Source organism: Canis aureus, chromosome 35 (assembly GCF_053574225.1).
Source record: "Canis aureus isolate CA01 chromosome 35, VMU_Caureus_v.1.0, whole genome shotgun sequence".
Classification (NCBI taxonomy): domain Eukaryota; kingdom Metazoa; phylum Chordata; class Mammalia; order Carnivora; family Canidae; genus Canis; species Canis aureus.
This window is the reverse complement of record NC_135645.1, coordinates 28004477-28148655: the sequence shown is the minus strand read 5'-3', so window position 1 is coordinate 28148655 and position 144179 is coordinate 28004477. Positions and strand designations below refer to the sequence as shown.

The 144179-nt window shown below is 34.7% G+C and overlaps 1 long non-coding RNA gene across 1 annotated transcript; it reads right to left on the bottom strand.

Annotated features, from left to right (window-relative positions):
* Positions 1 to 37674: 37674 nt before the first annotated feature.
* LOC144305463 (uncharacterized) lies at positions 37675 to 111211 on the bottom strand. The gene is made up of 3 exons (XR_013372472.1): positions 111108 to 111211; positions 97556 to 97646; positions 37675 to 38521 (listed from the first exon to the last, which is right to left on the bottom strand). It is a non-coding gene; the product is annotated as an uncharacterized LOC144305463 (long non-coding RNA).
* Positions 111212 to 144179: the final 32968 nt, after the last annotated feature.

Genomic DNA, 144179 nt, shown 5'->3' with positions numbered 1-144179 from the left:
TCGAGGTCCCTGCAGAGAGCCTGCTTCTCCCTCTACCCTCTACCTCTCTGCCTCTCTGTGTGTCTTTCATGAATAAATAAATAAAATCTTTGAAAAAAAACATCTCAGAGGAGAAATCAGGCAATAACTTCTTTGACATTGGCCATAGCACCTTCTTTCTAAATATGTCTCCTGAGACAAGGGAAACAAAAGCAAAAATAAACTAGGACCCCATTAAAATAAAAAGCTTCTGCACAGTGAGAAAACAATCAATAGAACTAAAAGACAACCTACAGAATGGGAGAAGATATTTGCAAATGGCCTATCTGATAAAGGGCTAGTATCCAAGATCTATAAAGAACTTACAAAACTTAACACCCCCAAAAAACGAAAAATCCAAATAAAATATGGGCAGAAGACATGAATAAACGTTTTTCTGAAGAAGACATACAGATGGCCAACAGACACGTGAAACGATACTCCACATGATTCATTCTCAGGGAAATACCAATCAAAATCACAATGAGATATCACCTCACACTTGTCAGAATTACTTAAATCAACAACACAAGGTACAGCAAGTGTTGGCAAGGATGAGGAGGAGGGGAAACCCCTTGCACTGTTGGTGGGAATGCAAACTGGTGCAGCCATTCTGGAGAACAGTATGGAGGTTCCTCAAAAAGTTAAAAATAGAGCTACCCTATGACCTACAATTGCACTACCAGGTATTTACCCAAATAATACAAAAATACATGAAGGGATACATGCACCCCGATATTTATAGCACTATTATGTACAACAGCCAAATTATGGAAAGAGGTTAAATATCCATTGACTAATGTATAGATAAGGAAGAGGCAGTGAAATGTTACTCAGCCGTAAAAAAGAATGAAATCTTGCCTTCTGCAATGACGTAGGTAGAGTAGACATTATTATGCTATGTGAAATAAGTTAGTCCGGGAAGGACAAAAACCATATGTTTTCACTCATATGTGGAATTCAAGAAACAAAACAAATGAGCAAAGGGAAAAAAAAAACAGAGACAAACCAAGAAACAGACTCTTATGAAAACAAACTGATGGCTAAGAGAGAAGTGGGGGGGGGATGGGTAAACAGATGATGTGGATTAAGGTGCGCACTTGTGATGAGCACTGGGTATTATATTGAACCACTGAATTGTATACCTGAAATTAATATTACACTGTAGGTTAATTAACTGAAATTTAAATAAAAACGTAAACAAATCAGATCAAGGTATTTGGGGTTGGGCATTCTAGATTTGAATTCTTGCTTCTGCAAATTAATACTAATATGACCTCAGTTAACATTGCAACATTAATTGTGTTTGTTCTTCTGTGAGAGGCACATAATTCTATGTGATAGGCAGGATTCTAAGATGACTCGGCTTTCCCACCCCTTGATATGCATGCCTTGTGTAACCTTAGACCCTTGAGTAGAGACAATCTGTGAACACAGTGGGAAATCACTCCTTTGATTTTATGTTTTGTTATTTTTTTTAAAGATAAGTTGTTTTTTATTTATTTATTTATTTTTATTTTTTTATTTATCTATGATAGTCACAGAGAGAGAGAGATGCAGAGACACAGGCAGAGGGAGAAGCAGGCTCCATGCACCGGGAGCCCGACGTGGGATTCGATCCCGGGTCTCCAGGATCACGCCCTGGGCCAAAGGCAGGCACCAAACCACTGCGCCACCCAGGCATCCCTTATGTTTTGTTATATGCAGAGGTTTGGCAGATGTAATTAAGGTCTCAAGTCAATTGATCCTAAGTAGATCAAAAGGAAGATTATCCTGGGTGAAACTAACCTAATCAGACAAGTCTTTTAAAAGTAGGTCTAGAGGTCAAAGTTGGAAAGAGTTGAGAGATTTGAAGCAACAGTGCATAGTTGGAGAAACCTTGACATTATGAAGAATGTCATAGCCTTGATGGAGAAACCTTTGACATTATGAAGAGGGCCATGTGCCAAAAAGCAAGAATGCTCGAATAGCTGAGAGTTGTCTCTGACCAATAGCTACCCCCCCCCAAAAAAAAAACACTGGGCTAGAAAACCACAAGGAGGTGAAACCTGCTAAGTCCAGCCAGCTGAGAAGACGATCTTTCCACAATCCAGCTTCTAGATAAAGATGCAACTGGCTGAGTGAGACCCCCCCAGAGAGGAGCCAGCTAACCCACATGTGGACCCCCGAACTAAGGGAGTCGTGAGATAATAAGTGTGTGTAGTCTTCACCTACAATGTTTGTGGTAATTTATTATGGAGAAGTAGGAAACGCTTACACCTTTTGGTCCTGACAGTGGGGTACCACCTTCACAAACACCTAAACACTCAGGAGTGGCTGTGGAATTGGAGAGTTTGGGGAGGCGGGGAAAGTGGTGAGGACCTTGGCGGTGAGAGCCTACCTCATGTTAGAGAGAGCCTTGGGCGGAGCGTTCGTAGGGATGTGGCTTTAAGGACACTGTTGGTGCGGGCCCAGAAGGAATTGAGGACCATGTTTGTGCAACCTGGAAGAGGGGAGATCTTGGCTGTCAGGTGGCAGAAACCGAGCAAAACTGTGCTCTGCAGTTGTGTGGAAAATAGGTGTTGAAAGCCAGCAGCTTGGATACAAAGCGAAGGAGACTTCTAAGCAGTGCTGAAGGTTTCTACCTGGATGCCCCTTGTTGTTTAGGGTAAAATGTAAGGAGAGAGAGAGAAAGCGAGGGGGAAAATCTGTTAAAAACAATAACCAGGACTGGAAGATTTGGGGGAAATTCTTAGTTTCCCCCATGACAAAAGATACTAAAAATCAGAAACAAATGTCAAATGCATGGCAAAAGGACAAGCCGAGTGTGTGACTCTACACTCTTTCGTTATAACCTCAAAAAAGATTTTTGAAAATAAGGCACAGAACATCCAGTCTTTTCAAGAAAATTTGGAATATTCAGGCCTTTTCAAGAAATTATCGGTGTGCCTCATTGTTTGAATCACAGTAAAGGGCTTCTGGGAATTCAGCCATCTTAGCAGGAAGCAAAGATCATGTGGTACCTCAAAGCCATGTCTGAAAATAGCCTGTTTGGGACGCCAGGGTGAGCCCGGGTGGCTCAGTGGTTTAGCACCACCTTCAGCCCAGGGCCTGACCCTGGAGACCCGGGATCGAGTCCCACATCAGGCTCCCTGCATGGGGCCTGCTTCTCCCTCTGCCTGTGTCTCTGCATCTCTCTCTCTCTCTGTCTCTCATGAATAAATAAATAAAATCTTTAAAAAATATATCCTGTTTGATATATTCCTCAGACTTATTTACTTATTCAGCTAGTTAAATGGTTAGATATTAAGTCAGTCTCTGAAAGAGAGCAAGAAAAATTGAAGTTGCAAATGTATAGACTGGGGGAAACCACAGGACCCTGGAATGCCATGATGTGGGTTTGGTTATATGTTCTGTGAGCAACGGGGAAACAAATGCAAGTTTTAAAAAGGAAGAAACATGGTCAGAATTCTACTTCAGGAGAGCTGACATGAAAAAAAAAAAAAGTTGAACAGAACAGAGAGAATTGAGAGGCTAATAGAAAGCACCACAATAGTTCAAGAAGGAAGTAATTTACAATCTTTGCACAAAGACAGATGAAGTCTGTTCTGTTTTATCGCTTGTTTCGGTGACTTTTGTAGTAAATGCATGGTAACAACATGCCCTCAAAACTTGATAAGTGGCCAGCCCAGGTGGCTCAGCGGTTTAGTGCTGCCTTCAGCCCAGGTCATGATCCTGGAGACCTGGAATGAGTCCCACATCAGGCTCCCTGCATGGAGCCTGCTTCTCCCTCTGCCTGTGTCTCTGCCTCTTTCTCTCTCTCAGTCTCTCTCTCTCTCTCTCTCTCTGTGAGTGTCTCTCATGAATAAATAAATACAATCTTTAAAGATTGTAAAAACTTGATAAGTTTATCTTCTCTGAATTAAATTATAACCAATTATCATGCCATATTACACTGGAGGCCTGTGAAATTCAAAGATTTGACCCATCATAAGTAATATAAATCTATGCCTGCAGAATTTTAGGAAAATCCAAAATGCAATTGATATGACCAAGTTTTAGTCAGAGAATTGATTGTATTGAAATATTTAAGCTATGCTTAATCAATAGATACAGTAATATACCAATGGTGATGGTAAACTGGATCTCCCAGAGCATCAGGAAAAAGCTCTGCTATACAGCATTTGACAATTCCCATGGTTTAAATACTGCTACCCTGGATACTTTCAAGGTGCTTTAACAAGGAGTTAGCAAAATTTCTGAATATTTAGCAATCTTCTTTCCAGGATCTATCACAGCCAGCTCCAACATACCATTGCATTGTTATCTTAAAAAAAAAAAAAAAGAGAGAGAGACTAGGAACTTATGGTGTTCAGCAGAGGAGAAAATACCTGTTTCCTTATTAGGGTTATTGATAGAAGAAGTGATTATCATATTGAAAAAAATAATTCCAAAAAAAATTGATTCCATGTAATCAACTCTTTTTGCTGTGATTCTGTGTTCATAAGAAAACATCTAATGATAATATGGAGTGTTTGTGTGTGTGCTTTTTGAGATGAAGAGAATGTGGTGATTGGTCGACAGCAAGAAGGTTGGCGGTATGCTGACCTATTTGTTAGTTATATTTGCTGCTACAAATACACTTACTGGTATTCTATTTTTTACCAGTGTCTCTTGTAAGTTTGATGTGTGCAAGGTTCTTCTCCAGCCTCCTTGAATCACAACTCACTAGGGGGCACACACACACACACACACACAAAGGAATAGACCTTTGAAATGGGGAAACCTAGGCCTACATATTCTTTCCTGGGTTCAGCCAGAGATCTGGGTCGTGTCTATCACAAATGGGAAATAAAAAGTGAAAGACTATTATTGGATCACTTTAATAGTCACCACAGCTTAAGATTCATTGCATGAGATGGAACAGCTTTATTAATCCATTTTGAAAGAAGGTGGAAGACTTGAGGAAATGCTAATAAATATATGACTACTCTGAATTAACAAAACATATTTTTGAAGTATTTGTGATGAGAAATATTTGCAAATAAGTATGGGTAGTAAGTAAATCTCATAATGAAAAATTACTAATGATAAAATATGAATGTAGATATAGAAAACACATTGAAAAATGCAAAAACACCATGTAAAAGTAAGGTAACATTATTTAGGCTGCTTAAACTTATCTGAATCATTAAAGAATTATCCCCATCTTGAAAAGCAACTACAGAGTAGATAAGAGCATTTTGGATAAATGAGAACATTAATTTTTATACAAAAATGGCTATTTTTAGGCATGATATCATAGCCATATCTGCATGCAGAAGTCCTTTAAAAGTGAATTATGGTAACAATAGGCAGGATGAAGTTTCACAATGGACTTTTTAATCTTATAAAATATAAAGCAGATATGGAATGTTTCTTTTACATAATTCTTGGCACTATAGTTATAGGAGAGAAGATAGCAAATGTTTTCCTTGGCATTTTTCTGAAATGTTTGAAAGTTAAACATGTTTTCTGAGCTCAGCAGACGAAATAAAATAAAAGCCTCATAGTTACTATTATGAAAGCAAATGGAAAGATGGGCTGCTGCGGAGGGGCAGCCAAGGCTTCTGAATAGGTCTGTGATGTAGTTGCCAGAACTCCGAAACATCAAATGCTCATCATGTACTTCACGCTTGTTATTGTGATTGTTTCATTAGGTCTTTATAAAAATATGTTTTCTGGGGTGCCTGGCTGGCTCAGTCGGTAGAGCATGTGACTCTTGATCTCAAGGTTGTGAGTTTACGCCTCATGTTGGGTGTAGAGATTACTTAAAAATAAAATCTTTAAAAACGCTTTTCCTTTATTTTAGCAATATAAAATCAAACAAGTGATATATTCAATATACAAACTACTGTATTTTCAGGCTAATTAAAATGAATTGATGCAGATTTTTCTGTAATAAAACAAAACCATGTTTGTCATTAGTCAAATATTTATGATTTCTTCAAACACACAGAGTATCCTTTTGCCACTGATATAATTCTATCTTATTTTTCAGTGACAAAATATCTTCTTTGATAAATGATGGTATGTCCAGATGCAACACAAGATAGTCCCTCTCTTGCTTACTGTACAAATCTACTAACAGATCTTCACCTCAATTGTATAAAATATGTGAATAGGAAAATAAGTTGAGGTATACAGAGATTGGCTGACAGCACCAAGAGGGGAAAGTATTCAAGCCTCACCTTCCCCTGTTTTTGGCCTGCCTCTACTGCGTCTACAAAAAGTAAAAACTTGACTTACCGGACTCTTCCGTAGAAAGTTGACCTTATAGAAAAAGTCTCTAAATTATCTTCATTTATGATGCTCTTAATGCCTCTGTAATATTTTGAGGATACTTATACTGAAAAAACAAAAAACAAAAAATCCAACCACCCATAATTGTTTTGTTTATTAAGTACTTAGTCCCAATTATATATGTGTTTATGGTCTTAATTTAGTAGCTATTTGAAAAAACACATGTATATTGAAGAATAAAATACTATTTCATTATGTCCTTAAATAACCATATGTACTAATGTGATGTGTGTTTCTGTTGTGCACTGAACAATTTGATTTGTTGCTTGATCTACAACAACTTGACTGTGAAGACAGGTTAATTATGCAAATGAAGACACATCCTTCACATAGTGAAACAGAAAGAATAAAAGAGCTACAGTCACTGCTGGCATAGTTGAGCCAGTCCTAAAGAGCTCATATGTTACGTGTTTAATATGTTAGAAAAATAAATTTTAAATTTTTTTAAAGATTTTATTTATTTATTCATAGAGACATAGAGAGAGAGAGAGGCAGAGACACAGGCAGAGGGAGAAGCAGGCTCCATGCAGGGAGCCTGACGTGGGACTCGATCCTAGGGTCTCCAGGATCAGGCCCTGGGCTGCAGGCGGCGCTAAACCGCTATGCCACCGGGGCTGCCCCAATATGTTAGAAAAATAAAGTCATTTTTATGTAGGCTTCTCTTAGCTGGTTTTTCAGTTATTTTGGTAACTGTATTGTTGTGGTTTTAAATAATGCTATCCTAACATTGGAAAAATTATATTATTATTTTTCCAGGTAATACTAACTTTTGGGTTCTTTCTTCCATTGTAAATTCTAACCGAATGCTGTTTCCATGAATGAATGTAACTTATGTATTAATTTTTGTCCTACTCCCTTCCTGAATTGCATTTTAGTAGTTCCATAAAATAAGTCTATAAATAAACCTATGTAAAAAAGCTTTTGTCCACATCACACCATATACTAGGATAATATGATCTGGATGGAAATAATATGGGAAGAAGAAATTAAAGACAAATAAAAACAGAAAATATGCAATTCAGTATAGACAAATGGCAAATTTTAAAATAACTAGGTATACCTATTTCAAAAGTAATCAAATTGTTTTATTTCTTAGTACTTCTTTCCAATTCTTTGTATCAGTGTTGAAAAAGGCCTAGAAAATTTCATCAACTACGTACAATATTATTTTGACTTTGTACCTCAGTTGACATACATAAGCAAAATTACACAATTAAATAACAATTAGGAAATTACAAAAAGAGATTAGAAACTATTATGAGAGATCAGATAGATCTACAGTAATATTTAAAAAATCAAGAATTGCTAGATTTTCCCCTCTTACACCTTTGGTGGGAATGTAAGCTGGTGCAGCCACTCTTGAAAACAGTGTAGAGGTTCCTCCAAAGGTTAAAATTAGAGCTACCCTATGATCCAGCAATTGCACTACTAGGGATTTACCCCAAAGATACAAATGTAGTGATCCAGAAGGGAATCTGCACCCTGGTGTTCATAGAAGCAATGTCCACAATAGCCAAACTGTGGAAGGAGCCACAATGTCCTTCACCAGATGAATGGATAAAGAAGATGTGATCTATATATACAATGGAATATTACTCAGCAGCCAAAAGAAAGAAAGAAAGAAAGAAAGAAAGAAAGAAAGAAAGAAAGAAAGAAAAGAAAAGAAAAAAGAAAGAAAGAAAGAAAGAAAGAAAGAAAGAAAGAAAGAAGAAAGAAAGAGAGAGAGAGAGAGAGAGAAAGAAAGAAGAAAGAAAGAAAGAAAGAAAGAAAGAAAGAAAGAAAGAAAGAAAGAAAGAAAGAAAGAAAGAAAGAAAAAGAAATCTTGCCATTTGTGAAAATGTAGATGGAGCTACAGGATATTATGCTGAGTGAAATAGCTCAATCAGAGAAAGACATTATTAATTATCATATGATCTCACTCATATGTGGAATTTAAGAAACAAAACAGAAGATCATAGGGGAATAGAGGAAGAAAAAAACAGGACGAAATCAGAGAGGGAGACAAACCATAAAAGACTCAATCATAGGAAACAAACTCAGGGTTACTGGAGGCAGGGGGTGGGACTGGGATGGGGTAACTGGGTGATGGACATTAAGGAGGGCACCTGATGTAATGAGCACTGGGTGTTATATAAGACTAATGAGTCACTGACCTCTGTCTCAAAAACCAATAACACATTATATGTTAATTAATTGAATTTAAATAAAATTAAAAAAAAAGAATTGTTGGATTTTCATACTCCTTTAATTAAGTGAAAAAAAATTATACTGCATAAAATTTTTCAGATAGTTCTTACTCTTCTTTAATTCATTTATTTACTTAGTTCAAAGATTATTTGTTAAAAATAGCAATCATAGCTATTTTTAGCTGGGTGGCCAAGTCAGCTAAGTGTCCAACTCTTGGTTTCACTCCAGGTCAGGATCTCAGGGTGGTGGGATTGAGCTCTGTGTGGGGCTCCAGGCTGGACATAGAGTCTGTTTGGGGTTCTCTCCTTCCCTCCTCTCCCTTTGCCCCTCCCCTCATGCTCTTTCTCTCTCTGTCTCTCTAAAATAAATAAATCTTTTAAAATTGTAGCAATCATAGCATCTTTTTTTTTAATTCCTATAAGCTAACATTCCATCACCTCACATAGTTACTGTTTTTTCTTGTGATGAGAACTTTTAAGACCTACACCCTTAGCATCTTTCAAAGATATGACGCAGTATTGTTCACTTTAGTTTCCATACTGTATTTCATATTCCCAGGACTTAGTTATCTTATAACTGGAAGCTGTGCCTTTTAACCACCTTGACATTTCACTGCCCCCCTCCCCACCTCTCATCCCTGGGAACCACCGATATGTACTCTGCAGCTACAAGTTTGGTTTTGTTTAGATTCCACACATAAGGGAAAGCATATCGTATTTTCTCTGTCTGACTTATTTCACTTAGTATAATGCCCTCAAGGAGTTTATCTTTTATGTTTTCTTTGAGGAGTTGTATAGCTTCAGGTCTTATATTCAAGCCTTTAATCCATTTTGAGTTGATTTTTGTGTGTAGCATAATACAGTGGCCCAATTTTATTCTTTGGCATATGGCTATCCAATTTTCTTAAATCCATTTACTGAAAAGACTTATTCTTTACCCATTGTATGTTCTTGGCTCTTTTGTTATAAATTCATTAACCATTATTGCATGAGTTTTTATTCCTGGACTTTCTTTTAGTTTTACTGATCTACGTCTCTTGTTTTTATGCCAGTGTTAGACTGTTTTGATTACTATAGTTTTGTAATAGTTTGAAATCAGGAAGTGTGTTGCCTCTGGCTTCACTCTTTTTTTTTCTCAAAATTGATATAGCTCTTTGGGATCTTTTGTGGCTTCACTGAAACTTTAGGACTGTATTTTTATATTTTTGTGAAAAAAATGCCATTGTAATTTTGGTAGAGTTTGTATAGTATGGAAATTTTAACAACATTAATTCTCTCAACCCACAAGCATGGAAAAATGTCCTCCTTACAATAAATTGGTCTAATAAAAACATTAAAAATAAAATGGATCTTCTTTGCATTCTGGATCAGATTTCAATAGGATGATACACTTAACTGACATTAAAACAAAAACAAACAAACAAACAAAAAACATGACACAAACAAACAAAATCACCAGGTCTATTTCACTGCCAATATTTAAAATTTACCTTACACATAGATAAAATGTTGTCTCTCCCTGCAGCCATTTGAGTTTGGACAATTTCATAATAGTTACTCTACAACAAGATAACTCACAGTCATTTAGGCAATTGGTGGGAAAGCCCTTGAGTATTTGAATAACTTTTATTTCTGGATCACAGAATGGACAGACATAAGTGATTTTCAACAAAATAAACAAAAAGCACTTACAGTTGGGAATTTTTCCCTTGATAGGATGAATGAGAAAGTACCAGTTATAATCCTACTCTTTTTTACTAGTCTTTAAAATTTTACACTGCATGAATATCTTTTTAATTTATTCTTATTTCTTTCAAAGATAACCTTTTGAATTTCAGTCTCTTCTGGCTGATTTCTGTATAGAAGAAAGGTACTGTTATTGCGTTCCCTTAGGAGATTTTCATTATTTTAATACAAATGGTGCCTGAATATTTTTTGAACAAGAATGTTTTCAATGATTAGCTTTTATTGACAGCAATAATAGCATAATTATATTAACGTGGTGACAGACTTCTGAAGCTAAAAGTACTGCTTATGGATCACTGATAATGAACATTGAAGTTACTCGATACAAACTGAAATAGTATTTGAAATTTTATTTAACCTCTTAAGCTTGACACTCAGAATATATTGGTTATGTCTCAACACATGGTTTAATATGATCATTTGAGGGGTGTGTGTGTGTATGAGAGAGAGAGATTTATTTTTTTGTTTCTCCACATGCATATTTCAATATAGTTGTTAGCTAATTCATAGATTCCAGAAGCATAAGCTTGTGCTTCAAAGAAAACACTAATAGTAACAACAAAAGAATAATGACAGGTAAAAGACTGTCATTCTACTTAAAATCTTTGGAAATTACTATAATTCAATAATACACAATCTAGTTTTAGGGATGCTTTAACATGCTTCCATAATATAAATGAATACTTAAGATTCTCAAAATAAGTTTTATATGAAGTTATATTTCATATCATCTTACTCAGGGCTAGGATATATGTGCTTTGTTTTAAAAAGCAAATATGGTATTGTTAATTCAGTCTCCACAAAGGAAACATTTGGTAACCCAGTCATGGAATGGTCAAATATAAGAGTCAGCCATACGCATCTGTATATGAAAGCTCTCCAATGCCACCAAACATATCTGCAATCAATAAATCTAGGATCAATTCATATTTTTCTTCTTGTCTCTGTCTGACCTTGAGAAAGTCACTTCAGTCTTAAAGTCTCAGGTTTATCATTTACAAAATAATACAGTGTGATTACATGATTCTAAGCCTCCCCAGCTTTAAAAACTGAATATAAATATTAAAATAGAAGTTCTAGAGAGAAATATATATAAATAAATACATATCCTAGTAATATTGTGGGAAAATTTAAATTCATTCTCAAAGTAGAAAATATTCAACTAGAATGCTCTCTAGAAGTTTGAACTCAAGGTAGAGTATTCTAAATTAACTATATATTTTCTTACAGCTTTAAGTTAAATTCCAGTTAGTTAACATACAGTGTTATGTCAGTCTCAGGTGTACAATACAATGATTCAACATTTCCATAGAGCATCGTTAGACTCTAAATAGATTATATATATATTTAAAAACAGTATTCAAGTTTATTTTCTTTTTTGATTATAACAAGTACCAGACAAGATAAAAACAGGTGTGGTCATTAGTCTGTTGAGACTTTTCCCATGGAAGAATTATTTCTTCTGTTTGACTACCTGGATTCATGATATACCTCTGTTTGGTTTCAATTATGTCTTGAAGATCTAATGTCAATCACTTCTCCTTATAAAATGCTTTGCAAGATAGTTATTAAAGGCAAACCTGCCTCTGTTGGCCATCCAATCCCTGCTCCCCATGCAATTTCCTACATTGTGATAAATAAGACAGCAGCATATGATGCAACAACTAAACAGATTCCAAAGAAACTGTTGTAGTGTTTAAAAATCCCTTTAGATGTTTTATTAGTACAATAAAGAAGCAGCTTATTACATGGTATTTTAGAGGGAATTGCCAAAGTTTTCTAATTGCTATTCACTTGCAAGAGCCAAATGATAGTTTCTAGTAACTGAGCATAGAGTATAATAGACATGTAAAAAGCAATAGTTATTAAAATTCACTCTTTATAATAATAGGGAGCAAGCAGGTGTCTAAAGCATAAAGTGACAATAGAAAATAAAGAACATATTTGCAATTAGAAATTAGTAGTACATTTTATATGTAGATTTGTAAGGCATTCCATATGTAGCAAGCCAGTCTTTCTCTCTACACAAAACTACACAAAGACATAGTCACATACAAAAGATTTTTTTAATTTAACAAATGAATTAATAAAAACATGAGATTTAATTTAAGAAAATAGATGAAAAAACCTAATAACATATCATTTATTTGACTCAAAGGAATGTTTTATTAAGTGTTCATTTTTTACTCTCAGAATGTGTCTATAAAATATAAATATCAAGCATTTACCTGACTGATTACTAATTAAACCAGGAAAGCCCAATTTAAAACTTCTATATGTATTTAATCTTTAATAACATTATGTAAATTGGGAAGTAGCAAATTATTTGAATACAATGACTAGAATTGAGTGGATTATAGATAATAATATGAATTGTAACAGGCTTTCACAAATTTGCATTGTAGAAAATATACCACTTCATTTTATCATTATGACATTAAAAATAACTGAATAAATCACACGTTAGAATCCTGTTATCACTTTTGACTTGAAAGAATATTGTTTATTAATTTAAGAAAAAATATGTCTTATTTGTGAAAGCAAGTGTGAGTTAGTCAGCAAGTCAAAGCTTTCCTCATCACATAAAAATTCTGTAAGCCCAGAATTTGCTTGCGTGGTCTAGCCAATTCGAGTTCACAGAGAGATTTAACGATGCCGCGAGTCCCCCCACTATGTGGATATACCCATTGGCCTTCCTCCTCCGGTGCTGTTCACTTCCCTTATTTTTTGTTATTTTTTGTTATGTAGACAAACACCTCTAGCCCAGCCAGCTGTCCTAACACCTATCTCTCTTTGTAGGTGAGGGATTCCAAAGAGAGCCAGAGCTGTCAAAGAAATAGTTTTCCTTAGTTGGTAAAGAAAGATAATAAAAGTTTATAATTCAATGTGTTTTCTTTCATCCTTATTGCAGTTTCTTTTACGTAAATGTGTATCAACTTACTGTGGGCTGGGGCAGGGGGGTGAGGGCAAGGAAGGGACAGTAGAGTCTGATTTTTCAAATTTTGTCCTTGAGAGGTCTCTGCTCTTCTGCTTAGATGATCATACTGTTTGACATTCTTTGTGCCATTACCAGGTTAGCTTGTCTCTCTGTGCCCACCAAAGTCTCTTTCACTAACTTAAAACTTGAGAAAAGAAAATTGCTGAGGAGACATGAGGTCTTGGGTCTTTATTCTTTTTTCCTCTAAGTGTTTGGCTCTAGTAAGGGGAATGAGAACAACTGGATATTAACCCAAGCTGACTTCACATTGAAATATGGTGTAGAATTTCTGACTTAACTAAGCTGGGATGGGGCCCACAGATCGTTAGTGTTTAAGACAAATACGTCAAAGGCTGCCATTGTTGAGCTAAATAGAACATGGTTTTATCTTGAACCATGATATTTCTCAGCAATCTAGGGTGAGTACCATATTATTCCATCTTGTTGCAATCTTTAAAATACCAGAGAATGTGTGATTTAGCAATCACAGCCGTCTAACTGCTGACATATTCTGCTTCACTGGAAACCAATTAAGTGTTGCAGATACTGACTTGATGCCAAGGCTGGCTCTGACCACGTTCATGTTATTTGGTTTTCTCTGTACACCAGCAGCATCAGCATCACCTAGGAATTGGTTAGAAATGTGGAATCGTAGACCTACTCAATCAAAATCTTCATTTTTAACAAGATCCCTTAGTGATTCACATGCACATTAAATCTTGAGAGGCCCTACTCTAGTGACTATCACAACTGTGGTTGGGGAAATAATTCTTTGAACTCACCAGGAGTTCATTGTCAGAGTCTGCTTAACGGCATCATCGCGTCATTTTTGGCTCCCCAAGTTTGCAATTTTATTTAGGATCTGGATCATATAAGTATGTCTTTATTCACAGAGAGAGTCATTTAGAGCTGCCATTTCCTCATTTTCGGGTCTTATCAGTTTTACCAAGAGAGAGAATCCAGTGGTGATATTTATAGCTATTTGAGCCATCAGGTTTGCAAATTGGTCCCTCATGAACTTGATCCTAGCTCTTCCTTACACCCTAAGCCTTACTTTATCTGGGGATGGACTTTGGGGATACTTCTTCCACTATGAAAATATACATAAGATATTTTTTACCTTCATACTGAAGTGAGGTTACGAATTCTAGCATATGAATGACTTGGAAGTCCATTTTGCCATCAGCTCTTTCTAGAGCAGTATGGTGGTTTATTTCACTAACGGAACTTCTGTATTGCTTGATGTTCAAGTATTTCCTACAGCTTGACCATGGTAAGCCAGCATTTCTCTCCCTTTGAGAATGTCAATTTCTGTACTGTTTCAGTGACATGCTCCAATTACCTATTAAAATTTTTCAAGTTTCTGGACTTTATAAACAAATCCAGAGTTTATCTGACTGTAAGTTCCACAATGGCATTCAGGTCCCCAAATTTAACCCATCTGTGCTGGAGTAAGAGGACATTGTATTTTGCATTCCAAGCATATCTGATTTTAATCTTCATCATTTCTTCAGAGAAATTTAATGTTTTTAGGAAATTGGGTTTCTGTAAGTTTGTTTTAAAATAAAATCCTTCTAAAAGCTTCACAAGAAAGCAGTTAACCCTATATAACTTGCCTTTCTTCCTACTTGTTCTGGTTGAAATATAGGATTGTCCCAATATCTGTGATTTCAAAAGTTAAGAAAACTTCACTGGTACAGAACTTTTTAGTCATCCAAGTTTGTCTAATATCAAAAGAAAGCGGGATCCCTGGGTGGCGCAGCGGTTTGGCGCCTGCCTTTGGCCCAGGGCGCGATCCTGGAGACCCGGGATCGAATCCCACGTCGGGCTCCCGGTGCATGGAGCCTGCTTCTCCTTCTGCCTATGTCTCTGCCTCTCTCTCTCTCTCTGTGTGACTATCATAAATAAATAAAAATTAAAAAAAAAAAAAAAGAAAGCCCTTTTTGTGTCATGCAACACATTTGAGTGGCCGCTACATGCCACTACAGGATTAGCTAAGTAGGTGATTCATTTTCCAGAGAATTTCATCAAAAAAAAAAAAAAAAAAAAAAGAGAGAGAGAGAATATTTTGTCTTCCAGTGTTTTCATTTGTTATACTATGTTTCTTTTGGGTTTGACCCTTTTAAGGATCAGAAAGAGGAAGCCAAGATTTGCTCAAATTAAGGGAGACATTTTAGACCCTGATTGAAAGAATTTTCCCTCAGTATTGGGATGCTCATATTATTTATGAATGTGGCTAAAGGCTCTTTACTTCTGAGATAAAAAGATTTCTTTTAGAACTTCATATTCTATGATGATGACTTCAAGGCAAAATGCTGACATAAAGACACCTTTCTGTTACTCAAATTCTATTTCTTCTACTATTCTTTGCAGTATAAGTATTATTTAAAACTGACCATGTAATCAAATGCACAGTGTACTCAGAATATGAACTCACATTATAATATTTTATTTGAACAATTTCAGGTCTAGAACAATAATCATGATAATTTAGAAATATTTCAGTCAATCTTGGTCCATTTTATGAAAAACAGGATAAATATGTTTTCAGTATATCTTTCTTTTCTAATGAGTATTAATAAAGAATCTGGAAGAATGTTTGTTCCAAGTCAATTCTAATCACTTTACTACTTAGTAGTAATTCCTTCTATTCATTGAGAGTAGAAAGATTCAACTTTTAGCCATAGTTATGCGCAGTACAGAAATACAGTTACTCAAAATCATTCTCTATCATGTCAATATAAAATATCAGCAATATTGTATCTCATTGCAGGATGACTTGGCAAATCAAAATATATATCTCTACATATAATATGCATATATATGTATTATGATAGGAGAAATGTGGTTCTATCAATAAAGCAACACTGCCTAAAAAGTAAAGTGAATTGCCAAATACTTTAGATATGACTGCAATAACATAAATTACTACTATAACTTCAAATGTTGTCTTTGATATATAACTTCTCATGTTGTCTTTGATAAGTATATAGTATATTCCTCATAGGATTTTAAATTTCTTGAAGGAATCCATATTTTCTCATGTTTTCATAACGTATAATATACTACAAATACCAAAAAACCCCCACTTTTATGAGTTAATGATTCCCTTAGATTATAAGTAAATATCTACTTTATGACTTATCCAAAACTCTACCTTTAAAATTCCTGAGCTTCTTTGAATCCAGTAACCACTCCTCCTCCTTTCTGCAACCCATGACAATTGGTCACATTTAGATTAGTTATTACTCAGCACTAAACCACATTTTTTTGAAAAGTAGACAAAAATAAAATATACAAATTAATTTTTTTTAGTTGTGAGACTTAAAGAGTATTCAGCAATCCCCAATTATTTCCTTCTCCCACTACTTTTATCAGTAATTCTACACAATTACCAATCACCTTTAACACCTTTTCTCATCCCTCTTTGACTGCAATGGATTAGTTTTGCCATCGACTTAACTAAGAAAATGAAAGATACTAATGAAATTTCCTTTACTTTTCCTCTCCGCTTCTTAGGATTTACTCCATATACATTTCACTTGCCTTAGATATCAATCAATTGATTTGATAATTCCTAGTTTTTATTTGGAGTCCATGCCCTCCTATGTTCTTGGTGACTCTGCTCTATTAGCCATCTTTTCTCTTGCTTCTTTAATCTCTGTTGAAAGAAGAGTCCTGTTGATTCTACTTTTCAAATTAGTTCTTGGCCTTATTACTATGAATGCCAGTATCTTAGTCCAGAACCTCACTGTTCCTTATCTGAGATACTGTATTTAACATCCCCCTGAATCTTTACATCTAATTGCCTTTGAACCTTCCCCTACTTCATCCTCATCACTGCAATTAGAACGATTGTTCTAAAATTCAACCAAGAACTCTAAGCTTAATACAACTATCTCCTTAGCTTCATAGTTCCTACATATGTGATACAGACCCACAGTTCCAAGTTTCATAGCAGTGTTGGCACACACCATTGCATCTGACTAATTAAAACTCTTTGGCCTCTCATCCTCCATTGTTTCAACTCTCTTCCACACATCTTCACCTGACACTAACTTCAATTCATTCTTTGAATCCAACTTCTATTCTTCATATTTCTATCTATTCTTCAAATCCTGCCTTGACTCTGTAATTTTAATGTAATGCCACCTTTCTTGATTCCCATCACATTGTGTGAATATCTTTATCAGACCATATTATTTTGACATGTATTATTTAAAGTTGCCAAATGAGGACACATTTGTCTTTCTTGATGCTTTTTCTCTCTCTTCTCTATGTAGAACCCCCAGTGAATTTACCCAAGATGCTGAAACTAGAAGAGATATGCAGCAAATTAATAAAGTTTTTTGGCATAAATGTTTTTCGAAATCAGAATTGCTTTAATTTTAAATTCTCTGTGCTGAGAATTTTTGTTTTTTAATGATAAGGTATAATAGAAATAAGAAAAATATGTAATATAATTAACTACATACCATTTTTTCTTGTAATGAAGGTATTTTATTACCTCCAAAATGTATTTATTCAAATCAAAATAGTAAAACCCCATTATCCACATTATTAAAACACTTTTATACTAGTCTAAAATGGCCCTTTTAATACTGAGCTTATGTTCTCAAGTAAAATAGCAACAACAGACAATCAAGCATTAAATAAACATTAGTGTAAAGGGCATAAATGAATGCCTGACAGACGCAAATTCAGATGTCATGTAATTATTTGGTCTTACTTAAGTAGCCATTAGAATAACTTATATTTATTCTGGTCAAAATGAAGTATTCATTTTGTATTCATATTCATGAAGTAAGTAATGTTTACAGTTTATATCCCTCTTGAGCTCTGAGATATGTGACTGCTTGATTATTAAAGCATTTTGTAAATGTTGAAGATAGCTCTAGATATTTTCAAATAATTAGAAGGCAGCTATTTACAAAGATTTTTGTTTTATTTTTCACTAGCTGCTCTAGTGGAATTTAAATGGAAAGACTCATAGTTTTTAATATTTTCCTAATCAAATATAAAGCTCTTTTCATTACCATTGTATCTAATTGAGGGCATAAAAAATAAGAGGGAACTATTACTTATTGTTCAAAGTATAGGAATAAAACACACTCATAAGTATCAACCACTCCTCTGGAATATAATATATTTTATAATTCCCTCACTCTCCTAGGTTATCTATGTAGATATATTGCACATCTTGAGAATTAAAGGCTGGCATGGGTCTATGTCCCTGAATAGGTACTCCATTTGACAAAAATCTATGTTAGCATTAAGGAGACCAAGTGTCATTACGTAAACCCCCAGATTCTAAGAGAATTAAAGTTTGAATCTGATGTGTGTAAGCACATTAAATATGTCATTTTCTTCTTCTTTTCTCCAAGTATGAATTTCCTAACTGGTGCCTTATTTCTAATATTCCATCTACTGTGGGGCTGGCACATGGATGCTGCTTTGAGTGGCATCTTGTAGAGTTATGAACTGCACAAGTTGTATAGCTATATGTGGTAGCCCTGGTCTTAAAACATGTTCGTATTCTATATTAGCATTTGTTAAAGACTCTATAACAAGAAAAGGGCTAAAAACTGATAATTTTTCTTTTTCATTGTATATGCTAAAATTAGGGAAAATATGTATGGCCTTAAAATAACGTAACTAGCTTTCAGAAGCATTTAAAAGCAAGATGACAACTCAGGACATTTTAAGTGCTATTTTAGAGGGTGCTTCATTAAGAAGTACTAGAAAATTGCTCATAATCCCCAAAAGACAAACATCAGAATTTTCCTATTTTGAACATATATACATTTTGAATTTCAATAACTATGAAATATTAGGGCTAATGAGTTGTTATAGCAAGATAGTAATGAGTAGTTGTGGAAGACAAATGTTACTGTAATAAATAAAAGATTCATATATAATATTTTCATGAATGTGAATACTTTGCAACATGCTGCTGATAATATTCCCTAAGATTCCTCGAGTCAGACTGTCTCTTTTTTTCTCATTTAACTGATTTATGAGACATGGCTACAAGGAAGAGATTCTCAAAGCTGACAGCCATGATTAAACATCATTTTAATTATTTCCAGTTATTAACATTTCTTAGACAGAAAGCAAAATTAAACTTAGCAAGTCATACTTATTTGTTACAAGAATGAGTATATTCGGGATCCCTGGGTGGCGCAGAGGTTTAGCGCCTGCCTTTGGCCCAGGGCGCGATCCTGGAGACCCGGGATCGAATCCCACGTCAGGCTCCCGGTGCATGGAGCCTGCTTCTCCCTCTGCCTGTGTCTCTGCCTCTCTCTCTCTCACTGTGTGCCTATCATAAAAAAAAAAAAAAAGAATGAGTATCTTCATGAGACTCATATTTCCAACCAACTTCCAGATAACTTCATTGTTTTGATACTTCCTTTTCATCTCTTGCCTAGATTATTTTAGTATTTTTCTAATTCCATTTCTGCTGATAATGGGCACATTTTTTTATTCCAGTAATTATTTGAACTTTTAAATGTATATGCTTTTTTCCTCTTAAACAATATATATTAAATTATATTTTACTTTTTTCAGTTTAGAATATAAGATTCTTAGAAATCCATGAAGTGTCCTGACTGTAACAGACAAGAGGTCATGTAATATAGTGCTTAAAGCTTGGGCTCTGGAGTTAGACTGCAAAGTTTGAAATCCTTGCTCCAGTCCTTACCTATGGTATGACTGAGTAACTAACTTGACTTCCCTAATGCTTTTGTTTTTTCAAATGCTAAATGATATTGGCTATTTTACTACTTGCTATAAAAGGTTCTTTTGAAGAATAAAAGAAATTTCAAATCCCTTACCTCAATACATGGTATAAAGCAGCTATGCAATGACTGTTAGTCATATTATTCATATCTACTAATTAATTTATGAGAGTCTGTAATATTAATAATTCTGAGAAATATTTATAAATTCAAAAGTTTAAAACATGTAAGCCATATAAAACAGATGGCGACCAGGAAATAACAGAAAATTGTGTCGGCTACATATTAGAACTCTTCTTGCTCTTCACAGGTTAAAGGAACAGAAGGGAAAGTCATTGCTCACTCCTCTTGGGTGAATGTCTCTGCTTTCATTAAAGCTGGGTAACACCTTTAGAACTTAGATTTATGGAGTTCATGCCATTTATATGTGAAGGGGATAAGTCCATCTGGCATAAATCAATTCAGTCAGTCACCTTTGCTGATTGACTCATTATAAATATCACCACAAGCCAAAGGTACATGACAGAGAATAAATGAAAACCATTTATGAGAGCAGGCATGGAACAAAGAAACTGATTCAAAAAGCTGAAGAGCATTATACTCATAAATGTTTGTAAATGCATCTAAAAATGTGATTGGAAAATATTACATGTAATGCTTTATATTACAGATTTTCGTTAAGGGAGAAGAGGCTCCAATCAATGATAAAAATTCTCTTTTGGAGTGTAACTTCCATCTTTCTCATGACAATTTCATAAATAATTAATTCGAAGGTGTAGCAAAGAATATATTAAATTCCACTAGGGCAAAATCTCTGGCACTCATCTACTGGTAGAAGTTTGTAAACCTCCATTTAAAGGCCAAATAAGAAGACGGTTAACACTAATGTCACATATTTTTTATCAGTAGCCTAGCAAATGTAGAAAGTACAATATAACTTTTTTTTAAAAAAACCAACTGAGGTAATGAGGCTTAGATTTTGGTGCTGGCTCTTCTATTAAAAGCTTTCAGAAACTGCCAGAAGTCACTAGTTCATTACAAACATTTATGTGATGCCTAATCTATGTCAGATTTTGTGCCACACATGGGGATTAAAAAACAAAAGTTCAGGGGATCCCTGGGTGGCTCAGCGGTTTAGTGCCTGACTTTGGCCCAGGGCGCGATCCTGGAGACTCGGGATCGAGTCCGGCGTCGGGCTCCCTGCATGGAGCCTGCTTCTCCCTCCTCCTGTGTCTCTGCCTCTCTCTCATTCTCTCTCTCTCTCTCTCTATGTCTATCGTAAATGAATAAATAAATCTTTAAAAAAAATAAAAAACAAAAGTTCAGTCTCTGTCAAAGGAGGGAAGAGTGAGTAAATACATCTTAATAAGTACAAGGATGGAATCTTACTCATGATATGACAATGGCAGTTTAAACACTTCTGTGATTCCACATTCCCCCCACCTCCATCCATCTGGCTACAACCTGTTAATCTTTTATGATACGGCTCAAGATCCATTCTTCTCCATAAAACTCTTTTGATCTGTTCAGATGTAATTAAATGTTCTATGTGTCATGAACTTAGAGTTCTCTCCATACCCATCTTTGATCTTTCATAGTTCTGTAACACTATGTTGAAATTAGTTCTTTACATAGAAATCATTATCAACACTGCAATAAACCTATGAGTGCAATGGGTCTTATTTCCTTATCTCTTAGCATAAGACATAGCTGAAAGTAAGTACTTAGTGTATCTGTGCTGAATGAGCAAATGAATACATAAATGACATCTAACCCAGTCTAATCATGGTGATGTACAGCAAGTTTCCGAGGGTAATGATTATCTGAGCATTGGATATTGTGGTTGGGTATACGGTCCTAGAAATCAAGAACCATGTTTGGGCTCAGCATTAGCTCATGGGCTATTTTTAAAACCCTGGGTGTAAATGAGTCTGACTTGAGAAAGATAAGAAGAGGCCATGAAGCAGTCAAAGAAGAATGGTAATGTAAGCATTATGTAAGAAGGCAGAAATTCTAGTTAGCAAAGAGGTTGAGGACACAGGGGCTTTTTATGTTAGATTTGGTTTTTACTGTAGAGCACACCCATCAGGGCAAGGTGCTTCACACACAACTACAAATCATTTTTGGAAAAAAAGCTATAAAAAAAATAAAACTGCAACTGCTTTCGTTATGCAGTCCCAACTTGAATCGACACTGGCAAAGGAGTTCTGGCCCCTGAGAGGGGCTTCTTGATGATGGCTGCCTCAGATTTCTGCAGCCTCTGGCCTGGGCCTCTGTAAGTCAAGGCCCTCCTGGGGTGGTGGCAGCCCAGAGACTGGGAGGGCCCCTGCTCTCAGCAGGCCTGTCTCTGCCATGGCTGGCAAGGAGTCATTCCTAATGACTCTAGATGTTCAAAACCTTATTAACCTTCGAGGATCTGAGAGGTGGAAACTGCCAAAGACTTTATTATCTTTTTCCTTTATTTCTTAAAAACCCCTTTCCCAGCTCCCACGCTCCTGAGGCAGAGGAGGCGCCAACCCAGTCTGCAGACCTGAGCTCTGTCCTTGAAAGCATGCTACAGGCAGACAGAGGGCCTGGGCACACACCCCTTTCTATGGCGATGACTTGGAGAGAAGGCCCAAGCTGGCCAATGTAGGAGAAAGGAAAGGGTTAGGAAAAAGCCAGGAGACCAAAGGAAAAAATAAAAACTCAAAAACTCAAACAAACAAAAACCCTAACCATACACCACACCACAGACTAATATGGTGGCAGCAGAGAGCATAATGACAAAAGAGTTGGAAAATGGCCTCACTGAAAGGAAGATCTCTGTATAAAAGGCAATGACAGTTTTTTTGTGTGTCAAGTAAAAATAATATGGGGATAATCAAGGGTAGAGGCATAAAATGAGTCTTCCTGTGGACATTAACCAAGAATGTTAAAGATGGAAAGTCTGGTGAGAGTAGATTTTAGTAAACCAGAAAACTAGTCACTTTGGGATATTCTTTTTTTTTTTTTTTTTTTTTAAGATTTTATTTATTTATTCAGGAGAAACAGGCAGAGACATAGGCAGAGGGTAGAAGAAGGCTCCCCACGGGAGAAGACTCAATCCCAGGACCCAGGGATCACTCCCCAAGCCAAAGGCAGATGCTCAACCACTGAGCCACCCAGGCATCCCTCACTTTGGGATCTTTTTAGTAGAAATAGTTTAAGGTATTCCAGAATATTTAGGGAAAACTGAATAGTATCTAGGGACATCTCTCTTGTATAGTACCCAGAAACCTTGCATTCTGATAACAATTGGAGATCAGGAAGGGGAGAAAGAGAAAGAGAGAGAGAGAGAGAGAGAGAGAGAAAGCAGGGAAGCAACAACTTTGTCAGTGATATCTGACACAACAGGACATGCTCAGCACCAAGAACTACACTTAGTTTCTTGAGCAGTGAAAAGATATGTCTGAACACTTTAAACCTGCTACCCTTAAGCTTCTTAAAGTCTAAATTCTAAGGATACTGGGATGAAGAAGGAGACAGTTGTAATAAGAGCTCCTACCTTTCCTGCCCTCTTGTTTCCTCCTTCATGATACTCCTCACTGCCTTCCAAAATAGCAGGACGCCAGAATAAAGATCATCTTCCTACAAGCCAGCCAGAGTTATAAGCATAAGACACTAATTATAGGCACATCCAGTAAGGAATATGAATTTTTAGCAAGCTCAGAGTTTCTGGTTATGTAAGTAGAGCATGGAACCTAAGAAATCTTTTAATGCAAAATGGTGAGTCTAGTCCAGGTGTCTCATCACACTACCTTCAAAGAAACATATGTGCCCTTTTTATTTTGTTGCCATTTGCCTTGATGAGGCATAAATAATAGTAGATTAAAAGCTGGTGCCATGAACAAATCAAGTGGGGGATAGTTAAGTGTCCTAGCAGTCATTGTATTCTTTAATGCCACATGTTCAGTTAAAAAAAATTATTTAAAATTACTTTAAAACTTTTACTTAAAATAAAATATGTTTTGGGAAGCAGTAAAATTATTATTTTATTAAATCTCAACCTAAGCACACCTATTTTTAATATCCCTTGAGTTATTGTATTAAAACTATGATTGCCGAGAATAAAAAATATTTGTTTTATGATCCGTGTTCTCGGATGAACTTTTTTGTTTTGTTTCCATGAAGTATCATTTTTTACTTGAAAGAATGAGTGATAATAATGTCTTTTCAGGCTTTCTATTTGGCAGATTTCTTTTTTTTTTTTTTTTTTGAAAATGAACAAAATAAATCTGTTGCTTAAAAAATGGCAGCACTTGTTGTCAGTGATAATAAACTTTGAGCTTTCAAGTGAAATTTTGACCTTGGAAACTTGCATCCACCACTATTAGCCTGTATTAGCATCCAATACTTATAGACTTTTTATGAGGTTGCTTGACTTTTTAAAGGATTATTTTTTGATATTATATCATGAAATATATAGTACGAGAAGATCTATGCAATTTGCTAAATAGGCAATGGCCATTGCATAATATTTAGCAAATTGCATTAAAGAATACAATGACTGCTAGGACACTTAACTATCCCCCACTTGATTTGTCCATGGCACCAGCTTTTAATCTACTATTATGCAATGGCCATTGCATAATATTTAGCAAATTGCATAGATCTTCTCGTACTATATGTTTCATGATATAATATCAAAAAATCCAAAATAATGCTTAGGGTAAATTATCTACTCAGAGTTCAAATGGACCATTTACCCAAAATTATAGAGAAAGACATTAAATATCTTTTAATGTAACAAACTATGAAAATTTTATTCATGTAGTTTCAGATTGATCAACACAACTAACCTGCGGGAAACTACCATTTATTGGGGCCCCTGAGTGGCTCAGTGGTTGTGATCCTGCAGTCCTGGGATCGAGCCCCACTTCAGGCTCCCTGCAAGGAGCCTGCTTTTTCCTCTGCCTGTGTGTCTGCCTCTCTCTCTCTGTGTCTCTCCTGAATAAATACATAGAATTAAAAAAAAAAAAAAGAGAGAGAGAGAGAGAGAGAGAAACTACCATTATGTTTTTGTTTTTGTGTAGTGGCAGAAATGTCTACAACTATCTGAAAAGACTATTCGAATGTATTTCCTTTCCCAACTACATATCTGTGTGATGCTAGATTCTTTCCTTATCTTTCAACGAATTAATATATCATAATAGAGTGAATGCAAGAGATATGAGCATCTATTTTCTGTTAAGCCATGTCTTTAAGAAATAAAGTGCAAAATGATATCGCTCTTCTCATTTATTTGTTTTTTGTTTGGAAAGTACAAGAGTGTTTCCATATAAAACGTTTATGATCATTTTTAATAAGTAAATACTTTTATATCCTAGTTTTTAAATCTTCAATATGGTAAATACCAATAGACAGAACTCCCATCAACTAAATCTCTTTGAGGGTTTTCAGTAATTTTTAAGAGTGTAAAGGGATCTTGAGACCAAAACATCTGACAACAATTATGCTAGAAAAATAAGAGAAGGGAAAGAACATGAACCTTTGAAAGTTGGCAGGATGCTGTGTTTTAAGTTGAAGGTCAGTTCAGTTGGAGAGGGTATAGAGTGTTACTCCAGTAAGCAAAGGAATAATAGATAAAAATAGCTTTATCTGAAAAACCACAGCTTAAGACTCAGGAAGGTTCAGGTTAGTGGTTGGGTGAACATACATTCTGGCTTGCCCAAAATGTCCAGTTTGTATGTGTCATTATACAGTTTCAGGTGTTCTTATGGTTACAAACAGGATCCTGTATAAATATATTGTTGCTTTAGCATAGGCTAAGTTGCCTGGTGATGCTAGGGACTTGTTACCAGGATTTAGAACACTATTTGAGGCAGGGGTAGCCTTAAACTATTGAGATGTTATATTCCTCAACTGTAACATGATTTTTTTTTTTTGAGCTATTGATATCACAGGAATTTTTTGGCTATAAAATTATACAAAATGCTTATCTTTCATATTCTGATGTGTTATCCTTTACTTTTAAAGAAATCAAATACTATTTTAATAAATGGTATGACTTAGAAAATATGGGATCAATCCAAGTTTTGACTATTAATCATTCAATGACCATTGACAGGCCACTTACTTTCTTTAATAAACTATATTTCTTAGGATATTGTGAAAGCTAAACAATTAATGATAAAGTTTGTGACATTGTTTTATGAATGCCATGCATAGTATTTGTTTAGGATGATGAAGGTTGATAAAGTTTTACATTAGTTTGTGCTACTTTTTAAATGGGGTAATTAAATGAAAGTGTAAAGGCATATCATTCAGATGAAAATTATTTTCTATTATTGCGAAACCTGAATGTGAGGTGGCAGTGTGCTAACATACTTAATGGAGGAAAAAGATGAACAGCTGTGAATAAGTCTGTGATAAAAAATATGCAAAGAAGGCAGAGTGAATTTAATTCAGACCTAAATCTGCCAATTTTAATTCACAGAGAGCACAACACCAAAGGCAGCCAGTTAATGAGAGTGTGAAGTGAAGAAGTAACACTTCTAGTGTTCACTTACCTAGAAAAAGGCATTCTCTCTATTGTTGAAGTATATAGTGGGTTGACACTTGACTAGGTAAACATACAGCAATTTTAAACAGAGTAGACAGGTGTAGACTCAAGGTCAACTTTTACAAATAAGGAATATCTATAATCTGTCTAAAGTGGCCTTATTTAACCAAGTTAAAAAGAAATTAGTGTTAGAGGCACTACGATATTGTAGAAGTTGTCCTACCAGCCTGTGAGCAAGAATTCATGGTGCATGCTTTCTGAGCCTGGAAACTGGTGTAGGCTCATCTTTCTTGCCCTTTAATTAGAACAGGATGCCTGCTTTCTCCATTGGTCACTGTGACCCTGAGATTTACCCGCAAAAGTACAATTAGAGACCAAAGTCTTAAATGTCTGGTTGAATTACCTCAAAGTTTACTGTACTTAAAAGATAAAAGAATATGAGATACTTATGATAGAGATTAAGCTTGTGAACCTGGAAATGCTGTTAGGAGTTAGTTGAACAGTTGGGTAGTCAGGCCTGGGTCCTCAATAAGAAAACGTGGAGTCGGGATGCCTAAAACAAAGCAGCACTGACACCCTGTTTTGCAGCTTAGACTGGACCATCAGCATGTGAACATTAACCTAACAGGTAGATGGATGCATGATCAAAGCCCTGATTGGCACAAATTAACACACCCTGGTTGCTTAAAATGGTCCCATGTCACTATTATGAGCTGAGGCAGGAAAGACATAAGTCCCCAGATGTCAGTCAAGAGGACCATCAGCATGTGAACATTAACCTAATAGGTAGAGCCAATTTTTAAATGATATTACATTTATTTGCCTAAATTACTGGATGTTAAAAAATATTAGGATTTATGTGAATCAACAAAATAAAGCCCTGTTCTGCATCTGTTCAAATCCAATTAGTATCTAATAGCAGATAGAAAACCAAAATATTACCCCTCCAAATCAAAATATTACACTACTTTCTGGTGATGATATTTTGGTTCTGATACCAAAAGCAGTAACAAAAGCAAAAATAAACAGTGACCATATAGTAAACTAAAAAACTTCTGAACAGCAAAGGAAACCATCAACAAAACAAAAAAAACAACCTTCGAATGAGAGAAGATATCTGCAAGTGATATATCTGAGAGGGGGTTAATGTCCAGAGTATTTAAAGAACTTATACATCTCAGGCTCCTGGGTGTCTTAGTGGTTGAACATCTGCCTTTGGCTCTTCCTCTGCCCATGTCTCTGCCTCTCTCTCTCTGTCTCTCATGAATAAATAAAATATTATAAAAACTACTTATACACCTCAATAGTAAAACAAAACCAATTCAATTAAAAAGTGGACAGAAGATCTGGATAGACATTTTCCCAAAGAAGACAACTAAAATATTAAAAAAAAAAAAAAAAAAAAAAAAGGCAGCCCGGCTAGCTCAGCAGTTTAGCGCCCCCTTCAGCCCAGGGCCTGATCCTGGAGACTCAAGATCGAGTCCCAGGTCTGGCTCCTTGGATGGGGCCTGCTTCTCCCTCTGCCTGTGTCTCTGCCTCTCTCTCTTTGTGTGTGTCTCTCATGAAAAAAATAAATAAATAAATAAATAAATAAATAAATAAATAAATAAGACATCCAGATGCCAACAGACACCTGAAAAGATGCTCACCAAAACTGAGCATAATGGAAATGCAAATCAAACCCACAGTGAGTTATCACCTTACACCTCTTAGAATGGCTATTGTCAAAAAGACCAGAAATAACAAGTGTTGATAAGGATGTGGAGAAAAGAGAATTCTTATGCACTGTTGGTGAGAAGGTAAATTGGTGCTGCCATAACTATTCTGAATCCAGAGTCAGATCTCCCACAAGAGATACTGGACTGAGCCTTTTGTGGACAAATGTTCTCATTTTGTGAACCTTTGGTTGTCTCCAGATTCTGTGCTTTCTTATGGAAATTTTAGTTAACAATGTTTCAAAACTATAACTGTCCATTCTTATAACAAATATTTTCATGCTGTCTTAGCCCTTTAAAAAATGATTTCCTAAATTTTACCTTTGAAAAAGCATAAATCTTTATTAAAAAAAAAAAAAAAAAAAACTATGGCCACTATGGAAAATAGTATGGAGTGTCTGCAAAATAATAAAGATGGAACCACCATATCATCCAGCAATTTCACATCTGGGCGTTTACCTGAGTTAAATGAAAACACTAACTTGAAAAGATACATGCACCCTCGCATTCATGGCAGTATTATTTACAATAGCCAAGATGTGGAGACAACCTAAGCGCCCCTTGACAGAGGAGTGATTAAAGAAAATGTGGTATATGCATATAATGGGCTATTAATTAGCCATAAAAAAGAATGAAATCTTGCCATTTGCAATAAGATAGACAAGCCTCGAAGGCACTAGGCTAAGTGAAATAAGTCAGAGGAAGACAAAAACTGCATACTTTCACTAATTTTACCTTATCAAAACATGTCTTAAATAGGAAGAAACATAGGATTCCTACTAGTGAATCACAGAATATGCTGAACCTGTTCTGTTCTAATGGCAAATAGGGATCATTGCAGCTGTTCCTTCCCTTCCTGTTGACTGTGCGTGAGTCAGCTTCTTAAAATTTAATAGCGTCAAAAAAAGCAATAGAATGATTCACAGATCAACTTGTTCTTCCTTGAATTTCCTGGCTAGGATTCCATTCCAAGGCCTTTGTGACTGTTCTTTCCACACCTAGAATATTCTTCCCATAGCTATACATATCATTTCCTCCCTCCCCTTACACTTTTGGCTCACATACCACTTTCTCAATAAGAACTTCCCAAACCACCACATTTAAAATAGCTACCAACCCTTCCCATGTATGTGAATCTTCCCCCCTTCCTGCTTTATGTTTCTCCATTGCACTCATTGCCATTTCAAGTAGTTCATACTTATTTATTTATTTCATTCCTGTCTTGCTAACTCTACTAGGGAGTAAGTTCTACGCAGAGTAGGATTTTTGTAGGATTTACTCACTGTGGTATACCCAATATGAAGTATAGAATTTGGCATATTGTAAGTATTAAGTCAATACCAGTTGAATGTATAAAAGCTTCTGAGGGCAGCCATGTCTGAAAAAAAAAAAAAAAAAGAAAAGAAAGAAAAAAAGAAAGAAAGAAGAAATAAACTGGCGTGGGTCTTTCCTCACATTGACCATTAGGGTAATTCATTCCATCTCTACAGAAAAGAGAAAAAATAGTTCAGGCAAAATTCCTGAGTGTTTAGAGAAAATCCCTCTTCCCAGAAGCCAGCAGAGTTTGAAGCCTTCCTTTCACATTCTCCGGCTCCTTTTTCTCTGAAACCATGAGGGTTATCCATTAATATCCTCAACAATTTAGCTCAATGGCCTGGATTTTCTTCTCCCCCACAATCTGGTGAAAGATGCAGCGGTGCAAAACCATGGCTGTGAAACTCCACTTCCCAGCCAATCTTCTAACCGAAATCGAGATGAAAACCAGAAAGTTATTTTTTAAATTTTCTCAAATATTCAAAATGGGTTTGTCCCTACTTTGTCCTATAAAGATAAATTTTTTTTTCAAAAGGAAGCCTTCACAGAATATCATTCATGGATGTTTACTTTATACAGGATTACAGTGAAACAGCTGATGCATGTGACCCACCCAGAGCAAATGAGAAGTAGCACAGTTGAAGGAGTAAGAGTAGCTGGGACAGACCAATAAACACACGAAAGGTGACAATACATTGCTCCCTCCTTTGTGGCTCCACTGGATCCTGCAACTCTTTCTTTTACAACAATTACCTTATTTGCTCTCCTACTTTTCCTCTGCATGAGACTGTGAGTCGCTTCAGTTGAAGGGTGTATTCCATCACGTTGCCTGTGGTATATCCAGGGCCTAGCCCGGTGCCTGTCACATGGTGCTCAGTCTCTCTCATTTGAGTGGGTTTTAAGTAAATGAGTACATTTAAACTGGTAATTGATAATTGTCTCTGCACAGAGACGAGTCGATTCACCTGACCCAGTGGGAAATGCTTCGAAAGAGCTGCTGACAAATGGGTCTGCGGGGATACACTTCAGGGGAACCAAACGACCTTAGAAATCTGCCCCAAAGGATAGACAGGAGAGAAGCTACCAGCTTTCATGGCTGACATAGCCGTGTTCATACCTTCACACATGAGAACTGTCTGGATATCTTTCATTTTTAACATTTTCTTTTATTACAAAAAGTATGTGGCATCGTGGGCGGACTAACTAACCCCTTTTCTTTCAGTGTACGAGACAGAAAAACACCACTGACCATGTTTCGTCTGGTTCTCTGTGTGCTGAAGATGCTCCTTGTTCTGGGCTGGGTTTTTTGGAGCTGGCATTTGGTGTACAGGGTACTTTTAGGGGACAACAAATTTGGAAGGGATAGAGAAGTAGAATTTGGGAGCAGAATCAAATTGTGATACGTGCCCATGAAGCACTCACGGGTCAAAACCATTGAGAGCCTGGGAGTAAATATTGGTATTTAAAACAGCTAATTTGGGACTCAGTGACCAGAGATTATAGCTGCTGCTTTGGTCTGTTATTGGACATGGGCTGTTCTGAGGAGGACCTGGGAGGACGGCTTTCTACACTCAAGTCAAATGCTGAAGGGGCTTGATTGTTGGAGCAACAAGTCTTTCCTTAAAGGGAAATCCCATGACATAGACTTCATTTGCAAGAGCCCAGTAGAGGGAAAAATAAATCCGGTATAACAAACTTTTCCTTGTCAGGGAAACATTCTCTGTCTTTCAAAACACACAGAACAAACACACAAATTAACTGGAATTGTTCATTCATTCCTAAGTGCAATCCTGATAGATGTGAGATTTAGACCAACTGGCTTCCAATTATGAAATAACAGGGTCAAATAATGCCTTAAGTTTCAACAGTTATTTTCTTCCAAACAAACAAAAAAATTGATGAAGGCAACTTAGAGTGTTCTTTTAAAATGTTCACTAAAAGTAAAAATACAAAATACATATCTAAAAGAAAATTTACAGGGCGCTTGGCTGGCTTCAGCTCAGGTCATGGTCCCAGTGTCCTGGAATCATGACCCTCATTGGGCTCCCTGCTCAGAGGAGAATCTGCTTCTCCTTCTACCCCTCCCCGCTGCTCGTGCTCTCTCTTTCACAAAAGCAGGTAAATAAAATCTTTAAAACTAAAAAAAAAAAAAAAATTAAATAAAATCTTTAAAACTAATAAAAAAATGAAAAGAAAATTTACAAAAGCCAAGTAAAGTACAGTAGTTATCTTACAACCTCTGTTTCTTTCCAACTCTTTAAAGATCAATGATAATCCTTTGCTTTATTATTATAAATATTATTATAAATATTTTAATTAGAGAAATTTAAAAAATTAGAGAAATTTTATGAAAATGTAGAGATGCAGATGTTAGAAAATTGCTGCCGCGGTGGGAATCAAATTCATTAGACAAACTAATTTGCTTTTTTATTGTCAACTGAAATGCTGTTATTTTATGAGGACGTAACGATATAAATTCAATGAATGACTACTTTTTAAAAAGAAAATTAAACTTGCACGTTTTGATTAAAAAGAAAAAAGAAGTTTTAATGAGTAAATGTTTCAGGCAGGAGATAAAATCTAATACATATCTATTATGTTTTTCACCTGGATCATGAAAAATATTCAAACAGTATACTTATAAACAAAATAGGTATCTACTGAAAAATTAAACTCATACCTTCAACTTTGTAGTTATTTATACGATGTGGACGAAGTATAATCATAGTCAAATTGCAACTTAGTGTAAATGCTGAGAATCAGCCACTAGAAACTGGGATGGCCTACTGGAAGCATCTACCCTGACTGGCCAATGCACACACTGCTAGTTTCTATCTATATGGAATGTCATCTGGCTTACAGAATTCCGTAAAAACATACTGGTGGCCCGCCATACCGACTGCTTGAAAAAGAATTCTGAGTTGTCATAACATGCATTGATTGTATAGAGAAATTATAAAACTTAAATCAAGACGATGTTTAGTATCAACCAGTCTGGTCATTAACACATCATATTTATTGAACCATAAGGTTTTCAGCTTATTGTAGTAAGCACAACTGATTTTTTAATTTTTTAATGAGAGAGTGAGAGAAAAAAATAAAGTGCTTTTTCATGGAGTAATTTATAATCCACTATACCGAAGATGACAATGACAAATAAAAACATATTTTATTCAATTTTTAAAATCAATCTACTCTGTATGCTGTACATTGTTTTTATATTAATACTCATTAAATATGAATTAAAACATTACTTTCACTTAAATGCATTCGATATGGTATAGAGAATAAAATCCAAGTTTCTCAATTTTCTGTGAATTTTATCAATCAGAGCCTCATGTACCATCAAACTAAATAAATAGTTCATTTTCCCCAGAATATACTCCAGGCTGTCTTACCTTTCTGTCCTTTTCATTCTAGTTATTTTTTGTGTACTGAACTGTTCTAATGTGTGCTTTTTCTCTACATTTCTAATCTTAATTATTCTTCAAAAACCAATGGAAATGCTGCTTATAAAGGTTTTCTGGTCCCTTGGCTGATATTGCTCTCTTATAACTTTGATCATCCAACCCACTTGTGCTCTTATATTATCTACTTTATACTAATTAAATTTTGTAAAACGTCATCTTCCTTACCAGAATAAAATCTCCATATTGTCATGAAGAGTTTATTTCCTGACTTTGTGTCCTACATAGCAATACCACAATGCCATTATCAATACTTAATGAATATTTATTGGAGGAATACGTTTATTACCCACAAGCATTGAATGAGTGTTGTGATATATAACTTGAAATTTAAACTCAGATTCATTTATAAATAGCCTTGTTTAATACCATATGGAAACTAACTTCTGATTAGATTACATGGAAAAGAGAGAACTAGTATGTGCATCTGCGTATACATTGTGCATGCAACAGACATACATTTAGTCTCAGTATCTTTAAGTGTTTTTATATTTAGGGTTTTATAATTTAGTAATTCAATTAACAGGTCACAAATATCCATAACCCATAATACCATGTACATAAATAATAAAAAGCACTATTATCTTGAAATCCTTACATTTTTAATTTTTGACATTGTGAATGAAATACAAGAGCACTAATCAAGGAATATATGCTCTGACAAAGGTGACACTTATATGAAAGGAAAAGGAGAAAAATAATTAGAATGAATAAATACCTATATTCATTTGAAAATCAATTACTTTCCATCACTGTTTTAATCCAAAAGTCCATAAGAAAAATTAAAAGCAGTGCCATACACTCTTTCTGGGAATTTAAATATTTTAAAATCTGCAAGTCTTTGAGAAGGAATTCTATTTGCACCTATATATTCATTTCTACACATACATAAACACACACTCACACACACACACACATATATATTTACCTCATTTAGAATAAAATATGGTTTAGATTACATTTATACTATAAGAAACACTTGGTTATAGTTATTGTTATTATTCTAACAAAATTGAAAGATCAGTGCAATTGTGAGCAATGTCCAGGAAATTGACAATCAATGGAAAAATGCATCCTAATGAAAACACAAACCAGATTAAGATAGTTCTTACTATATCTGGGGATACAGAGACATTTCATAAACTAAAATTCATGTGCATTATTAATATTTTGATTTACAGAACTCATCTATTTCCCAGGCCCCCAGGCACATGTAGTACAAGAACACCAATTTAATTAAGATAACATTTGAAATTCAAGAGCCAAGTTGGTCCCTTTTACATTAATAAGTTCTCCTTAAATAGATGCTATATATCAATTTCTGAAGGTTTACAAAGACAGAATTGTAAATGAGTTACAAATAACTGAGCCTGGGGTGAAAAAAATGATTGTCTTTGGGTGCTTCCTAATATCCTCATGGAGGAAGTTTCTTCTTTCTCTCAGGTGAGATATATCAGAAGTTTAACACCCTGGGGATCCCTGGGTGGCTCAGCAGTTTAGCACCTGCCTTTGGCTCAGGGCATGATCCTGGAGACCCGGGATTGAGTCCCATGTCGGGCTTCCTGCTTGGAGCCTGCTTCTCCGTCTGCCTGTGTCTCTGCCTCTCTATGTCTCTCATGAATAAATAAACAAAATCTTAAAAAAAAAAAAAGAAGTTTAACATCCTGTAATAAAACTACCCAGCCACAGTCATTCATAACAAAGGAAAATACTTGGTTATGTAACAATGATTAAATTCTTTATTTACCCTTTGGGTTTTAGCTGTAAAATTCACACATAATCACTGCATATGGTTGTTTGGAAGGTGAATTAGTATTCACTAAATTCTTGAGATTCAAAAATTATGTTTTCAAATAATCTATATATAATATATAGTATGTGTTTATTATATATTTTATATATGTATATAGCATTTAGAGAATATGAACTAGGGCTAAGAAAACTGTTATTCATGAGTCTTTAAAAGTTCAAGTGAGGTCTTCAAATGATCAATACACACAGAGTCTATAACTCATCTTGTCCAAAAAGAGGTATTAAATAATACTTGAAATCTCTGGGAAATATAACCACAACAGTGTTAGTGACACTTTGGTACATATAGGAGAAGCTAAAAGTGGAATTAAGGCTTAACAGAAAACAGAAGGTTAATTTAAAATATTCCATTTGTTATGTGGCAGGTACAATTCTAAAGGAGGCTAATCAAGAACTCTCAGAGTAGCAATCGATATCGTGATCATTCAAAAAACCATTTAAAAGAAAAAACTTTATACAAGGAATATATGTATATTACTGATGACAATGAGCAGGTGCTTTAAAACATGAAGCATTTACTAAATTATGGTTTCACTCACCCGTTAAATCTAAAATCAAACACTCCTAACCTGACTCAAAATTTTATTATCAGTATTCTTAATGGAATATAACAAAGCAAAGACAGACATAGAAGACTTTACAATGGATAAAGGTAAGAGACTATATCTCACTGAAAGTTAATAGAAGTTCTTGTATTCTGGTATATCTATCCACTAAAAAAGAAATGAGCCATCAAGCCAGGAAAAAACGTGGAGGAAACTTAAAGGTCTGTTACTAAACAAAAGAAGCCGATCTTCAAAGGCTACATACTGATGATCACGACCATATAATCACTAATCTTTCCACTCTTTTCAAAGTAAAGCTATTGTATTGAAACAGTGAAAAGATCAGTGGTTGTCCAGGCTTTGGTGAGAAGGAGCGAAGAATAAGTAGAACACAGAGAATTTTCAGGGCAGTGAAACTATTCTTTATGATGCTGTACTGGGGGATAGATGTCATTATACATTTGTCAAAACCCATAGAAAGTCAACACCCTAACATAAACTATGGACTTTGGGTGGTAATGGTGTGACAGTGTCGGTTCGTTGATTGTAACAAATGTCCCACTCCTACGTGGGATTTTGGTGAGAGAAGGTATACGAGAACTCTCTACTTTCTGTTCAGTTTTGCTGTGACTCTAAAATTGCTTTTAAATATAAAGAAATTTATTTTAAAAAATAATCAAAATGATTATTTTAAAAATAATCAAAATATATTTTAAATAATAAATCAAAATAATCAAAATAATCAAAATCAATATACTATTTTTAAATATAATTTATTAAAAAAATCAAAATAACAAAAACAGATTTTACAGAGACATGCATCTGGAAAATGATACTACCATCAGAGCTATGTAATAAAAATTGTATGTAAAGTTAGTGATTCGTTTTTCCCCGTCTTCTGATTTTAAGATAGTAGGTACTTTATAATTTACAAATCCTAAATTTGGTGAGACTATATATATATATATATATATATATACATAAAATATATAATAAACCATGAATATATATATATTAGGTAAACCATTCAAGCAGTTTTTACTCATTAATATTCATAAATACACATAACAGTTTCATCAGAGATTTCAGTTTTTCTTTTCAGTTCGAATGTGGAGTATAGGAGGGCCTTTTGCTGTCGAAGTACAAGAAGCTGAGATCGTCCCAGTACTAGTACCTACATTTACCTGCTAGAAATAAAAATTAGTTAAGCAAAAATGGTTATCATATATATCTTCTCTCTTCCTTTTGAATGAACACAATGTTGCAAGAGTGATAGACCTGAAATAACAACCACCAAAAAAAACCCAAGACAGCTGTTGCCCATTTTTATTGGCAAATTCAGCAGAGAGGACATTGTCTTTGAATTGGGAGGTCATCAGAGTCAAGGTGGTGAAGGCTGGTTTCCTTGATGACTCTCTTTTAAATTTAGGTTTTAAAAGAAAAAAAAAATAAATTTAGATTTTAAAGCATCTGCAGGTATAATATCTGCACAGCCCAGAGCACCCACACCTGCCATCTCCCCACGTTCATCCTCCCCTGACAACCAGCTCTCTTCACTGGCTGAAGTGGACAGAAAAGCTCTCGACAAATAGACCACCATCTGCACACTGGCCCTCTGTTTCAGACATAGAATCATTTCACTTTGTTAAAGGAAATTGGGAATTCTGGAGAGTTTCCTGACTCTATGTCTTGGCTGTCTTGGTTGTTCCTGTGGGTGACATGATCATGGTGGTGACACCGCCTGTGTTAGTATGCGGGGCCGCATTGTTGCCAGGTTGCATTGTTGCTGTTCCAGCTGCAACTGGCTGTGCATTTGTACCAGAGAAGTGGTGTGGTGGAGCGGGAAGAATTGAGCTGTCCGCAGGCAGAACTAACCAAAGGGGTGTAAAAGTTCTAAAGGAGGCATTACTGTCAAACATTTATATTCACTTATGGTTATGGCAAACAAATGATATAATATACTCTTTATGAGTCATGTAATTTCAAATCTACATGTGTTTAGTCCACGAAAGTGTTTATTCTCCCTTTAAGGAATACTGAAAGCATGTTATCTCTCGATGAGAAGAATTTGCTGGAGTGGGGACATGTGGTCAATAGGGGACAAGGGAACTATTGATATAATTAATACAGTTATCTCCACACAGCTTCATAACTCATGGATTTTGAGAAACTCTGTAGTCAGCTAACTTGTACAGTTATGAGGAAGATTGTCTTTCATTGATACAGGGACTTCCTCTGAATTATTTTCAAGAAAGACTTAGCCAAATTGAAACAGATCTATTCTTAAATGTTCTGTTAATTCTCTGTCAAAATTAAATTATATGTGTGTGTGTGTGTGTGTGTGCGCGCGCATTTCCCATTAGTCCTAGGAAGACATGAGCAAATATAGAGAACTTATTTGATGTCTATTGTGCAAAACCCCACATATATATTAATATGGTTTAAAGAGCAATCGAAAAATAATAATCAAGTAGCCTAACTAGCAATATCCAGGATAATCCAAGATTATATCCATATTTTATGTTCAGCTGATATTTAGCCTTAATTCCATATCTGAAGCATTTACATGAGTATATAGATTAGTGTTTGACTGAATTACAATGGGCAGGATAATGGTCATCCAAAGGTGTCCATGTCCCAATCCTCAGAACCTATAAATTGGTTATCTTACATGGCAATGGGAATTTTGTAGATGTGATTAAATTAAGGTTGTTGAGAAGGGGAGATTATGGTGCATTAGGTGGGTAGCGTGAGGATAAGGACAAAATTCCTTATAATTCAAGAAAGGGGTAGAGGGTCCAAGTCTGAGAGAGAATGAAAGGTGCTACACTGATAGCTTTGACGAGGTGCCAAAACCAAACAGTATAGGTGGCCTCTGGAAGCTGGGGAAAGAAAGGAAAGAACTCTTTCAAGGACTGAATCTCCAGGAGAAGGGCAAACACCTGCCAGGTCCTTGATTTTATCACAGTGAAAAGCATTTCAGATTTCTGATCTGCAGAACTATAAGGATAATGATTTTATGTTGCTTTAAGCCACTAAATTTGTGGTAATTTGTTACATCAACAAGGAACTAATACGAACATCTTTAGAATGCCGCCTCTATAACAAGCTTCCCCAAATTCATTCCTGGTGGCCAGTGATCTTTTCTCTGCAGATGATCCTATATAAAATAAAGCAAAACAAAATAAATCCGGTTATTAATACAGTAATGGTGACTTCAGTGCTCCAGGCACTGTACTGAATGTAACATGCGATATCTCTGTTAATTACAGATTAGTTCTACTTTCACATGTGAAAACTGAGGCTCAGAGATTTTAAGCAGTTATTCCTACCTACGCTACTGATAAATGAGGGAACCAGGATTTTCAGTCCGATGATCTAGCTCCACATCTAAGTAGTCTTAATCATGAAGCATAATCCCTGTGGCTCTCTTGCTTAAGACACTAACCATTTTTGGAAGTCTCCTGAGGAATTAAAAAGTATGACCCCATGTACTAAACAAAAGCAAACATGCATATTCCTTGCATACAAATTAGAATTTTAACATATGCATGTCTAAAAATAAATTAATTGATATGTTTTCTTAGTTCTGCTTTGATAGATATCAGAGACTTCTGAAGAGGATGGTAGGACTGAAAATAATAGAAATAGTTGAAATTCTGTTTAATGAATAGTATGATAATCTAATGCCCTCCCTAGGGCAGTGCGATTGAACAACATGCCATTTTTCTCCACAGGCAAAAATTGATATACCCTGTGAAGATATTAACCCAAAGAAAATTTGAACTTGGGGCATCAGGACCAATCAGTCTCAGGGGAGAAAGTTCTGGGCTGGATATCCTCGAGGGGACCCATTTCCCCAGTTTCTTCTCTTCTGAATAGTGACCAGTAGCATATTGACCACTATGGATTGGACCTTTCCATTCAAACCTTCTTCGGGTTCGAGTAGCTGCTCTCCTCTCTTGCACACTGATTCCTAGGACTGGTAACGGCTCTCTACTAGCTACGGGTTATTTAATTTTCCTTGTTTGATGCCTGTAAGCCTGTTTAACAATGTAAATAACCACACTATCGAACCTGTTTTCATTGATTGAGTTAGAGTGTTCTGTCATTATTTTTTTTCCCCAGAGTAGTGACTGATAAAAATTTAAAACGGTAAATATTTTATAAATTTATCCTATATTATCTAAGTCTAGTATTTACTTTGATTTCTTGAATGCTAATGAAGTACATATTTTCCTAGACAAAAATAGAATTACTAAACATAAATAGGAAGATATTTTCATTAGTATTTGATCAAGCCTGTCTACTTCATAAACAAGAAAACTGATGTTTATACAGGCAGAGGGATTTTACCAACTTGGCTAAAAAGAAAGAGACAGACAGGAAGATAGGAAATAGAGACAGAACATGTAATGTCATGAAGGCTGTTTTTACGAATCAGACCATGTCAGATTTCCTCCACATACTCCTGACATTTGTAAGGTTTTCATTAACTTCTATAATTGGTTTTAATGCAATGCAATGAAAAAAAATTGTAATACGTATGGAAATAAGATATATATTTTAGTTTTAAGTGTAGGAAATGTAGGGTCATGATCATAAATATAAATTTTCATGACGTAATTAGGTGCAAATTACTATTAATTTGCATATCAATACAGAAGGAGGTTGAAATGATCAAACGCACAAGAGGAAAGTATGGTATATTTTTCATATATTGTTGAAAGTATACTAAACAATATTCAATGCAAAGTATTAATACTCATATAATTTCTGTCCATTTTTTAAAAGATTTTATTTATTTATTCAGGAGAGATACAGAGAGAGAGGTAGAGACACAGACCCCGGGATCACGACCTGAGCCAAAGACAGATGCTCAACCACTGAGCTACCCCGGTGCCCCTGTCCACTCCGTTCTTATTATCAAAGAGTGAATTGAGTTACATACATAATATAAGTTTTCAGGTTGGTAAAGTGACCAGCTAGAACGCTTATTAAAATGAAAAGCCAAAAGGAATTAGAAGACATTTAAAACTCTATTTCATCAATTTATTTTAAATTAGGTCTTGAAAGCTAACAATTAAGAAGCTTTGGATCAGAGGTGAAGGAACTATTGTTGTTGACCTTGATTAAGTTTGAAAATATTTATTGGGGTGATAGGAAGAAAAGTTTGGAGTCTCTTTCTGAGTGTCTAATTATTATCAGTATTTTCATAAATATTTTCCATGAAATTAAAACACATCAGATATGAGTTTAGATATGAGTTTTCTTTCACATAGATAAAGGCCATTTGTAATTAAAATAAGTGAGATTCTCTATAGAACAATTGGTTTAATGTCAAAGAAGGATATGGAAAATTCATTTTTCTCTATTAGAATTAAATGAAGTTGACATTATTTTTGCGAATTTAGACAATTACATTTCTAATATGGAAATGAGTAAATTATGTATTTCATTAGTTACTTTTGTTAAGTACCTTTCGTATTATGGTTTTCTATTAAACATTATTCTCAGGAAAGTCTTGAAATAATTCTTAACGTACAGATTCTTATAGTTGATCAAAAACTGGTAGTAATACCTCATAGAAAATAAGCAAAAGGAGTTTGCTTTAAGAAATCCAAGACCAAGGATGAAATTGCTTTCTTAATGTTTTGTTGGAAAGTAGCCTGAATTTTTCCAAATGCAATTTAGGTATAGAAAAAAGCGTTTTTCTGGACCTAAATAAAAAAAATTGCATAGTTCCAAGTGAAAATCCAGTTTCTTCTAAAACTGCTCTTATTTCTAAAATAATTTTCCTAGAAGCATATGTGTTTATTTGTATTGAGTAAATTTTAAAATGGGCTACCATACCATTATGTTTGGTCATTATTTTAAAATCTGCTTGAAAAATAGACACTTGAAAAGGACCAAATATAATTGTGAAAAATTATAGTTAGGAAATTCTATACAACAAATTCTTCTCTGCAAGTTCAGTAAATTAAAACATTTATATTAAATAAATAATTGTATTTAATTTCCAAAGTCAAGAGCTAAATTAAAATTTAATTTCAGTTGGGATGCCTGGGTGGCTCAGTGGTTGGGTGCCTCTCTTCAGCCCAGAGCATGATCCCGGAGTCCCGGGATTGGATCCAGTCCCACATCGGACTCCCTGCAGGGACCCTGCTTCTCCCTCTGCCTATGTCTCTGCCTCTCTCTCTGTGTCTCTCATGAATAAATAAAATCTTAAAAAAAAAAAAAGGAATTTAATTTCAGTCTGAGTCTTTTAGATCTTACATTTAATAGCCAGTAGATTTTAAAAACATGTATTTTTCACTATTATATACTGTGCTTTTATTTTTTTAGATTCTTAGGCTAAAAAAGTCTTTGCCATTTTAAATAAAATATAACAGTGATTTATATTTTATTTTTCGTCAGACATATTTATATGTAATATACTTGTTTTAAGCAAAGGAATGCAGCATGTTTGTTATTAGTTTGCTTGGATGGCTCTAACAAAGTACCACAGAACTAGTATGCAGTCTAGCGGATATTGATTATCTCACAGTTCTGGAAACTTAGAAGTTCTGAGATCAAGGTGCGGACACAGTTGGTTTCTTCTGATGGCATGGCATGTTAGGATCTGTTCCATGCCTCTCTGCTAGCTTCTGGTGGTATGCTGGAAATTTTTGGCATTCTTCGGCCTGTAAATGTATCACTCTGATATCTGCCTTCATGTTGACATGGTTCCTGCCCGTATGCATGTTTCTCTGTGTCGAAATCTTCCCCTGGTTTGTAAGGATACAGTCATACTGGATCAGAGGCACTACTAATGGCCTCATCTTAACTTGATCATTTGCAAAGACCCCATTTTGAAATAAGGTCATATTCACAGTTACTGGGGGTTAGGACTTCACATCTTTTGCAGGAGACACAACTTAACCCATAACAATATTTCAGAATGACTAATCAAGCAATCAGCTAGAAGCACTATCTGTAATAAGAGCTGTGAGAAAGAGAAAAAAATATATAAAATGTGACCTTATGACTTAGCACATTTATAATCTGAATTTGAAGGTAAGAATTGTCTGCATGCAAAATGAGAAATCAGAGAATAATGACTTCAAGTCAAGGGAAAAAATTGGTGAGGGGTGGCCTGCTTCTGTGTCTTTCTTAGCTTCCATAAACTTATGTTACTTACAGATGTGATGCAAATAATAAGAGCACCTGCCTTATCATGTTGCTGTGAAAATAAAATGCATTAACTAAGCAAAGATATCAGCAATATGCCCAGGTTATAATAAAGGGTTTACTTAATAATAATAATAATAATAATAATAATAACCATAATAATATAGCAGTAGCAATAATAAATCAAGAGCAATCGATGACCACCAAATTTTAGGTGGTTAAGTCATTAAAAATTAGATATCGGTGTGCAGTGGTATATTTCACAAAGGCTTCACAGTGCACGGAGTGAGGGTATTAATTGTGTTGATAGTTACTAAAACCAGTACAAATTCAGAATGCAGCATCTCTACTTGGCTTTTCTCACACACTCTGCTTTGCTTTTGAGTGCAGCAACTTATGAATCATCCTTACAAGTTAACAAGGTTTTCTGATAAATCACTGAGGGCATATTCCCCTTGAAATACTACTGCTCATATATGCAGCTAGTTTATTTGGATCCCATAAATTCTTTGGTCTAATTGGATAAAGGGTGAAATATTACTCAAAATCAAAAGAAAAAATGATTTTTTATGCATCAAAGAACAAAATTTAATGTGGTATTGAATATAATGTTTAAACCAATTTTACTGATAATTTGAAAGAATATTGAATATACTATAGGTGAAGAACACATTAATCCATCAGTTCTTTATCAGAGCAGTATTATAACTTTCCATCTGTTTTAATTTGTGTCTTTTACTCAGACATATTATCTAATTAGTTAGCAATTATGCTCTGGTCTGTGGTGTCTAAAAGTGCCATGAAAAAAGTTTAAATAATTCAACTTCAGTTGTAAAATTGCAATAAGCCAGGGTAGATTTTAAATTTGAAATTCAATTTCAACCTGGTCACAGACCGTAATAGAGAGCATAATGGAAGTGCTATGGCACCAGAGATGTTTTATTATTTATCATGGAATGTAAATGACATGCTGCACACCATCAACATAAGCAATTCACAGAAACTATATTATGGGCCTGAGAGTTATTTATTACAATAGGTGTTGGACTAGCATTGAAGGGTGAGGGTTTGCACTGTTCTATGAAATTGTATTTATTCTTTCCATCCACCAAGGTCACTCCAAGTGTTCACTGTTTTCAAATGATCTGTTAGTGTATAACATACATATTTCACTAAAAGTTGATTTTCCTCCTGCCTCTCTTTTGGACGCATCCCTTACAGTGAAGTTTCTTACATTGCTGGGATCAAGTTCCATGAACCAGTCCTGGATCTAGGTCATCACCTCAAAATTTGAAAAGGCACAGCAGTAAGTTTAAACATATTGCAAGGAGGACCACAGAGCTCCTTCCACATATGACACTGTCTTTGTACATGTGTACATGTACAAATAGTAGTATTTCTATAATCTAGAAATGATTATATCTTGGGAGGAAACGTAGCACTAGAACACACTAAGAGAATAAAGTACATAACTATAATTGGTATTTCATTCATTTAGAAGTAAAAATAAACTTTTCCACGAATTGCAATGCTTCTATTATCTAAATTGGAAGCTCATAAACCACATCTTCTTTATCCATTCATCTTTCTAACTCTGGGAAACGAACTAGGGGTGGTAGAAGGGGAGGAGGGCGGGGGGTGGGAGTGAATGGGTGACGGGCACTGGGGGTTATTCTGTATGTTAGTAAATTGAACACCAATAAAAAATAAATTAAAAATAAATAAATAAATAAATAGGAAGCTCTTTCTAGTATCACTACATATGGAGAACCAAATAATAATTAGTAGGATTCCTTTTTTTTTTTAAGTAGGATTCCTTATAAAGCATCAATCTACAGCAAAAGGAAATGACTATTTTATTTTATTTTATTTATTTTTTAAAGATTTTATTTATTTATTCATGAGAGACAGAGAGAGAGAGTCAGAGACACAGGCAGAAGGAGAAGCCAGCTCCATGCAGGGAGCCTGTCCTGGGACCCGATCCTGGGTCTCCAGGATCACGCCCTGAACTGAAGGCAGGTGCTAAACTGCTGAGCCACCCAGACTGCCTGGAAATGACTATTTTAAAGAAATATTACAATCAGGCAATTATGAATCTTGTAAAAGAAGTTTTATCCTTTTTCCTGAAAACACAGTGTCTCTTTATCCTGAATTTTAATGAACAAATTGTTCATTTTTGAGCCAAGCCTTCCATATTCTGATTCATCCAGATAATCTCTTTTAATCACATATAATTTTTGAATCAGGGTTTAATAGGATAAATTTCCTCATGTGACACTATTACCATACTCTGTACATTTTTCATATTAAAATTAGGTCACTTGGATTAGAGTTTTGGGAATCCAAGACTTTAAAATTTCTTTCTTTTTTCAATTTTTTTTAATTATAATTTTTTAAAATTTCTTTCATTCAATTGGATGGCTAACCACGTTGGTGCACGGATTTTAAAAGTTTAAATCTCAGGGGTTACCTCTTACTATATAACAATGAGAGTATATTTGTCTGCAGGACTTCAGATTGAGTACAAAAAAAATGTGTCCTAGGATATCATAAAAGCACAAAATCCCATCAAAAGGCAAAGACAAAGATGAAAGAAATAAGAATTTACAGTGCAAGGCAATACAACCTCTACAATCGTAAGATTTCAACTATCCAGCAGTTAATATTGAGTGACAAATTAAATAAACATAATTTCACTTCTGAAATAATTTCATAATGGAAATTCAGATTGAGTCATGTTTGGATTAGGGATAGAGAAGTCACTCAGAAAATACATCTACACATCAGAAAATGATTATTATTCCTTGGGGTATTATATATTGAATTTGTAAATTACTAGATCTGCCCTAGTCTTTAGGAAAGATTTAAAAACAAAATTTCACTGCGTTAGAAGCAACAGCTAATATGTTTTAATTTAAAACCATCTTCTTCATTATTCTTTTGAGAATTTTCTTAATATTTTATTTTATTTTTTATTTTTTATTTTTAAAAGATTTTATTTATTTATTAGTGAGAGACAGAGAGAGAGAGAGAGAGAGAGAGGCAGAGACACAGGCAGAGGGAGAAACAGGCTCCATGCAGGGAGCCCGATGCAAGACTCCAGTGACTAAGGATCATGCCCTGGGCCAAAGGCAGACGCCCAACCACTGAGCCACCCAGGTGTCCATCTTAATATTTTAGAAAAAAAGACTTCCCATAGTCATCATGTACTTTCTTCTTTAAATTAAAGTTGAGCATCAAAATAATCTCAAATATTCAGCTTAAATACCAAATTACATACACTATATTCCTTATTACATGTTTATTTATTTGAGACAGAGCATGAGCAAGTGAGCAGGGGAGGGGCAGTGGGAGAGGGAGAGAGAGAATCTCAAGGAGGCTCCACACTCGGCACAGAGCCCAATGCAGGGCTTGATCTCATGACCTCAAGATCATGACCTGAGCCAAAACCAAGATCAGACTCAACTGACTGAGCTACCCAGGTGCCCCCCAAGTATGTTTATGGTAGCATTATATTTAATATATTGAAGGGGGCATTCTGCTTTGGAGAAAACTCAGGGTAACTTTTAATGGCATGGTATATTTGATCATTTATAAATAATACCAAAGGTAGTCGTAGCTAAGATTTTAAAATATTATATCTTCAATTTCTCCAAGCAGTCCTTAAGTCAAGCTCCCTCTTTCTGTGTAATAAAACAATTTTGACATAGCAATATATATATATATACATATATAACATAGAAACACATATTTATGACATAGATATATTCTATATGTTAAATATAGTTTATTCTCTAAACGTTAATATGGGACAGTGAATTGATTTAAATAGTGCTACCTCCCTACCTCTCATTCCTATGCATCAATCTGCTGGATAGATAAACCGGGGATGATAAACTATGAGGCTACTGTTTTGAACTGGCAAGGATGCTAAAGAAAATGTAAAAGTAGATGCAGTGCAGAAATAATCTTTCTTAATTTGCTCCATCACATATCAAGTAGGATTAATAGGCTAGAAGCCTTTGCATTTATTATAATGCTCTGACATTCCATCTATCACATTGGAATTTCCTCAGGAAGGTGAAAACAGCACATCTCCTTCAATTTATCTTGTGATATAGTATAAGATGGCAAGTTGCTATTTTGTTCATTAACTTATAAAAGAGTTAAAGTTTCTGTAAATAGAAACTATAATGAATGTTCAAGATCATTTACTGCGCTGAAATGAACCTGCATTCCAATAGCAGCTCCGCCTCCAGGGATCAGTAAAACTCTGAAGATTGATAAGGGAAAAAAAAATAATTGAAGTTTTTTAAGGTCTTTTCTTCTCAGGTTAGGGGGTACCTATTAATTAAGAGCTAGGTACCGTGCTCCGTAGGAAGCAAAGATGAGAAAATGAGTAGTAAAGGAAGCTGGTTTCATATTTAAGTCATTTATTTTGTTTTTATTTCACTTAACCTCAAACTTAAAAAAAGGAAAAACACGCTGTATTCAGAATTAGCAGAAAACAATGGAATGATACCAGCTTTTGTCTGTAAACAGATTTCCAGCTTTTCTTGTTAACTAATTTATATATCTCCAAACCCGTACTAAGCTTTTATGCTGTAGTGTAACGTGTGCCCCTGAGCCAGAGGGTGACCTGAGGCCATAGGTGACACTGCAGGTGAGGTTGTCAGAACAGCTCCCTTTTGAGCAGAAGCCTGACCGGAATGGAGGGGGTGGGAAAGAGAATGCCTCCCCCAGAGGGGGTTCTGAACGAGGGGAACAGCAGGAGCAAGGCCAGGGCCCAGAGGGCCACAACTGACACAGTTGATCAGCAAAAAAGCCAATTAGGGGAAGGGTGAGAAGGGATTAGATAAGAGCGATGGCTTGTGTTTCGTTACCACAAAATAAAGTTTCTTTCAGATTTTAGGCAGAATGACTCCTTTTTTGCTATCAAGTAATTTTCAGCGTCAGCTGGTTTGGAATGAATGGGACTGTAGATAAAATATCCCAAAAGTAGATTGTTCTAAAAATGCTGAACCTAAACACCCTACCCATTCCATGACTCTGGGAAGCCTGACAATCTGATCTCATAGACAAAAATTAAAGCTGGAGTCAGATCAAATCAGTAAGAAATGGATTTTGCTCCATTCTTGAACGAGAACAATGTGAAATGTCTGAGTTGGAGGGGGGTTTATAAGATTATAAAAGGTCAGGAGCAATCATTACACCGTCTTCCTTAAAATCCTTCAGAGCCTCCTCCGATGGCTGGCATTCTCCTTTCTCCCAACCCCTAATCTCATCTCACACCTCTCACTGCATTTTACAAAATTCTAGGCTCAATATATAAGTTATATCAATGTCCTTTAAAAAAATGGATTATGAGGAACAGATCTGTATTTGAGTACAGCCGTGTTGGTTGACTTGTTACTCTGAGGGTGAATGCACACCAGGGGAAGCAAGCCGCTTCCCAGTAACAGTCTTCACTTACATAGGAATTGTTTGATGTTGGGGGGTTTTTCTGAGGATTTCAGAAAGTGGGGATCTGCCCTGGATTGGATATTATCAGGAAATGGAGATAATGCTATAATTGGTATCTTAATATTTCTTATCTAGAAGATAGGAAGAACAATGTGAGGCTAAAGTTGTTCTTGCTAAGGAAGCAGCAGTCATTTAGATTAGGCAGAAATGGGGCTATTTGGCTATTTTTGTAGCTTGGACAATTTCTTTTTTTTTTTCTAAATTTATATGTGAATAGGGAGTGGTCTTGTTTTGTCTGGATCCACTGAGTTCCCGGAGGGGTCTCTTCTGATGTTGATGTTAAATTATTTATGAAGTAGAGCATGAGGGTAGAGCTGTGAGGGCCCTACAAGTTCTTAGCAACACCAAAGTCTTGTACAAAGTACAAGGCTAGCTCCAGGCCAGCTCCTGGCTCTCAGATGCTACTTTTCTATTCTTTTAATGTATTTGTCAGGTTTGGGAAATAAAAGTATCTGGCTTCATGGAAGCCCTCAACAATTCTTCTACCTATTTAAGATGTATTTAGAGACTATTTAAGATGTATATTAAATCATTGAGGTAGACATTTGGGCCTGGAGATTTATTTGGGGAAAGGCTTTTAATTGCAGATCTATTTTCTTAAAATTAGTATTGAAAACTCAAATTTTCTATTACTTCTTTCAGTTTTTAAAAACTATGCATTTTTAGAAATGTGTCCATTTCTTCTAAATTTTCAAATTATTTTAAAAATTGTTTCAAACATACTGTTGTATTTAGTACACATTTGTTATATTTTGGTGATATTTCCTTTAATATTTTATATTACTTTTTTCTTTCTTTCACTTTTTCTTCTGATCATTCTGTTAAAAATATTTTAGTATTTTCATGGAATCAAATCTGAGAATATTATTACTTCATGATATGTTTGTCTTCTATTTTATTATTTCCTTCCTCTAAGTTCAGTGGGTATAATCCCCAGTTTTTTATTTTTTAACTTCTTGAGCTGGACACCTAGATCATTTCTCAAGGCATATTTTTCTACCTTGTGTATCTAAACATTTATCAGTTTATAACAAATTTTAATTTTTATTACTTAATTCAAAGTAGTTTATAATTGCCATTCGGTTTTCTACTTTGACTTTGTGTTATTTAAAACTGTATTTAATTTTCAAACATTTGGTGATTATCCATTTATCATGTAATAAAGATCTGGATTAATTTCTGTATTGCTATTGAACATTTTGTCATGAAGTTTCAAGTTTGTTGAGCCTTATCATCTACTATGTGATCTTATGAACATGAAAAGAGCATATATTTTGTCATTGTCAGTTGCACTGTTTTACATATGTCAAATAGTTTGTATTATTCAGAACGTCTATAACTGATGACTTTTTTATATTCTAGTGCTCTAGGTGTAATTTGGATTTTGTTCTTTTTCTGCTTTTAAGATTTTATTTATTTATTTATTTGTTTATTTATGTATTTATTTATTTATTTATTCATGAGAGACACAGAGAGAAAGAGAGATAGAAACAGGCAGAGGGAGAAGTAGGCTCCATGCAGGAAGCCCGATGTGCGACTCAATCCCTGGACTCCGGGATCACGCCCTGATCCAAAGGCAGATGCTCAAACACTGAGCCACCCAGGCATCCCTTCTGCTTTTATTTTTATTGATTTTTTTTTGCTTAAATATTTTTAAGATTGTGATAAGTTGTGTGCAAATTTTAAAATATATTCCACGTTGATTGATTCTTTTGCCCTCAAGTTGCTTTCTCTACTTCTGCTATGCCAGCAGGTCTCTATTTCTAGAAATGTATTATTTTTTAAAGTGTTTTTCAATTTTTCTGCAGATAGTGATTTAATGAAATACACTTCTCTGTCCTTTATGTCTTTCTTTTTGGCGGGTGCCATTTTCTTTTTTTTTTAATTTATTTTTTATTGGTGTTCAATTTACCAACATACAAAATAACCCCCAGTGCCCGTCTCCCATTCACTCCCACCCCCCGCCCTCCTCCCCTTCTACCACCCCTAGTTCGTTTCCCAGAGTTAGGAGTCTTTATGTTCTATCTCCCTTTCTGATATTTCCCACACATTTCCTCTCCCTTCCCTTATATTCCCTTTCACTATTATTTATATTCCCCACACGAATGAGAACATATAATGTTTGTCCTTCTCCAACTGACTTACTTCACTCAGCATAATACCCTCCAGTTCCATCCACCTTGAAGCAAATGGTGGGTATTTGTCATTTCTAATAGCTGAGGAATATTCCATTGTATACATAAACCACATCTTCTTTATCCATTCATCTTTCGATGGACACCAAGGCTCCTTCCACAGTTTGGCTATTGTGGCCATTGCTGCTAGAAACATCGGGGTGCAGGTGTCCCTGCGTTTCACTGCATCTGTATCTTTGGGGTAAATCCCCAGCAGTGCAATTGCTGAGTCGTAGGGCAGGTCTATTTTTAACTCTTTGAGGAACCTCCACACAGTTTTCCAGAGTGGCTGCACCAGTTCACATTCCCACCAACAGTGCAAGAGGGTTCCCCTTTCTCCACATCCTCTCCAACATTTGTTGTTTCCTGCCTTGTTAATTTTCCCCATTCTCAGTGGTGTGAGGTGGGATCTCATTGTGGTTTTGATTTGTATTTCTCTGATGGCAAGTGATGCAGAGCATTTTCTCATATGCATGTTGGCCATGTCTATGTCTTCCTCTGTGAGATTTCTGTTCATGTCTTTTGCCCATTTCATGATTGGATTGTTTGTTTCTTTGCTGTTGAGTTTAATAAGTTCTTTATAGATCTTGGAAACTAGCCCTTTATCTGATAGGTCATTTGCAAATATCTTCTCCCATTCTGTAGGTTGTCTTTTAGTTTTGTTGACTGTATCCTTTGCTGTGCAAAAGCTTCTTATCTTGATGAAGTCCCAATAGTTCATTTTTGCTTTTGTTTCTTTTGCCTTCATGGATGTAGCTTGCAAGAAGTTACTGTGGCCGAGTTCAAAAAGGGTGTTGCCTGTGTTCTTCTCTAGGATTTTGATGGAATCTTGTCTCACATTTATATCTTTCACCCATTTTGAGCTTATCTTTGTGTATGGTGAAAGAGAGTGGTCTAGTTTCATTCTTCTGCATGTGGATGTCCAATTTTCCCAGCACCATTTATTGAAGAGACTGTCTTTCTTCCAGTGGATAGTCTTTCCTTTATGTCCACCCATTCTTTATCTCTACATTTAAGGTATGTATATTGTAAGCAGCATATGTTTCTTTTAAATGAATCTGATAATTATGTTAATTTACTTCTAAAATAATGACAAATACAAATGAGATTTATATCTATCAATTTACCATTTATTTTATTTGGATCACCTATTCTATGTTCCATTCTATGTTCCATTTTCTTTTCCTTCTTGACATTTTTGGTTAATGAAATATTTACTTATTATCAAAAGTACCAAGTCATGCTTGATTTACTAAAATCTAATGTGTTAAATAGATAGTGGCTAATAGAATAAAAGATGGTAATTATAAATTCCTTTTCTTCTCTTAAACACCTGCCATTCCACACTTCTAGATGTCAGTTCAGCCTGTCCTAGTGACTTATCTTGACTGTAAAATATGGCATAAGTGACACTGCAACTTCTGACCTACCTCCTAAGAGCAATGTGAGATTATATTTTTTCCTCTTAAATCTGGAACATTAACAACACCAAATTGGTGGGGATGTAGAGCAACAGGTATTGTCCTTCATCCCTGGTGAGAATGCAAAATGGTCCAGCTATTGAAAGAGGTTAGCGGGGTTTTTTTTTTTTACAAAACTAAACCTATTCTCACCATATGTTTAGCAATTGCGTTTCTTGCCAGGGGTTGAGGGGAAGGGAGGGATAAAAAGGCAGAACACAGAGGATGTTATTATACTCTGTATGATTTTATAATGATGGATATATGTCATTATACACTTGTTCCATCCCATAGAATGTACATTATCAAGAGTGAACCCTAAGTTAAATTATGGACTTTGGGTAATTGTTAATATAGGTTCATTAACCATAACAAATGTACCACTCTGATGAGTAATGTTAATAATGGTGAAGCTATGCATGTGCAGGGGCAGGGAACATATGGGAAATATCTGTACCTTCTTTTTCTCTGAACCTAAAACTGTTCTAAAAAAAAAATAAGGTCTTTAAAAATTTTTGGAATATCTACAATAAGACAAATGGTTGAAAATTAATGGTGGCTCTTTTTTGGTAATCAACACAGTTAAAATACAGAAAAAAATTCCCCCAAAAGGAGGGCAATTGAGTTCCCTACATATTTTCAGACACTAGAAGTATATCTGTCTATGATATCAAAAAGGGATTCTATATTCAGTGGCAGAGTGGCACCAGCAAAATCAGCAGCATAAACAAACCTTCTTAATATTGAATTATCCCTATATAACAAATGTGTATATAATTCTCTCAACTAGAGTTTTTAATTTTGTCTGGAATAGATTGGTGAGTAAATAAGAAACCATACTAAAATGCAGAATCATTTCTATAAATGCATCACTGAAATATTTTTAACTGTGACATTTTCATTAATCTTGGCTATAAATTAAGCAAAGGTAAGGTATAATGAATTTTATACAGCATGATTAAGCACCCGGATTCAGGATTAAACTCATTAAATTAAACTAATAATTTAATAACTGTATATAACTTCAAAAGAAAAAACTTAAATAGGATTTACAATTTTGGCAGCATACAATTTCAAGAATCTATTTTAATACATTAATATTTTCTTTGTAACAGGTCTAGATATTCCCTTATATACATTTTTCACATAATACACTGTAAGTATAGTAGATTTTGTACTCCATTTGTTCTTTATGTTTTCATCAAATTTTTTAATGGAAATATAATATATATTGAACATTAGTAATCATTATTATGTAATATTAATGAAGCAAAAAAATGTTCATAATGTTTTATCAACTATCAATATTCAAATTTACATTAACTTAAGCTGTAGGGTAAGTTCCACATTCAGGTTTCTATTTTTACTTATGATATATATTTGGGATATAGAGAATCTTAACTCACAACTTTGGATCACTGGTAAAGATAGAAGAGTGAAGCTGACACTATTAAGGGCTCTGAATCTTTAAATCAAACTGATAGTTTGAAGAGATTTGTTTTTATTTTTATCAAGTAGTCAATCTTCAATTCAAGCAGCACGTTATAAGTGTAATGTTTTAGATTGGGAAATAGCAGGTAATGGATTTTTAATTAACTTTTTCTTTGGACATAGAAAATATTTATTTACACTTTGTTGTAGAAATACCATATGCTTGTTTAATATCCCTGACAACATATTTATGAGCACGTATATGGATTTTTTTAACCTCCCCTGCAGTTAATATCAAGTACTGTAAATATTATGTGTTGTATTTTGGATCACTACCTAGTCTTTATTATTTTTTTCTACCTAGTCTTTAAAAAAAAATCCTGATGTCTTATCTTAAAAGTCCAAGTCTTCTAGATATTAAATATATTTCTGAGATAACACACTTGAACAAAATTACTCGGAATCACATTACATGTGTCAATTTTCAAGTCACAAGTTGTTTTCTATCTTGAACTCCTATTCTTCTTAGTTGAGTATTTAAATGAGTCACTTTCAGAAAAACAAACAAAATTTAATCTGATTTTAGTAATTGTAGTAATCCTAGGTTTATAACTGAGTCACATTCAGGTATAAAACTCACATTTTCTATTTTCCCCCTCTCTCCTCCTAGTGTATAAATGAATGTACATTATACACACATATATACATTAACATATGTGGACTTATATGTTTATTTTCTGTAAATTATTTTGAACACTTAACTAATTTTTAGACCCTGGAAATACAGGATACAGATATCAATAAGTCGTAAGCCCTTAATTTCAGAAGACATATTATTTGGGAAAACAAATATGTAAACAAATAAGTAAGAAAAACTCACATAGTACTCTGTAAGTGCCATACATAAAACTGAAGATCATGAAAAAGAAAGTGGAATCTATTTTGGAGATAGATATAACAGGACTATGTGACTGACAAGATAAAATGCATGGAAATAAATTAAATGTAACTTCTAAATTTTTCTAACAATGGTTGGTTATTGAGGCTGAAAAAAATTTGATAGATTGGTCTTATTATAGAATCAAGAATTCTGTTTATAAGACTTAAGAGTCACTTTAACATTTTATTTGTGTTTTTACATTTTAGAAGAATTTAGTTGTAAAATTAACAGAACCACAGATCCTTTTTTTTTTTTAAGAACCACAGATCCTTGCTATTGATTTGATTTAGGAGTGATAGGAAAACCCAAAAAGCAGCAAGTTGCTTAACTTGTTACTATTAAATAGAATGTAGAATGAAACAAAGATTATAGAGGCATTGATTAGAATCGAATAGATTAACTTGGGTGCATTATGTGAGCTTTTGCTGTTGTTCAGCTGCTAATCAGAGAAAGCCAAAACCAGTTATTTAATTAGGACAGGGGTTTCTTTTCCTTCAATAAAATGAAGTCAGGAGACAGGGCTAGCCTGGCACTTTCATGATATCCACGGTCCAACTTCCTCTGGACGTGTCGCTGCACCATTTTGTGTGTGGCCTTCCACACTCAAGGTGGCATCCTCGTAGCTGAAAATAGCCATTATGGTTATTGCCATAATGTTTGTATTTCAGGCAGTCAGAAGAGAAACGTGGAGAGGAGAAAAAAAGATCTTTATATAAATAAGTAAATCTTCATTTTTAAGGACATTTGGAAACCATACCTGACTATCTGCTGTATACTACTGACCAGAATCTAATCTCAAGAACAATCATAGATTCTCAGAACCTGGAAACTCTTGATTTTTAGCAAGGTACATTGCTGCCACAAATGAAATTATGGTTCTGCTAATAAAGACTTTTTCTTGTTAACACCATACATTAGATCCATCTGCCTTTTTGACATTTATACTTAAGTACAGTAAATATTTATTACCTTTGCACATATATTTGTAAAATAAATATTTAATATTTAATATTTGATTAATATACATCACTTAATATACCCAGAAAAGAATCTGTAATCTTTCCTCCCAAACATCTCCAACCATAGTGTTGTATGTCTTGTCAATTGGGAACACCCTTATTCTTCTTGCTAAAATTAAACAACGGGGAAATATGACTGGATTTTCTTCTCGCATGCTACCTACTTGTACCTCTTGTTGGCTTGACCTCAGTACGTATCCATATTGCTACCACTTCCTATGGCTTCCAAGGCTAATGTCCTAGCCAAAACTCCACCTGGATTTCACAGTAGAATTCTAACTGGTCTATTCTAACTTCTGTATTAACAGGTTTATTATCAATATAGCAGCCGGACTGTGTAATCTTTTAAAGGTGCAATTCAGATTATGTCACTCCACTAGCTCTCTCTTACTACCCTCCAGCTCAATCATTCTGCTCTCAGCACTCGGTCTTCCTCAAAATTTTTTCAGCGGGACTTCAACAGTATCTATAGTGGAAGGTCTTTGTGTTGGCTAATCCTTCTACTTGAGGTTTTTTTGCCCTCAGAGAGCCTGTGGTTTGCAGCCCATATTTCTCAAGTCTTGGCTCCGATTTTAATGATCTAGCTAAGCCTTTCTCTGACTACCCTATTCTTAATATGATATGCTATTTCCCTGAATGGCATTCTCAATTCCTGTCCTTTTTCCCCCCCTTCATTTCACATATCATTATTCTTATACCAACATTCAGTTATTTACCCAGTTTGGGGTATGTCTACCATACTGGGAAGTGAGCTTTATGAGGGGAAGGGTTTTGTGTGCTAGAACCCCAGTGCCTATATTGCTTCTCCCATAATCCGTGTTAATAAGACAGTTAATAAATGGATAATTGAATAAAAGTGAATAAATAAAGGAGAAAGGAAGATTAGATATTGCATAATGGATACCATTCAATGCAACAGTTGGAAATGAATTTGAGATGCCTTTCAGACATGAAGACACTAATATTCTAAATATGAGCCTAGACTCAAGAGGAAAATTGGTATTGGAATGCTTTAGTGTATAGGTGGTGTTCAAAGTAATTGGTTAATAAATGGACGTAGAGTAAGAAAGTTTACTTTTAAAAAAACCTAAATATATACAGCACTCCATGACTCCTAAGAATTCTATTTAAAATCGTCTGTGTGTACAAAGGCAAATGTGTATTTTCTTTATTCAGGAAAGGAGTTTGAATTCAGTTATTTGTAAATTCCCACTCAAGTTGCCAAGTCCAGATCTCCCACAAAGACAAATCATCCACTACCACCTGGCACTGAAGCAACTCTAATCTCCTGGAGACATGTTTTAAATTCTTATTATTGGCAGTGTTTAAAGAATATTTCCTTGGATCTTTTCCAAATCTACAATTTTATAGATGTGAAGTAATAACAGAATATTCCAATAGTTGGTGTTTTATCTTTCAAATTCATTCATTTGAAAATGAATATAAAATCAGAGTAACCATTTTTTAATTCAGGCTTCTGAAGGAGTAGTCTTATCTTTTCTAAGAAACTCATTAGAAGTTTCATAGGCTATGTGACTATGGGCCCACTTTCTAAAGTACTTATTAATAGAAGTGCATTCACTCAGCAATAGGTATAGCTTTTTCTCTGGCCATATAAAAGTAGGCAATTTTTATTAAATACAGAACCATCTTCAGGATTTCTAGCATATGCTAAAATAACCTTACTGATTTCACTAAATTTTATTTCTCTTTCCTTCCCTTCAGAAATACAGTCTGACAAACATTGGTTGGATATTGCTCTGTCTCATATATTTGATTTGGATAAGCCTGTCAGTCCACTTGTAGACTACAACAAATGCTGCAAGTTGGAACCGGCTGATTAAGAGGATAAATCTGCCTCATTTGTGGTGCTTATTCATCTACTCATGAAATTTAAGCTGCTAGATTCATTTAATTGAGTTCTTTACTATTTCGTCTGTGGTTGTATTGAAGTTACTCGCCATCCACCCGCCCCCCACCCATCCTCCTGGTGATGCTTTGGTAATTTTCCTAACACCATCAATAACAATTTCTCAAATATATCTTAAAGGGACCCAAAATCAGGATCTTTGTTGGACTCTTCCATCTGTTGCACTTTCAAGGGTGAAAGCAGAGCAATGGCCCAGAGCGGTTCTAGCTGCCAGGTTTGTATATATGCAAATCTAGCTTTGATTGACATTTCCCACCAACAGCTGGTGGTTATACCACATTTTGGCCTCTGCATATGTGCCTACCAGTGATGCATTTTGGTATAATTGTTTTTATTTATGTGTTGCATATTCATGTTTTTATTTATTATGTATTGTATGTTCATATTCATGAGGGTCTAATGAGCTTTGGTTGTGACCTTAAAGGTAATTAAGGACAAGTTGTACCCTTTGTGCAGAGCTCAGCTCTTGAAGGTCCCCTCATGGCTTTGAAGCCAGCTCTGAGGCCATGCCTCTCTGGCTCTGTTGTCTTTCAAGGTGTGGCTCTTAACCATTTGAGGTGGCACCAAGGTTATGGCCAGCACTGGCTTCTTCCCTCCTCAATCTTGTGTCATTAACTGCCTAACGTGTGGATTTCAGATTTCTTTCAGTCAAAAACTGTCCAGAATTATCATTCTCAAGTCGGGAATGTTAAGTTTTTGGGTTTTTAAAATTATTTTTAAAAATACTATCAATAATTTTGAAAACTTAGACTTCTTTTCCTGGTATCTTGTGTGTATATCAAGATCCCAAGCAGCACAGAGAAACATAATTTAGAATGTATAATGTTGACAGGGATGGAAAACTTGTAAGTCATTTAGTCTATTATAGAACTGAATGCAGGCATCATTTCCATAACATCACAGACACTAAGCAATCAGCTTTTTTCTTTTTTCTTTTTTTTTCTGTCATGAGAAACAGATGGTAGCAATAGATTTTACGCAATGAAACATCATTCCAAAACGAAGCACGTTTATCAGGCTAAGAACCTAAGTGTGTTCATAATACTGACTGGACGATAAATAAGTAGGGGTCTATGAATCCAAACTAATTCCATCTTGAGTTTCCAGGAAGCCATTTAATTATTTGTAACTGAATCATATATTTGTACTATATACTTGTACTTTCTGCTGATACTTAATGTTTCACATTTTTCTACTCAAATTTAGCTTTGTATCTTGTGTATGTTCATTTTATTATTGCCGCTGGAAGAGTAGAATTACACTTAACCCCCAAATTACCAAAATTCCATTATTACTAGTCTTCCATTTGCTTATCCTTTGGCTTACATGTGTCAATAAAATTTATGTCTGATGATTACTAATGCTATGTACTTTTATTGTCAAATTGATAGTTTTTATGACTATTTGGAATGGAGTTTATTTTCCACTTCTGTTTCAAGTTGATGATTACCAGAACAGGAATAAAATATTGATTTGTGTGTCTTTGTCTTGCATTCAGCCACTTTATCAAATTACTTTATTGATTCTAGTAAATTTTTAAAAATCTCTTAAAATTTCTGTATCTCAGCATGTAAAGATATTTTTATTTGTTATTGTATAATTTTATTAAATTCTCAGAAATTCATTTCAGTATTAAAAACAAGGTAAGAGTACATGTCAATGTTTATTCCACATAATCTTGAAAATGACTTCAGAATTTCACTGTTGTATTTCTTTCTGCTGATATTGCGAATAGTCTTTATCATTTGGTAAACTGTTCTGTTTTAGTTTAATTTAGAAATTTTATTAGAATAGCTGTTGAAATGATTCAACCTACATTTTACACCTCATTTCTAAAATGCATATCTTCTATTTTAGTTGTTCGGAGGTGGAGGAGGTATTAAATAAATCAATTTTTCAAAGAATTGAGAAAAGATTAATTTTTTTAGTTAAAACTAAAAATTGGCAATCGTTTCCTAAAATCCCTTTACTAACACCAATAGGAATGTTTGAGTAAATAGTCTGTAGGCACATAAACATCTGACCATATACATCAAATGTTGCTTTCTAATAAATTTTTGCTAATTATGTATATATTATTTATTAATTACCTTTATTCCTTATATTGTAATTAAAACATTATATTGATTTTTGGTATACATAGGCATAGTTTATCTATTAGTGAGTTTTATTCTAAATTACTAAAAGGAGCCTTACAAAATAAGTGTTACAAAAAGTAACTGAAATAAGTTTTTAGGAAGAAAGGAGTTGAATACTCACACACACACACACAAACATACATACATGGTAGTCACATATATGACTTTTTAAAAGTTTTAGAAATAATATTATTCTAAGGTGTAAAAATAATAGAGGGAAGTTTTCATTTTCATATGCTCTGAAATCATTTAAATAATTTTGGGAAAGACATCTTTTCTCAGTTGTAAAGCATGTAGTTCTGGTGTCTTTGTTTCAGTAAGTCTTTCCAGTCTCTGTTGCATTATTTTCTCTGTTGCATTATTTGGATGTTAAAGTTTCTGCCTCTTTGTGGATTGATTTTGGTAACTTACATTTTGCTTATAAAAATGTATTTTCTCTAAATTTTAAAAGATGTGTCCTGGATAATTACAGGCAGTATTTTTTTTATAATCTTTCTAATAAAAAATCTTTCTAATAATGTCAGTTATATCAATAGTTATATTTAATTTCTTTTTAGGAATTCAACTAATTTTTATCTTTTCGATTTTTTAAAATTAACATTTTCTGTTTTTTTTTTCTTTTCACAGCATTGTTTCAAAAGTAATATGTACAAGAGGAATAGAAATTTCTAGAATGTTAAAGAAATAGTTTTAGTAATAGAAAGTCTAGTGACTGCCTGCTTAAACCTATTTACACTCTTGTTCGGCAGTTAATAAATTTCCTTTTATCTTCTTTCCATAGAACTTTTGATCTTATATTTCTAGTTCTCCAGGGAAATGCTTTGAGATATTAAAAACTCATAAATTCAAAAGGAACAAACTGACCACAGGATCTTTTGTTTATTGCTCTAAGCTTCTTTGTTCCTGTTTCTCAAAGGCACAGAATAGGGGTATGTGTGCATGTGTGTGTGTGTTTGTATGTGTGTATTTCTTAACTCAGACACTACTTCTTGTGACTTGTAGTGCAGATCAAAATTCGATAACCATCAGGTAAGTAATGATTTAAGCAGCAGAATATAAAGTGCTTAATTTGAAGGTCTTTCCATTCCATATAATTTCAGAATCTGCTAGCAATTATTATATTCTGAAATTCAGATGAAGAAAAAAGTTATCTTCAATAATCTTATATTTAGATTTAAATCTTTGATAACATAGTTTCATTAAAAACGGCAATGATTTTTAACTTCATTTTTGTTTTTTTACTTTCATCAACATAACTAGTATTTTAATTTTGTGGCCTTGCAACCAGATTTAATACAATGGCATAAAAGAATATAAATCCACCATCAGATTTATTTAAAAAGTGTTTCAATACATTGGAACTTAATAGAATTCTCCGTGATGAGTCTTCTGGATGACATTTGAAATATTGACAAATAAAGATGAAGTAAAGAAGTACTTAATTTACAGCAATTGGATAAGTTGATCAGGGGCTGGCAATCGTTTCCTGTAAAAATATATCTGGAAAATATTTTAGGTTTTGTAGGTTTAAGGTCTCTGTTATAACTTCTCAACTCTACTGCTATAGAATGAAAGCAAGTATAGAGATTACTTAAAGAAATGGTGAGCTGTGTTCCAATAAAACTTTACACAAGGAAACAGACTATAGACCAGATTAGATGACCTAAACAACTTTTTTCCTCAAACAACTGAATTGCTGGATTAAAAGGAATGTTGAGCAATGACAACAGGAGGGAATTATAGAACACCACTTCCTCAAAATAAGAGAAATTGGAAAACCTGGAGATAAATGTTAACACATGCTTGGTTTGGGAGAATTTCTGAAAAAAAGAAAAATGCTATTGTCCTAAATCTCCTGGAACACTGATCTATTTTTTGCTCTATTTCACTTCCTATCTTCTAAAGAAACTTTTCTTTTGTCATCATTTTATATATATATAGATATATATCTATATATCTATATATATATGAGATATATAGAGGTATCTCTATATATAGAGATAATGTGTATATATATAGATATATATATACACACATATATATATCTCTATATAGAGAGATAATGTGTGTGTATATATATATGTGTATATATGGAACACTGATGTATTTTTTGCTCTATTTCACTTCCTATATTCTAAAGAAACTTTTCTTTTGTCATCATTTTATATATCTATCTATCTATCTATATATATATATATGAGATATATAGAGGTATCTCTATATATAGAGATAATGTGTATATATATAGATATATATATACACACATATATATATCTCTATATAGAGAGATAATGTGTGTGTATATATATATGTGTATATATCATATCCTCAAAATATTTTGAGCTTTTTCTTTCCATTATGATGAATCTCCCATTGTAGAAGGTACACATGACCTTCATTCTGCAAAATGCAAATGCCGTTGCTCTGTTCTTATCAGACTTTTGATTTCCGCAAAATTTGACAAGAGGGGATCATAACATCTTTATTCAGTTCCCCTTTCCTTTGGAACATCTTATACTCCAACATGACTGGGCTGTCATTATCTTTTCTTCATGTCTCCTCTGGAACTTCTGAATGTGTTGTCTGAGACCTCTTTATATTCCCTATCTATAAATTATGTTTAAGAAATCTCACCTAATTTCCTGGATTTAAAATGCTATATACAATCTTACAAATGCAAATTTTACTTAGATGGATTCCTCAGCCTTGACTTTACTTTCTACATCTAGTCAATATTTCTATAACTTAAATTCCTAATAGGTGCATAAATTTTACATGCTCAAACCATGAAAGTTTACTCTTGTGCAGTGCCTCCCCATACTCACTCACCTTTCTTGATGTTCTCTCAGTCTTCCTCACAATAATCTCCACTTCTCAACCAACTAACCACTCAAACAAAAGCATAAAGCATAAAAAAGTATAAAACATATTTTTGATTACCCTATTTTCCCACATATGTACATGTACATTAGATTTGATTAATAACATACCAGGCTGTCAATACATATTTGCTATATTATATACAATAATTCTAAAAATTAAATGATACAAACCAAAACACTCAATTTAGTAGATAAGCAATGCTTTAATCTACAGTAGAGTGTAGACATTATTCACTTAATTTTGTACTTGCCATCCACATATCCTCCCTTTCTCAAAAAAATAAGACTTAATTAATTTTATATTTGAGAGAGAAAGCTTTTATAGTAGCTATAGAGCATTTTATTAAGAACACAGATTATGACACAAAATGAGTCTAATTACATGGATTCTTTCATAAAGAAAATATCCTTAAACACTTGTATATCTACATTCAGCTAAGTATATGAAAAATACCTTGCAACTACTTTAGGATGTGCACACATTAGTAGACAAAAAGTTGAAATTAGAAAGTGCAGACTCACTATAGGTATTTTTCTTAATATCTATCAATATATTTCTTAATATATATCAATGAATGCAATTTTTTAAAGATAGTGAAAACACACATTTCTACATATTGGCTGGCCTGAAAATTAATTAAAACCTATGTTAAATACAGTATTAATGAACGGTTTGTCTAACACTGAGGATATTTTCAAAGTATGAAGCAACACTGAAGTACTAGATTTGATAACAAAAAAATCTTGATCAGGGGCACCTGGCTGGCTGTGGGAAGAGCATGCAACTCTTGATCTCTGGGTTGTGAGTTGGAGCCCCACGTTAGGTGTAGAGATGATTGAAAAAACAAATAAACAAACTTTACTAAAAATAACTTGATCATAAATGTGTAAAGGTGTGCATTTATTTATTAAAGGTATAATGTTTACAGTAATGTGGATATAAAAAAAACTTACTGAAACCTTTATTTGTTTAGTACTGGAATTTTTAGACAACTAGTTCTTATGTAGAAAAATATGCACTATAATAATTGCAATAACTATTTATAATAATTCAATTACAATGGCTTAACTGAAAGGATATGATATTAGCAAGTTTAATGAGAACTATTTACCCTCAAATGCAAAATTTAAATAATATTAATTTTACTTAGGAGTGATTAAATATTTAAAAAGTGCATAATAATCTCCAGTTACATTGTAAACTTAAAACAAATACTTTCAGATTACATACCAAAATGGATATTTACCAGAAAAAAAAATGTTTATGGGAATAGGACAACTGTGTATGTTAGACATATTGGCAGACTTTTTACTATATGTGACTGAATTAAGATAAATACTATTTTTCAAGTATCCTGAAATCCTGGTAAATAGTATGGAAGTCAACGAAGTCATAGCAGGTCTGAATCCTTTAAAGAACTATTAATCATTTAAAGAATTAAAAAAACTAATATCATATTCAAACTAAAAATACCATGGAACCAATGCAGATTTTAATTTCTTTTATTTGTAATGGTGCTCAAGGCATTTATTGACATTTGAGTTGTTCCCTAATCCAATGAACTAATTGGTACAATAAGCTACTCCTATGGGAAGATACTGAGTGATGTCTGAGTTTTATTTCAAGGATGGTTTTTTATTCTAAATTTAGAGATTAATATTCTTATAGAAAGCTGCCCAATTATATTTTAATTTTTACATTGAGATTACAATTTCTGCTCAATTTAATTGTTTCAAATATTCCTCAGTGCCTTCCCAAGTTTAGCTCAGCTATGACTTGTGAATCAATTATCTAATGCTTTCTAATGTGCAAAACAGAGCTTGGAATTCAGACAAGCAATTTCTACACCATAAGGACAAAATTCAGCATTTCTTGAGCTATAAGAGCCTTTTTTTTTTAACCAAATGAAGTTTTTGATTACTTACTTTAATTAGAAAACTAAGTTGGTCCAAATTTATGTATACCCTGCATTGGAAATACAGATGTTTATTTCTCACCAATGTGGAGAGATTTAGTTTAGTGGAAAGCTCCCTTAAAAAGAGTATATTCCAATAAATAGTAACCATTTGATGATTCTGTCTCAAGATTCTCAAATTATCTGATCCTCCCCAGACATTATTAAAAATTAAAAATGTCATTTTGGAAATACTGGATTTAAGTAATATCAAAACTGTAGTCCAGAAAAATTATCAAAGTCCTGTTGGAAAAGTGGGAGAAAGAATGGGGACAAAACAGAAACAAATTATTTCACAGTACTAAAGTGTCTCTCTAGCTCTATTAAATTTCCTTAATATTAGAAGGAAAGAATCAGTCCATTTTAGAAAAAAAAATTTTTTTTAATTGTAAACTAGAGAGTTTAAACACAAACCCCTCCCAAACACAACAAATTTTGATGTCATACCTTAGATGAAGAAATATTATTTTTATAAATCAAAGAATAACTATCAGAAAAGCATCTTTTAATACATTACTGTGAAAGGATAAACATACAGCCTTCTTTAAATGAAATTGCAATGCTTCTAAATCACTTTATTTCCAAGGATTTAGCACACATATGTTATGTGTTTACTATGTTCAAGGAAGAGGACCAAGTTAAAAGTAAATAGTAATCTCATGTGGGAGAGAAATCAGCAGAGAAAACAAATGAAATATGTTGAGATAAATTCAAACTAAGAAGGTGCAGCAGTAGTACAAGATAATCTGAAATACCTTTTACACACATTTGCTTATTGTTTGTATTTGGCCACATTTGTTTGTTGTCCAAATGTAATATAGTACATATATAACATAAAGCATTAGCCCTTGTGGTTGAATCACAGCATGTACCCTTAGTATTTGGGAGGCAAAGTCGGGCCTCATTATCTGAGGACAATTACTCTTCTTTTGAGAAACAACTTTCGTCCTCTAGGCCTTAGTAGAGAATAAAATATTAATCCTGAGCCCCAGTTACCCTGTGATCTGAGCATTATCAATTGGATGCCATCTGACACAATTAGCGATAAAGTTGGGCATGCACAGCAGCGCTTCATCAAATACGAGGGGAATCACACAAGCCTGGACTACATACAGCAGGCTCTGAAGGCACAAGTGAATTACCGAGAAAGTGGACTAATGTCCAAGATCCTCATTCCTGCTGAATTACCTTCTCTCTCCCAGCTTGCACCTACAGTCTCAAGGGGAGTTCCCTACAATCTGCTGACTGAGGAAAAGAAAACTTGGCAGTGGTTTCCAGGTGGTTCTGTCTGATAAGCAGGTACCACCTGAAAGTGGAGAGTCCAGCACCATAAACTCACTTCCTGTGACATCCCTTGAAGGACAGTGAAAAAGGAAAACCCTCCCAGTGGGCAGAGCTTTGAGCAGTGCACATGGTTTTTCATTTTACTAGCAAGGAGAAAACAGTCAGATGAGCAATTGCATACTGATTCATGGATTCGGGCCAAATGATTTGGCTGGATGATCAGGGAGTTGGAAGGAAAATAATTAGAGATGACAAGAAGGTCTAGGGAAGAAGTATGTGGAAACACGTCTCAAAATGGGCAAAAAAATGAGAAGTTATTTCTATCCCATGTCAATGCTCACCAAAGTGTGACCTCAGAAGAGGGGGATTTTAATAATTAATTTTATAGGGTGATGCAATTTGGGAATACCAGTCAGCCCCTTTCTCCAGACCATTGTATTATTGCCCAATGGGCTCAAAAAGACAATGGCCATGATGGGAGGTTATGCATGGGCTTAGTAACATAGACTTCCAATCATCAATGGCAGACCCGACAGCCACTGCTGAATGACCAAACAGCCAGCTATGGAGACCAACACTGAGTCCCCATTACAGCACTATTCCTCAGAGCAGTCCGGCAGCTACCAGATTTGTAGGTTAATGTTGTTGGATGGTTTCCATCATAAAAGAGGCTTTTTACTGAACTAAGTCTCTCAATCTGGATACAGGTTTACCCTCCCTACATGCAATGCTTCTGTCAAGACTACTGTTTGCCTACATGCAGAATGCCTTATCCACTGTCAGAGTGGCACTGCTTCTGCTACAGGAACTCACTTCACAATGAAGAAGTGTGGCAAAAGGCCTATGCTCATGTGATTCTCTGGTTTTACCATGCTGCCCATCATCCTGGAGCAGATGGTTTGAGGAATGGTGGAATGACCTTTTGACCTTAGGAAAGCTAGCCCTCTGTGAAGAAGTAAACAATTTGAGCACTAGCATACATGGGTCATTTTTGGTCCATTGTTATAACAACCCCTACCTGAGTTTCCAGCATGTTGGATTGCCCTACAGATTTTTTTTTTTTTTTTTTTTTTTTTTGCCCTACAGATTTTAAACCTACTAGTCCCAACAATCGCATCACGTGTGTGTGTGTCCATGTGTTCTTAAATAACCTCTAGGATCCTTGTGTCCCACTTACCTGCCCTGACTTTAATGACATGTAATAATTTATCTTGATCCTTTGTCTAATAAGCTAGCCTTCTTGCAACTTGAAAGCATGCCAAGCCCGATCTTCCCTTAGGATTTTGCACTGCTGTTCCATATCTGCTAGTAATGCTCTTCCTACATATATCTGTGTGGATCATGACTTCACTTCTTTTAGATCTTCCTTCAGGTCTTACTAAATGTTTGCCTTCTCATGAAACCTTCTTTTAACATATTCCCAAATTCTATTCTTTTTCCTTGCTTTTTCTTTTATTCCTTAGCACTTAACGTTATTACCATAAGTCTTTCTAATTTATCTCATTTATCATTGTTTCCCTCATCAGAATATAAGCAGGAATCTTAGTATATTTTGTTAATTTCTGTTTCCTAGAGCCTTGAAAGGAGCCTGATACGTAGGAATTGATTTAAAAAATTAATTAAATTATACATTTTTACAGCTCCTTGCTATGCACACATGGAGAATACAGATGACTGATTCATCCAGAGTTGGTTATTTAAATGCAGTTGTGAAAAAGAAGAGGTAATTAAGAGAGATGAGTTAGTCATATGGAAAATTATTAAGATGAGAAATCATGGAATCTGTAATAAATAAGAAGAAAAATATTTGCAGGAAAAGGCTGATAGATAGAATGTCATAGAGTTGCTATGATATCCCTGAATTTTATGTATGAGGAGAACTAAGGTCCACAGTTTTACCGCCTTGCTAACATTTACAGATACAGGCAGGGATAGGGTAGAAAAGTGACTTTTGTATTCCTGAATCCTAAGACTAAAACTTAAATGTACAACCTTTTATTTTTCATTCTCGTTTAGCTCTATAAGAGACGTGAGAGAAAAAATAAATAAATAAAATTTTCTTGCTATAATTGGGCTTGAATAGCAAATAGATGTTTTCATATTGACTTTTAAGTCAATGAGAGGATAATGTCCGTTTGCTCATATTTATTTTGGATCATAAGATCAAGAATATAGCAGTAAAGTTACATAAAAACAAACTGTAGAATTTTTATATTCTTCTGCCCACGTAGGCAAATGTAATATGATATGTGTATGCTTCACCTTTATGAGTTCTCAATATTCTATATGTAATGAAATTTTCTTAAGGAAGAAAGTAAAATCGCAGAATTTGGAGACAGTAAGTTCTTACCTTTGTCCCTCTTATTTTTTAAAACATACATCCAAATAGCATCTTAACTGCTTGGAACAGAGTACCCTCTGTGAGTGGAGGGGTGGAGGGTCAGGGGAGAGCGATCTATCATATTCTTCAATTTCTACCATATTTTCCTTGAGTGGTAAACAAAGGACATTTTGCATATTTTTCACATACTCTAAAAAGCTGTGTAAGGAAATAGTGGTTTGACATAGAAGTTCCTTTAAAATTGGCAGCTTTTCCTCAGTAAGGATATTGGGTTATTGGTATAATCTTGACTTTTATTTTCTCTTCCACTGTATATTAACATGAAATTTATTAATTCAGGTGTCAGTTCAGTATCCTAAACTTCCTTAATAAACATATGATCATCAGTGCCTAAGTGACTTGTAGTAGTAATCAATCTCTAAAATACGAATGGTTCCATTATGCACTGAAAGAGTTAATATGTCTTTTCAACTGAGTTACTTACTCCCGGAGAGTGACTTATGGGGTCTATTAACTTCAACGAGATTACAAATGAACAAAAGGAATTGACCTGCCTTGTTTGAAATATATCCTAATCTGTTCCATTCAAGTAGGAAGTATGAAATAGATTTGTATGTAATTTATAGATCCCAAATTATCTGCATTTAATCAATAGTTATTGAACACCTACTATGCAAAACACATGAGACAGTCACATTGGAGAATACATCTATATAAAACACGCTGTCCCTATCCCGGATAATTTAGACAGTTTGACTTCTTCAATAATGTCTCAGAGTGTACTCTAAAGGTGTAAGAAAACATTAATTCCAAAAGGAAGAGAAGGGAAACAGGAAATAGACAAAGCTAAAAGCACTGAAATAAGTACTTTAATGAGCAAAAATAGAAAACATTTAAATAGCCTCAAAATTTTATGATATGTTTATAAAGTCGCAGTGCTGTTTAAGTCTGTGTGTATAGTAAAGCAGTAAAGCATTGAACTATGTGCATTTCCCAAACATATAAAGGGTACAGACACTGTAAAGAGTTTTTTGCGGGGGGTGGGAGTGGGGGTGTGAGGAGGTCAGGAGGTGAGGAGGATAGTATAATGAGTTTTTAATGAAATTTTATTTTCTCTCAATTTATAGGAATAGAGAATAAGCACTAAGAGAATTTACAACTATTTTAGTTTTTAATTTTTTTAAAGATCTTATTTATTTATTCATGAGAAACACACACAGAGAGAGGCAGAGACACAGGCAGAGGGAGAAGCAGGCTCCCTGAGTAGAGCCCGATGTGGGACTTGATCCTGGGACCCTGGGGTCATGACCTGAGCTGCAGGCAGACGGTCACCCGCTGAGCTACCCAGGTGCCTCAATTAACAACTATTTTAATTCACATCAATATTTTAGGCAATTCCCAACTACGTAGATTCTAGTATCTTGAAGAATAGGTAGCAGGTAGTGAGTTCTACTTGAATTTTTATTCCATCTTTAAAACTGAATTTCCAGAGTGATAGTGTATCTCCAAATAAACAGTTTTTTTCTTCTGTACCTCTGGTATTAATTTTTAATATATTTTATTAGTGAGACATATTCTACTTTCAACCTTTAATAAGTTCCGATTCCCTATTCTTTCTGTTTATTGAATGTCTTGCATACTACATATCTACTTTCCCTGAAGTCGGGCAGAGTATACCAGAACACAGTGAAATGCACAAATGTAGTTAATTTAAGAAACTGTTTAAATTTAGAGGTTTCAATATCAATAATATCACTAATATAGAATTACAGTTATTTTAGAGGTCCACTTCAGGAAATAATATTAATACAAGAAGGCCATTGGAAGTATAGGAATTTGGACGCCCGGGTGGCTCAGTGGTTGAGCATCTGACCTCAGCTCAGGTTGTGAGCCTGGTACCGGGAATCAAGTCCCACATCGGGCTCCCTGCATGGAGTCTGCTTCTCTTTCTGCCTATGTCTCTGCCTTTCTCTGTGTCTCTCATGAATAAAATAATAAAATCTTAAAAAAACACTGTAGGAATTATGAGGATGTTCAAACATACAGAAAAATATTCATAAGTCAACAACCCCAAACTATGAACATTTCATTCCAAGTCTTTAAAAAAAATGTATTTTTATTAGCATATGTAAGACCACCATAGATGTCTATAATTTTGTTAAATCATTTGATCAGTATTAATGGTTTCTAGTCACTACCATGCTATTTCATGATCACCTTAAATCAATATCCAGCATAGTATTCATTGAGAAAACATTCATATCGTCACTCACGTAAGAACCCAAGTAAGGGATTGTTGCTTTCATCACATTATATAACATTTATTTGTAAACTTCAGATTGAGAAAACTATTACATCCTTCTGCTTCAATTTGGAAGCTGCACATTTAGAAATAAATCCATAGACAGTAATCAGAGATGCGCACAAGGTTGGTTTATCATATGTACTAATACTTCAATCTAGATGGATTGTCAAAGATTGCTTAGTTGGACTTTTTTTTTTTTTGACAGGGAAAAAATGTTTTTTAATTACATACTCAATCCATTTGGTGTATTTCAAAAGGTGCAATATTTTTCTTCATTTATCAGTGAAAGAAGTTAGAAATTAACTTCAAAAAAAAAAAATCAGTAAATGGCAAACAAATTTCCTTGAAAGTCACAGTCACATATATAGTGCATCCTAGAAAAGAGGAGGGGCAAGACAGGTTCCACCCACTTTCATGAGTTTCATCAAATACTGGACCTATTCAAGGGTGGAGTGACAATTATGCATTATTATGTGACTAAAGTCTCAGTGTATATGCTAATGAATTGATCTTGAGACGTATGAAATCATGAGAGTAGCAGATTATCAATTATAATAAAAATAAAGTTTATTTTTAATATAGTAGCAAATATAGTTTGATAAAGACAAGAGCTCACAAATTTAACATATTTTAAAGGTAGGGTATTAGAAATAGATTAGTTACTAGTACAATAAGGATGTGATTAGAGGCCAGCTTTCTTCATGGCCACAGTGTATTTCCACTTCAACTAGGTTAGCTATTGACCACACAACCTACTGTCTTTTCCTGGAACACAGAAAGTCTTGCTAAGTTACACAACAAAAGACAATACAGGGCATGGGGTCTATCACATAAATGCATACATGCATCACTAAAGGACTAGAGGAAAGCTGTAGCAGTCAGATCTGTGTTATTTGTATTGCTGTGTCTTAGGTTTCAGGTGTTTTTTTTTCATATTTAATATCAATAGGAAAATGTGTTTTTCTTGGAACTAAGTTGCTTCATAATCCTATTGATTTCAGGAAATTTGTATTACAGAGCAGAATACAAATAAAGTTAACTTCGTAAGTACATCCAGTGTAGTTTTACTTTGCAGATTTTACAGAAATAATGAATATTTTATTAATTTTCATCATTAAATTTATTTCTTCTGAGATTTATTTGATGTGATTTCAGCTTAAATGCGGGCTCTTTTCTGTGATAGTGAGATTTTCAATTTGCATTCAGACAATTCCTTTTCCATTATATATTAGATATTGTGCTTTTTTCTTGAAGAATACTCAATACAGGTACTCAAGTAGCTATCCTTTATCTTCAGCTTCCTCAAATTCTGCCTATTTTTATCTCCACATTTTATCTGTTTATTCTGGGGGGAGGGTTATTTTCTGGCTTAATTTTCTTCAGGCTCCATCATGTACTTCATTCACACAGTGTATTTTATTTCTACATTTTAATTTACTGTCTACTTTATTTACCTTCCTTTTGATTGATCTCATCCCCTCTCTGTTTTGTTTAGAAATTAACACTCTTATACCACTCAAATTATAATTTTCAATCATTACTTCAAAAATGTCTACTCTTTCTGCCTCCACTATTTGCAGTTAGCATGCTTTAAAATTTTAGCATTTCTAAATCATTCCATGTTATCTAAGACTGTCCCTTTTGTCCAAAGAATATGTCCAATGTCTCCATTTTAGTGCTCACCAGGGGTGGCAGGGTCCCAGTCCTGTTGCACTTTTCTCTCCACGGAACTAAGAGTGTTAGCTGGAGTCTTCATTTTCCGAACAAATTACATAATTTTTTCCTGTTTTATTTCCAAATTTTAAGGATATGGTGTCTTAAATATGCTAAAAAATATTTGTATCTTTATGAAGTATTCACATCTTTAAACGTATAAATGGGCTAAAATAAGATTTTTCTCCAAATTTGAAAAGTAGAGGAAAGGAAAAGGATCCTCCTCCCAGACACATATACATTTTTTTTTTTAAGTATAGCATGTAGAAAGAAAGAAGCACCAAAGCTTTTAAGGTAAACATTTTAAAAATCACATAAAACAGAATGAGAATCACAAAGGCAAGAAGAATAGTCAACTCAAAAAACTGTAAACATGGAAAACATTCTTACCACCAAACAACAAAATAAATTGTGTACTGAACGAGGAGGTTGGAGGCAGAATTTGTATTCTGATCACGAAAGGTGATATGTACACTCCAACTCTGTGTGCAATTTTAAGACAAGGATGAAGTTTAGTTACCAAGGGGGGTGCACATACTCCACAGCCTACTCCTTCCGAGCCCTGGATAGAGTTAAGATCTAAGAATAGTTCACAAATCCTCTCCTAATCTCCTGGCAGGATGTACTTTCCCTCTTTAATTCACTGCTCCAATTTAACATCCCCGGTGCTTTCTCCAGCCAAGTGCCCTGAACCTTGACCAGGATAACCATAGTCATCACACCGAAAAAATTATTTTCAGCCCGAACGCTTTCATCGGCTCTCAACATTCATCAGTCCCCCCGAGCCACTCTTATTCCCTCTAACACATTTCAAATCACTGCAGCATAAGCGTTTGATTCAGAAAACAAAAACCAATAATAACCAACAGACTTTCAAGAAATCTAAGCGTGGCGATGCGGTTCAAAAAAGGCAATTTCTCAAATATATTCTATGGACTTAGATTTCAAAAATGTCTTTAACAATTTGTTTGTTTGGGCATCATCGTTTTTGTTTTGTTCCTTGGTGTTTGTTGCCTTTTGTGCCTAGAGTAGATAATCCGTTGCCTAAAGTTTAGCACAACCACTCTGTCAAATGGACATGCGCTTCAATGACCTCCCTTTGACTGAATTTTTAGAAAAGGCTTTTCTGTAAGGACAGAGATTTACTCATTTTTTTGCAACCTTCTCTTGTGTGCAAAGTACAGACAAGAGTTCCCTTGTGGGTACATTTTTTATGAGTTCTTAAAATTACTTAAAATTACTTAACAAAGTAATAATTTTAGGCCTTTCCCTCCCTGAAAGGTTTGATGATACAGCAATCCAAAAAAGTACACATTTTAATTCATAATATCCAAAAAACAGGAAGTAGGCCACTTGCTGGGAATATTAATCTGATGTCCCGTCAGTCACGTTTTATTCACTCCCTTCCTTCCCAATCTTTTCCTTCCCCTCTTCAAACACTTCACTTGATCCACAAACTAATCAAATGCAGTTTTTCATCACAAACTTGGGAAACTCAATTTAGAACTTTCTATGTCACAGCATTCAAGTTCTGAAGCTTCAGTCTGTGACTTATAATTATCTTCCTATTCAGAAAGTATTAACTAACATCAAATTCAAAGTCATATACATCATACCCGATCGTCACTCCATCAGAGTAGACTTTTGTATATATAAGCTTAATTTTTGTTGACAGGGCTAAATTGGAATTTAACTTGTAGCTGTAGCAGGAGAACATTTAAATGTAAATTTACTTTTTCAATGATAAATTTTCAGAACTTAGCCAGAGAATGTGAATCTAATCAAGGTATCTGCACACACAATTTCCTGTGCAAAACAATCATGGGACTAAATTAGCAAGCACGCAATACCATCAAGTTGCAAACATCTTAACTCCTACGTCTATAAGGTAAAAATTTCACGTGAAGTAAACTTTGAATAAAGAAACACGATAAGGGGCCCCTGGGTGGCTCGGTTGGTTAAGCATCTGCCTTCAGCTCAGGTCATGATCTCAGGGTCCTGGGATCGAGTCCCGCATCGGGCTCCCTGCTTAGTGTGGAGTCTGCTTCTCCCTCTCCCTCTGATGCACCCCCTGCCTGTGTTCTCTTGCTTACACACACTCTCTCTAATAAAAATCTTTTAAAAAAAGAGAAAAGAGAAAAAGGAAAAGACACATGGTAAGGAAAAACAAACAGATATATGATGCAAGTATCCTTAGAGAAAAAAAAACAGTTTGATTAATTAGATATATGTATAATTAAATAATATGCATATATACAATATCAATCCCGAAATATAAAGCCACTCTCAAGTCTATAGAAGATTAAAGGAAATGTGACTTGCATTAATAAATGACATTTTCGGGATCCCTGGGTGGCTCAGCGGTTTAGCGCCTGCCTTCAGCCCAGGGCCTGATCCTGGAGAGCCGGGATCGAGTCCCACGTCAGTCTCCCTGCATGGAGCCTGCTTCTCCCTCTGCCTGTGTCTCTGCTTCTCCCTCTCCCTTTCTCTCTCTCTCTCTGTGTCTCTCATGAATAAATAATAAAAAATCTTAAAAAAATAAAATATAAATAACATTTTCCAAAAATATTAATATTGGCACTGGGAAATGCACAGGATACAACCCCAATATTGATTATATACTAATACATTCTCTCATAATTTGATACTTATATTTCAGCAAATTAATTCAAAATTATAAACTATAACAGAAACAATAACACTAGTTAATGTTTGTATAGCACTTCCAGAAGGTAGATTACTCTTTATAACTTTAGAAATAAAATATTGAGGGACATCTGGGTGGCTCAGTTGGTTGAGTGTTGGACTCTTGATTTCAGCTGGGTTCATGATCTCAGGGTTGTGAGATCCAGCCCCAAATGGAGCTCTGTGCTGGGCATGGAGTCTATTTCAGATTCTCTCTCCCCCTCCGTATACCCCTCCCCACTGCACAAGCACACACAAGCCGCCCCCTCTCTCTCTCTAATTAAAAAGAAAAACAGAAAGAAAAAATATTGAACACATCGTGTATGGTTTTATCTTTTGAATATGAGTAAAGTTATTTGGAAAGAAAATATATATACAATTTATTAATTCCAGGTTTACACTGAAATTATAAAGTGCATTTCTATCTTATTTTAAATATAGGATCTTGGGTTTTAACTGTTTAGAATCAAAATAACCAGCAATTTGTTCAATTAAATAAAAATCAACAAACCAAAGAAATTACAAATTTCATTTGTAGTCACAATGACCCCTCACAAAATGCTGACTAAGCATTTCTTTATAACTTTTGAATAGGTAATTTTTTTTTAAGATTTTATTTATTTATTCATGAGAGTCACACAGAGAGAGGCAGAGGGAGAAGCAGGCTCCATGCAGGGAGCCTGATGTGGGACTTGATCCCAGGACCCTCGGGTCACACCCTGAGCCAAAGGCAGAAGCCCAACCACTGAGTCACCCAGGCTTCCCTATCTCTTCATTTGAAACAGCTGTTTGTCCTTACAATGGCCTAAAATTGCTTACCCACCATTTAATTCTGTTTCAAGTTTCAAAGCTACTTTAAATTCCACTTTACTTTAGTATTGATAAAGGAGGAAACTGAACTTTCAGGTCATTTACTTATCTACTGAGTTTCAAGAATGTAGATAAAACAAAAAATGCATGGATTTATTGAGTTCCTTTGTTAATACTGTCAATAATGACTCTAATTTACTTGGTTGTTTTTTGTTGTTGTTGTTGTTTTAGGATTTTATTTATTTATTTCAGAGAGAGAGAGAAAGCATAAGCAGGGCAAGAGGCAGAGGGAGAGAGCAAAGGAGAAGCAGATTCTCCACTGACCAAGGAGCCCGACACAGGGCTCAACCTCAGGACACTGAGATCAGGGCTTGAACCAAAGGCAGATGCTTAACCACCTAAGCCACCCACTCGCCCCACTAATTTACTTGTTATTAGCCAAAACAGCAGGTTCTGTATTTGTCTAATTTACATTTAAGTGCAATGATATAAATATGGCTGTTTATTCTATGTGTTTTCATATAATTCCACAGAAACTAGAAGACCTACAATATATTTTTAAAATTTTATTCATGTCTTTCTTTTAACACATTTTATTCATACCAATCTTTTAAAACATTAAAAAAAATAATAAAAAGAGGAAGGAAATCCTGCCATTTCCAACAACATGGATGGACCTAACCTGGAAGGCTTCATTCTATGTGAAGGAAGCCAAACAAAGAAAGACTGCTGGTATCACTTACATGTGAAATCTAAAAAAAAAAAAAAAAAAAAAAAAAAAAAAAAGTAGAAAGTTATTTCGAGTGAAAAAAGAGCAGGGAAATGAGGAAATAGGGAGAGGTTGGTAAACAAACTTTCAGTTGAAAGATGAATAAGGTCAGATGATTTAATGTATAACATAGTGGCTATAATTGATAACACCATGTTGTATAATTGAGATTTACTAAAAGAGTAGAACTTAAATGCACTCCCCAAGATATAGTGAGAGATACAGACAAACACACACACACACACAGATATGTAGACACATGCACATATGCTTGTGAGGTGATAGATGTGTTAACTCAATGGGGATGATCCTTTCACGCTGTGCATCCATCCAATCATCACACGGAACACCTTAATTATCTTACAATTTTAGGTCAGTGATACCTTCCCAAAAGAATGACATAAATAAATATATAAACAAATCGAATTCATGAATACATACAGCGCAAATACATTTTGTATGTGTATTCGAAGGCTATATCGGAGTAAGGGTAGAGGGTTGGAGGCAGAGTATCTAAGATCTTACTGTAAACTGGATTTAAAGGAGCTGGAGGTGCTCAGGCTGAGCACCATGAACTGTTTGAACCCTGGATCTGCCTCTTCCCAGTTCTGTAACCTTGCCATTTGGCTTAACATCTCTATAGCTTTTTTTTTTTTTTCAGATGTATAAGGAGATGGCAGCAGTGCTCATATCATGCGGTTATCTCGAGCAGAGATAAATTAATAGAAGTAAAAAGACTGGAATAAATAATAGCAAGTGGTAATTGCTCAATAAATGTCAGTTGTTTTTTGTATTAATATCAATATTATTATTATTATTATTATTATTATTATTATTATTATTACAGGATAGCTTTCTTAAAAGCAACTGAAATAGCTTTGACTTCACAAATGGGTGGAATACACGAGTGTGTAGAGAGGGATGGTGCAGCCAGGCATAACTACTCCATGACAGGTCTTGCGATTTTACCATAAAACCTTGTTCCTCTGGATTTGAAGTCTCCAAATTTATATTCCCTTAACAACATGCCATGGTGATTCAGAATAGAAAATTATCAGTTATGCCTTTACAGGGATGAACTGAACAAATAATCAAAATCCATATGTGTGCCAAGGGAGGACAGGCCCTGAGGGGTGAAAGGGAGCCAAAGACAAAATTAACCTAGTTTTCATTTTCGATTTGAACTTTCCAGAATGGGTAGTTTCTCTAGTATTGCGTACGTTTTCAAGAGAAACTGTGATTGTTCTGAGTACCAACAGCCCAAGTTCTTGGTAGAGTCCCCTTTGGTCATCACTGGTAAAAGGTCGCTAGGCCCCGTTACACCTCTGAAGGCTAAATGACTATTGGCCAGACAATAATTCCATTAATTATCTGACATCATTCGCTCACAGAACCCCCCAGAATCCCAGACCAGCAAGTTCCTTATTAATTTAACTTACATTTAAATGCAATGAGATAAATATAGTCATTTATTCTAAGAACATGGATTTCATAGATGACACTTGACTTTGCATTTCAAAGAAATGGCATACTAACACAGCATGTAGAAGCTCAAAGTTAGGGGATCCCTGGGTGGCGCAGCGGTTTGGCGCCTGCCTTTGGCCTAGGGCGCGATCCTGGAGACCTGGGATCGAATCCCACATCGGGCTCCCGGTGCATGGAGCCTGCTTCTCCCTCTGCCTGTGTCTCTGCGCCTCTCTCTCTCTCTGTGACTATCATAAATAAATAAATAAAAATTAAAAAAAAAAAAAAAAAAAAAGAAGCTCAAAGTTAGACCTACCTTAGACTTCTTGAAGTCCCTTTTTGTTGCTGAAGTAAAGTAGTAAACACTTAACTGAATCAAATACTCAATTATTTCACTCTATCCATATAGACGAACTCACTAAGATCGCTAGTCATCCCTGGAGAAGCCAGTCCTCCGGGAATGTAGCACTTAATAAACAAAGACAAAAAACATTGGATGCTTTGCAAACTTCACACTTTTTATCAGTTCATGCTAAGTTCACGGTATTTTTAACTGAACTTATTTTTTGCAACGAGCTCATACTTCAGGGCCATGACTACTTGCCTGGCATCAAAAGCTTAAGTAACAGGTAATAGTGGTTGAGTTGCAGAGGCAGGAAAATGAACATAGAGCAGCTGAAGTATTAACATAAGCTGCGGGTAAAGAGCTGAACGTGTTCAAGTTGAATTACTTGTATCATGACTTACAGCAGAAGGATAAACCCTACCTAATTTTCACTGAAAGCAGCAACGGTCATATATGACCTGTATTGGGAAGAGTCCGTGGTTCTCAAGAAAATCAAGCAAGTTCAAGAAATGGAAGGAATTAACCAGAAAAGGGAAAGAGATACTTCACTTCTAGCATATAAGAGATTGTATTACTTGTATCTGAGCAATTTACAAGAGGGAAATAGTTAAAAGGGTTTTATCAAAATAAGGCAAACACGCAGAGCATGTCTGATTATTCTAAACAGGATGGGAATCATAATTATATTATATTATAGCATTACATTGTAATCCTATTATAATCGTCTCATCTGAAAGAAAGTTAGACAACTTTTTCTCTCCCCTTGTTACGCTGCCAGTCACACTGTTTCAGACACACTTCCAGAGTATTCGTGTAACTCTCAAATGTGCTTGAATGGGAAATATTTTAAGAATTATTCAGGGGCGCCTGGGTGGCTCAGCAGTTGAGCATCTGCCTTTGTCTCAGGTAGTGATCCCAGGGTCCCAGGATCGAGTCCCACATCAGGCTCTCTGCAGGGAGCCTGCTTCTCTTTCTGCCTGTGTCTCTGTCTCTATCTCTGTGTCTCTCATGAATAAACAAATGAAATTTATTAAAAAAAGAATTATTCATTAAGTGGTAAAATCTGAACATAAACTCTTACATCATAATAGGTGTTATTTATTTATTTAGATGTAATTTGAGTAAGAAAAATCTTAAGATATTATTAAATTTCAAGTTGAAAATCTCCTTTGATAAGCTTGCATCAAAAACAATTTTCCTACAGCACCAATATGTGTGTGAATGGGCCATGTCTGTTTCTACACATAAAAAAAAATAGTTTTCAAAGTAGAACAAATTATAAAGCAAAAATTTCTCCATTGGCATTTAACATGCAATCTGTTAACAAATAATATTAATACAAACATGACTTAATAACTAGGCTTTGATGTAAATACTGATATTCTTTCCAATGACTTACTTGTTACTTATAATTACTTATGTTTCCCTTTCACACAGCTTACCCTATAGACATTTTAGACAGCTTCTCTGACCATACAGCAATCATATTGTACTTTTCTAACGTCTCCATATCATAGGCATAACCAGTAAGTATCTTTTCTTACTGGCATAACCAGTAAGCCATCATCTTCCCCACCACAATTTTTTTTTCTTAACAGCATATCATACAAGGGTCATGTTCTTTTAAAAAAAAATTTGTTCACTACTGGTATATACTAAATAGTGTCCACTTCAAACTTGGATGAAGCTCTAACCACTGATGTGACTGCATTGAGAGAAAAGGCCTTTAAGGAGGCAATGAAAGTTGAATGAGGTCCTAACAGTAGGTCCCTGACCCCATAGGGCTGGCTGATGTCTTTATAGAAACAGAAAGAGGGAAAAAAAAATAAAAATTAAAAAAGAAAAAGAAAGAAAGAAACAGGAAGAGGCACCAAGTATTTCTTTGTCTTCCCACTAGGGAAGAGAGGAAAGACCATGCGAGGCTGTCGTCTGTAAGACAGAGACACCACATTAGAAAACAGCCTGCTGGCACCTTGATATTGGATTTTGAATCTGTAGAACTATGAGAAAAAAATTTTCTGCCAACATGCCTCAGAGTGTTCACATATGCTTGAACCAGTAGGAGAATGGTGGATTCCAAAAGAAGCAGTGATTTCACTCCATATTTGAATTTTTCTTTTTAAAAAATTATTATTATTATTAGAGAGAGAGAACGAGAGAGGAGCAGAGGTAGAGGGAGAGAGAGAATCTTAAGCAAAACCCACCCCCAGCAGGGAGCCGGATGCCAGGCTCCATCTCCTGATCTTGAGGTCATGACCTGAGCGGAAATCAGGAGTCAGATGCTTATCGGACTGAGCCACCCAGGGGACTCCCAATTCTTTTTCTTAAACCATAGTATATTTAGGGTCCGGAGCACTCTTTTCACTTGCCATTGAATCGTGACTGGGACTAAAGCACTTAACCTACTTCTGGGGTGTGGATCACAGTCTTCTGGAACAGTCCTCTCCAAATTACTACAGTCTGTGACCCAGATGCCAAAGCTGCGTCCGCACAGCCTTGTCTTCTGATTCCACGTGGTTGGTGCCATCACTGTGGTGCTTTCATGGTAAATATTAGTTCTATAGGCAAATGTGGGCAAACCTGGTTTAAGTTACATGTTCACCAACCACTTTATTGAGCAGTGGAAATTCAGGTCTTAGTTTTTGAATAAACAGACAAGTTTCTCTTTATCAGCTCAGTGATAAATGGTTAATTGCAAAATAAGAGCAAGGAAACCATAAAATACCCCCCCCCCCCCCCACACACACACACAGACATGCACAACTCACTGCTACACCAAGTGGCCAGATAAGAAAAAAAGAGTGGAATACTTTTATAGACTGGGGGAAGTTTGCTATCTCCAGCCTCTGTTGGGTACACTTTGCTTTACCAGTAAGACCTGTGTGCCCTGTGCTGGGGCCGGGGGATGCGATGGCAGTTCCCGCGCATCTGCAAAGGGTCAGAGAGCAGGGTGGTCCTGCGGGCCTTCCCTGTTCAGTCACCTGTCAAAGTGGAGAACTCTGTGATCCTTGCACCTGCATTCCCCATCAGGGACACCACGATACTGGAAACAGAAAGGGAGCTCTAAGTCGCCCTGATTTCTTTTAAGGCAACTCTTAATAGCAATAATAGTAATTACAGTAGTAATAACACATTTAAACATGGCAAGTTTGGCCCTGGCTCAGCAGGACTGGACAGGCACTGCCCTGGACAACTGCAGAAGTGAGACCTTTTTATCGATAAACGACATTGTATTTTGCCTTACTGCAAGTGGATTCCTTCCGTGGAAACCCGATTACTTTTATAAAACGTTATTTCTTTATGAAAATCATTCTAAATTAGTTTTTTTGCTGAAAAATACTTTGCTCTTTCAACTATTTCTCTTTTTTTCTTTTTTTTTTCCTTTCAACTATTTCTAAAACAATTTAAAATTTTCAAATGCTTGCATTATAATGTAAATATTTGTTCTTTTTCATTTTTAAGTTTTTATTCTTTGGGAAACACTTTGGTAGGGATGTTGTATAAACTTCTCAGGGACATATATTTGTTACCTTATAGAACTTCTTGTTTTGTTCTGCATTATTCTTCCTTTTTGCTGTCGTTTGAAAATTTCTCCAGCTATGTTTTTATCAGCACATGTTTTTCCTTATATACCAAATTGTTCCTTTATTTTTGTAATATTTTAATTGTTCCTTCTACAGCCTTCCTGCACTCTGCTAAGACTTATGTCACCCTGTCTTCCTTTATCTTGAATCTTACATCTTTTCCTTAAATTTTTAAATAAAAATAAAATTTAAATAAAACTAAAATAAAAATAAAAATTTTAAATGTATACATTTTATTTTTTTAGGATTTTATTTATTTATTCCTGAGAGATGCAGACACACACACAGAGAGAGAGAGAGAGAGAGGCAGAGACACAGGCAGAGGGAGAAGCAGGCTCCATGCAGGAAGCCCGAAGCAGGACTCGATCCTGGGTCCCCAGGATCAGGCCTGGGCTGAAGGCGGCGCTAAACTGCTGCGCCACCTGGGCTGCACTAAATATATCAATTTTAAAATATTTTATTTTTATTTATTTTATTTCTAATTTTTATTTATTTATGATAGTCACACACACAGAGAGAGAGAGAGAGAGAGGCAGAGACACAGGCAGACGGAGAAGCAGGCTCCATGCAGGGAGCCCGACATGGGATTCCATCCCGGGTCTCCAGGATCAGGCCCTGGGCCAAAGGCAGGCGTTAAACCACTGCGCCACCCAGGGATCCCCAATTTTAAAATATTTTAAAATAGTAATTGTTTTCATTGACTCAATAGCAATATTTTGGGAAGGGTAATACCCAAATGCCTTAGCATTTGCATTTGCATTTTCTGTCAATACTCCATTTTCCCTCCATTTTTGCTTATTTATTTTTCTTTTTCCCATTTAATTGTCTTCTTAGAAGAAGGTGAGCATGTTTGTGTTCTGGAAGAATGATTTAGAGTAAGTTCATTTTGTAAATGAACACACACAATAGTTTTCAAAACTATATAACTATTCTCCAAAACTCAGGGTTTGTTTGTTTTAATGTGAATTTCTTTAACTGTTATATCTCACTACCAAATGGAGAGAGAAGCTGTGAATTTTTCACAATGGAAAATTTATTTTGTGTCCCACAGCCGCTAAGAGAGGTTCATTCATGCAAATGTGGCTTGATAAATGCTTGATTCCATCTAGATCTGGGAAGTACCTGCTGTTAGCCTTGACATTCCATTCTTCCTGTTACAAATAAGGATTTGGAGTTTGCATCTGTGGATATACCATTTAGCCTTGACATGTACTTTTCTGCCTCTTTTTATGATGTAAAGCTGTAAAATTTTCTTTTAGCCTCATATTTTTGACATCTTTCTGGTTTTTACCACCTTCTGAAACTTTTTTAAAAAAATTTACTTTGCATGTGGTTTTTGTTTTCTTTTAGTTTTCCAAAATACAGTTTGTATTTTATTTCTTGTTCTCCCAATGTTTTTGGGTTATATTCATAAACAGAATTGGAAAAGGCTGACATTATTCCACAATCTTCTAACTCATGTCCTTATTTTCTGGTTATTGTTTCTTAACAATACATCCTTAAAAATATTTTAAAAAGGGATCCCTGGGTGGCGCAGCGGTTTAGCGCCTGCCTTTGGCCCAGGGCGTGATCCTGGAGACCCGAGATCGAATCCCACGTCGGGCTCCCAGTGCATGGAGCCTGCTTCTCCCTCTGCCTATGTCTCTGCCTCTCTCTCTCTCTGTGTGTGACTATCATAAATAAATAAAAATTAAAAAAAAATATTTTAAAAAGGGCAGCCCCGGTGGCACAGTGGTTTAGCGCCGCCTGCAGCCCGGGGTGTGATCCTGGAGATCTGGGATCGAGTCCCACGTTGGGCTGACTGAATGGGCCTGTTTCTCCCTCTGCCTGTGTCTCTGCCTCTCTCTCTCTCTCTCTTTCTCTCTCTCTGAATAAATAAATAAATAAATCTTTAAAAATTTTTTTTAAAAAAATCCTTGCATTTGGGGGTATTGTTGCTAAATAATGCTCTTACAGTAGAGAATTTACCCAAGGTTCTGAGGAAAATATTCAAGTAAGAAATATTTGATACCTGCTCTTTCATGTCTACCATTTTCTGAGATTTTTAAAATTATGGTTCCTCCGAAAAAACGACACAAATGTATGCATGCAATCTGGATCCAGAAACAACTCATTCATTGAGGAGTGGCTAGGAGTAATTTCAGATAATGTTAAGTATTATTAATAGTTTAAATATACAGTATCAGCACTTGTTTTATAGTAAAGCACATCTTTTGTTTGAATACCATATAGAGATAATTGAATTTCAAAAATGTATAAATAATCTGGAGCTCTATTTTAATTCTTAAATACTGACAATCTTTATAAGATTATATTTTTTAGATTATAATAGGTTAAAATAATACAGTAAATTTCAAATTCCATGGATTTTATGCCTTTTAAAATAGGGAATTTTGAAGTTAATATTTTCTTTCTCTTTCTTCATGCAAGATATAAAAGAAAGAAAGCTTAAAGTTTATTTTGTTAACGTACATATCCGGCATATCATTCTTTGCTGTAATGAATCTCTCAACCTACATTGTTCTTTCGTGTTCATAGTGATACTTCACGATCAGCAAAGGTTCTGGATAAATTCTGAAAGACATCTAATAATTTAAGCTGGGTTTCTTTGTTTTACAAGATTCTAGCCTAATGAAATATAAAGGTAGCTCAATTGGTTGTGTAGCTTTAAAACTAAACATCGCTAAATATCATGAATATTTGAAATAAGCATTACCCTCACTATCATACTATGAATAATATTTTAAAACCATTAAATTTTAAACAGTATTATGTTGACCATTAAAACAGTAGAAATGTGGACTCTAAATATAATGCCTTTGTACAATATGTATGTATGCATATACTTGCTTACCCAAATTATTAGTCACATAACTTTTCAAAATATGTGTAAAATATGGCATTAAATTATGATCAATATATAAATTTAGTGTTAGATTACTCTTAACATATTAATTCAAAACATAAAATATGCAAACATGCATTAAATGTAGAAAACATAGTAACTTAATATGCAGTGAAATCGTTTTATCATTATGTATCAAAACATTAGAAATAAATTTTGAAAAACTTGTCTTGCTTTATCTAACCAGACACACAGCCATATTATAAGGTAACTTACTAGTTTACTGATTGAGAAGACCCAGATAAGTACAAATAATGGATTTATGCTTGACTAGAAAGCTGAACTGAAATATCTGTGAAATAGTTTTTTTCTTTTTTTTCCCACTCTGTACTTAAGTTAAAAATCCACTCTTAGCTATATATTAAAAGAGACTGACAGGCAAAAAATATTTATGAAGGCATAAGATACTCCAGTATATAACACAAAGTATGTTCTTCTACTCTTGAAAATCTTAAGACTAACACATGAAACAAATAGACAAAAGACAGAGAATAAGGAAATCATAAAATGTTAATAAAATTCTTTTTAGAAAATATCAAAGTAATAATAAGCATTCAATTACATTTGATCATTTCTTCTTTTTTCTTTAATGGTACTTCATTGCTTTATAAAATGTCCCTTAGTCTTATTTAATTTCATCACCAATATTCCATTGCCCTTAAATTCACCAAAATTTATATGTGTCTTTCTTTTTATTCATTGCAATTGGCATAAGAAAATTGAGACCTAAAACAGAAAGATTCAGCACTTGCCTATAAAATATTTATCACTATACCTATATGGGAAGAAAGATGTTTCAATTTCATCAGTCATAGCATATAAAAATTTCATTGGTTTGTAATATATTTATATACATTGGGCAAGTGGCCAATCTTTCAAAATCAAAATATATGTATGTTTATCTTTCCAAAATATTACTTTGAGTAAAAATGAATGGGGCTCTGTGCATGTATCCTTATTCTTCCTCAAACACTTTATACCTACCTTAAAGATAACCTGGGCCAACCTAAAACATTATGTCTCGTCTTTAATATGAGAATTTCCCGATTTATATACATCAGGAAACTTAGATGATGTTATAGTAAATCCAGTAGTGCTGAAAAATGTATGAGTTAAGTAAGACATTTGCATTGTGAGTCTAATTTTATTATAAAAAATGTTAAAATTTGACAAGAATATGTAGGAACTGGAAACCTCGTATAGAGCTGGTGAAAATGTAAAATAGTGCAACAGCCTTTGCAAATAGTCTGACAAGTTCCCCAATTTGTTAAACATAGAGTTACCAGAAATTCTACATTTAGGTATACAGACAAGATAAATGAAAACATACATCCATGCAAAAACACATACACAAAAGTTCATAGCCACATCATTTATGATAGCCAACGAGTTGACACAATCTAGGAGTTAATCAACTAATGAAGTGAGTTTACAAAGTGGTGTATCCCATACATTAGAATATTATTCACTAATAAAACAGAATGAAGTCCTCGTGCATGTTATAGTGTAGAGAAATCTTGAAGCCAACATGCTAAAGGAAACACACCAGTTACAAAAGACCACCTACCATATGACAATTCCATTGATATGATATATCCAGAATAGGCAAATCTATAGAGACAAAAAATTATATTGATGAACAGATAAAGGAAATGACAAACACACACACACACTCATAGACACACAAATACTGAAATACTATTCAGCCATAAAAGAGAATAAACTTTTGCCATTTGTGACAATATGGATGAACCATGAGGGTATTACACTAAGTAATAAGTCAGACAGAGAAAGACAATTACTACGTGATTTCACTTATATGTGGAATCTAAAAAACAAAACAAAAACCCAGATTCATAAATACAGATTTCAGATTGTAAACAAGGTGGCGGGGAAGGGATGGAGTGGTGAACTAGGCAAAAGGAATTAAGATGTACAAACTTCCAGCTACAAAATAGATAAGTCACACCAAGGAAATACAAATGATTTTAAAAAAATATTATGAGCAGCTATACACCAATAAATTAGGCAATCTAGAAGAAGTGAACGCATTTCTGGAAAACCACAAACTACCAAAACTGGAACAGGAAGAAATAGAAAACCTGAACAGGCCAATAACCAGGGAGGAAATTGAAGCAGTCATCAAAAACCTCCCAAGACACAAAAGTCCAGGGCTGGATGGCTTCCCTGGGGAATTCTATTAAACGTTTAAAGAAGAAACCATACCTATTCTCCTAAAGCTGTTTGGAAAGATAGAAAGAGATGGAGTACTTCCAAATTCGTTCTATGAGGCCAGCATCACCTTAATTCCAAAACCAGACAAAGACCCCACAAAAAGGAGAATTACAGACCAATATCCCTGATGAACATGGATGCAAAAATTCTCAACAAGATACTAACTAATAGGATACAACAATACATTAAGAAGATTATTCACCATGACCAAGTGGGATTTATCCCCGGGATGCAAAGCTGGTTCAACACTCGTAAAACAATCAATGTGATTCATCATATCAGCAAGAGAACAAACAAGAACCATATGATCCTCTCAAGAGATGCAGAGAAAGCATTTGACAAAATACAGCATCCATTCCTGTAGGGAGTGTAGGGATAGAGGGAACATTCCTCAACTTCTTAAAAGGCATCTACGAAAAGCCCACAGCAAATATCATTCTCAGTGGGAAGCACTTGGAGCCTTTCCCCTAAGATCAAGAACAAGACAGGGATGTCCACTCTCACCACTGCTATTCAACATAGTACTGGAAGTCCTAGCCTCAGCAATCAGACAACAAAAAGACATTAAAGGCATTCAAATTGGCAAAGAAGAAGTCAAACTCTCCCTCTTCACCGATGACATGATACTCTACATAGAAAACCCAAAAGCCTCCACCCCAAGATTGCTAGAACTCATACAGCAATTTGGCAGTGTGGCAGGATACAAAATCCTTGCCCAGAAATCAGTGGCATTTCTATACACTAACAATGAGACTGAAGAAAGAGAAATTAAGGAGTCAATCCCATTTACAATTGCACCCAAAAGCATCAGATACCTAGGAATAAACCTCACCAAAGAGGTAAAGGATCTATACCCTAAAAACTATAGAACACTTCTGAAAGAAATTGAGGAAGACACAAAGAGATGGAAAAATATTCCATGCTCATGGATTGGCAGAATTAATATTGTGAAAATGTCAATGTTACCCAGGGCAATTTACACATTTAATGCAATCCCTATCAAAATACCATGGACCTTCTTTAGAGAGTTGGAACAAATTATTTTAAGATTTGTGTGGAATCAGAAAAGACCCCGAATAGCCAGGGGAATTTTAAAAAAGAAACCCATAGCTGGGGGCATCACAATGCCAGATTTCAGGTTGTACTACAAAGCTGTGGTCATCAAGACAGTGTGGTCCTGGCACAAAAACAGACACATAGATCAGTGGAACAGAATAGAGAACCCAGAAGTGGACCCTGAACTTTATGGTCAACTAATATTCGATAAAGGAGGAAAGACTATCCATTGGAAGAAAGACAGTCTCTTCAATAAATGGTGCTGGGAAAATTGGACATCCACATGCAGAAGAATGAAACTAGACCACTCTCTTGCACCATACACAAAGATAAACTCAAAATGGGTGAAAGATCTAAATGTGAGACAAGATTCCACCAAAATCCTAGAGGAGAACATAGGCAACACCCTTTTTGAACTCAGCCACAGTAACTTCTTGCAAGATACATCCATGAAGGCAAAAGAAACAAAAGCAAAAATGAACTATTGGGACTTCATCAAGATAAGAAGCTTCTGCACAGCAAAGGATACAGTCAACAAAACTAAAAGACAACCTACAGAATGGAGAAGATATTTGCAAATGACGTATCAGATAAAGGGCTAGTTTCCAAGATCTATAAAGAACTTATTAAACTCAATGGCAAAGAAACAAACAATCCAATCATGAAATGGGCAAAAGACATGAACAGAAATCTCACAGAGGAAGACATAGACATGGCCAACATGCATATGAGAAAATGCTCCGCATCACTTGCCATCAGGGAAATACAAATCAAAACCACAATGAGATCCCGCCTCACACCAGTGAGAATGGGGAAAATTAACAAGACAGGAAACCACAAATGTTGGAGAGGATGTGGAGAAAGGGGAACCCTCTTACACTGTTGGAGGGAATGTGAACTGGTGCAGCCACTCTGGAAAACTGTGTGGAGGTTCCTCAAAGAGTTAAAAATAGACCTGCCCTACGACCCAGCAATTGCACTGTTGGGGATTTACCCCAAAGATTCAGATGCAGTGAAACGCCAGGACACTTGCACCCCGATGTTTCTAGCAGCAATGGCCACAATAGCCAAACTGTGGAAGGAGCCTCAGTGTCCATCGAAAGATGATGGATAAAGAAGCTGTGGTCGGGCATCCCCAGTGGCCCAGTGGTTTAGTGCTGCCTTCAGCCTGGGGTGTGATCCTGGAGACCCAGGATCGAGTCCCACATCGGGCTCGCTGCATGGAGCCTGCTTCTCCCTCTGCCTGTGTCTCTGCCTCTCTCTCTCTCTCTCTCTGTCTGTCATGAATAAATAAATAAAATCTTTAAAAAAAAAAAAAGTAGCTGTGGTCTATGTATACAATGGAATATTCCTCAGCCATTAGAAACGACAAATACCCACCATTTTCTTCGACATGGATGGAACTGGAGAGTATTATGCTGAGTGAAATAAGTCAATCGGAGAAGGACAAACATTATATGGTCTCATTCATTTGGGGAACATAAAAAATAGTGAAAGGGAATAAAGGGGAAAGGAGAAAAAATGAGTGGGAAATATCAGAAAGGGAGACAGAACATGAAAGACTCCTAACTCTGGGAAATGAACTAGGGGTGGTGGAAGCGGACGTGGGGGGTGGTGGGGGTGACTGGGTGATGGGCACTGAGGTGGGCACTTGACGGGATGAGCACTGGGTGTTATTCTATATGTTGGCAAATTGAACACCAATAAAAAATAAATTTATAAAAAAATAGATAAGTCATGGGGATATAGTGCCCAACATGGTGAGTAAAGGCAGTAATATAACATTAACTTTGTAGGATGACACATGGTGACTAGACTTCTTATGGTGACCACTTCACAATTTATACAAATGTCAAATCATTATGCTCTACACCTGAAAATAATAGAATATTGTATGTCAATTATACATCATTAATATAGAAAAACAGTACATTACAGGTTGCATAGGGCTAGGGTTGGGGATCATGGGGGGATTAGATGGGGAATAAGGTGTGAATGCTAATGGGTACATACCCTCCTTGAAGAGGGAGAGGATGTTGTAAAATTCAGTTTCAATGGTAGTTTCAGAAGCCTAGGAATTGTTTTAAAAGAGAAAAGAACTGGGACTCTTGGGTGGCTCAGTGGTTGAACGTCTGCTTTTGACCCAGTGCGTGATCCCAGAGTCCCACAATCGAATCCCACATCAGGCTTCCTGAATGGAGCCTGCTTCTCCCTCTGCCTGTGTCTCTGCCTCTCTCTCTCTCTCTGTGTCTCTCATGAATACATAAATTAAAAATCTTTTTTAAAAAAGCGAAAAGAACATTAAATTGTGTACTTTAAATGGATGAATTGTATAATACATGAGTCATATCTTTAAATTTTTTTTTTAGATTTTATTTATCTATTCATGAGAGACACAGAGAGAGAGAGAGAGTCAGAGACACACAGGCAGTGGGAGAAGCAGGCTCCCTGCAGGGAACCCAATGTGGGACTCTCTCCCAGGACCCTCGGATCATGCCCTGGGCTGAAGGCAGGTGCAAAACTGCTGAGCCACCCAGGGATCCCTGAGTCATATCTTGATGTAGGAAAGAAGGTTAGGGTTTGAAGCCAATGGCCCAGAAATAATTCTTGAGATGTCTTTGGTGCAAAAAGCACAAGGACAGGAACCATGGGCAGAAAGAGCTGCTCCAGGGTCACGAGGAGTGGTCCATTATATACATTCAAGTTGGGAGGGGGTTAGGGAATAACAGAAGTCTCTAAGGAATTTTGGAAGCAAGGTTTCCAGAACCTTGAGGAGGCTAGCTGTTGTTGGGAAAGGGCCATTTATTCCACCTAATAAAACCTGAGTCATGAGACCCTTCAGATGTATATATTGATGGGCCATGTGCTTGGGGGTTGATTGCCAGCATGCATCTTGGGGGTTTAGAGATTAAAGGAACTTCTAAGGGAATTTTAATAAGCTTACAGGATCCTGCAGGGGGCCGAGGGTGAGGGTGCGGTGCGGGGGTTGGCTAGGCATGATTTTGCCCTCAGCAAAGTGTCAACATCAAGGCAGTTGAGTCCCTAGAGGAAGGTCACTCTGTCTGTTTCAAAGACTTGTCAGTGGGCTGTAAGTGGCGAGGAAATTTAATATTTTTTCTTTTGCCTTTGTTTCCCTCATCATATCTCAATAAAGCTAATAAATATATATAAATATTTCCCCTGGGAATCATTTCTTTACATTTTCAAAATCATTATATTTTATACTGCAATTAATATTAGGTAATATACAAGATTCTATAGTGGGTTAAAATTTCTTTGAACAAATGAGAGATGATAAATGAAAGACATTTAATCTAATACCCAGTTAGACTGATACACATTTAAATAAAATTTCTAATACATTCCACATATTGCACTCTTTAATAGGTGAGCTCTCTAATACTGAATTTGTACTAAAATTGTAGAAATACCAATTAATAATTTTATTATGAAATATACCCAACCACTATATATCTAGAATTACTTAAATCCATTTAAAAAAATAAAACTAGTCCTAAAAAAATATCAGAGCCATCCTTACCTGCAACTATCCAGCAACAAGCTGAAGCTCCATCTATCGTTGGCTATTTGCCCATCCTTAGTTAGCTATCCCGCACACACAAAACGTCAACAATGCGATTTGAAGAGTCTTACCATTGATAATTGAGACATGTCTCATATTGATTCAGGAAGTACTTTGCTTTATCATTTAACATTTTCAGCTTGATGTAGCAAAATAAGCATTCAATAAGCTGTTCACCTAAACAGAGAACCATGCTACTTCAATTACACTCAAGTTGATTGAAACCAATTTAATGGTAATTAGTCATTTACAAGGTCAAGAGGCTCACACTTCTCTAACTCCATGCTGGTTAAATGGTCACAGCTCAAGTGTGGATGAGAATGCCAAGTGAAGTAAACATATGAAAACTGTTTAAAAGGGGCCAGGATTTTATGCGTCTAAATCAATAATTTAAAATTAAAATTGGCTGTCTTTCATAATATTCAAGGATTTATTTTGGTTGTAGACATTCTTGCTTCTATCATTATTTCCAAACATAAATTCAAAATACCTCTGATTTATTTACAGAAGAGCAGAATCCATATCCTTTATTTTTGGTCCTTATAACTCTGCTCTTGGATTTGGTACTAAGTTTCTTCTTTAAAGGTGGAGAAATCATGTGACTTTCTGTTGTATAGATGTTTTCTTGAGAATAAAGGTCTTACTTTATTGTTGATTTCATCATGAAATTACCCAAAGACCGAAATGTATTTATGTGTAAACATGTTTCAAAGTATCAGATATAATTCAGAAATCTTAAAAAGGAGTGAGCATTACAAAACGAAAAAAATATCTAGAGAAATTAAGTTGTCCAAGGTCATACAGGGAGTAACAGAAATAGAAATAGAATTTGGCTTCTTCACGTCCCATTTTGTTAGCGTAATCATTCCCCAATATTTAAGAACAAATATTAAATATGTAGCATAAAACAAAACACTGTCTTTCTTTCCTTATCTCATGTGTTCAGTGAACACATATACCTACACACACATATGTAGACATGTAATTTATAAATCATTCAATATAATTCATTAAAATGGTGTATATGTGTATATCATCCAACATATATTTCAATGACAAAAATGGGTACTTACTTCAGTTTATTGATGACATATTTTGCGTTGTATTATCAAAAATATTGATAGATAAAACTTTTCATTTGAAAAAATAGGACATAAGTAGGTACAAAATGCTTGAACTTTCCTTGAGATGGCATAACACATTTCAAGTATTTTCATTTCTTTCATTTTTTTTTTCAAAGTTATTTCTGAAGGAGCAGATAGGTTCCTAGATTTCTATAGCTTTGAAAGACATTTGGGGCTGATTTGGCTAATTAGACAATCTTTGTTGCATTATCTCACAAATATGCTTAGAGATAGAAGACTCTCTCTGATCTGATGATTTTATTTTATTTTATTTTTTAAGATTTTATTTATTTATTCATGAGAGACAGAGAGGAAGAGACATAGGCAGGGGAGAAGCACGCTCCCTTCAGGGAGCCCAATGCAGGACTCGATCCCAGGACTCTCGGATCATGACCTGAGATGAAGGCAGATGCTCAACCAGTAAGCCACCCAGGCATCCCAAGATCTGATGATTTTAAATACAAAACATTTACCTATTTCTTCAGGCCACTGACCCATTTACAAGTCTTATTCAACAAACCTTAAGCTCAAAATTAGCCCAGCCTGGTAAATGTTTAGAAAACAGAAGACTAAAATTTTTATCTGAGATTCCTTGAACGTGAGATAGATATTTGAATTCAGATTTGCTGTCTTTTCCTTCACAGATAACCTAAAGAAACTTTTGGGCAGGAGAGTTGGGTGTGAAAATAAAACATAATTACAAAAGGGCAAATATTCACACTTCATATAGGAAATATTAACTCACTTTAAGCTATGTCCATGAACATTACTTAAATATTCTTTTCCAGGAGAAATAAGGGTTTAAAAATAACATGTTACAAAAGAGATAAATAGAAGATTTGGGGAGAAAAAAGTATTTTTACAATAGTACTTTGGTTCTTAGAAATAAAGACACTAACTTTAAAAGGAAAAAATTGTTCTTTTATAAGGATTTTCCTGTGACTAAGCATGAATTTAGAAAGAGAAGCCAGGAAATATCTTGAAGTAGAAAATCAAAATTGAAGCACTCTTGTAAACTGTTTTTTCACATGTTTTTTTCTTTGCAAGTTTTATAATTAACCATTGAAAGATAGCTTTTAAAATTTATTGTAACAGCACTAGCAGATACAAGCATGCAATGAATCATTTTCCTTTATTCCCTCCAAGCCCAAGGACGTTACCAGTTCAGATTTTCAATGGTTATTACTTCAACTTAATTTGAATAATTTTTCATACCCTTATATATAATAAAGTGCATAGAAACATGTTTAAATGAGTATTTGATGAAATAAAGAGCCTTTAAAAGAGTAATAATCCCTCTACACCATCTTTAGAAGTGGTCTGTATGTAATGATTTATTCTTAAAAAAGAACACATTACCCAACAGCCAGTTGTTGGCTTAACTGTGTTATACATTACAACATGTAGCCTATTATGAATAATGAGTCGAAAGCAGTGAAATCTAATCATATTTATTAGCTTAATTTCCTTGTATGTGTTTTAGGAATTCTCAGCCGCGTGATACATGACAATTAGAACACTTACGCTGAGTCTCAGTGCTTGCTATCATAGAAACACATCACTAAACAAAGGGAACGACACTGCTAAGAGTATGGAAGGGCAAACCACAGACTGGGAGTAGATATTTGCAAATCATACATCTGATAAAGGATTTATATCCAGAATATATAAAGAACTATCCAACTGTATTAACAAAAAAGCAAACAACCCCACAAAAATACTTTTTTTATTTTTTGGAAAACATACACGTCATCAAAAAAAAAAAAAAAAAGAAAGAAAGAAAGAAAGAAAGAAAGAAAGAAAGAAAGAGAAAAGGAAAGATTCCTAGTAATATGTCACAACATGGATGTACCTCAAAATATGATGCATAAAACTAGACAGATCAAAAAGTTTACTTATTATATGATTCCATGTATGTACTGAGCCCTTGAAAATGCAGACCCCTCTATATTGCCAGAAATTCAATCAGTGGTTGTTCAGGGAGGCGGGTGTTACAAAGAGGCTGAAGAAACTTTTGCAGGGAGAGGAGATATGGACACTATCTTGATTGTGGTTATGGTTTCATAGGTACATTACCTATGTCTAAATTTATCAAAACAAACCAATGAACTATTTGCAATTTTGTTGTATATAGATTATACATCACCAAACATGGAAACATGTTTAGGAACTACAAATTTAACATTGAATGGGTTTTTCTTTGTAGGAATTTTTAGAACTTATAAAGTATGTTTAGAAAAATCTGATGGGATCCGGGATCAAGTCCCACATCGGGCTTCTTGCGGGGAGCCTACTTCTTCCTCTGCCTGTGTCTCTGCCTCTTTCTCTGTGTCTCTCATGAATAAAAATAAATAAAATCTTAAAAAAAAAAAAAAAGAAAGAAAAGAAAACTCTGACTGGACTAAAGTCAAAAAGTATTTTCACTATCAGGCTTTTCAGAATGTATATATGTCAATATAAATTGTAAAACTTTAGGCAAATGGTATTACATAGATGATTCTATAAATATTTTTGAAATTATCTTTTATTCATGATTTCATAAGACAGCATCCTTGGAATATGTTTTGCAAAACGCTATAGAATAATGATAGCCAGCACTTCTAGGTGGCCTTATACTGTCCCATTGTGGCTAAGACGGACACCGAGAGATGACCAACTCTCCATCAAAGATACAGGGTCCCATTTAAGAATTTAATGAGAAGAGAATGCCTGGCCTGACTAGAGATTTACATTTCAACTTCCTTTGCAGCTTATTGGAGTCCATATTACAAGTTCTTGCAACTGGTATGTAAGCAGAATTTATATGCGACATCTATGAAAAAGTGGTTTCTGCACATTTTCTTTCCCTGTCCATTGGCCGAGGAGAGCTCTCTAGAACCCCAGAATATGATACTCTTAATTTCTGAATTGTAAGTCTTAACTTGAGTGAAAAATAAGTTCTCTAAGCTTTTGAAGTATCAATAGTACCATAAACAATAGTAAAATTTTGTCCTTGAAAGGATTTAGTTCTCATTGATCAGCTTCTGTTAATACCTGGAGAATTCTGTGAAGGTGCTCCACCGCTAATTACTGCAGTATAAGATACGTTTTTCTCTATATATTTTATGTACCTTATTTTCCTCAATATGCAACTCAGAATATAAAAGATAAGAAATGTGATATGCATCCCCAATAGGTTTATAAAGCTCAAATTCAAATCAAATAATTCCTTTACTTATAACCATCATGTGAAGAGATTAACTGAATTCAAAACCAGCTTGATATCTTTGTCATTATTTCTGACATTGATTTTATACCTTTCATTAAATGTCTCTCAAACTATCTAGACTGAGATGTACTATTTTTTAGATGGAGATGGACGGACATTTAAATCAAATATACATTTAAATCAAATATACCCATCACAACAATATCTCAATTAGCAACATGAGTGTGTTAATCTGTTTTAAAATGATCCTAAAGATTTTCCTGAAGAGCATTTTTGCTTTGCATTATGTAATTACTCTCTCCACCATTAATGAAAGTTTGATTGCTGACTTGATATAAACATGATAGCAAGTCTTTTTTCCTGTTATTGTTAGCAGGCAATGTTCATAAGAAAGCTCTGGAAAGACATATTTGTATAATAAATAAATGTGCCATTCATAAGACTAAATTCTTATCCTTCAAGTTTTCATCATATTATGCAACTTGAACTCCATGGTCAAATTACTATTAAATTTCCAAAGAAAACACATGCATTTTTACTTTTGCTAAATGCAGTATTGTAAATATTATAAATTAAGTATTTTAATTTAAATATTGTAATTTTTTTCTTTTGATAAATGTAACTTTATAAATTAGGCTTCACATTCTGAAGTCTAAACTAAGACTCATACATATAGAAAGAATCAAATTTTGAGTGAAAAACATTTTTTTAAAATCATACTTGCTTTAACTATGTCAGACAGAGTTAACAGTTAAAGAAGGCATAGAGGATCCAAAGTGGCAATGCTCAAAAATCTGACACTTATTGCAGGAAAAGACATAATATAGCCATAGTATTAAACTAAGGATGTACATCACAGCCACAGGCTGCCCCACAGGAAGAGGTTCAGAGGCCACAACTGAGCTCCTGTCACCTGCTTTCTTGAAGGGACAGACATGGAAAAGATTCCCCTTTTGGATTGGAAACCACCACTGAGTGCACAGAACACCTCAGAATCAAGAAGTCCAATGTGAAGTGTTTGGGATTTATTTGATGTTTATTGTTCAATTTCATCACACATTTTATTTTATTTTTTTTAATTTTTATTTATTTATGATAGTCACATACACAGAGAGAGAGAGAGAGAGGCAGAGACACAGGCAGAGGGAGAAGCAGGCTCCATGCACCGGGAGCTCGACGTGGGATTCGATCCCGGGTCTCCAGGATTGCGCCCTGGACCAAAGGCAGGCGCCAAACCGCTGCGCCGCTGCGCCACCCAGGGATCCCCTCATCACACATTTTAATTCCATTTATTTCACTGTAGGAGATACTTGATAATGAAGAGGGAGCCCGGCTAGCTAAGGACAAGGCACAGAAGATATCCCGCAAAAGACCCCCACCCAGGGTGAGATCCATGTGCCATTCTTCAGGGAGCTTCCAATTTTCTTAATGTTAATCCCTTGCTAGTGAGAAAAACAATCTTTAACTTGACAATGGCAAGGCTTCCAGTATCTTGCAGGTCCTCTTTAACAGGCAAAAATCCTTTTGAAATCTCCCTTTTCCCTACCTCCCGCAACTCTACAAATATATAATCAGCCACCCCTCAGTCCCCAGGGAAGCTGTTCTTCCTGCCCATGAGTCCTGTCCCCGTGTTTTAATAAAACCACCATTTTGCACCAAGACATTTCAAGAATTCTTTCTTGGTTGTCAGCTCCAGGCCTCAACTATATTCCAAAACTTCGTCATTAAGAACACCTATATTCTAAATACATGAATTCTTTTAAGGAGCCTCATTTACATGGTTCTCAGATCTTTCATTCCGTTTATTTCAACCTAATCAAAATTCCAAAGGTAAACTCTGTACAACCTACACCTGAAAACAGACAAGTCTAACAGGTTTGCCTTCGTGGCACATACATTATGTACATATAACATTACAGGAAAACCAACTCAGTAATGCTACATATTTAAGACTTCACTTTCTTGGGGATAAATTCCAGATTCCTTAAATTGGCAAATCAGTTGTCACAATCTGAGTCCAAGTTTATTTTTCTACATGAGCAAATTCAGACCCAACCAAATAAAAATCCTCATTATCGTATTGCCAACTCAGTGATTAAGACTTTTTGTTCTTCATGTGAACCAGACAGAGAGTTGTTCACCTTACGCACTCCTACTTACCCTTAAATGGCAGGTTTGGTGTCAGTTCCTTCTGATTCCTCCCTGAGCGCCCTTGTGTTTCTAGAAGTACTTGGAATGTAATCATTGTAACCTGCAACACAGTGAGACCATAAACCTTCCTCAAGTAGCAACGGCTTTAAAAAATTCATGATTCACCTGACCTGTATTGGGACTCAGAAATTTCCATTTTAAACATATATGCCTGTTTAGACAGTTGTTTTTCTTTGTTTTGGGTTTTGCCTGTTTTCCCCCTTGCATACATTAAGAAACATTATTCTAAGTAGAGTTGCTTAAAATTAGCATTTAGGTACTAAATCCTTAAGGGAAATTTTCAGTAAGTGTTCATATATTCTAAAGAGTGAACTAAAACAACATTAAAAGAAAAACTATAATTAGGAATTCCAAAAAGACTAGTAATATGTCAGGTGTATTCTTCACTATTAATAGGTATTTTATAGTTTATTCTTAATTTACTTATCAGAATGAATAAGTTATATGAAATATTCAGTGATACTCATTTGAGATTCCCCACTGCAATGAAATTATCAATTTGTCTAAAGAATCCCTTCTCTCCTGGCTCAATCTGGATGACTGTCCTTTTTTTATTTCAGGATGTGATGATCTTTTTCTCCTGTATAAGCCACTCTTGTATTAATCTCTCACAGCTGGAGAGGAATTCACTGTTTCCCATTTCAGTCTCAATTTTGTTTACAATTTAGCCAAGGTCAATGAATGTAGTCCATGTGAATGAATACATTTAAAATACAACAGCTGTGAAGTGATTATTTGAGTGGTATAAGAATAGCCCAGGCTTTTTAAGTTAAAATATATATTTGATGAATTCTTGCTCTTATCTCTTCAATAATGCTTTAATTGTTCAAAGCTTTTTTTGGCATTAGTTTTCAAGCCTTCATTTAACAATCTGTTACACATATGTTTTGAATGCCCACTTGAGGGTAAAGAAACTCTAGAAATCGTTTGATCCAAAAACTTCAAAAGTCATTTGATCCAAGAGTAGTATAACTCTAGGTGACTCAACCCACCATTAATTCAGTTTGTCAGTGATTTATGTGTGCTATTATTTAGCACACTATATTAGTTTTGTAGAACTACTGTTAACAAATTCCCACAGAGTGGCTAAGAACAACAGAAATTTTTTACTTTAAAGTTCTTGAAGTCTAAAATCAGGCGGGGCCACACTCCATAGGGCTCAGGGGAAGAATCTTCCTTGTCTCTTCCAGCTTCTAGCATTTCAGGCATTCCTTGGCTTGTGGCAACAGAGCTCTGATCTCCGCCTCCTTCTTCACAAGGCCTTCTCTGTATCTCGTTTCTCTCCACCTTTTCTTATAATGACATCTATCTTTGGCTTTAGGGTTTATGCTAAATGTAGCATAATCTTATCTTGAGATCCTTGATTTACTATATCTGCAAATATCCCTTATTTTTCAGAATAAAGTCACTTTCTCAGGTCCCAGGGATTAAGATTTAAACATAATTTTGGAAGCTACTATTCAACCCATACCCTCACCAAAACATTCCTAATATCATGAAGGCTCCCTAATATATTTTTGACAATAAGTATTTGATTTATTGAAGTAAAGCTACTTCACATTATTTCTCTCATCCACCCTCTTCACACACACACACACACACACACACACACATACACACCGTTCTCATATATTATTATATTATTTTCGGAAACAAGATTAATACCATTGCTTTAGTTTTACTTCATATATACAATTAACTCTATTTTCAAACTTCAGTGATTATCATGGAAACAACAATTAAAAGATGCAAGTATTTAACAGGACCAGAAAGAAAACTTCGTGGTCATGATAGACAACAGCAAAAACGTCTGAACTTTCTGTAGGACTAGTAATTCATGCATATTTCCCTTTTATGTCCACAACAACTCTAAAAGAGGAAGATCAGGCATTTAAAACTCCTTTTCAAAGATGAGGAAATTTTAAGTTCATAAGATCTTACTTTCAGCAAGATCAGATGGCTAATGCAGTAGAGGACATAACAAAAGGGCATAAAAAAGCTCTAGCTCTGGACTTCAAGCTTGATCACTTCACTAGCAAACAGAACCTTGAGATAATTCCTATTCAGGGTCTTACTTCCTCCACCCCCACCTCAAACTCTGTGCTGGGTCAGTCCATCTTTATCTCAAAGACATTACCCTTTCTCAAAAACTATTCCTCTCCTCCCAAACATACTCAGATGGTGTGCTATGCCTGAGCTTCTTGAATACATTCTCCAGGTCTGAAGGTTTTCCTTTTTAAAAACCAAAGGTCCTTCAAACATAAACAATACTTTGAGATATTTCAGGCTTGATCCTAATAAGGAGAGGTGGTTTCAGCAGATAAGATTCCAACATATGAGGTGAAGATGTATTAGGGAAAAACAGCTTTCAAAAAAATGATACCACTGATACATGTTCCTAGGGTATTCTTTTCTTGAATTTTTTCTTTAATAAAAATACTTGTTATCCAATTTAAATATATTTCTTTATAGCCCTTTTTAAAGCCATTTGGGTAGAAAACAAAATATATATGTCTTTATATATGTCTGTGTATAAAGTGTTATAGTTTTAGTAATGTTAATGCACGAAGTTATTATCTACCTGTTTGTCACGAGAATTCTCAACTGAGAGAATGAGTTTTAAATTTAATTAGAATAAGACTCAAACCTACCTGCAGGATTTTACTATTTGAGAACTTAGGAAGATTTTCACTTTGACATTCAGTTACTTAAATGGAAATAAGCATGTACAATTGGTACGGGAGAGCTTGGCTCTGGTCTCACACAGTCGAAGAATGAATCTCATGGACAAAGGAAGTGAGTAAAGGGATAGAAGTTTATTAAGTAAAGATACAGAGAAAATCCTCAGGAGTGAGAAGAGTCCCAAGAGGGTTGCCACTAGGGGGTTGATGGTTGGTCTTTTATTGAAAGCCAACCAGGGAACCTAAATCCTTTTAATGTCTCTATCGATATCATAAATTGAGTAAGGATTAGTGATAACATCTTTAATGGGTTATTTCTTCTTTGGGGTCTGGTTATTCTTTGTTGGTCACAGATGACTGTCATAAAAAAGAAACTCTCCCTGCCTACACCTGGGGCAGGGTGATCTGGATTGTTTCCTTATTTCTGGTTTCCTTACACCTCAGCATTTTGGGGATTTTTGTGATCTTGATTCTGTGGCCCCCTACCTGAGTTAAGGAGAAAGGGGGCTAGACAAGGCTGGGTAGAGAGCCAGCTTTCAGTAAAATACCAACCCTATGAGCCCTCAGTGGCAACCCTGTGGGGACCCTTTTCACCTCTGAAAGCTTTCTCTGTATCTTTACTTAACTTCTATTGTTTTACTCACTCTATGTCCACGAGATTCATTCTTTGACTCTTGTGAGACCAGAACTTAGCCTTCCCGTATCATACCTATCTCTGCTTAGCCCCATTTATCCCTAAATCACAATCTGGAGACAGAAAAAGACAAAGAATGTTCCAATTTTCAGAAATACCACAATTTGTTAAATATTACATTCTATATTTGTCTTCTGGAATTAATTCAACAAATGTGAACAAAGCCTTAACAAATTAAATAAAAGCATATTTTAATTAAATAAAACCAACAAATAAGCATTTTATTATCACATTAATAAATAAAAGAGTTTAAGTTAAATCCTTTAAATGGCTATTAATTCACTTAGTTAGACCTGAATATTTTACTAAAGGGAAATGATATTTATTGGAAGATATTTATATGACAAATTAAACTTGTCTCATAGATCATGTTTAAATATATCTTAACTTCATGAAATACATATTATTTTGTATAAACGGAGCACAAATTTCTATTTGATGAACTACTTTACTAAATTAAATGAAGGCACAATGTGAAGGATGTCAGAACGTGCTACCTTCTTGAATTAAATATTTATAAATAATGTACTAATCTAATACAATCATAAATTAAATAGGTAAACATAAGAATTACTTTTTTCTGTGACCAAATAAATCTGCTACTGAACCTTTTACGTAAGTTACTTGGAAATACACAAAATCTTAGCCAGCATGTACAACAGTGTTTTTGTAACAGAATATACGGCAGATATTTAGTTAATAGCTATATAGACACTTTTCATATAATTTAAAAAAATTTCCTCTTTATTTAACAAGCATTCATAATAGAAAATTGTAGATGACAATAACCTATTATATAGCTTTATATAAATAAGTTTAGTCATAACATAATATATTTCTTTAAATAGGAAGTAAAATGGAGGTGTTGATAGTCATAGCTTGGGTTTTCCTTAGAAGAAGTAAAAGGCTTTACAGAGCAGAAGCTATATAATGCATATGTAAATATAAAAAATGATAATTTTGCATATGAAAGAAAATATACTATTAAAACATAGAATCACCCTTTTTAAAAAGATTTACTTACTTATGTAAGTGAAAGAGAGAGAAAGAGTGGTAATGATGGGTGGAGGGAGACGGACAGAAACTTAAGCAGACTCAGCACTGAGTGTGGAGCCAGACAGAGGGCTGACTGTGGGGCTTGATCTCATGATTCTGAGATCACAACCTGAGCTAAAACCAAGCATTGGGTGACTGACTGTCCTACCCAGGTCCCCTACATAGAAATAATTCTTATCATGTCTTTTAACTTCACATAAATCCAAATGCTATAAATAAGTTTTTTGTTGAGTCCTGAACTATTAAAATAAAGATAAACCAATGACATGAAATGGAAATCCGAGTTTTCATACACTATTTTTATTTATTTATTTTTAAATTTCATTTATCTATTTGAGAAAGAGAGAGCACAAGCACAGGGGAGAGACAGAGAAAGAGATAGAAGCAGACTCCCGCTGAGCAGAAAGCCTGAAGCAGGGCTTGTTCCCAGGTCCCTAGGATCATGCCCTCAGCTGAAGGCAGACGCTTAACTGACTGAGCCACCTAGGCAGTCCTATCTTACATTATTTTAGATAAAAATAGCCCCTAACACGTTACTTTTACCGCTATCTGTGATTTTTCAGAGTAGATTGAAATTACAGTTCAATCTGCATAATGTACACAGGATGCACATTTTAAATTAAGGGCACAAAGGGGCACCTGAGTGGCTTAATGGTTGATTCTCCCTCTGCCCATGTCTCTGCCTCTCTCTGTGTCTCTCATAAATAAATAAATAAAATCTTTTATAATCAATTAATTAATTTAAAAGGACACAGAAATGGTGGAAATAAAAGTAGGAAAAGCTATTCCTTGACAACATTGATTAAAAGAATAAAAGAGTATTATAAAGAATAAAAGACATTAAGAAATAGTGAAACAATCAAAACAAAGATCTAAAACTCAAAGTTTTATAGACATATACAGTTTCAAATTTAATAAAACAAAAGTTGATAAATCAAACATGCATTCATACTTCAACATAGAACACCTTTTGAACCATAGCATAACTCTAAAAATGTCTCAAAGATTGAAATTACATGTGTCTGTTGTCTAACAGCTATGACATTAAGTTAGAGCACAATAATATAAAGATAACTAGGAAATCCCCAAAGCCTTGAGAAGTATTCAGCACTCTTAAAAAATCTCAAAAAAGGAGATTATAATGTAACATACAATATTATTATCTAAGTGATAATGAAAATAGAGTTACTGGGCAGCCTGGGTGGCTCAGCAGTTTAGTGCCACCTTCAGCCCAGGGTGTGATCCTGGAGACCTGGGATCGAGTCCCACGTCGGGCTCCCTGCATGGAGCCTGCTTCTCCCTCTGCCTGTCTCTGCCTCTCTCTGTGTGTCTCTCATGAATAAATAAATAAAATATAAAAAAAAAAAAGAAAATAGAGTTACTGAAAAATATAGAATGTGGCTAAAGCATCTTGAAAGGAAATTAAATACATATTAAATCTAGATATATATTAAAAAGAAGAATGCTGAAAATCAATTATTCTAGCTTCCCACTTAAAAACTATAGAAAGAAAAGTAGAAGGATAAATTATAATGAAGATAGAGGAGGAAAACAATAAAAATAAAAGCAGAAATTAATAAACTAAACCCATATTTTCCCAACAGCATATAAGAAATTAGAGTTTATTATAAAGAAATTTATGTCAAAAAAGCTTTAAAATATATGAAATGGAAAATAACTTCAAAAATACAGCATGCAAATATTAATACAAGGGATCCCTGGGTGGCCCAGTGGTTTAGTGCCTGCCTTCAGCCCAAGGTATGATCCTGGAGACCCGGGATCGAGTCCCACATCAGGCTCCCTGCATGGAGCCTGCTTCTCCTCTGCCTGTGTCTCTGCCTCTCTCTCTCTGTCTCTCTCTCTGTCTCTCATGAATAAATAAATACAATCTTTTAAAAAATAGCAATATAAGAAAGTACAGATAATAAATATTTTCTTTGTATGAATGAAACACACTACACTTTGTTTAAAAATCCAACAAAGAAGGAAGCCTGGGTGGCTCAGTGGTTGAGCATCTGCCTTTGGCTCAGGGCTGACCCTGGAGTCCCAGGATCAAGTCCCACATCAGGCTCCCTGCATGGAGCCTGGTTCTCCCTCTGCCTGTGTCTCTGCCTCTTTCTCTCTGTGTCTCTCATGAATAAATTAAAAAAAAAAACAAAAAGGAAAAGAAATCCTTGCAAAGTATTAAAAAGAAAAAACACCTCACAAACAAAAATATACTGGGCCAGACAGATTTACAAGTGCATTCTTCCAGACATTTAAAGAAGACATGAGATAATTGAGTAATTCTTCCAGAAAATATGAAAAGAGAGACCAGTCCCAACTCATTGTATGTGGAGAAGCATGAGTCTGACAGTAAACCTTTGCCAATACATTTGAAGAAAAAGTAATTTCTACACTGATCTGTTTAATGAATTCAGACACAAAAATTATAAATAAAATATTAACAAATTAAATACAGAAAATTTTAAAGAAGATAATACATCAAGACTAACATTTATTACAGAAATGTAGGGTTGGTTCAAAAATTTGAAAACTAAGCAATGAAATTCATCACATTAACAACATAAAATAAAAAAAAATAATAATCTCAATATATTATAAAATCATTTGAAAAAATGATTGCATGTTCATGCAAAAAGAATAGCTATCAACACACCAGGAATAAGAAGGAATATCTTTAATCTAAAAAAAAATCCTCAAAAAACTAATAGGTAACACTTATTAATGAAATATTATTATCTTTCCCTCCAAGATTGGGAGCAAGGATATTTTTTATCAATGTTTTACCTCAGTAGTGTATTGGATATCTTTGGCAGTGTAATAAGTCAAAAAATGTCTTAACCAGTCCTACAAAGGAAAAAAAACCCTCATTTTTAGATGACATGATCAGGTTTATAGAATTAATACACTATTAGAAAACATTTAAAATTAGAACATTTGCCAAATAGAGTGCAACATGGAGAAATAAATTATATTTTCACATACAAATAGCAAGCAAGTGAAAAATTAAATTTGAAAAAAAATTTCAGTAACATCAAAAAGACTAAAAATAAGGAATAAATCTATGAAAAGATACAAAACATCTCTCTGATAAAAATGACATATAATACTGAGAGAAAGTAGAAAAGACATTAGTAGATGTGAGGGTACACTCAGTTCAATATTGCCAGGATTAAAAATCTTTTTTCTTTTTTAAGATTTATTTACTTATATTAGAGAAAGAGAGAAAGAGCACAAGGGAGAGGGAAAGAGGGAGAGAGACTCTCAAGCAGATTCCACTATGAGAGCAGAGTTCAACACGGGGTTCAATATCACAATCCAGAGATCATGACCCTGAGACCACAACCTGAGTGGAAACCAGGAGTTGATGGATTAACCGACTGTGCCACTCAGGCGCCCCCCAAGATTAAATCCAACCCCAAAGATATTTTGTGAAAACTGACAAGTTGATTTAACAACATATATGGAAATACAAAGAACCTAGAATAGTCAAGCAAGTCTGAGGAAAAAGGAACAAGCCCCCTCCCCAAATTTACCTTTATATACAATTTTCTATGATATAAAATATAATTTTAAATATACCCTAATTAAGACAGTATGGCACTGGTGCTTGATAGGTAAATAGATCAGATAAGAACACATAATTCAGAAACACTTATCTTTTCAATCAATTCATTTACAATGACTATCTCAATGCAATTTAGTGAGGAAAGAGTGGGGAGTCAATAAATAATACTGGGTAGCAGATATGCATATAAAAAAAACACCAACCTTGACATTTACCTAATAATATAGATAAAAATTAGTTCATAATGAATGATATGACCTAGTTAGAAAAAAATTATTTAAGGATGCCTGGGTGGCTCAGTGGTTGAGCATGTGCCTTTGGCTCAGGGTGTGACCCCAGGGCCCTGGGATCGAGTTCCACATTGGGCTCCCTCTTCTTCTTCCTCTGCCTCTCTCTGTGTCTCTCATGAATAAATAAAGAAAATCTTTTAAAAAATTCTTTTTTAAAAAAAGAAAAAATATTTTAAAATGACACACAAAAATAGATGTTAGATAAATGATAATAGATTAAGTAGATACAGAGAGGGTTCCATCATTTCTGCAGCTTCATATATACCTCATAGAAATGCAGGTGCATACTCATTAAAAACATTTAACATGTTCCACAACATGATTTGTAATAGATCCAAGTTGGAAAAAGACCAAACATCCATGTAGAACAGAATGGATTAATAAATTGGGCATATTGATAGAATGTCAGACATAAAAGAGTCCATGCTTTATAACTTCATGTATGATGTTCAAGATAAAAACTATATGTTAAGGCAAAACTAAACTATACTCATAGAAGATCTAGCTTAGTGTGGAAAAGTATTAAGTTAAAGAACCTTGTTACTTGGTGAATACTTAATTGAAACTAATTGTTTTGATAGGATAGGGTTCCTGACAAGAAACAAATGCTATGGTTTGACTTAAGAGGATTTTACTACTATTTTATAAACTTACATATAAGCTTCTATAAACTCGTGGATTTTATAATTTCTTAAATGCGAATCACTCAGTAAAAACAAGATTATCTTAAAGTTTTCTATTTTTCTGGAATGGCACTTTGTGAGAGTTCTTTTAAAATTTTAATGTTAAACATATATAAATAAAATAATCTCAAACTGGAAAGAAAATATATTTTTACATCAAATGTTTAATTATAATTAATTTTAATAGAACAGTTGAAACTTTTTCCTTTTGTTTATACTCTTTTAAACATTTTTTATAGGATTGATATTTAAAAAATTTATATAAATATATATTTACATACGTATATATATTCAGAGCTTTCAATGTATGAAATTGCCGCATATATTTCTCAATTTATTACTTATTTTTGTTATTTTTGACATAGTAATATTTGAATTTTATGTAATATACATATATTGCATATACCCCCAAAGCAGAAAATATTCCATATTTTACTCTAGTTCGTTTACCCATAGCTTAAAGAATATTGATACACTATGGCACCAATTATCAGTATTTTATTTACAAAATATAAGGAAACTGCTAAATTTTATTAGATATAATAAGTATCTGTGCCTAGTTCTATCCCTTTTTGGAAGAAATTAGTATCAAGCATTCATAAGTGTTCTAATCCCTTTCAATTTAATAGGCAAAAAAATCAATTATTTTTTTCATACTCTCGGGTATTCTTGACCAGATTCAAAGCAAGTGAGATTGTAGCAACACAATTCTACAGGCAACAGAGGAGCCAAGATAAGACATGAAAGAATATAAAACATTAAATCCAAGGGGAGCCAAGAAGTCCAAGGAACAGTATTCAAAAGACCTCAAATCTTAAAGTGCTCAAGGACGATTATAACAATGGTAGTTTCCAGTCCAAATGTGATATCTAAATTCCAACTGAAAATAATGAATTGGTTCAATGCTCTTTGTCCATTTATAGAAATCTGACCAGTGATGAAAATATATTATACACAACATCCAATTTCTGTGAGACAGAAAAGCAAATATTAAATAGATTCAAGAGCCAGGACAGTGAGGGTGCTCCAGGGGGGCATTAGGAATCTTTGGGAGTATAAAGAGCCACTAAACTTTATGGTCTACACAGACATTCAGTAGTGATCAGGGGATGCATGGACAGATACAAATGTAACTTCACAACTCCCCAAATGTTGGACAAAAGGTTTTCTTTTTTTTTTTTTTAAGATTTTATTTATTTATTCATGAGAGACACACAGAGAGAGGGAAAGACACCGACAGAGGGAGAAGCAGGTCCCTGCGGGGAGCCCAATGGGGGACCCAATCCCAGGACCCCAGAATCACACCCTGAGCTGAAGGCAGATGCACAACCACTGAGCCGCCCACGTGCCCCGGACATAAAGTTTTTAATAAAGTCTCTCCCTGACAATGTTGACAAAGGAATTAATTAGTGTGAGTCACAAACACTAGAATAAAAATAAAGCTGGAAAGAAGAGTAGAAGAGTGGTTAAAAAAAATAGCATCCATCTAATAATAGTCAATATCTTCAATGGCTGACTGCCTTTTCTTTTCACTATTGGTCATATTCTCTTGCTTTTTTGCATGTAAAGTGATTATTACGGGATCTGGTCATTGTGTACATAAGAGCTGTAAAGCCTCCAGAAATGCAATCTTGCACGGCAAGATTTATGTCCAATCCTCACTCTGCTACCCCTACAATTCTCTTTATGTGTGTATGATTTTACAGGTTTCCATGTCTTTCGTTTATATTTATTTATTCCCTTTTTTGGAAAACAAACGTCTCCATGGGTATTAGCTTCCTAGGGTGGCTATAACAATTACCACTAAGTAGATAGCTTAAGAAAACAGAAAATTATTCTCTCAATGTTCTGAAAACCAGAAGTCCAAAGTCAAGATGTCAGCAAAGATTGTTACTTTTGCGAATTTTGAGGGACAATCTGTTCTATTCCTATTTCCTACACCTGGGACAACTGGCAAATCATCGGCTTGTAGATGCGCCCTCCAATCTCTGCTTCCACCTTAACATGACACCCTCTCTGTACCTCTGTGCCTTCACATGGCTGGTTTCCCTCCTCTTCTTATAAAGACAATATTCATACTGGATGAAGGGCCCCCCTTCCTCCTGTATGACTTCGTCTTAACTGATTACATAGGCAATAATCCTGTTTCTCAATAAGATAATATTCTGAGATACTTGGTATTAGAGCTGCAACACATTTTGGGGATGGGGGATCACAATTCAACCTATAAAAAAGTGTTTCACTTTGTATATTTTGCCCTGACCTCTCTTCCAGCTGATTAATTCTGTTTTCTGCTCTTTAAACCTACCAATTACAGTTCTTGAAGTTGCTTTTGATTTTATTTTAATAGATTATAATTCTTTAGTAAAGTTCTCCATACATTTATTCATTTCTTCCAATTTTTATTTTAATTTTTTTACACATAATTATATTTATTTCAAACTCCTTATCTACTAATTTCAAAACCTAGATTACATTTATTGTCTGCTTTTCTTTTGCTTTTTGGCTTGTATCACACATTTTTGGTGATTTTTTAAAGATTTATTTGTTTGTTTGTTTACAGATGGGGAGGGGCAGAGGGAAAGGAAGAGAAAGAAACTTAGGCAGACTCCCCACTGAGCATGGAGCCCAATGTGAGACTTGATCTCAGGACTCATGACATCATGACCTGAGCCAAAATCATGAATCCAGTGCTTAACTAACTGAGCCACCCAGATGCTCCTTGATTATTTTTATTTATTTTTTATTTTTTAAAGATTTTATTTATTTGTTCTTGAGAGACACAGAGAGGCAGAGACATAGGTGGAGGGAGAAGCAGCTACCTGCAGGAAGCCTGATGTGGGACTCGATCCCTGGGCCCCAGGACCATGACCTGAGCCAAAGGCATATATGCTCAGCCACTGAGCTACCCAGGTGCCCCTCCTTATTTATTTTTAATAAAACCCAGAACACGGTAAAAATAATTTTAGGGTCTCTCTTAGGGTGATTTCTCTGGAAATAAAGTTTGAAATAGATTGCCTGTGAAGAAAATCCCATAATGAAAGCAGTAGGCAAGATAGGTAAAAAGATAGCTGAGTAAATATGTAGCTTCCAGTGATGTCCAATCTTATTTTAATCCATGGAGGTAAGTCTCAGAAGTATATATTACATAGGACCATTGGACCCACTTGAGGAAACAGGCCTGCTTTTTGTACCTTTGTAAAATACAATCATTGGCTATGTTTTGACCCCATGGTAAGGGAAGGTAACTTCCCAGAAAATGAATATCTCATTAGCCAAGGGAAATACTTTGGAAAACTCTTTGGGAGTTCTGTTAATTATTAGCAAATAATCCTATTAACAACTAGGGGTATGCACATATTGTTGAAGATGATGTGACACCAAAATACAATCTGTTACAGAGGCCAAAGTCTATATTATTATCTTTCAAGGACAGTTTACTCTTTTTTTCTGCAAGACAGACACACTGGGGAAAATTCAGCTCCACGATCTAGCTGATTTGATTTTGATACTGTAGTTTGATAAGCCTCAATGTGTCTCCAGCTGGCCTTCTTCCTAGTGTTGATGCCTAAAAAGATACTAGTGGGAAACTTTACTTCTTCCAGGAGGTCTTACCTCTTTGTCTAGCCCTGAACTCAACTCTGTCTTCTCAACAGTCAAACTTTAGAAAACCCCACTTTACTTTTAGAAGTTTTAAGTAAAAACTTATATCTTTCAGTCATAAGACTTCAAAATTTGGCAGACATCTGAAGAGGGCACATAACACTACATATTGGAATCCTCTAAAATTCCTTTTACTTTTCTCTTTAGCCCATAAGATGAACAAAACCCTCAATGTTGTGATCTCCTACAAAAGTCCTACTCTGCCCAGGCAAATTATATTTTGAGCTTCTTGACAATGACCAGGATTCGCAAATAGCCTCAGGAAAAAAAATGTGTCTGCAGATTGTTGCTCATCACTATACCATTCTACCCTCCAGAAGCTTAACTCCTCTCATCCTCATTACTTCTGATGTCTTTATTTAGTTTTCTAGGTTTTCTATTATTCATGAGAGGAGTATTTGTCGCAGCAAATTACTCCATCTTATCCAGAAGTTACTGTGCTACCTTATAGCCCCTATTTTATCATTGGATAGGGCAAATAAGTAAAATAAAAAGAAAAATAGAAATACAATAGTCACAGAACATAGAGATCAATTCTTAGGGCAAAAGAAAAGGTGACAAATAAAAAGTAACATTTGTTTCAGGCTTTATAGGTTAGGAAATTTTCCAATAAAAGTAAAAGTAAACACTCTAAGCAAAGAGAACAGTAGAAGCAAAGCCATAAAGATATATAGAGTTCTGGATTGAAGGAATGTATAAGCAACAATAAAAGATAAAACTGTAAAATTTGGTGGTGTCAAGTTCTGGAAGATTGGACTGGCACCAATAATTTAATTATTTTAAGTATTAAAATAAGCTGAACATTGTTTAATATTTCTTAAATATAGTCAACACATTCCAAAGTTATTCTGTAGAAAACTTACCCAGCCCTAAGGAGTCATGTAGGTTAGAAAATTATTACAATATCCTTGATGTCATGAAGGAAGTCTAGAGGATTAGAAATGAATAAAATGTCCAACTGAACCTGTAGACAGAAAGAATTATAATTGCTTTTCAAATGTTTATGTAAGAAAGAAAATCAATATTATATTACTCAAATTTTTCTAATTTTATATAGCACATTCCTAATGTCCACCCAAAATGTGTTATTCCCTTCATGTGTAATGATAATGAATTGTCTGAGGATATGGTCACGCAGCTGAAGACTATTCTTTGTCTCTTTTGTACATAGCTTTTTATGGCCATTTGTCTCAAGTCTAATACATCGAAAGTGAGGGGGAGTTCTTTAACTTTCTTGATCTCTTGTTTTGAAAGGAAATTGCTTGCCCTAGACTCTCACTCTCTTTTCTTCCTATGGATTGAATGGCCAACATACTGGTAATTCTTGCTCCCTCATGCAAAGAAGAATTCCTCCAGCCCCAGTGTGAATGATCATGGATAGTTGAGCTTCCCTGAGAGCCTGAACCACTTGCCTCATGACTTATTAGTAAGAGTGAAATAAAATTGTGTTTCATCTAAGCCAGGAGCTCTATGTATAGTAGCTTAGCCTGTATTCTAAACTATGTAAGGGTAACTGAAGAAAAAAAAGTTCCAATTTGTAGAGATAGATAACAGAAAAAATAGAGAAGGTTTATATGTGGTGAAAAGAGGGGTAAAAAAATGGAACACACATCTCAGGTCTAAAGATTAATTTTTAAACACATACAAAATCCAAGTAAAAAATAGTTACCAGGTGATTAATGAGAATGAAAAAAAAATCATGAAAAAAATGGAAAATAATGTAAAATTCAAATGGGAAAGCCAAATTCAATTAAAAAATTAATTCTATGTTTATCCATAGGATGTATTTTTAATTTTAATAAATTTTTGTATTGAGACTAAATCATTTAGCTTCAGCAATAACAAGCAGAAAGAAAAACTGTAATCTCTTTTTTAAATTAATTAAAAACATGTTAACTATGTATTATTTTCATTTTTCTGTTCATCGGGTTTTTGGGTTTTTTGAGCCCAAAGAGGACTTTTTGAAGAAAAGATATTTTACTTTGGCCTTATGATGGCTCTATTTCACAACTGATAAACATTTTATTATAAATGAGAAATTAAAGGATTTTCTTTACCTTCACGATAGCTGGTCATTGTTCATTGTATTAGTATTTGTCATTACAGCACAATGGAAGCACCAATATTATTAAATATTAATTATTCTATCTCTATTAAGACATTGTAAATATCTATCTCTTTGTCCCAAAAATATATTTGAAAATCTGAACTTTTCTGAGGATCACCTGTAAAACATTGCCCATTTTTATGCTACCTTAAAAAGCATTTTATTTCATGGTACACAAAAAGAGTTCATTTTTTGAGAGCCATTATTTACAAATAATTGAATTTGTTGCTATACAAGCCATTTAGGAATTATAGATACCAACATCCTCTGATAGCATTGACAAGCAGAACAAATTACCTCAGAATCATAGCATGAAGCTGTTTTAAAGATGGTCTGCAAGATAAAAGCTTCATTATTATCTATTTGAAATAGAACTGTAGATTACATTTTGATAAATACTATCTAAGGTACATATTAAATTTTAATATCTACTTAATATTAAAAATATATATGGGTCATATTAATGTAAATGAGTTAGAGAAATGGAAAAAATAAGTGAATATCTTGAAGCAAAAATTATCTTTTTATTCATTATATGTTCTTGGTTGTAAAAAATTCCTCACTCTCACTTTTTATCAACCCTAAAAAAATCAGTTATCAGAATACTACTTTTTAAGAGTTCACCCAATTAATTATGCCTGGAGGGAATACTAGAGCTGTGCTGTAATGGGGACAACTGTTCCCCTGAAAATACAGCTTCTTTGGGTGAGATCCTCATAGATGACTTTTGCCTAAGGTGTTGGACCCTCACTCCTCTAGGAAAGAATTATAAAAATCCCAAGAGAAAGAAAGAATGTCATGATTATAGAGGTCAACAGCAGACTGGGAATAGGTCACATCATTGTTCAGACTATCCTAACTTAAAATATTCTAGCATTTTTGAAAAATACATCAATTGATTTCCTGAGAAATAAATAAGGAATTTCCCCAAACTTCCTGCATACTTTTATCAACTTTTGCCAATACCTTGGTGTTTATATTATATAATGATATAGTTACATGCTGGAAGGAACATAACAAGAAACATTATATTTATTTGTTTTTTCAAATTGTATTGCTTTGAGCTATAAATATGCAAATCATATTTATCCTAAATTGTTTAAAGAATTTAATTCTACATAAAATCAATCAGCACATTGTATACAATATTGCAGATAAAACATTAGTTGGCATTTATGTTTTTTTAATAAAGATTTTATTTATTTATTCATGAGAGACACACACAGAGAGAGAGAGAGAGAGAGAGAGAGGCAGAAACACAGGCAGAGGGAGAAGCACGCTCCATGCAGGGAGGGAGCCCAATGTGGTATTTGATACCAGGACCCCAGGATCATGCCCTGAGCCTAAGGCAGACGCTTAAACACTGAGCAACCCAGGCGTCCTGGCATTTAAGATCTCCCACAACAAGTAGAATGCAATTTTAACAGATATTTGCCAATATACATTTTTAGTATTTCTTGTTAGGGAATGAGTGTAAGGGAAATTGGGAAAATAAATAATCACTGTAAATTTAAAGTAAAATTTAGTACAAACAATCTAGAATAATGAGTTAAAAACCATATAAATCAATAAGGCTTTAACTAATTCAACAATAAGTAAGAGTATGTGTCTATAAACTACCAAGTGAAGTGCTAATAATAATTACTAAGGAGAAAAACAATGTAGTAGGTATTTTCTTTGAAAGCTATTCAGTTTTTTGCATATTATACAACTAAAAATGTGCATTTATGGCATAGATTATGGTGACAACCATTCAAGAATAAGACACTACTGAGAAAATCCTAGGACATGGGGTGAGGGTGATGTAACCCCCTATACCACAAAGACTGCATTAGAACTCTGGCAGAGGCAAGTACACATTGACTGCATTGTCTTTATTCCAGAACAGCAGAGCAGTATGCAGAGAGGCCTCCCCTGAACCTCCAGCTTCTTTAGTGGAAACAGAGAATCCAGGAGGTACAACCAACCCCCTTCACCACATTGTGAGCTGCTTTGCAGGAGCCCCTACTCTGATCTCACACCACAGGGATTGCAGGAGAATCTTCAGAGCTGAACTACTAGGAATCTGACTATAAGTGAAGAACTTGAAACAATCAACACATAGATCTTGTCAAACCACATTTATACCTGCATGAGCCCAAGTAGCAACACCAAACAAACATTTCACTTGTTGGTAAAATCAAGATGGGGGTCCATTCTAACCAGGGAACCCTATAGGGTGCCAATATGCCTGATTCATATTGTCACATGAGGAGGTTTGTTCACCCTCCAGTCTGGTTTGCCCATGGCCAGGTAGAGGGCTGACTCACAGCAAGTCGATGTAATACATCACAATAGTAGAATGACAGAAAAAAAAATCATCAGTAAACGAAGAAAAAGCATTTGACACAATTCGAGGTCCATGTATGACAAAACTTCTTAACTAATTAGACATAGAAAAGGTATATTTTATATCACAAAGGCCATGTATGATGTCACATAGCTGACATTATGCTCAATGGTAGAAAGTGGAAAGCTTTTTCTCTCAGAACAGGAAGGAGACAGGATGTCCAACCTTACGCCCCCTACATAAGCCAGTATGACAAGCCTTAGCCACAGCAAAGAGGCAAGAAAAAGAAATGTTATCAGAATTGGAAAGGAAGAAGTAAAACTGTTTCCATTTGCAGATGACCTGATTTCATATACAGAAAATCATAAAGATTCAGCCAAAAAAACTTATATCTAATCAGTGAATTAAGTAAAATTGCAGGACACAAAATTAATGTATAAATATCAGTAGCACATCTACACATTAATAACAAATTTTCTGAAAAAGAAATAAGGAAATAAATCCCATTTATGATAGCATTGAAAATAAGAAAATAGGCAAATAGGGACATAAGAAATAGCTACACTGAAAAGCTATAAGACATTGATGAGAAAATCAAAGAAGACACAAATAAATAGAAAAATATCTTGTATTTGTGGATTAAAAAAATTAATATTGTTAAAATGTCAGTACTAGCAAAAGCTGTCTATAGATTCAATGCCATGCCTATCAAGATTCCAATATCAGTTTTTACAGAAATAGAAGAAACACTTCTAAAGTTTATATAGAACCTGAAAAGATGTCCAATAGCCGAAGAAATCATGAGAAAGAACAAAGCAGGAGGCATCATATTTCCTGATTTCAGGCTATCCTATAAAGCTATAATCATCCAAATGTATGATATTTGTATAAAAATTGAAAAAAAATAGAACAAGAACAGAATTGAGAGCCCAGAAATAAACAAATTCAAACATATACAATCAGCTAATATTTCACAAAAAAGCCAATAGAACTATATGTATTTTTAAAAAAACATTATTTTCAACAAATTGTGCTGGAATATTTGGATATTCACGTATAAAAGAAGAAAATTGAATCCATATTTTACACCATTCACAAAAATTAACTCAAAATAGGCTAACAATTTCAATGTAAGACTTGAAACTCCTAGAATAAAACACAGAAAGAGTTTGTTGACCTGGGTCCTGGTAATGATTTCCAGATATGACACTTAAAGCATAAGCAACAAAATAAAAAGTAAGGAAGTGAGATCACATCAAAATAAAAAGCATTTGCATAGCAAAAGAAACAACAAAGTAAAAAGGGAAACTCATGGAATGGGAAAACATATTTGGAAATCATACACCAATATACAAAATATTTTTAAAGAACTCATACCACTCAATAGCAAAAAAAACCTAAATAACCCAATTAAACAATGGGTAAAGATCCCAAATAGACATTTCTCCAAAGAAGATATATAAAAGATCAATAGGTATATGAAAAACTGCTCCACAACACTAGTCATTAGGGAAGTGCAAATTAAAAGCACAACGAAATATCCGAAATATCCCCTCATGCCTGTTAGAATGGCCATCATCAAAACAACAAGAGATAACCAATGTTGGCATGGAGAAAGAGAACCCTGTGTACTGTTGGTGGAATTGTAAACCAGTATAGATACCATAGAAAATAGTATAGAGAATTCTCAAAAAAATTAAAAATAGAACTACTACATAATCCAGTAATCCTACCTCTGGAAATCTATCCAAAGGAAAGAAAATCACTAACTTGAAATACGTCTCCACCACCATGTTCATAGTAGCATTAAAATAGCCAAGAAATGGAAACAACCCAAGTGTCCATTGATGAATTAATGGATAAAGAAATTGTGATATATGTATATATATACATATACATATACATATATATGTGTGTGTGTGTATACGTGTGTGTGTGTGTAAAAAAAGTAAATTGTGACAACATGGATGAAGTTTGAAGGTGTTCTGCTCAGTGAATTAAGTCTGGCGGAAAAAGACAAATATTATATCATCTCACATGTGTAGCCCATAAAGCCCAAACTGAACCAAACAAACCTCACCTAACTCAGAGAAAAAGAAATAAGACTTTTTTCACTTAATATGATATACTCTAGCTCCATCCACGTTGTTGTAAATGGCAAGATTTCATTCTTTTTGATGGCTGAATACTATTCCACTGTATATATGTATATACACCACTAAACTTCTAGTTATAAGACAAATAGTGCTAGGGATATAATGTAAAATAAGAGGACTATAGTGAAGTGCTGTAGGACATATAGGAATGTTAGTAAGAGAGTAAATCCTGAGAGTTGTTATCATCAGAAAAGTATTTTTTTTCTTTTTTCTTTCTTTTCTATCTTTTTGAGGAGATAGATGCTAGCCAAACTGATCATGGCAATTATTTACAATATATGCAAACCAAACCATGATGCTATACGCCTGAATCTGGTACAGTAATGCATGCCAATTACTTATTGATAAATCTGGGGGGAAAGAAGTTACCTCTACGAAAGGTGGGAAAGAGGGTCCCAACCAATGGGGTGTGGATGAATGTCCTGAAGTGACAGCCTGAATGGGAAATGAAAAAACTGTGTGTGTTCCTGGATAGCAGGTTTTGAGATGGCTTAGAGGAAAATCAAACCACACAGACACAAGACAAATAAGAAAGGCTTACAGAATGGTCATTATTCACAGCTGGGGAAAGCGGACATGGGGAGTTGTTTAATGAGTACAGTTTCAGGTTTGCAAGAAACTTGTGAAAAATCTCGAAGTCTGTCGCATGACACTGTGAATATGCTCGACACTACTGAACTGTACACTTAATAATGGACAAGAAGGTATATTTTATGTTATGTGTTTCTCACCAAAATTTAAAATAAAATCATTATGGAGAAAAAGAAAGAAGGTGGTAGTGGTAGAAGCAGTTAACCCCCTCCACATATTTAAAAATCACATATTTATAGATCACAGGCCTATCTGATTCACTAACAAAAATGGTTTAGAGTCAGGGAAAGGAATTATATTTGAAACTTGATGTAAGTATTTTCCTCTACATAGTTTACCCCTTGAATAGTTTGGGTGTCTTACAAATTATGAGACACCATTTCTACATTTCCCTATGCATGTGCACATTTCAGTTGTTCTGTTTTGTTTTGTTTTTTTTAAGATTTTATTTATTCATGAGAGACAGAGAGAGAGAGAGAGAGAGAGAGAGGCAGAGACCCAGGCAGAGGGAGAAGCAGGCTCCAGGCAGGGAGCCCGACGTGGGACTCGATCCCAGGACCCAGGGTCACGCGCTGAGCCGAAGGCGGTGCTAAACTGCTGGGCCACCGGGGCTGCCCAGTAGATCTGTTAACAAACCAAGCTTTCAGCAAAACAGTAAGCAAATCGTCTGGCAAATGCTGGTTTGAAGATGTGGTAAATCTTGACAAAAATTTTGTATTAAAATATCAAGGTATTATTTTTTATTGAAGTTCAATTTGCCAACATATAGTATAACACCCAGTGCTCATCCCATCAAGTGCCCTCCTCAGTTTCACTCATATGGAGGATATAAAATATCAAATTAATATTACTGCTTTTAATTTTAGTTTTTATCTTCAGTCTCAGGATTTTATAATTTTCTTTGCTAAGTTGGAACATTTAACAGACACAGAAAAAAAAACCCGAATGTTTATAGGATATAACAAAAACCACATTAGAATGCTTTCGTGAGCTTTACACTACAAAAAATAGTATGTAAACTTTTAAGCATAGTAAACCTACAAATATAGTCTGAGAAATAATTGGACATAGACAAATCAAAAGTCATTTCTGATGATGAATTTTAGTACTGTCATTTTATGTGAGATTATGATAAAAAATGTCACTTCCTTTTGATTTTTAACAAATAAGTTATAAAACAGCAAACGCTGGTATCAGGATTTTGTTCAAGTAATCATTCATTATTGTATTTTCATTTTCTAGCTGGGATATTCTATAGTTTTAGTCATATTTCTCTCAAGAATTTAATTATTCTATATCTTTATTGTAATCAATAATATTGCATGCATTTGACTAGAAATGATTACATTGCTATTGGAAAAGTTATAGTCAGTAATAAAAAAATTTGTTACCATACCGCAGTCTTAAAAATCCTCAAGTATAGGTGAAAATTGTCATGAATACCTATATGTGTACATGTTTGTACAAAATTGGTCATACTTGGCATTTACTCTTATAGTAGAATTTCTCTGTTAAAATGATATCATAAATATGAGCGTGCTTATAAATACATTTATACAGTATTTTTGTAATATTTGTTTAGTCAACAGCACAATTTATTCAACTAATCCTATATTGTATTCTTTGATTATTTCCAGTTTTCAGTATTATTAAAAGGTAATATTACCACAGTTAAATCTTGGTGAGGTGTTGACATTCATGGTTAACTGTTTTATTGAAATGTTAATTTTAAGCAAGAATTATAGTTTATGTAGTAGAGTTATGTACTTTTGTGGTGTGTGCATGTATGCATGTATTAGAGGAAAAATGAAAGACATACAGAGATAAAGAGAGAAAATATTAATCACTTTATTTGGGTCCAAAATTATTGTTCTAAAAGTATTTTTTTTCCTTTAAAATCTTTTTGCATTAAATATGGGTAAAGGAGTGACCGTTAGGTTGCTGGAAATATTTATTATGTTTCTTACATGAGATATTCTGGTCTCTGGTCTGTATCTTAATAAACTTATGAGTCTACATTACTGTGCATTAAAAGAAAAATGAGGGAACCCGGGGTGGCTCAGCGTTTTAGCACCTGCCTTCAGCCCAGGGCGTGATCCTGGGGTCTCGGGATCGAGTCCCACGTCGGGCTCCCTGTGTGGAGTCTGCTTCTCCCTCTGCCTGTGTCTCTGCCTCTGTGTGTGTGTGTGTCGTTCATGAATAAATAAATAAAAACTTTAAAAAATAAAAATAAAAAATAAAAGAAAAATGATCCTTTAGCAAGTTAATTCTGTCTGCTAACAACTTGCAAAGGGTTATATCATCACATAAGTATTATGTTTACTTATAATTATTATCCTGTAGTTAAGATTCTTTTATTATAGCTTAGAAATTTAGCTTTATAATTTTCCATATGTAAAAACAGAATCCTTCTATAGTCTCTTTTAAATTTGAGTACTTGTTTAAACCCATCAGAAATAACTAAATCTTTCATCCAATCATTCATTATTTATTTGGGTTATCATCGAAAATCTCCATTACACTTTCAAATGCTAGAATGGAAAAATAAACATCTCTTAGGCGCATGGAGCAGTACAAAATTGAACTTGCTTTGTGCTTCCAGCTCAGGTGAATACAATACGCGAGCGCGTGCACACACACACACACACACAGGAGATGTTTACCATCAGGAAGAAACCGGCATGTCCACTTTCATTGAGGGTGATTGCATCGATTGGCAAATCAAACAATGAGGACTGTTTTCAACATCAACCATTTCTTTCAGTCAGAGTCCCTACATATTTTCGAACCATTGACTTAAAAAAAGGAACCATGTCATTGCATAGAGGAGAAGAGCACTAAATTATTTTTATTAATGCAATTTTCAGCTCTGTTCTACATGAGCTTTCCAATATTGGCCTCGATACATACTTTGTGTTTCCAATAATTAAGTTAACATCTGTAATTATGATGACATAACAGGTGTGAAATTTAAAATTTCATCTCATTTTGTAAAAACCTTATTTAAAAATTTCTATTTCTACATTGGCGTCTTGATCTTTGCTTTATTCACAATGTCATTTTTTTTCTGTTCAATAAATAAGCATAAGGACCACCAAAGTCCACAATAATAAGAGGTAAAAGATATTGTTACAGTGTATATCTAGCCACCAAATTATTCTAAGTTTCAAGAAGATAATTCTTATGAATCCAAGGATTCAGTCCAATAGAATTTTTTGAATTTTATTGGATTCAGTCCAATAGAATTTTTTGTTCACTTATTCATTAAGTGTTATCATCAATTAGATTGATCACTCATTGTCTACAGCATCATTGTAAAATGGCAGAAATTGCCTCTTAACTTTAGTTGATATTTATGATTTACATATAATATAAAATTTTACGTGTTTAAAATACTTTGTACAATATATTATTATTTTTTACCAATATATCATTTCCCTGTATTTGAGAGCTGTTTCTCACATTGCAAAAAAAAAAAAAAAAAAAAGAGTTACCTATACAGAGACCTGCCACGCAGAAGTGATATTTTCCCTAAATGTCTTTCTACAGGCTCAATATGAATTAATAAAAGCTAATATTTATTTTATATTGACTTCCAAATAAAAATGCCAAGTCAGTTTTTATGAAATTTTCGAAAAATCAATAAGAAAATCTACAATATTCAGAAACAGTTTGCAATATTAAAACATAATATGCAAAATTATTTGACCATCCATAGCTATTCAAATGAAAATAATCCATAAGCACAATGCTAATTTTTGTTATATATGCATATACATATAAATGTATAAATATGTGTATCCACAAAATATACAAAAATATTTTCATTTTTGATGATTCAAATTATAAGGTAAAATACTGCTAATTTAATAATTCAATTCTTTTTTTCTTTGTTAGAGGTTTTTATATTATTTATTTGAGAGACAGAGCATGACAGGGCAGAGGAAGAGGGAGAAGCAGACTCCCTGAGGAACACAGAGCTCAACACAGGACTCAATCTCAGGACCCTGGGATCGTGACCCAAGCCAAAGGCAGATGCTTAACTTACTGAGCCATCCAGGAGCACCAGCAATTTAGTGGTTTTTTTTTTTTTCAATTTTAAGTTTTTATTTTAATTCCAGTTAGCACACAGTGTAATATTATTTCAGGTGTATAATATAGTGACTCAGCGCTTCCATAAAATACCTGGTGCTCATCACAAGTGCCCTCCTTAATCCCCAACACTTATTTCACCTACCCACCTCTCCTCTGGTGACCATCAGTTTGTTCTGTATAATTAAAAGTCTGCTTCTTGGGGTGCCTGGGTAGTTCAGTCGGTTGGGCATATGCCCTGGCTCAGGTCACAATCCCAGGAACCTGGGATCAAGTCCTGTGTCAGGCTCCCTGTTCAGAGGGGAGTCTGTTTCTTCCTCTCCCTCTGCCCCTGCCCCTGCTCATCATCTTTCTCTCAAATAAATAAATAAATAAATAAATAAATAAATAAAATCTTTGAAAAAATAAAAAATAAAAGTCTGTTTCTTGATTTGTGTCTCTTACTCTTATTTTCTTTCCTTTGCTTGTTTGGTTTCTTAAATTCTACAGATGAGTGAAATTATATGTTACTTGTCTTTCTCTGATTGATTTTGCTTAGCATTATACTCTGGCTCCAGCCACATCATTGCAAATTGCAAGATGTTATTCTTTTCTATGGATGAATGATATTATATATATATATATATATATATATGATATAAATGATATTTGGGATATATATATATATATATATATATATATATATATATATCCGTATCCATTTATCAGTCGATGGACACTTGGGCTGCTGTCATATTGTAAATAATGCTATAAACATTGGGGTACACGTATACCTTTGAAATAGTGTTGTTCTTGTATTCTTTGAGTTAATGTACAGTAGTGTGATGTACAGTAGTGTGATTACTGGATGATAAGGTAGTTCTATTTAACTTTTAGAGGAACCTCCATACTGTTTTCCACAGTGGCTGCACCAGTTTGGATTCCCACCAACAGTGCACTTCCTTTTACTCCACATCTTCACCAACATCTGTTGTTTCTTATGTTGTTGATTTTAGTCATTCTGACAAGTGTGAGGTGATATCTCATTGCAGTTTTGATTTGTATTTCCCTGATGGTAAGTGATGATGATAATCTTTTCACGTGTCTGTTGGCCATGTGGATGTCTTCTCGGGATAAATGTCTGCATGTCTTCTGCCCATTTTTAATAGGATTATTTGGATTTGGGGTGTTGAGTTGTATGAGTTTTCATATATTTTGGATACTAACCCTTTACTGGATATGTCATTTGCAAATACCTTCTCCTATTCCATAAATTGCCTTCTTGTTTTATTGATTATTTCCTTTACCGTGCAGAAGATTATTATTTTGATATGGTCCCAATAGTTTATTTTTGACCTTACTTAATTTGGTTATCAGTTCTGGCAGTTTTTTGGTGGAGTCTTTTACATTTCTATATAGAGTATCATGTCATCTGCAAATAGTGAAAGTTTAATTCCTCCTTCCTGATTTGAATGTCTTTTATTTCTTTACAGTGTCTGATTGCTGTGGCTAGGACTTCCAGTGTTATGTTGAATAAATGTAGTGAGTGTGGACATGCTTGTGTTGTTCCTGACCTTAGTATCAGCTGTGGGGTTTTCATATATGGCCTTTATTATGTTGATGTATGCTCCCTGCAAACCTACTTTGTTGAGGATTTCTATCATGAATGCATGTTGTATTTTGTCAAATGCTTTTTCTGCATCTATTGAGAGGATCATATGGTTCTTATCCTTTCTTTTATTAATGCTGTGTATCACATTGATTGATTTGTGAATATTGAACCATGCTTGCAACCCAGGAATAAATCCCACTTGATCCTGGTGAAAGATTTCTTTTAATGTATTGTGGGATTCAGTTTGTTAGTATTTTATTGAGAATTTTGCATGTATGTACATCAGGGATAGTGGTCTCTAGTTCTATTTTTAGTGGTGTCTTTATATCTCATTTTGGTATCAGAGTATTGCTGGCCTTGTAGAATGAATGTGGACATTTTCCTTCTTTTTCAGGTTTTTGGAATAATTTGACAAGAACAGGCACTAACTCTTCCTTAAATGTTCAGTTTAATTCACCTGTGAAGCCATCTGGTCCTGGACTTTATTTATTTATTTTTAAAAAGATTTTATTTATTTATTCATGATGGGGGAGCAGAGACACAGGCAGAGGGAGAAGCAGATTCCACGCAGGGAGCCCAATGTGAGACTCGATCCCGGGTCCCCAGGATCATGCCCTGGACTGAAGGTTGCTCTAAACTGCTGAGCCACCCAGGCTGCCCATTCCTGGACTTTTATTAACAATTTAGCTCTTAATATCTGTCCCTTTTTTTCAATAGTATTTTTTCTCACTCAAATCCCAAATGCTTGAATTTTTCTTCAATATTACCTATCAATGCAACAATAGGGCACTTAAGTGTCATCTTCTTTAAAATTAATAAAGCAAAATAAGTGGAAAAGGTTTAGGGTGCTTGAAATGTGAAGCAGTAAGAAATGCCTCTTCTTATTCACATTATCATTTGTCTTTATTAAACTCCATGCCAAAGTTGAGGCAGATGTAAAAGCTTGAGCCCTTCTTTTGTCTAAAAGTAAAATCATACTTATTCCATAAAAAGTATTGTGAGGAACAATAATTTTTAAATACATTATCTGTCTTTTGGGTAGTAAGATGGACAGATCTCAAAAATTGTCATCTTAAATTGTATTTTGTTTCACATTTAATGCCCATTGACTGATAATTTCATAAAATGTACAAACTCTCTGGTTAAAACTTGAATAAAATATGAGAAAAATGTATGAACTTGTTTCTTTCTGAAATCATTTAAATATTTAATATTTTCATTGTTGCTTAAATTAGTTTCTGAAATTATGAATATAAAATTCTCATGTGTTTCATCTCATTTTCCTGAAATGAAGATACTAATAGAAGACACTAAGAGAGCTGCAATGCTGTATATTCATCTGTGTATATATTTGGAATTGAATATATTGGAATTTATGAATATATATATTCAATATATTCTATTGACACTTAAGTACATATCACTGGATAATTGCTAATGTGATACTTTGGCATCATCATTATAATAAATTTGTGAAGTATCTTCAATTATTCTGAATATAGTTAAGCATAATTCTTGTTAAACAGTATAATCCCTTTTTTTAAAAACAGTATAATCCCTTATAGAAGCATGAGTGTGATGGAGATCAGTGGGTTCCATGATCAGCACTCAGATTAAGAATTTTTGTGAATACAATATCACTAAATTGTCTTCAGTCTATATAGTCTATGGTGGTGTGAGCACGAAGGACAGAATCTACTTTTGACAGAAAACAAGTGCCTTTCCATAGACATGGAGAGAACACAAAAGACCTGAAACTCCCACTGCAGACATAATACTGGAATCTTCTGTTGTTTTGTTTTTTTTCTCTAAGTACATAACAGCATGTATGAATTTTAAACCTGTACATTCCAGTCAACTTGATGATCTGTGAAAGCTTTCCATACAGAGGTACCTATCAAAAAGATCACCAATATGTATTACTAATAAGGAGAAAAATGTTTATTAATAATTTATTAGTCCATAGCCTTATAATAGGATTTTATAAGCATCATTGAAATAACAAGTAATCATTACCATGTGAATTAAAAGTAATGTATTCCTATTTTTAGATTAATTTTTAGGGAGAATTTAAATCATTCTAAATATATCAAAGTTATTCCTTGGTATTTCCAAATTATTAATATTCTAAAATTGTATGTGACAGAACATCACGGTCATGTCACTGCTATAAAAGTAACACTTGTTAGCTATCCCAAAGATTAATACACATTGAAAAAACTCAGTATTATTTATTCAAAATTCAAATAATTATTTATTCAAGAAGTCTTAATGATCTCCATTTAAAATCATACAGATAAATATGAAAATCATTAAATTTCTGTTTTGCACTACACTGCTGTGTCTATATTTCTAAAGAAATTATGTCCTCAGGTTCAATAATTTCTAGTTTTCCCTGGATCAAAAATAATTTGTTATTGTTAAGAAAAGAGAAAAAGTAAAGTCTGTTCCTATTAAAGAAATTCTATCAGGAATATAAGCTAAAAGGAATGATATTGGCTGCAAATGCAGACAAAATAATGTCAGTGATGTCATTAAAATATTAAGGGATCTTCTCATTTGGTAGTTATAGATATTATTATTTTTTTAATTTGGAAATTAGACAATAGCTATAAACTGTGGTCAAAATATATACACATACACACAAAACCTAGTTGGAGGCAAATAAAGCATGGAAAATCATACAGGTGAGGGTAGTAAGCATTAAAAAGGAAATGGTCTTGGGTTAGATTGAGTTTTAACGCCAGAAGGAAGGCATAGACTACACAGTGTAGCTAGAACTCTGGAACAAAATCCACAGTTTTTGTGCTTTGACGAAAGCGTGGACAGAGTTTGGGAAAATCACAGCCAATGGAAATAGAGAAGCACAGGAGAAAGACCCCTGTGTTAAAAAAAAAAAAAAAAAAAAAGACCCCTGTGTTGTCTACTTTTTGTGTGTAAACTCTACCCAAATATCTGGATAACTCTCTAAATATGAAAACATAGGACAGAATCCAAGCATTTCAGCTGAGTAGATAGATATAACTGAGATTTGAGATGCTATTGAGGAGAGAGAGTTGATATTTTGAATTCAACAATGGCAAGAGTTTTCTAAAATAACAATAAAATGAAAAATGTTCAGAATCTAAAATCTCTTCAATATAACATTTTCAATGTTCAGGATACAATCAAAAAATTATTCTGTAAATGAAGAAATATGAACATGTGACCCGATGTCAGGAGGAAATTTAGTCAACAGAAACCAATTCCCTGGGAACAGAGATGCTATAATTAGCTGACAGAATTTTTAAAACACTTTTTATAGAGAAATAGAAACTATGAGAGGAAAAAGCAAATAAAAACTCTGAACCTAAACAATATGATCTGAAAGAAAGTTTCTTTTTTTTAGAGTATTTATGAATTTTATTTTATTTTTTTATTGGAGTTCAATTTGCCAACATATAACATAAAACCCAGTGCTCATCCCATCAAGTACCCCCCTCAGGGTCCGTCACCCAGTCACCCCCACCCTCCGCCCACCTCCCTTTCCACTACCCCTTGTTCGTTTCCCAGAGTTAGGAGTCTCTCATGTTCTGTCTCCCTCTCTGATATTTCTCATTCATTTTTCTCCTTTCCCCTTTATTCCCTTTCACTATTTTTTATATTCCCCAAATGAATGAGACCATATAATGTTTGTCCTTCTCCGATTGACTTATTTCACTCAGCATAATACCCTCCAGGTCTCTCCACGTCGAAGCAAATTGTGGGTATTTGTCGTTTCTAATGGCTGAGGAATATTCCATTGTATACATAGACCACAGCTTCTCTATCCATCATCTTTTGATGGACACCGATGCTCCTTCCACAGTTTGGCTATTGTGGACATTGCTGCTATAAACATCGGGGTGCAGGTGTCCCGGCGTTTCATTGCATCTGAATCTTTGGGGTAAATCCCCAGCAGTGCAATTGCTGGGTCGTAGAGCAGGTCTATTTTTAACTCTTTGAGGAACCTCCACACAGTTTTCCAGAGTGGCTGCACCAGTTCACATTCCCACCAACAGTGCAAGAGGGTTCCCTTTTCTCCGCATCCTCTCCAACATTTGTTGTTTCCTGCCTTGTTAATGTTCCCCATTCTCACTGGTGTGAGGTGGTATCTCATTGTGGTTTTGATTTGTATTTCCCTGATGGCAAGTGATGTGGAGCATAGTCTCATTTTCTTGTTGGCCATGTCTATGTCTTCCTCTGTGAGATTTCTCTTCATGTCTTTTGCCCATTTCATGATTGGATCTTTTTTTGAGTTTAATAAGTTCTTTATAGGTATTGAATACTAGTTCTTTATCTCATACGTCATTTGCAAATATCTTTTCCCATTCTGTAGGTTGTCTTTTAGTTTTGTTGACTGTTTCCCTTGCTGTGCAGAAGCTTCTTATCTTGATGAAGTCCAAATAGTTCATTTTTGCTTTTGTTTCTCTTGCCTTCATGGGTGTATCTTGCAAGAAGTTACTGTGGCTGAGTTCAAAAAGGGTGTTGCCTATGTTCTCCTCTAGGATTTTGATGGAATCTTGTCTCACATTTAGATCTTTCATTCATTTTGAGTTTATCTTTGTGTATGGTGTAAGAGAGTGGTCTAGTTTCATTCTTCACATGTGGATGTCCAATTTTCCCAGCACCGTTTATTGAAGAGACTGTCTTTTTTCGAGTGGATAGTCTTTCCTGCTTTATCGAACATTAGTTGACCATAGAGTTGGGGGCCACTTCTGGATTCGCTATTCTGTTCCATTGATCTATGTGTCTTTTTTTTTTTTAAGATTTTATTTATTTATTCATAGACACAGAGAGAGAGAGAGAGAGAGAGAGGCAGAGACAGAGACAGAGACAGAGACAGGCAGAGGGAAAAGCAGGCTCTGTGCAGGGAGCCCGATGTGGGACTCGATCCCGGGCCTACAGGATCACACCCCAGGCTGCAGGCAGCGCCAAACCACTGTGCCACCGGGGCTGCCCTATGTGTCTGTTTTGTGCCAGTACCACACTGTCTTGATGACCACAGCTTTGTAGTACAACCTAAAATCTGGCATTGTGAGGCCCCAGCTATGGTTTTCTTTTTTAAAAATCCCCTGGCTATTCGGGGTCTTTCCTGATTCCACACAAATCTTAAGATAATTTGTTCCAACTCTGAAGAAAGTCCATGGTATTTTGATAGGGATTGCATTAAACGTGTAAATTGCCCTGGATAACATTGACATTTTCATATTAATTCTGCCAATCCATGAGCATGGAATATTTTTCCATCTCTTTGTGTCTCCATTTCTGAAAGAAAGTTTCTATATGATCAGTTACAATAGGAGTGGTCCCTGCAGTCTGTGTAAGGGCTTGGTGGAAGTGAAGACATGTTATATATATTCAATCCTCCGTGGTATTCAAACATGTGCTGAAATGTGATATAGCACTTCAGTAATGGCATTTACCATTGGCATTTGGTCAACAAGTTCTTTAAAATTAAGGACTTTATGATGAATAATAGATAATAAGGAATTAACTGTTCTGGAAGATTCTAAAGCTGAATTTATATTCAAATATATAAAAATATATATATATATATTCATTCATTTGCAGTCAATCTCATATATACAGCTTCAGTACATCCAGCTTCATTTGATATTCTATATTGATTCTAAAGGGAAAACTTGATTTAGAACTACCTTTATGCCCCTGAAATTGTACTACCTTGGTTAAATGTTGCATTCTTTTAATACAAACTATTTGATATGTATTTTCAGGAGTTAGAGCAAGGACTCTCAAATGTTTAGCACTTAACAGACCTTGATGAAAACATTTGTTTGAAAATGAGGACCAGACTATCTTTTCTAAAATGCTTCTGTATCGCAAAACAAAACAAAAACAAAACAGGGATGCCTGAGTGGCTCAGCGGTTGAGCATCTGCCTTCCACTCAGGGGTCAGGGTATGATCCCCGGCCTGGGGATCCATTCCCATACCGGGCTTCCAGCAGGGAGCCTGCTTGTCCCTCTATCTATGTCTCTGGCTCTCTCTGTGTGTCTCTTATGAATAAGTAAATAAAATCTTAAAACAAAACAAAACAAAACAAAACAAAAACAGTAAAAAAATGAAAAGGTAACCTGCAGGATGGGAGAAAACACTTGCCAACTATATATTGGATAAAGGAAAATATCCAAAATATATTAAGAACTCATACAGCTCAAAAACAAAAACCCAAACAGATTTTAAAAATTGAGGGTGTAAATAGACTTTTTTTTTCCAAAGAAGACATATAAATGATCAACAGGTGCATGAAAAGATCCTCAACATCACTAATTATCAGGAAAATCAAACCAAAATCACAATGAGATATCTTCTCATACCTATTCGAATGGCTATCATAAAAAAGACAGGAGATAACAAGTGAAGACATAGAATTAAAGGAACTCTTGTACCTTGTTGGTGGGAAAGAAAATTGGTTTAGACACTATAGAAACATTTTTAGATTTCCTCAAAACATCACAAATAGAACAACCGTATGAGCCAGCAATTTTCGTTGCTCTTGATCCACAAATACTGTCTAGAAAAGGCCCTAAGTTCATGCCAACTTCTGATATTCACATTGTTTTGTAACATCCTCCCCCTTGAAACTGAATAGGGATGTGGTTTGTTTCTAACCAAGAGGCTGTGGCAAAAATGATCAAAGGGCGCTCCCATAATTATGCTACATCATGTAAAATCCAATAGTGGTAGCAGATTCACTGTATAGACTCTCTCCTTTGTCAGCTTTGTGGAAGCAATCTTCTTTGCTGTGAGCGTGCCTAAGGAGAAGGCTCCATGGGAAAAAACAAAACAAAACAAACACAGGTGGTCTCTACTTGTGGAGGGTGGCTTCTAGTTGTAGAGGGCAGTCTGCAGCTAATCACCACAAGAAGCCAGTGCCTCATGCCTAAGGTCGCAAAGAAAATAATTCTCACAACAGTTCAAGTGAGCTTAGAAGTAGACCTTTTCCTAGTCAAGCCCCCAGATGAAGGCTGACATCTTGGTTGTGGTCTTAGAAACACTAAAGACTGAGCCAAATAATGTCCAGACTCTTCACCCACAGAAACTGCAAGATAGTGAATGTGTTGTCTTAAGGCATCATTTGTGATAATGTGTAAGACGCAATAGATAGTAATATAAATGCTGTTCCTCATACACATTTGCATTATTCAATATCTCTCCCAGTACCTTTCAGTTTCCACTGTTTCGCTCTATTTTCTACCTGCCTCTATAAGCAAATTTAATTTTTCCTGGATTTGTTTCAGGTTATTTCAGTGAAATATAATTTATTTCATGAAGATATTGATGAATGATTTTTATGCTTTCAATTCTCAAGTAATTTCACTGACATGTGACACAGCATGACTTTCCATCTCAGCGCCACCTCCACTCACCTGTAGATGTAGCTAACTTTCTGCTCTGCTGATCAGTCTTCTAGAATAATCTAATTTTCTGCTTTGGTGGATGAGCAAACTAAACAAATTCTTACCTTCACAGACAAGCTTTAAAAAGCAGCATTCCTGATGAAACATAATCAAAGATTCAACCATTACCCAAGAAGGTGGAAATGTAACTACTTTTTCAGATTTATTCATTCTATTCATGTCATCTTTGATAATTTATTATAAAAAGTGACAATGGAAGAAATAAGATTTGAATATATATCTTTTTATATTTTGCATTAAAATTTACTGGAAATAATTGAGACCTCAAAAGTTTGCCACTTTTTTTAAAAAAATCAAACAATTGGGATGCCTCGGTGGCCCACAGTTTAGCACTTGCCTTTGGCCCAGGGCGTGATCCTGAAGTCCCAGTATTGAGTCCTGCATCGAGCTCCCTGCTTCTCTCTCTCTCTGCCTGTGTCTCTGCCTCTTTGTGTGTCTCTCATGAATAAATAAATAAAATCTTTAAAATAAATAAATAAATAAATAAATAAATAAATAAATAAATAAAAGCAAACAAATTATAGCCAGTTTTTTCTTTAACTTTTAGATCTGGAAAACATAGCAATACACAATAAGTACAAATTCATTAATTTGATAAATATATGTGGGTATATAGAATGATCTAGGAAATATGAACACAACATAGTTTTCACCCTTAAGAAGTATACAGACTAAGAGAGAAACCATGGCACAATGATGGCAAAGTATACACCAAAAGTAGATGCTTTCAAACAGCTATAAACAAAATTTTATAAAATTTCGTAGATTAAAAATAAATCTAATTATATATAAAATTATTCTATAAAATAATTAACAGTTAAAATGCTGTCTGAGAAATAAAATACACTGTAATTGGGAAAAATATTTTTGAGAGCTTAAGAGCCATTCTACTTTTTTCCATAAATAATGTGCATAAGTAATAGTACTGCATGTATCATAAAACTTTAATTGTTAGTGTGAGTGTATGTATTTCAATTTTAGGCAATAGATGTACAGTGTACAACTGTTGATTTTTTAGAAATAGCTAAAATGTTTGGGTGACTCCATAAACAATTTAAATTATTTTTGCTAAGTTGCCATAACATAATTTAAAAGACTGCCTTAATAACATGGAGAAGCACACATAGTTGAAATTTTATCTATGGTGATAAAAAAATCAGAATTATATGCTCATATCCAAGGTCCATTTTAATCCCCCATTACTAATCCATAAGTATCCATTCAACTTTGTACATGCTTATTGATTTAAATTAGTTGTTTGGTTGATGATTTTTCCTTGTTTCCAAAATGGTTTACCACAGTCATGATTTATTTATTTTTATTTTTTACTTTATTTTTTTTTTTAATTTAAATTTTAGGTAGTTAACATACAGTGCAATATTGGCTTCTGGAGTAGATTCAGTGATTCATCTCTTACATACAACACCCAGTGCTCATCATAACAAATGCCCTCATTAATAACCATCACTCAGTAGTCAGTAGAACAGACTAAAGAAACTACGAGCTGGTTCTTCAAAAGAATTAATAAAATCGATAACCCCTCACCAGACTTATCAATGAGAAGGAGAAAGGACCGAAATAGATTAAATCACAAATGGAAGAAGAGAGCTCACAACCAACAATACAAATAATTATAAAAATAATTATAAGAGAATACTATGAAAAATTATATGCCAACAAACTGGGCAAACTGCAAGAAATGGACAAATTCCTAGAAACTTACAAACTACCAAACTGAAACAGAAAGAAGTAGAAAATTTGAACAGATTCATCATCAGCAAAGAAATTGAGTCAGTAATCAAAAATCTCCCAACAAACAAAAGCCCAGAGCCAGATGGCTTCCCAGGGGTCTGGAGAGAAACGTGGGGAAAGAAGCTGATCCCAGCTTGAAGCCTAAATAAGAAGTTGGACTTTGACCTTTTGGCAAAAGATGTACAATCGCAGGCTAGAGAGCAGTCAGAAGTGGTTGGAGCAACAATAATGATGTCCAGCATTATTATTTATTCAGTGTGTGCCCTGTGCCAGGCTGATGTAATCAAATAAGGTCAAGTTTTCTTCCTTAACATCCAAGTAAGGGTCTTGTGCCTGCAGGGTGTTTCTGAGGACTCTCATGTCATTCATGGTCTCTACATAGCTGAATATCATCTCCTCCTTAGCTCCAGTTGTCTCCATCTCTTCAGTACTTCCTGGTGCATCTTTCCCGCTCCTACCTTCTCCTTGAAAGACAACATAGCACAGTGGTACTGAGCGGGGACTTTGGAGCCATACCGCCTAGACCAGAATCCCAACACTAGTGCCAAGACCCTGGACAAGTTATTTAACTTTCATGTGACTCTATTTCTTCATCTGAAAATAGTAGCATCTGCCTCATTTGCTCAATGCATTCTCCATGATCTCATCTAATCCTAATTACCTCCCAAAGGACCACATCCTAATACCATCCCATGAGGGAGATCAACATATGAGGGTTTCAACATATGATTTTTGGTAGGACACAAATATCAACTCCATAACAATATTTTATGCCTGTCTTACTCCTTTATTATGCCATTACTGTGTATTATGTATTTATGTAAATTAGGAGAGCCAAGACTCAAAGAGATCTTATCAAAAGTATGACAAACCCTGCTTGAAGATTTGGGAAAATGTTCCAAGCAGGACCCATGACACTTAAGTGCCTTCAATTTCCCCGCTTTTGAACAGGAGCATCTATAGTAGCTATTCTTTATCTGTCTTATCATTATATGAAGCATGTGTGGGGACAGATTAACTTTTAAAAGGACTATATTCAAGGAGCTATAGTTGTGGATGCTCATTTGTACCTGGACATCCTAGATAATGCCATAAAAAGGTGAGAGTTGGGAGTTTTGGTGAAAGGGATGACTATATTTTCAATGTAAGATGGTTTTGAGTTATTATGACCAGACAGAGGACCATTTCAGACTGTATTTTTCAAAAACAGACATACTAATAAATATTCCATCCCACATCATCTTCTTTTCCACAGGGAGAGAAGATTCAGGTCCCCTCCCCTTCAACTTTGGAAGACTTATATAATGATCTTGACCAGTAAGATGTGTCAGACATCTGAGTGATTTACAAGTATAGGTCATAAAATATGATGTGGCTTCACATGATTGTCCCTCTTGAGACTTAGGCGCCCTGAGATAACATATAAGAAATATGAGTATATGGAAGACACTATGCTGGAGAAAACATTTTGAGAGATCACAGAAAAATGGAAAAAGCTGCCTGGGAAGCTGTGCCAGGCTCCAGCTCTTTGAATCTTCCTAGAATCAATTGCCAGACATGTGAGTGAAGTAGCATTCAAATATTCTACTCTCACCCTTTGAGATCTCCAACCCTTGTACTGGACATTGTTAAGTAGAGCTAAGCTATCCTTATTGTGTCAGGTCAAAATTTAGTCACACTCATGACATAATGTGTTGTTATCATACAACTGCATTTTGGGGTAAGACGTTATAAAAAATACCAATGATTTTAATTATAAATCTAGAATAAAATATAAAACTTTTGTTAAACTAAATATCAGGGGAGGAACTGGGTGATGGGCATGAAGGAGGAGGGCATTTGATGTAATGAGCACTGTATGTTATATGCAACTAATGAGTCACTAAGTTCTACCTCTGAAACTAACAATACTCTATATGGTAATTAATTGATTTTAAATAGAAAAAAATATCAAGGAAATATTTGGTACTGAATTAGCAGTTTAAAAAAAAAAAAACAGTGATAGTCTGGTCCTACCACTGAGTAACTTGTGGCTTTGGACAACTCATTTAATTTGGAAGACATTACTATCTTTTCTGCAAAAGTAAAAAAATGGACACAATTATAGCTAATTCCTAGAAGCCCTTTTGTGGTGGATATTTATATGAAACATTCCAAACTTTTTCTAAGTTTAACGTTATACGTGATATATTATAGAACAGGACACTGCAAAACATGGATATTACTTGGTAAGAATATGTGATTGACAAAAGAAGTAATTATAATTATGATAAATGCCAATTTAGATAAAATCACTAGGGCAAATTTATTGTAATTTAAGTAATTGCTATGTAATTAAAGATCTGTTCAGTTTTATAGAACTTGATGGCCATGCTTATGTTCATGTTACTAGTGAGAATGGACATTTTATAACTTTTTTTTTTTTTAAGATTCTTCGGAAGATCTAGATTAATACTAGGCTATATTCACCAAATGATTCAGGCAGGAAAATAAATGGATTGGCCTCAGTGGAGGTCTTTTTGGTAACTGGGTAGAGAAACATTCTGGTAAATAATTCATTCCATAGGATGAGTCCACAAGGTTCAATCTGAGTGTCCCACTGTTAGAAGAGAAAGGAATTTTCAATATAATTTAAAGTATTTTACTTAAACATCTACGAATTTAGTGGCCACGTGAAAGTAGCTGCTCTCATTCCTGAGATACCAAATTTTGCCCAGTAGTAGGAGAAGGGATGCAAGTGAATGGCAAATTATTGTCAGGGATTTCTTTGTAAAATCTTTCAGGGAAAACACATCAGATATCAACATAGAGATAAGTACAAAAAGTTGGAGGAGATAGAGCTAAGAGGAATACTTTCTTTTTTAACATAATCTTTTGTTCCCAGTCCAATGTTGTCCTGGGACATCTTTTCTAGATAAGTTTGATTAAACATAGTTACTAGAAACGCTTCAATTGATCCTAAATAATTTATCATGCAGTTCAATTGATGGTTGTTAATTTCATATATATAAAAATTCTCTAATCTTCAAGTCAAAGTTCAGGTTTAAAAAATATACATGTATGAACATGCATATATATGTATGCATATGAATATGTCTGTAATTAGTACTTTATTGTTGATATGACAGTATTTCTTTTTATTGTCCACAAGATGCCAGATATTTCATTCTCAAGATATCTATAATTGCTATAAATTTCATAAAAATATTATAAGTACTTGACATGACATTTTGTTTAAAATATTTTTATTATTCTAAAGTTAGTGCATGGTTGTTCACATTGTACGCTTAGAGCTCTAGAGAGTAGAATGATTGAACTACCTATTTCAGATGTCTATAATAGTTTTGCTTATCTGAAACATACTAATCAATCATGGCAATCTTTTCCACTGAGCCTTGAAGAGGCTTCACAATATTTCTCAAAACACCACCCTGGGCAATTGCTATCAATCTACTTAAGCTAGCATTGGAAATAAAAAATATTTTTCCTTCTCTCGGTTACAGCTACTCTACAGTAATAGTTACTCTCTTGATTTAGCAGTGCAGATACAAGACTTACTCAGAAAAGGCATAAGAATGCAAATCTTTTTCAGCCTGTCTATTTCCTAACACGAGTGATTAAATAAGTGAATTGCTAGAGTTCTGGGAGTATATTTCCACTATTCTTGCTATGAGTTCTCCTCATCTCAAGGGTACATGGTTGGATTGCAATTTCTCTCCTCTTTTGAGGTTGGTTAGGTACATGTGACTTGTTTTTGCTGATGAAGTGTAAACAAAAGTGGCGTATATCTCTGAGCAAGAAGTCCCCATGCCCTTGTCAATTTTGAATTGTTTGTGGCAATGTAGCCTCCGTTAGCTTGAGTCTAGAGTAGTTACCACGAGAAGAATTCCCTGCCAACATACCTTGGGTGAAGTAGAAGAGAAATAAAAACTTACTGTTTCATGCCGTTGAAGTTCAGGATCGTTTGCCAAGGAAAATAACTTAATATCATGTTTATTCAATTCAGGAAACTGGTATCTAGAAGTGAGTTGCTGGCATTCAAAACAGCAATAATGATCAAACTAAAAGGCAGGCTCTTGAGGTAGAAGCTGAGCAGTTGGTGGTTTGCGAGCTACTGTCAGAGATTGGAAAGACGGCAACCCATAATAGCCACTGCAGAAATGCTTAGTGTCTGTCACTCATAGTAATTTTGGAGGTAGAGTATATGATTAATGAATTTATATGTCTAGAGAAAGAGATCAGGAAACAATGTTTTTAGTATATTTCTGGTCTATGGCAGCTATATTTGGTAAAGTGTGGGACTTTCAGAAGTTGGAGTGATGACGTCTGTGAGTTTACTCTCTCACATAAGAAATAAAAATACTGCCAAACTATGCCAATCAAACATTTTGGAACTTTTGCAAATAACCAAAGGCACAGAAAAAAAGCTGAAAAGCATTTATTGAGAAAAACTAATGAAACTTAGTAAGAATAGTGGGACCTTTGGCATTTTGCTTAACTCCATGGTGTGGTAGTCATTAGGGTTGGCACATTCATAGCCAACAGAAGGATTTACCTCTTTGGGAGCTTGTTAGAATCCCCGTCTTCAGAAAACAGGTAGTATTTTGAGCTCTTGAAAAGCCTCATCCCCAACCTTATCGCTATTTGACCTTATTGCAAGCTCTAGTCCCTGGAAAAAGTCCTATCCCTGGGGGCTTATTGAACACAGTAATGATCACCTGGAGTAGTTAACTTCTCAGCTGAAAACTTATGTTCACACAAAAGTCTTCATGCAAATGTTTATCCATGATTGGCAAAAATTTCAGGCAACCAACTTTTCCTTCAATGGGTAGATGAATAAATAAACAATGGCACGTTTATCCAATGTGTGTTATTTACTGAGGAAAATAAATGCCCTTTCAAGCTGCAAAAAGACAGTTTAATTTGTAATTCATATTGCTAAATCAAAGAGCTAGTACATAAGGGCTATATTTTACATGATTATATTATGTCAATCTGGAAAAGGCAAAATTATACACGCATTTGAAAGATCAGTGGTTTGCCACAGGTTTAAGGTGAGAAGGAGGACAGAATAAGTGAAGCACAGGGGATATTTTTAGGATAGTAAAGCAGTTATATGATGCTGTCATGGTGGGTATATGACAGCATGCATTTGTCAAAACCAATAGAACTTTACAGTCAATAGAATAAACCTTAACATATGCAATTCAAAAAATCATTTTGCAGGTCAGCAGATCTCAGTATGGTAGGAAGAATGTGACAAAAGATCCTAAATACATTAGAAATATGGGAAACATGGGACGCCTGGGTGGCTCTGTGCTTGAGCATCTGCCTTCAGCTCAGGGTGTGATCCTGGGGTCCTGGGATCGAGTCCAACATCGGGCTCCGTGCAAGGAGCCTGCTTCTCCCTCTGCCTGTGTCTCTGCCTCTCTCTCTGTGTCCCTCATGAATAAATAAATAAAATCTTAAAAATATATATATAGGAAACAACTTTACTGAAGGAAGCAGGGGAAGCAATAGTGAGCAGAATAACATCAGAATGTTTAGACCCTTAAAAGCCAAAGGTAAAGAGACTATAGATTTGTATTCTAGACAATACAGTTGTTTCCCATTAGGCAAAAGTTAAGAATTCTGAAATCACTATATATATATACTGGAGCAAACAAGTAAGTAAAGAGAGGGCACATGATGAGAGGCAGGTTTTTCGCTATTGGAGTGAGAAGTTAGAAATAAACAAGGGGAGGAGTGAGAAAGATCAGTGTTGTAATAGAGTTAGATGCATCAGTATAAATTTATGTTTAGCTTAAGATAGATCCTGTAGATTACATAAAAAAGGTTTTGTAGGTATATATGCACACAGAAGCTAGTACACACACACACACACACACACACACACATTTCCTTGCCCAGTCAGTTGAGTGGCCTAGAAATAATGGCACTTCAGGAGCAACTAGCACTTCCGAATACTGTAGCAATCATCTTAGCTTCTAATACTATTTTCCAATAAAAGGAACCAGAGCTTTTTGGAGAAACTGATAATTCCAGAACAGGGGCAGGAAATAAATAAGTTGAGCTTGGAGCATGTTATATTGCCAGAAAGTGAGTGTTGAGAACCAAAAACAAATGCAAAAAAAAAAAAAGATGGAAATATGTCACAGGAATCAACTGAAAGAGCTCCCAGTGGCCAAGGCTGGAATAATTTTAACAAAGTATAACCCAAAGTATAAAATAAATATCTGTGTGTCCATACTGATGAAATAAGTGATTGAATAAATAAATAAATAAATAAATAAATAAATAAATAAATAAGACAAATCTCTCATGTAGAGTTCCAAACTATCTATCTATTTATTTATTTATAAAGATTTTATTTATTTATTTGAGATAGAGAGTGCACGGGCAGCAGGTAAGGGTAGAGAGAGGGGGAGAAGCAGACTCCCCGCCGGTCAGGGAGCCTCACCTGGGCTCCATCCCAGGGCCCTGTGGTCGTGACCTGAGCCGACCGCAGATGTCACTGACTGAGCCACCCAGGCCCCCTCCAAATAACTTATGTAGTATGCTGCTTTATTTTTTTTTTATTTTAAAAGATTTTTATTTATTCATTTGAGAGAGAGAGCAGGAGTTGGGGGCAGGGGCAGAAAGAGAAGCGGCCTCCCCCTGGAGCAGGAAGGCTGCCGCAGAACTCGATCTCAGGACCTGGAGGCACGACCTGAGCTGAAGGCAGACGCTTAACGGACGGGGCCACGCGAGTGCCCTGGATATGCTGCTCTTAGAAATGTGGAGCATAGCTCCCTGCTTCTGGAGCTTGACAGACACATCATCACTTCCTTCAAAAGAGAAGATAGAAATCAGAAAAAAAGTGGAGACACCTGACCAACACTATCTTAGCCAGGTGATCAAGGTGAACATCCACCGTGGTGGCATTTTGATGACTCCTAGTATGACCCGATGAAAATGTCCATTTTACTTCAATTGTCTCCTTTGCCAAACCTCATCCTCAATCTAATCATGAGAGAATTATTAAACAAACCCCAGCTGAAGGAGACTCTACCAAATACCAATGAATCATAGTCTTCGAAACTGACAAGACCCTCAAAAGCAAGGGAAGAGTGAACCTCCCGCTGTGGGCACAAGGCCAGAGGATTGAATGGAATGTGGGGTGCTGGCTTGGGTCAGAAACATGACTCAGTGAAAGCGAAGGGAGTCTGAACACAGCATGGACATTAGTTAGACGTGATGCAGTGTGTAAGCTATTTACTGTAAGGAGCCTACCACATTAATGCCGCCTGTATGATGTAGATTAACAATAGATGAAATTGGGTGCGAGGTATGTGGGAATAACTGGTACTATTGTTTTCATTTATAGTATTTTTAAAGGTTAGTTATATACACATAACAAATGCAACATTTCAAAGTATATGTTTCCATGATTTTCAGCATATTCTATGTTGTGCAACCATGATCACTATCCAACTCCAGAACATTTCAGTGAACACAAGATGAGCTACTTACTAGCATTTAGTCTCATTTTCTCCCTTCGTCATCCCTTTTTACCCCATGGCAGTCACTAATTGATCTTCTATCTCTATACATTTCATATTTCATATGATGGAACCATAGAATGGTCTTCGGGGTCTGGCTTCTTTTACTTAGCATAAGGTTTTCAAAGTTTATCCATGTCGTAGCATTTAACAGTGCTTCAGTCTTTTTATGACTGAATATTATTCCATCATTAAAGATATACCACTTTGTGTTTATCTATCAGCCGATAAGCACTTAGGTTGCTTCCACTGTTTATAAATTTTATAAATAAAATAATGCTGCTATGAAATTCAATTACAAGTTTTTGTATGGAGGTATGCTCTCATTTCTTTTTCTTTCTTTCTTTCTTTTTTTTTTTTTAGATTTTATTTGCGAAACAGAAAGGGCATGAGTGAGAGAGAGCAAGAATATGCTCTCATTATGCTCTCATTTCTCTTGGATTTGTAACTAGAGTGGAATTGGTGGCTCAACCATAGGATAATTCTGTGCTTAATTTTTTGAGGGATTGCACAACTGCTTCAAAAGATGACTTCACCAATTAATATTCCTATCAGCAATTGACACAAGGATTCCACTTTCTCTGCATCCTCACCAACGCGTTTTATTATCTGCCTTTTTAATTCTAATTATCCTACTGAGTGTGAAGTAATCTCTCATGGTAGTTATGGTAGTTTTGGTGGCATTTCCCTGTGGAACATCTGTGCCTATGCTTATTGGCCATTGTAAATCTCCTTTGGAGAAATCTCTAGTCAAATCTTTGTCCTATTGTTTTTTTTTTTTTATGAGTTGTCTTTTTTTGGGTGAGTTGTAAAAGTTATTTATACATTCCAGACACTAAGACTGTGTCAGATACATGATTTTTCAAATGTCTTATCCCATCTATAGGGTTTGTCTCCTCACTTTCTTGATAATGTTTTGGACACACAAATTTTTTATTTGATGAAGTCCAATCTACCTATTTTTATCTTTGATTACTGCGTATTTGGTGTCATATCTAAAAGACATTGTTTAATCTAAGGTTATGACATTTTTCACCCATTTCCTTCTAAGGAATTAATAGTGTTAGCTTTTAAATACATATCTTTGATCCATTCTGAGTTATATTTATTTGCAGTGTACGGTAGGGCCTCCAAATTTATTCTTGTGCTTATGGGTATCCCATTGTACTAACCTCATTCATTAAAAAATACCTGCCTCCACTGAATTGGCCAAAACTCAATGAACCACACTGCACTGGTTTGCAATATTGTGCTAGATCTAACACTGTTCTAAAAGAAATAGAAAATGTATCTAAAAAAAGCCCTTTGGGATTTCTATTGGAGTTTTTCCTATAAGTAAATTTAGAAATAATTGACATAGAAATAGTAAGGTTACTATTTCATGAACATGGAATAACTATTTACCCAGGTTTTTAATTTCTCCCAGAAATGTTATTTTTTAGTTCTGTATATAGAGGTCTAACATTCTGTTTTCAGTTCAGTTTATTTGAAGTAGTTTAAGTTCGTTGGCATCATTAAATTGTTTTTAGCATGCCATTTGAATTAATTGATGCTACTAAAATATTATCTAGTAACTAGTAGATTTACCTAGTTTTAGTAGTTGTTTTGAGGATTCCTTAATATTTTTGACAATCAGATATTCTGCAAATAGAGAAAGTTTTATTTCCCTTTTTCAAGTTATCATGCCTTTTTAAAATCTTCTCAGTTTCAATATTTAAACACTTTAAGACAATATAGAACAGATTTAACAAGTACCACTGACACATTCCTAGTCTGAGAAGGAAAGTATTCGACATACAAATGGTTAACGTAATTTAATTGTAATTATTCAGTGTGAAATTCTGATTTAAGATCACTAAAGAACTATTAAAAATTCACATTTAGAGGTTATCAGATAAAACTTCCAATTAAATATCATAGAAAAATATCACTTCAGTTTGGCTAGATAACTTAATAAGATTTGAGAATTTTTTTAAAGATTTTATTTATTTATTTATTCATGAGAAACACAGAGAGAGAGGCAGAGATACAGGCAGAGGGAGAAGCAGGCTCCATGTAGAGAGCCCAATGTGGGACTTGATCCTGGAACCACGGGATCATACCCTGAGCCAAAGGCAGATGCTCAATTGCTGAGCCATCCAGCATCCCAAGATCTGAGAATTTTTAAATGAAAATCTCCTTTTATTGAAATATGTATATATAATTCCATAAACAAATGAAACATCGCAATTTTTAGAAAGGAAAATCGAATTGTACTTTTTTTTTAAAGATTTTATTTGTTTGAGAGAGAGAGAAGATCAAGAGAGACAGCAGGAATGAAGGGGCAGGCAGAGGGAGAGGTAGAAGCAGATTCCCACTGAACAGGGAGCCAGATATGGGACTCGATCCCAGAACCCTGAGATCATACCTGAGCCAAAGGGAGATGCTTAACCAGTGAGCCACCCAATCGCCCCTGAATTGTGCTTTTAAATGTGAATATTAATTTCTTACAATTAAATGTATAGGGACTTCTATAAAATTGCATTGAATTTGATATTATATTGAAACTTAATTTATAGGCTCATAAATTATAAACATGAATTCAATACAGTTTAGACCTGCACTTAAAATGTTACTCTAATGGTTAAATATCTTTACAGATTTAACACAGGCAAGATACACAAAAAGGTAATACAAAAATAGAAACCTAAAATAAGTAGCACAGCGCAGTGTTGTACAGAGCATGGACTGACTGTAGGGCAATACGGCCTCAGTAAAATTTCCCTGGTAAACTTACTTTCTCTGTGCCTGAATTAGATCATTATAAAATAAAGATAATAACTGTTCTATGTAAAGATAATAATTGCTTTAGTTGTTGAGAGAATTAAGTTATATGTGTGTACACACGTATATAAAATACTAACAAGGGTAAATGATACATAGTAATTACTATATAAAGGTATTAATTATTGATATTCTTAAAATATCCACATACTAATTAATTTACTTAAACCTCAATAAAGATCAAAGGCATTCATATTAACATATTAAATGCCAAGTTCTCATGCACAGTTGCAAAATTTCAGAATGCAGACCATTCTGTATATAATTTTGGATGTCGCTGTCAGCACAAATCATGTTCATTTCACCTCAGTTTCTGCTTATATTCCATGGCTGTTGTTTTAAATCTGTGCCTTCCTGATTTTTGATGACTAAAATATATTTTGCTATTTTTGTTGACTCAATGTATTCAACTTCTGCCAAGGAAAAGTAAGATGCAAAGCCATCACAAACAGGGTTAATATAATGATAACCCCTTAAAAGTTACTTACAGCAACCACTCCATGGTTTTTAGGATGATTTCCCACCATATCCTACATCACAATTTATTGGCTCAATTTTCTCTTTTATATTTGATAAATATATCACAGCTTATACAATTAAACTCCCAAAGTTTATAAGAATATAAAATGTTTCTCTACATATCATTTATTTATCTTCCTCTGATTGCTTTAAATATTTATATTATCTCAAAACCATTTGGACATGAAAAATTAAAGCATTCAACACTTTGTAATTGTAATTAGGGGCACAGAGAATTAATATGAAGGTAGCATTCAACAGGGTAGCTGATCTTGACCGTGTGACAGAATTGTGGTTAACATAGTGAAATAGAATTTTCTCAGGCCATTTTGTCAGTATTTTTCAAACCCTGGGTTGTGACCCTGTGTCAGCACAGAGTGTGCGATCACAATTTTTACATGAAATGATAGTTACTATTTGGTTAACTTTGTCTACATTTTGTGGATAGGAAATAGTGTTGAGGGATTGGGGAGACCCGAAAAGTGTGAATGTTTCCTAAGGGCTTATTTTGCTTAGGGCCACTGGATATGGATATTGATATTTTAAAAGTAGATATTATTATGATCATACTATACCTTGAAATCTACTCCATTAGCTACATTTCAACGATTTCAGCAAATATAGGCTATGTGAGATAACTTAACCTTCACTTAACGATGTCAGACCGATGCTCAGGTTCAACTTTTTTGTTTGTTTATATTAAAAATGAAAGAGAATTAGATCAGCTTATTTTGAGTTTACTATTATTTCTTGGCATCATTTTAATCATAGCATTCCGGAACCAACATTATTATCACACGCAAAGGAAAACTGCAATTATTTGAGGGTTGAGAGGATAGGGAGAAGAATACCATAGCAATCTTTTTTCTTTAAATATTTGCTTCTGCTCTGCAAGACTGAGATTCAGAAATGTCCATCTGATCTTGTTTATTACTTTTTTTCATGTAATACAAACTCTCTTCTTAATGCCCTA